This window comes from Zea mays, chromosome 5 (assembly GCF_902167145.1).
Source record: "Zea mays cultivar B73 chromosome 5, Zm-B73-REFERENCE-NAM-5.0, whole genome shotgun sequence".
Taxonomy (NCBI): Eukaryota; Viridiplantae; Streptophyta; class Magnoliopsida; order Poales; family Poaceae; genus Zea; species Zea mays.
Window position 1 is genome coordinate 20791853 of NC_050100.1, and position 142651 is coordinate 20934503.

Genomic DNA, 142651 nt, shown 5'->3' on the forward strand with positions numbered 1-142651 from the left:
GGGTCGGGCGGTACGGAGTTCGCCGTCTTCCGGGACTTAGCCCGAGTCCGAGCCCTGTGTCGGGCGGAGTTCGCCGTCTTCCGGGACTTAGCCCGAGTCCGAGCCCTGTGTCGGGCGGAGTTCGCCGTCTTCCGGGACTTAGCCCGAGTCCGAGCCCTGGGTCGGGCGGAGCGGAGTTCGCCGTCTTCCGGGACTTAGCCCGAGTCCGAGCCCTGGGTCGGGCGAAGCGGAGCTTCCTATGGTGCCTTCGACCGGGCCTGACTACCTGTCAGCCTCACTCTGTCGAGTGGCACCGCAGTCGGAGCGGCGCAGGCGGCGCTGTCTTTCTGTGAGGTCGGTCAGTGGAGCGGCGAAGTGACGGCGGTCACTTCGGCTCTGGGGCGCGCGCGTCAGGATAAAGGTGTCAGGCCACCTTTGCATTAAATGCTCCTGCGACTTGGTCGGTCAGTGCGGCGATTTGGTCAGGGTTGCTTCTTAGCGAAGACAGGGCCTCGGGCGAGCCGGGAACACATTCGCCGCTGGAGGGGGGCCTCGGGCGAGACGGAGATCCTCCGGGGTCGGCTGCCCTTGTCCGAGGCTAGGCTCGGGCGAGGCGTGATCGAGTCCCTCGTATGGACCGATCCCTGACTTAATCGCACCCATCAGGCCTTTGCAGCTTTATGCTGATGGGGGTTACCAGCTGAGAATTAGGAGCCTTGAGGGTACCCCTAATTATGGTACCCGACAGTAGCCCCCGAGCCTCAAAGGGAGTGTTAGCACTCGCTTGGAGGCTTTCGTCACACTTTTTGCAAGGGGACCAGCCTTTCTCGGTTGCGTTTGTTCCGGTGGGTGCGCGCGAGCGCACCCGCCGGGTGTAGCCCCCGAGGCCTCGGAGGAGTGGTTTCACTCCTCCGAGGTCTTAATGCCTCGCGTAATGCTTCGGCTGGTCTGGTCGTCCCTCATGTGAGCTGGCCGTAGCCCGGGTGTACGGTCGGGTCCCAAGTTCTCGGGCTGGTATGTTGACACTGTCAACGGTTCGGCCGGAGCCGGGTTTGCGAGAGCAGCCCCCGAGCCTCTGCACAGGGCGAGAGGACGATCAGGGACATACTCGACTTTTTTACATGCGCCCCTGCGTCGCCTTTCCGCAAGGAGGAGGGGGGGAAAGCGCATGTTGCCCTCGATGGGCGCCGAACATGGTGTCTCCGGTGAGCTGCAGGTGGGTAATCCGAGTGGACGCCCGTGCCCCATTCGTTAGGGGTCGGCTAGGGGCCCAGAGGCACGCCCAAAAGTACCTGCGGGTGATCTGCCGGACCCGGTCCCCTGGCGACGGGGTCCGAGGGCTCGATGCCTCCCTCCGATGGGATTCCGTTACAAGATCGTTCCCGCTGGTCTCGAAAATGTCCTAGGGTACCTCGGGAGCGCAGCCCGAGCCTCGGCTATGTATCGAACGTACCCATGGCCATCCCTCGCTCGGCGTCTGAGGCGGCTGTGAACCCTTCGGGGGCCAGCCTTCGAACCCCTGATCAGTAATGGGCGCGGAGCCCGAGTAGCCTGAGGCGGCCGTTGAACCCTTCCGAGGGGCCGGCCTTCGAACCTCTGACCAGTAGTGGGTGTAGGGCCCACGCGATCTGAGGCGGCTGTCGAACCCTTCCGAGGGGCCAGCCTTCGAACCTCTGATCAGTAGGGAGGCTCGGAGCCTGGTTCCTTCACGGGGAAGGATCCTTTTTGGGGTATCCCCCTTTTCCCGGTCCCTGTTGCAAGAGAGAGAAAGAGGAAAAAAGGAAAATGATACGAAATTGAACGACGCGGCGTACCTTTTTTTTGATGCGGTCATTATGGCGATGGCGAAGCGTCGCCCGCTTCTCCTGCCAGAGGCGCCGTCTGTCCCGCCGCGGAGTTAATGCGACGGGGCGAGTGGTTGGCGGGGCGGCCGTTGCGCGTGCGCGAGCCGTTCGAGGAACGGAGCACGGGCGCGTTGTCTTCATGCCGTGAGAGAGGGTTCTCTCGCTGCCCCCGGACGGGACGTGAGCTTGGCTGACGACGTGGCCGCTGCTCCTGCCCGCCTGCCACCGCCATTACTGCCGGCCCATTTTTGGCCGCATTGACCTCCGCGCCAGGCTGGCGCTGCTGGGTCATGCGCTGGGTCGCCTCGAGTCGCGGTATTGGCTCCACAGTCGAGGAGGCACGGTAGTGGCGCGAGTGGCGGTGCTGTTGCATGCACGAAGCATTCGGCGCGCCGGTTGCATGACGCGTGGGCCTGGGCCTCCATGCTGGGCGTGTTGGGAGTCGGAGAAGCGCGCCCACTTGGCGTGGTTGCATGCCGCCTGCATGGTTGCCCGCCCCTTTCGCCCGTTGGTCTGGGCAAAAGTGGAGAGTCGCTTGTAACCGCTGGGCGGTTGTACGCACCGCGCACGGCGGTTTGGCTTCTTCCGCTCTGAGCCGGCTTGCATGACGTGTGGGACCCAGCCCCCGCGCCGTAGGGGAGAACCTTGGAGTGTGTTGGAGGAGACTCAGCCCACGACGGCTGGGGACGCAAGTAGGGAGAGCCGCCTTTAAAAGGGGGTGACTACCTTGGAAGGCGACCATGTCTTCGCGCTCCCTTATGCATCGTGTCTTTTCACCTTCCAAGCCCCCGGATGGGGGATATCCGCCGTCTTTCTGCCTCGTCGTTGGAGGAACGCAACTCCGTGGGAGTGGGTACCTTTCAGCCATCGTTCGGCTTCAAGGATTTTCATCATGCAGCCCGGTTGCACCCCTCCACCGGCGGTCACCCAAGATGGTGACCTCCAGTTTGATGGCGGGGGAAAGCAAACTGGGCTGCGGCCTCTACCCCTCCCTCAGCCTCAAGGATTTTCATCACTAGGGCTGAGGAGGGGAGTGTGCCGAGTTGGGGTTGGACCCGGGTGGGTGGTGGCCCGCTCCTTCCCTTAGTGATCGGGGGGAAGGGCGGCTGTCGTCCGTGGCGCCGGCAGCTGCAGCGTGCCTGGCTCTCGGACCCGAGTGGCTTCGGAGCCGTTCTCGGCGCCGGCTTTCGCCACGACAGCTGGAAGAGGTTCTTCCACCGACGAGATAGCCAGGGCCGACCTCCAACTCTACGGCCTTCTGCCCGTCCTTGCCTCACGAGTTTGGGCATGGGCGGGGGCCTCTTGGCAGCAGCATCCGCCCTGAGGTCAGCGCTGCCGCTGTTCGGCCCCCCGGAGCAGAAGTCGTCGTCGTCGCCGCTGCTGGAGCGGGCGACGGCGCGCCGTTCGTCGGTCTTCTGTCGCTCCGCAGGCCCCCCCCCCATCGAGTGGGGTTGTTCGTACCTGCGGAGGTGGAACCGGAGTTCCGTTTGTAATGGCACTTTGAATGCCAGTGTTTTTGTTCATTGTGGCTGTCGAGGCCTGAACATGTATGTATTTTTGGCACGAAGCCGTGTTTTTTCCTCATTTTCGAGCACTAAGACTCGCCTGTTGGTTGTCTGAACCGCTTCACCAAGCGTGAGTCGCCCCGTGTAAAGGTGACGAGTGAGGTATCCGTATCCCGGAGGCGTAGGAGTCCCTCGGCTCGGTCGGCCTTGTTGTCCGAGGCTTCTCTAGCTTAGTTAAAGGAACCCCTCGGCCGCTCTTCAATGAGCCGAGGCCAGGGGTAGCGGTATCAGCATGGAAAGGGGCAGAGTTGGCTTGAAAAGAAAACCTGGTTGGCCGGAGCCTAGCCGGGTCGTCCGTTAGCGGGACCGACACCGGAGTTGACAAGCCGAGGCCTCGGGTCGGGCTGACGTCCTTGGAGGACGGCTGGCCGAGGCCCCGGGGTGACTGGCCGAGCCGCCTGCTCGGGCCGGATTCCCAGAGAAGACCCTGGCAGCGATTGCCCGGGCGTGGCGATGACGTCGTCCTTTAGAGTGGAGATCCTCGGACCGCGTCGCCGTCCGAGGCTAGGTCGGACCTCGCCGAAGGTGTCGTCGATGCCGAGGGTGCTGCTGCTCCCTTCAGCCGTCAAGATCCGAGCCTGCAGGATCGGATTATCTTGTAGCGTGTGTTTTCTGCGGCTGCCGAGGCCTAAACACACCCTCGCCGTGTTGTAAAGCTGCGTCTCTTTTCCTCTTGTTTCGAGTATCTGGACTTTTTTGTCGGTAACAGAATTGTTTTGCGCGAGCGAGAGTTGCTTCTCACGGAAGGTGATGAGTGAGGTATCCGTATCCCGGAGGCGTAGGAGTCCCTCGGCTCGGTCGGCCTTGCCGCTTACGCGCACTCTTGCCCGTCCATGGGGTTCTGTTCCCGACGCAGTCGAGAAGGCTCAAGAAATCGCTTCGGCAGAAGAGCTTCCGGACGTGAAGACTTGTTCGGTCCGCGGAATCACTTATCCGAATGTGAGTTACTTATCGCAGAAGGTGATGAGTGAGGTATCTGTATCCTGGAGGCGTAGGAGTCCCTCGGCTCGGTCAGCCTTGGCTGCTTACGTGTACTCCATCGTTTTCAGGATCCACTTTCGAAGTAGTCAAAAAGCACGAAAGACATTCTGGCAGAAAAGATCTTTTTTCGAGGAAAATTTCGACGCAGAGGGGGTTCCCCCCTTTTAGCCCCCGAGGGAGGGTCGGGCTTTGCCGAGGCAAGGCTGACCCTTCCTTGATGACTAAACTTTGCGTGGGAGCGAGGTTTATGAACAACTTGAAAACATCTTAAGGGTAGAAGCGACGTAGCTGTTGGATGTTCCAAGCGTTGCTGTAGACCTCGCCTTGACTGTTGGCCAGCTTGTACGTTCCGGGCTTCAGAACTTTGGCGATGACGAACGGCCCCTCCCAGGGGGGCGTGAGCTTGTGCCGTCCTCGGGCGTCTTGTCGCAGCCGAAGCACCAGGTCGCCCACCTGGAGGTCTCGGGACCGGACCCCTCGGGCGTGGTAGCGTCGCATGGACTGCTGGTACCGCGCCGAGTGCAGTAAGGCCTTATCCCGAGCCTCCTCCAGCTGGTCCAGCGAGTCTTCTCGACTAGCTTCGTTGCTTTGGTCAGTGTAGGCCCTCGTCCTCGGGGAGCCGTATTCCAGGTCTTTGGGCAAGACGGCCTCGGCCCCGTAGACTAGGAAGAACGGCGTGAAGCCCGTGGCTCGGCTTGGCGTTGTCCTCAGACTCCAGACCACTGAGGGGAGTTCCTTCATCCATCGCTTGCCGAACTTGTTGAGGTCGTTGTAGATCTGAGGCTTGAGCCCTTGTAGAATCATGCCGTTGGCACGCTCTACTTGCCCATTTGACATGGGATGAGCCACGGCGGCCCAGTCCACCCGGATGTGATGATCCTCGCAGAAGTCCAGGAACTTTCTGCCGGTGAACTGGGTGTCATTGTCGGTGATGATGGAGTTCGGAACCCCGAAGCGATGGATGATGTTGGTGAAGAACGCCACCGCCTGCTCGGACCGGATGCTGTTCAAGGGTCGGACCTCGATCCACTTGGAGAATTTGTCGATGGCGACCAGCAGGTGCGTGTAGCCCCCGGGTGCCTTCTGCAAGGGGCCGACGAGATCCAGACCCCACATAGCGAAAGGCCAGGTGATGGGTATCGTCTACAGAGCCTGAGCGGGCAGGTGGGTCTGTCTTGCGTAGAACTGACACCCTTCGCAGGTGCGGACAATTCTAGTGGCGTCGGCCACCGCCATTGGCCAATAGAAGCCTTGTCGGAAAGCATTCCCGACAAGGGCTCGAGGTGCTGTGTGATGGCCGCAAGCCCCCGAGTGTATCTCTTGCAGGAGTTCCTGACCTTCGGCGATGGGGATGCATCGCTGGAGGATGCCCGAGGGGCTGCGGTGGTAGAGCTCCTTCTCATCTCCCAGCAAGACGAACGACTTGGCGCGTCGCGCCAGCCGCCGAGCTTCGGCTCGGTCGGAGGGTAGCTCTCCTTGGTGGAGATATTGCAGGTACGGGGTCTGCCAGCTTTGATCAGGCGTGACCCCACTTCGCTCCCCCCCAACGTGCAGCGTCTCGCCCTCGGGGGCCGAGGGTATCTCGGGCTGAACCGAGGATGCCTCCGGCCGAACCGAGGATGCCTCGGGCCGAGCCGAGGGTGCCTCGGGCTCGGGCGTGTCATCGATCTTGACGGAGGGTTGACACAGATCCCGGGAGAAGACGTCCGGGGGAACCGTCGTTCGCCCCGAGGCTATTTTAGCCAGCTCGTCCGCAGTCTCGTTGTAGCGCCGAGCGATGTGGTTGAGCTCGAGCCCGTAGAACTTGTCTTCCAGGCGCCGAACCTCATCGCAGTAGGCCTCCATCTTTGGGTCGCGGCAGTGGGAGTTCTTCATGACTTGGTCGATGACGAGCTACGAGTCACCGCGAGCGTCGAGGCGTCGGACCCCTAGCTCGATGGCGATCCGTAACCCGTTGACCAGAGCCTCATACTCGGCCACATTGTTGGACGCCGGGAAATGGAGGCGTAGCACGTAGCGCAGGTGCTTCCCGAGGGGCGAGATGAAGAGTAGGCCTGCGCCGGCTCCTGTCTTCATCAGCGACCCGTCGAAGAACATGGTCCAGAGCTCCGGCTGGATCGGAGCTGTTGGGAGCTGAGTGTCGACCCATTCAGCTACGAAGTCCGCCAAGACCTGGGACTTGATGGCCTTCCGAGGAGCGAACGAGATTGTCTCGCCCATGATTTCCACTGCCCACTTTGCAATCCTACCCGAGGCCTCTCGGCACTGGATGATCTCCCCCAGGGGGAAGGATGACACCACAGTTACCGGATGAGACTCGAAGTAGTGTCGCAGCTTCCGCCGCGTTAGGATCACCGCGTACAGCAGCTTCTGAACTTGTGGGTAGCGGATCTTGGTTTCGGACAGTACCTCGCTGACGAAGTAGACTGGCCTCTGAACGGGCAATGCATGCCCCTCCTCTTGCCTCTCGACCACAATCGCGGCGCTAACCACCTGAGTGGTCGCGGCGTCATAGACCAAGAGGGCTTCTCCGGCAGCTGGGGGTACCAAGATAGGCGCCTTCGTGAGGAGCGCCTTCAGGTTCCCGAGGGCTTCCTCAGCTTGAGGGGTCCAAGTGAAGCACTCGGCCTTCCTTAAGAGGCGGTACAGAGGTAGACCTCTTTCGCCGAGGCGTGAGATGAAGCGGCTCAGAGCCGCGAGGCATCCCATGACCCTCTGTACGCCTTTCAGGTCCTTGATGGGCCCCATGCTGGTGATGGCTGCGATCTTCTCCGGGTTGGCTTCGATGCCCCGCTCGGAAACGATGAACCCCAAGAGCATGCCTCGGGGCACCCCGAAAACACACTTTTCGGGATTGAGCTTGACGCCCTTCGCCTTGAGACATCGGAATGTCACTTCAAGGTCGGAAAGGAGGTCGGAGGCTTTCCTCGTCTTGACTACGATGTCATCGACGTAGGCCTCGACCGTGCGGCCGATGTGTTCGCCGAACACATGGTTCATGCACCGCTGGTACGTCGCGCCCGCATTCCTCAAGCCAAACGGCATGGTGACATAGCAGTACATGCCGAAGGGTGTGATGAAAGAAGTCGCGAGCTGGTCGGACTCTTTCATCCTGATTTGGTGATACCCCGAGTAGGCATCGAGGAAAGACAGGGTTTCGCACCCAGCAGTGGAATCCACGATTTGGTCGATGCGAGGCAGAGGGTAGGGAACCTTCGGACATGCTTTGTTGAGACCAGTGTAGTCTACACACATCTGCCATTTCCCCCCTTTCTTTCTCACAAGCACAGGGTTGGCAAGCCATTCGGGATGGAATACCTCCTTGATGAACCCTGCCACCATTAGCTTGTGGATCTCCTCGCCTATGGCTCTGCGCTTCTCCTCGTCGAATCGGCGCAGAGGCTTCTTGACGGGTCGGGCTCCGGCTCGGATGTCCAGCGAGTGCTCGGCGACATCCCTCAGTATGCCGGGTATGTCCGAGGGACTCCACGCGAAGACGTCGGCGTTCGCGTAGAGAACGTCGACGAGCACTGCTTCCTATTTGGGACCGAGCTCGGAGCCGATCCGGACTTGCTTGGAGGCGTCACTGCTGGGGTCGAGGGGGACGGACTTAACCGTCTCCGCTGGCTCAAAGTTGCCGGCATGACGCTTCACGTCTGGCACCTCCTTCGAGAGGCTCTCCAGGTCGGCGATGAGGGCCTCGGCGTATTCCACGCACTCCACGTCGCATTCGAACGCGTGTTTGTACGTGGGGCCGACGGTGATGACCCCGTTGGGGCCCGGCATCTTGAGCTTCAGGTAGGTGTAGTTGGGGACGGCCATGAACTTCGCGTAGCATGGCCTCCCCAGTACCGCGTGGTAGGTTCCTCGGAACCCAACCACCTCGAACGTCAGGGTCTCCCTTCGGAAGTTGGAGGGTGTCCCGAAGCAGACGGGAAGGTCGAGCTGTCCGAGGGGCTGGACGCGCTTCCCGGGAATGATCCCATGGAAGGGCGCAGCGCCTGCCCGGATGGAGGACAGATCGACACGCAGGAGCCCGAGGGTCTCGGCGTAGATGATGTTGAGGCTGTTGTCTCCGTCCATGAGGACCTTGGTGAGCCTGACGTCGCCGATGATGGGGTTGACGACGAGCGGGTATTTCCCCGGGCTCGGCACATAGTCGGGGTGGTCGGCTTGGTCGAAGGTGATGGGCTTGTCGGACCAGTCTAGGTAGACTGGCGCCGCCACCTTCACCGAACAGACCTCCCGGCGCTCTTGCTTGTGGTGCCGAGCCGAGGTGTTCGCCGCTTGCCCACCATAGATCATGAAGCAGTCGCGGACCTCGAGGAACTCTCCTACCTGGTGATCTTCCTTCTTGTCGTCGTCGCGGGCCTTGCCACCCTCCGCGGGGGGGCCCGGCCCTGTGGAAGTGGCGCTGAAGCATGACGCACTCCTCAAGGGTGTGCTTGATGGGCCCCTGGTGATAGGGGCACGGCTCCTTGAGCATCTTGTCGAAGAGGTTGGCACCTCCGAGGGGCTTCCGAGGGTTCTTGTACTCGGCGGCGGCGACAAGGTCCGCGTCGGCGGCGTCGCGTTTCGCTTGCGACTTCTTCTTGCCCTTCTTCTTGGCGCCGCGCTGAGTTGACGCCTCGGGGGCATCTTCCGAAGGGCGGCCCTGGGACTGCTTGTCCTTCCGGAAGATAGCCTCGACCGCCTCCTGGCCAGAGGCGAACTTGGTGGCGATGTCCATTAGCTCGCTCGCCCTGGTGGGGGTCTTGCGACCCAGCTTGCTCACCAGGTCGCGGCAGGTGGTGCCGGCGAGGAACGCGCCGATGACATTTGAGTCGGTGATGTTGGGCAGCTCGGTGCGCTGCTTCGAGAATCGTCGGATGTAGTCCCGGAGAGACTCTCCCGGCTGCTGCCGGCAGCTTCGGAGGTCCCAGGAATTCCTGGGGCGCACGTACGTGCCCTGGAAATTCCCGGCGAAAGCTTGGACCATGTTGTCCCAGTTGGAGATCTGCCCCGGAGGCAGGTGCTCTAACCAGGCGCGAGCGGTGTCGGAGAGGAACAGGGGGAGGTTGCGGATGATGAGGTTGTCATCGTCCGTTCCACCCAGTTGACAGGCCAGACGGTAGTCCGCGAGCCATAGTTCCGGTCTTGTCTCCCCCGAGTACTTCGTGATAGTAGCCGGGGGTCGGAACCGGGTCAGGAATGGCGCCCGTCGTATGGCTCGGCTGAAGGCCTGCGGACCGGGTGGCTCGGGCGAGGGACTCTGATCCTCCCCGCTGTCGTAGCGTCCCCCACGCCTGGGGTGGTAGCCTCGGCGCACCCTCTCGTCGAGGTGGGCCCGATGGTCGCGGTGATGGTGCTCGTTGCCGAGGCGACCCGGGGCCGCAGGCGCTGTGTTGCGCGTGCGTCCGGTGTAGACCGAGGCTTCCCGCATGAATCGGGAAGTTGCGGCATGAGGTTCCGAGGGGTACCCCTGCCTTCGGGAGGCAGAGCTCTCGGCCCGTCGGACCGCGGCGCCTTCCAAGAGATTCTTGAGCTCCCCCTGGATTCGCCGCCCCTCGGTGGTTGATGGCTCCGGCATCGCACGGAGAAGCATCGCTGCTGCAGCCAGGTTCTAGCCGACCCCACTAGATGCGGGTGGTGGCCTGACCCTGACGTCGTCGGCGACGCGGTGCTGGAAGCCCTGGGGTAGATGACGTATTTCTCCGGCCGGGGGTTGGCCCGCCCATGCCTGCCCGACGTCCCGGCGGATCGGCTCAAGCGCTCCTGCTCCCTCGTCGAGCCTGGCCTGCACCCCGCGGATTTGCTCGAGCTGTGGGTCGTGGCCCCCTGCTTGAACGGGGACCACAGCTAGCTCCCGTGGGATGTCGACGCGAGGCACCGGCCTAGGGAGATCACTGTCCTCCGGCATGCCGAGATGGTTGCCTTCGGAGGGTCCCCCTAGATCGACGTGGAAGCATTCGCGACTGGGGCCGCAGTCCTCGTCGCCGAGGCTACGGCTACCGTCGGAACAGTCGGAAAGGCAGTAGTCGCATGCGGTCATGAAGTCCCGCATGGCACTGGGGTTGCCAAGTCCAGAGAAATCCCAACAGATGCTGGGCTCGTCGTCTTCCTCGGACCCAGAGGGCCCGTAGGTCGAGACGTCCGTCAGCCGGTCCCAAGGTGACCGCATAGAAAACCCCAGAGAGTTTGGACTCGCCTCTACGAGAGCACCCACCAAAGCGAAGCCGCTAGGCGGGTCGAGGCTGAATCCGAAAGACGTAGGATGGGAATCGGTCGGTACCTTCTGGTCGATGGGCGGCGATGAGGTCACGTCGGGGACTGACTGCACCGTCGTCTCAGGTACAAGGGTGACGTCCAGCAAGCTTTTCGCGAGCGTGCTGGCGTCGTCCGCTTGCTCGAGATTGGCGTGTCGCGGGGAGACGGCACTCGCCTTCGCCTCAAACGCGAGGTCGATGCCCGACGCGCCCCCCGTTGGGGCGCTGGGGCCGTCGACTCGCTCGACAGCCGACGAGGCGCTGCCTCCTGCTTGGCCTTGGTTGCCCGCCTCCTCCTCCGTCGGCGGGGGAGAGGACGGGGTGAGCTCGAATGTTGTTCTTCCACCACGCGGGGAAGACGTCGTCGATTCCGCCGCCGGCGGGCGGGCTGTCGGCCGCCATTGTCGTTGTCACACGGCGGTGGAAGGAGTATTATGTCGTAGCTGCCGTCGAGGGACATGAACTCAAGGCTCCCGAAACGGAGCACCGTCTCGGGTTGGAGAGGTTGCTGGAGACTGCCCATCTGGAGCTTGACGGGAAGCTATTCGTCAACACGCAGCAGGCCCCTACCTGGCGCGCCAACTGTCGGCGTTTCGAGACCGGGGGGTCCCTAGGCCGACGAGTGAATGTCGCCGCGTGCCCCAGCCCAGATGGGTCGAGCGCAAGGCCGAGCGCGAAGGGGGGAGAGCGAGGCGGCCGGAGACCGGCGTGAGAGAGGTGGGAATCCCGCGGCCTTCGTGTTCGTCCCGCGCCCAGGTCGGGTGCGCTTGCAGTAGGGGGTTACAAGCGTCCACGCGGGAGAGGGAGCGAGCGGCTTCAAGCGAGCGCGTATCTTGTCCCCGTCCCCGCGCGGCCAACCCTCCCTAAGAGGGCCCTGGTCCTTCCTTTTATAGGCGTAAGGAGAGGATCCAGGTGTACAATGGGGGTGTAGCAGAGTGCTACGTGTCTAGCGGAGGAGAGCTAGCGCCCTAAGTACATGCCATTGTGGCAGCCGGAGAGATTTTGGCACCCAGCTGGTGTGATGTCGTGGCCGTCGGAGGAGCGATGGAGCCTGGCGGAGGGACAGTTGTCAGAGCGGTTGAGTCTTTGCTGACGTCCTCTTGTTTCCGTAAGGGGGCTGAGAGCCGCCGTCGTCACAGAGTATGCAGGGCGCCATCATTGCCTATCTGGCGGAGCGAGCCAGATGGGACGCCGGTCTTGTTCCCTGCGGCCCGAGTCAGCTCGGGGTAGGGTGATGATGGCGCCTCCTGTTGACGTGGCTGGTCTGCGCCCTAGGTTGGGCGATGTGGAAGCTCCTCCGAAGCCGAGGTCGAGTCTGTCTTCCGTGGCCGAGGTCGGGTCCGAGCCCCAGGTTTGGGCGAGGCGGAGATCGCCGACTGATGCCGGGGCGGAGTCCGAGCCCTGGGGTCGGGCGAAGCGGAGTTCGTCGTCTTCTGGGGCTTAGCCCGAGTCCGAGCCCTGGGTCGGGCGGAGCGGAGTTCATCGTCTTCTGGTGCTTAGCCCGAGTCTGAGCCCTGGGTCGGGCGGTGCGGAGTTCGTCGTCTTCTGGGGCTTAGCCCGAGTCCGAGCCCTGGGTCGGGCGGAGTTCGCCGTCTTCCGGGACTTAGCCCGAGTCCGAGCCCTGTGTCGGGCGGAGTTCGCCGTCTTCCGGGACTTAGCCCAAGTCCGAGCCCTGTGTCGGGCGAAGTTCGTCATCTTCCGGGACTTAGCCCGAGTCCGAGCCCTGGGTCGGGCGGAGCGGAGTTCGCCGTCTTCCGGGACTTAGCCCGAGTCCGAGCCCTGGGTCGGGCGAAGCGGAGCTTCCTATGGTGCCTTCGACCGGGCCTGACTACCTGTCAGCCTCACTCTGTCGAGTGGCACCGCAGTCGGAGCGGCGCAGGCGGTGCTGTCTTTCTGTCAGGCCGGTCAGTGGAGCGGCGAAGTGACGGCGGTCACTTCGGCTCTGGGGCGCGCGCGTCAGGATAAAGGTGTCAGGCCACCTTTGCATTAAATGCTCCTGTGACTTGGTCGGTCAGTGCGGCGATTTGGTCGGGGTTGTTTCTTAGCGAAGACAGGGCTTCGGGCGAGCCGGGAACACATTCGCCGCTGGAGGGGGGCCTCGGGCGAGACGGAGATCCTCCGGGGTCGGCTGCCCTTGTCCGAGGCTAGGCTCGGGCGAGGCGTGATCGAGTCCCTCGTATGGATCGATCCCTGACTTAATCGCACCCATCAGGCCTTTGCAAATTTGTGCTGATGGGGGTTACCAGCTGAGAATTAGGAGCCTTGAGGGTACCCCTAATTATGGTCCCCGACAAATTGGTTGGAGGAACGCGAGGTACGCACGCTTCTATTACGAACGACGCAACGGAGAAGGAGGAGCTGACCTTGCGGCCCCACTGGTCATTGGGTTGGAGCACACTGACTCCACGCGGCGTGGGGCTAATGAGCAGGGGAGCGACTGGCGAGGCGGCCCCACTGGTCAGCAGCGCGGCGCGCGCGACAGGTAGTGGGCTGGGGCAAACGGGCTGCGCGGTGGGAAACGGTATTGGGCCGAGGGGGTGTGGCAGACTAGGCTGACTGGGTGAATTCGGTCCAGCATCAGGTTTGTTCCATCCTTTTTCTTTTCTATTTCTATTTTTATTTCTTATTTCAAATCCAATTCAAACCATGTTTAAATTCTAAATTCCAAATTTATGCACAAGAAAAACTCCACATGATGCACAATTTCTACATAATATTTATTTATTCAGTTATTTTATTTAGGCTAGGTTTTCAACATGAAGTACACACACCACATTATTATTTTGAGTGTTAAGTTGGATTAAAGGTATATTAAAAAAAATCTCCCTTTGTTTTGATAGGAACATTTTCCAATGTCTACTCTTTATTAGGATTTATTTTAACTATTGTTATTTTATTATGATCATTTACCTTTAAAAGGGTGAATTATAAAGTTTAATTTATTTATCAAGGGTAATTTGCTCAGATTTCTTCTCTCTATCCCAAATCTAGAATTTGGGTGTTACATAAGTAGCGTACCAAATATGCTCAGGGTGAGTTCTTATTTATACAATCGACGCGCTCCAAATTGCAGGGTCCCATTTGTCATTGACTGTTGCTATTCTAGCAAAGGGAAGGTGTTTTTTCGGACCTTCGGCTTAAGGCCTTCGTCCATGTCGCAGTTTGAATTTGTTATCTTAAACAAATTAATACTGCGAGGGGCTACTGTTGGGGGCCTTCGTCCTCCGAAGGTCCTCAAAAACGTAATTTAACAGTGTTTGTCAAGTCTGATTTATAAACAGGTACCTTCGGATTTAGGGCTAAAGGGCATACAGGATAGGGACACGATCGTGTCGAAGGTTGTCGCCGCTCCGAAGCCATGCACAAAGGAGCTTCGGCTCAATCACGAGAAAAGGAACCGACTTAAAGGGGAAAAAGCTATTTAGTCCTCATAGATTTTTTTATAAGCTAATAGCAAATGTAAAGGGCATGAGTGTAATTTCTCATAGGTTGCATCCTGTGCCTATAAATAGGTGAACAGTACCCCCGTACTGTTCACGCTGACAGATACTTGCTTTTGCGTCACAATTGTACTTTTTGCCTTCTGACAAGACGAAGGTACTTTTGTAATTCAATATTGTTCTTACCTTTCTATGGCAATATAATAAGAGTGAATTAACAATGTTATATGATTGTTTATGTTGTCTCTTATACTTCATATACTTCCTCTTTTATTAATATATACTGCGATGATGAAGGTATGTCCTTCATGACCTTCGTCTGAAGATCATTATATCCTGAGGGGAATAATGTTTCGAAGGACGGAGGGCATTAACATTTAATATCTTGTGTTGTCTTATTCTTAATCTATAGTATTTGAGAACAAGTCCCCAACAGCTATATTCGTCGGTACACCCACGTTCTTACGGTAAGTTCGACAGCTTATTACATTAAGTTCGACGGTTTATCACACACGTTCTTTAACCAGTTTCCTATAGTACTAGCTATAGATATCTAAATAGACTTAGGGCCTGTTTTGGAAGCACCTAATTTTTAGGAAACTGACTTATAGAATGTAGAGTGGTTCTAAATATAGTAGTTTATGTCATAGTTTATATAAATTAGATTTCCAATTTTTTAAAAACCAAGAAGCTACTCTTCACTAGCTAAAACCAACTTTTATTTGTTTAATTATGCCATGCCCTTGTTGGTTTAATAGAATTTATATCCATTTGTCGGGGACCATAATTAGGGGTACCCTCAAGACGCCTAATTCTCAGCTGGTAACCCCCATCAGCATAAAGCTGCAAAGGCCTGATGGGCATGATTAAGTCAGGGATCAGTCCACACGAGTGACTCGATCACGCTTCACCCGAGCCTAGCCTCGGCCGAAGGCAGCCGACCTCGAGAGACTTCCGTCTCGCCCGAGGCCCCCTTTTTATGGCGGACACATCACCGGCTCGCCCAAGGCCTTGGCTTCGCTCAGAAGCAACCTTGACTAAATCACCACACCGACTGACCAAATTGCAGGGGCATTTAACGCACAGGAGGCCTGACACCTCTATCCTGACACGCGCCTCGGGCAGAGCCGAGGTGACCGCCGTCACTCCACCGCTCCACTGGCCAGTCTGACAGAAGGACAGCGCCGCCTGCGCCACTCCGACTGCAGCGCCACTCGACAGAGTAAGTCTGACAGACAGTCAGGCCTCGCCAAAGGCGCCACGGCGAACTCCGCCCCGCCCGACCCCAGGGCTCGGACTCGGGCTAAGACCCGGAAGACGGCGAACTCCGCTCCGCCCGACCCCAGGGCTCGGACTCGGGCTAGGACCCGGAAGACGGCGAACTCCGCTCCGCCCGACCCCAGGGCTCGGACTCGGGCTAAGACCCGGAAGACGGCGAACTCCGCTCCGCCCGACCCCAGGGCTCGGACTCGGGCTAAGACCCGGAAGACGGCGAACTCCGCTCCGCCCGACCCTAGGGCTCGGACTCGGGCTAAGACCCGGAAGACGGCGAACTCCGCTCCGCCCGACCCCAGGGCTCGGACTCGGGCTAAGACCCGGAAGACGGCGAACTCCGCTCCGCCCGACCCCAGGGCTCGGACTCGGGCTAGACCCGGAAGACGGCGAACTCCGCTCCGCCCGACCCCAGGGCTCGGACTCGGGCTAAGACCCGGAAGACGGCGAACTCCGCTCCGCCCGACCCCAGGGCTCGGACTCGGGCTAAGACCCGGAAGACGACGAAACTCCGCCTCGCCCGACCCCAGGGCTCGGACTCCGCCCTGGCCTCGGCCGAACGACTTCCGCCTCGACCGACCCCTTGGCTCGGGCTCGGCCACGGCAACAGAAGGCAGACTCAACCTCGGCTTCGGAGGAAACCCCACGTCGCCCTGCCTAGGGCACAGACCGCCACGTCAACAGGAGGCGCCATCATCATCCCACCCCGAATCGACTCGGGTCACGGAGAACAAGACCGGCGTCTCATCCGGCCAGCTCCGCCAGAGAGGCAATGATGGCGCTCCACAAGCTCTATGACGACGGCGGCCCCTAGCTCTCTTACGGAAGCAGGACAACGTCAGCAGGGACTCGACCGCTCCAACAGCTGTCCCTCCATCAGGCTCCGCCGCACCTCCAACAGCCACGACATCACGCCAGCAGGGTGCCCAGATCTCTCCGGCTGCCACATTGGCATGTACCTAGGGCGCTAGCTCTCCCTCCGCTAGACACGTAGCACTCTGCTACATCCCCATTGTACACCTGGATCCTCTCCTTACGACTATAAAAGGAAGGACCAGGGCCTTCTCAGAGAAGGTGGGCCGCGCGGGACCGAGGACGGGACAGGCGCTCTCTTGGGGCCGCTCGCTTCCCTCACCCGCGTGGACGCTTGTAACCCCCCTACTGCAAGCGCACCTGACCTGGGCGCGGGACGAACACGAAGGCCGCGGGACTTCCACCTCTCTCACGCTCGGCTTCGGCCGCCTCGCCTCTCCCCCCTTCGCGCTCGCCCACGCGCTCGACCCATCTGGGCTGGGGCACGCAGCACACTCACTCGTCGGCTTAGGGACCCCCCTGTCTCGAAACGCCGACAGTTGGCGCGCCAGGTAGGGGCCTGCTGCGTGCTGACGAACAGCTCCCCGTTAAGCTCCAGATGGGCAGTCTCCAGCAACCTCTCCGGCCCGGGACGGTGCTTCGTTTCGGGACTCTTGAGTTCATGTCCTTCGACGGCAGCTACGACATGACACTTCTTCCACCGCCGTGCGACTACGACAATGGCGGCCGACAACCCGCCCGCCGGCGGCGGAATCGACGACGTCTACCCCGCGTGGTGAAGAGCAACATTCGGGCTCGCTCCGTTCTCTCCCCCGCCAACGGAGGAGGAGGCGGGGCCGTCAAGGCCAGACGGGAGGCCACGCTTCGCCGGCCGTCGAGCGAATCAACGCCCCCGCGGCACGCTGACCCCGAGCAAGAAGACGACGTCGGCGCGCTCGCGGGAAGCCTGCAGGACGTCGCCCTCGAACCAGAGACGACGGCGCAACCAGTCCCCGATGTGACTACGTCGCTTCTCGTCGACCAAAAGGTAACGACTAACTCCCATCTTGCGTCATTTCGACTCGGCCTCAACCCGCCAAACGACCTCGTTTTGGCGGGCGCTCTCATTGAGGCGAGTGCAACCCCACTGAGGTTCTGTATGCGGTCGCCTTGGGACCGACTGACGGACGTCTCGACCTACGGGCCCTCCGGGTCCGAGGAAGATGACGATCCCAGCATCGGTTGGGATTTCTCCGGACATGGCAACCCCAGTGCCATGCGGGACTTCATGACCGCATGTGACTACTGTCTATCCGACCGTTCCGACGGAAGCCGCAGCCTCAGTGACGAGAGCTGCGGCCCAAGCCGCGAATGTTTCCACATCGAGCTAGGGGATCCCACCGAAGGCAACCATCTTGGCATGCCGGAGGATGGTGATCTCCCTAGGCCGGTGCCTCGCGCCGACATCCCACGGGAGCTAGCTGTGGTCCCCGCTCCGGCGGGGGGTTACGACCCACAACTCGAGCAAGTCCGCGAGGCGCAGGCCAGGCTCAACGAGGGAACAGGGGCGCTTGAGCCGATCCGTCGGGACGCCGGACAGGCATGGGTGGGCCAACCCCTGGCCGGAGAAATACGTCATCTGCCCCAAGGTCTCCAGCACCGCGTCGCCAACGACGTCAGGATCAGGCCGCCGCCCGCATCCAGCGGGGTCGGTCAGAACCTGGCGACCGCAGCGATGCTCATCCGCGCGATGCCGGAACCGTCAACCACCGAGGGGCGGCGAATACAGGGAGAACTCAAGAATCTCCTGGAAGGCGCTGCGGCCCGGCGGGCCGAGAGCACTGCATCCCGGAGGCAAGGATATCCCTCGGAACCTCATGCCGCGACTTCCCGATTCATGCGGGAGGCCTCGGTCTACACCGGGCGCACGCGCAACACCGCGCCTGCGGCCCCGGGCCACCTCGGCAACGAGCACCATCGACGCGACCGTCGGGCTCACCTCGACGAAAGGGTGCGCCGAGACTACCACCCCAGGCGTGGGGGGCGCTACGACAGCGGGGAGGATCGGAGTCCTTCGCCCGAACCACCCGGTCCGCAGGCCTTCAGTCGGGCCATCCGACGGGCGCCATTCCCGACCCGGTTCCGACCCCCGACTACTATCACAAAGTACTCGGGGGAAACGAGACCGGAACTATGGCTCGCGGACTACCGCCTTGCCTGCCAACTGGGCGGAACGGACGACGACAACCTCGTCATCCGCAACCTCCCCCTGTTCCTCTCCGACACTGCTCGCGCCTGGTTGGAGCACCTGCCTCCGGGGCAGATTTCCAACTGGGACGACTTGGTCCAAGCCTTCGCTGGCAATTTCCAGGGCACATACGTGCGCCCCGGGAACTCCTGGGACCTTCGAAGCTGCCGGCAACAGCCGGGGGAGTCGCTCCGGGACTACATCCGGCGATTCTCGAAGCAGCGCACCGAGCTGCCCAACATCACCGACTCGGATGTCATCGGCGCGTTCCTCGCCGGCACTACTTGCCGCGACCTGGTGAGCAAGCTGGGTCGCAAAACCCCCACCAGGGCGAGCGAGCTGATGGACATCGCCACCAAGTTCGCCTCCGGCCAGGAGGCGGTCGAGGCTATCTTCCGAAAGGACAAGCAGCCCCAGGGCCGCCCGTCGGAAGAAGCTCCCGAGGCGTCTGCTCCGCGCGGCGCCAAGAAGAAAGGCAAGAAGAAGTCGCAATCGAAACGCGACGCCACAGACGCGGACCTTGTCGCCGCCGCCGAGTATAAGAACCCTCGGAAGCCCCCCGGAGGTGCAAACCTCTTCGACAAGATGCTCAAGGAGCCGTGCCCCTACCATCAGGGGCCCGTCAAGCACACCCTCGAGGAGTGTGTTATGCTTCGGCGTCATTTCCACAGGGCCGGGCCACCCGCCGAGGGTGGCAGGGCCCACGACGACGACAAGAACGAAGAACACCCAGCAGGGGGGTTCCCCGAGGTCCGCGACTGCTTCATGATCTATGGAGGGCATGCGGCGAATACCTCGGCTCGGCACCGCAAGCAAGAGCGCCGGGAGGTCTGCTCGGTGAAGGTGGCGGCGCCAGTCTACCTAGACTGGTCCGACAAGCCCATCACTTTCGACCGGGCCGACCACCCCGACCATGTGCCGAGCCCGGGGAAATACCCGCTCGTCGTCGACCCCGTTGTCGGCGATGTCAGGCTCACCAAGGTCCTAATGGACGGGGGCAGCTGCCTCAACATCATCTACGCCGAGACCCTCAAGCTTCTGCGCGTCGATCCGTCCTCCGTCCGAGCAGGCGCTGCGCCCTTCCACGGGATTATCCCTGGGAAGCGCGTCCAGCCCCTCGGGCGACTCGACCTCCCAGTCTGCTTCGGGACACCCTCCAACTTCCGAAGGGAGACCCTGACGTTCGAAGTGGTCGGGTTCCGAGGAACCTACCACGCCGTGCTAGGGAGGCCATGCTACACGAAGTTCATGGCCGTCCCCAACTACACCTACCTGAAGCTCAAGATGTCGGGCCCCAACGGGGTCATCACCGTCGGCCCCACGTACAAACACGCGTTCGAATGCGACGTGGAGTGCGTGGAGTACGCCGAGGCCCTCGCCGAGTCCGAGGCCCTCATCGCCGACCTGGAGAACCTCTCCAAGGAGGTCCCAGACGTGAAGCGCCATGCCGGCAACTTCGAGCCAGCGGAGACGGTCAAGGCCGTCCCCCTCGACCCCAGCGGCGACACCACCAAGCAGATCCGGATCGGTTCCGGGCTCGACCCCAAATAGGAAGCAGTGCTCGTCGACTTTCTCCGCGCAAACGCCGACGTCTTTGCGTGGAGTCCCTCGGACATGCCCGGCATACCGAGGGATGTCGCCGAGCACTCGCTGGATATTCGGGCCGGAGCCCGACCCGTCAGGCAGCCTCTGCGCCGATTCGACGAGGAGAGGCGCAGAGCGATTGGCGAAGAGATCCACAAGCTAATGGCGGCAGGGTTCATCAAAGAGGTATTCCATCCCGAATGGCTTGCCAACCCTGTGCTTGTGAGGAAGAAAGGGGGGAAATGGCGGATGTGTGTAGACTACACCGGTCTCAACAAAGCATGTCCGAAGGTTCCCTACCCTCTGCCTCGCATCGACCAAATCGTGGATTCCACTGCTGGGTGCGAAACCCTGTCCTTCCTCGATGCCTACTCGGGGTATCACCAGATCCGGATGAAAGAGTCCGACCAGCTCGCGACTTCTTTCATCACGCCGTTCGGCATGTACTGCTACGTCACCATGCCGTTCGGCCTGAGGAATGCAGGCGCGACGTACCAGCGGTGCATGAACCATGTGTTCGGCGAACACATCGGTCGCACAGTCGAGGCCTACGTCGATGACATCGTGGTCAAGACACGGAAGGCTCCCAACCTCCTCTCCGACCTTGAAGTGACATTCCGGTGTCTCAAGGCGAAAGGAGTCAAGCTTAATCCTGAGAAGTGTGTCTTCGGGGTGCCCCGAGGCATGCTCCTAGGGTTCATCGTCTCTGAGCGAGGCATCGAGGCCAACCCGGAGAAGATTGCGGCCATCACCAGCATGGGACCCATCAAGGACTTAAAAGGGGTACAGAGGGTCATGGGATGCCTCGCGGCCCTGAGCCGCTTCATCTCACGCCTCGGCGAAAGAGGTCTGCCTCTGTACCGCCTCTTAAGGAAGGCCGAGTGTTTCGTTTGGACCCCTGAGGCCGAGGAAGCCCTCGGCAACCTGAAGGCGCTCCTTACAAAGGCGCCAGTCTTGGTGCCGCCGGCGGACGGAGAAACCCTCTTGGTCTACGTCGCCGCGACCACTCAGGTGGTTAGCGCCGCGATTGTGGTCGAAAGGCAGGAGGAAGGGCATACATTGCCCGTTCAGAGGCCGGTCTACTTCATCAGCGAAGTGCTGTCCGAGACTAAGATCCGCTACCCACAAGTTCAAAAGCTGCTGTATGCTGTGATCCTGACGAGGCGGAAGCTACGACACTACTTCGAGTCCCATCCGGTAACTGTGGTGTCATCCTTCCCCCTGGGGGAGATCATCCAGTGCTGAGAGGCCTCGGGCAGGATCGCAAAGTGGGCAGTGGAGATCATGGGCGAAACGATCTCGTTCGCCCCTCGGAAGGCCATCAAGTCCCAAGTGTTGGCGGATTTCGTGGCTGAATGGGTCGACACCCAACTACCAACGACTCCGATCCAACCGGAGCTCTGGACCATGTTTTTCGATGGGTCGCTGATGAAGACGGGGGCCGGTGCAGGCCTTCTCTTCATCTCGCCCCTCGGAAAGCACTTGCGCTACGTGCTGCGCCTCCACTTCCCGGCGTCCAACAATGTGGCCGAGTACGAAGCTCTGGTCAACGGATTGCGGATCGCCATCGAGCTAGGGGTCAGACGCCTCGACGCCCGCGGTGATTCGCGGCTCATCATCGACCAAGTCATGAAGAACTCCCACTGCCGCGACCCGAAGATGGAGGCCTACTGCGACGAGGTTCGGCGCCTGGAAGACAAGTTCTTCGGGCTCGAGCTCAACCACATCGCTCGGCGCTACAACGAAACCGCAGACGAGCTGGCCAAGATAGCCTCGGGGCGAACGACAGTCCCCCCGGACGTCTTCTCCCGGGATCTGCATCAACCCTCCGTCAAGCTCGACGACGCGCCCGAGCCTGAGGTACCCTCGGCTCAGCCCGAGGTATCCTCGGCTCAGCCCGAGGTACCCTCGGCTCAGCCCGAGGTACCCTCGGCCCCCGAGGGCGGGGCGTTGAACGTCGAGGAAGGGCAGAGCGGGGCCACGCCAGACCAAGATTGGCAGGCCCCATACCTGCAATATCTCCGTCGAGGAGAGCTACCCCTCGACCAAGTCGAGGCTCGGCGGGTAGCGCGACGCGCCAAGTCATTCGTCTTGCTGGGCGACGAAGAGGAACTCTACCATCGTAGCCCCTCGGGCATCCTCCAGCGATGCATCCCCATCGCCGAAGGTCGGGAACTGCTGCAAGAAATACACTCGGGGGCTTGCGGCCACCACGCAGCACCCCGAGCCCTTGTTGGAAATGCCTTCCGGCAAGGCTTCTACTGGCCAACGGCGGTGGCTGACGCCACTAGAATTGTCCGCACCTGCGAAGGGTGCCAATTCTATGCGAAGCGGACACACCTGCCCGCTCAGGCTCTGCAGACAATACCCATCACCTGGCCCTTCGCTGTATGGGGTCTGGACCTCGTCGGTCCCTTGCAGAAGGCGCCCGGGGGCTACACGCACCTGCTGGTCGCCATCGACAAATTCTCCAAGTGGATCGAGGTCCGACCCCTGAACAGCATCAGGTCCGAGCAGGCGGTGGCATTCTTCACCAACATCATCCATCGCTTCGGGGTCCCGAACTCCATCATCACCGACAACGGCACCCAGTTCACCGGCAAAAAATTCTTGGATTTTTGCGAAGATCACCATATCCGGGTGGACTGGGCCGCCGTGGCTCATCCCATGTCGAATGGGCAGGTAGAGCGTGCCAACGGCATGATTCTACAAGGGCTCAAGCCTCGGATCTACAACGACCTCAACAAGTTCGGCAGGCGATGGATGAAGGAACTCCCCTCGGTGGTCTGGAGCCTAAGGACGACGCCGAGTCGTGCCACGGGCTTCACGCCGTTTTTCCTGGTCTACGGGGCTGAAGCTATCTTGCCCACTGACCTGGAATACGGCTCCCCAAGGGCGAGGGCCTACACCGAACAAAGCAACCAAGCCAGCCGAGAGGAATCGCTGGACCAGTTGGAGGAAGCTCGGGACAGGGCCTTACTACACTCGGCGCGGTACCAACAGTCCCTGCGACGCTACCACGCCCGAGGGGTCCGGTCCCGAGAACTCCAGGTGGGCGACCTGGTGCTTCGGCTGCGACAAGACGCCCGAGGGAGGCACAAGCTCACGCCCCCCTGGGAAGGGCCATTCGTCATCGCCAAAGTTCTGAAGCCCGGAACATACAAGCTGGCCAGCAATCAAGGCGAGATCTACGGCAACGCTTGGAACATCAAACAGCTACGTCGCTTCTATCCTTAAGATGTTTTCAAGTTGTTCATATACCTCGCACCTACGCAAAGTTTAGTTGTCAAGGAAGGGTCGGCCTAGCCTCGGCAAAACCCGACCCTCCCTCGGGGGCTAAAAGGGGGGAGACCCCCTCTGCGTCGAATTTTTCCTCGAAAAAGGATCTCTTTTTAGCAGGATTTCTTTCGTGCTTCTTGACTACTTCGGAAAGCGGATCCTGGAAACGACGAGGTACACGTAAGCAGCCAAGGCTGACCGAGCCGAGGGACTCCTACGCCTCCGGGATACGGATACCTCACTCGTCCCCTTCTGCGATAAGTAACTTGCGCTCGGATAAAGCGACTCCGCGGACCGAACGAGTCATCACGTTCGGAAGCTCTCCTGCCGAAGCAGTCCTTCAAGCTTTCTCGACTAAGTCGGGGACAGGGCCTCATGGACGGGTGAAAGTACGCGTAAGCGGCAAGGCCGACCGAGCCGAGGGATTCCCACGCCTCTGGGATACGGATACCTCACTCGTCCCTTCCGCGAAAAGCAGCTCTTGCTCACACAAACATCCCTGTTACCGACGAAGTCCAGATGCTCGAAACAGGAGGAAAAAAGGCGCAGCTTCGCAAGTGCAGCGAGGGTGTTTTCTTCTGGCCTCGGCGGCCGCAGGAAGCACACGCTACAAGATGATCGGATCCTGCAGGCTCGGGTCTTCACGCCGAAGGGAGCTGTAGCACCCTCGGCATCAACGACGTCTTCAGCAAAGCCCGACCCAGCCTCGGGCGGCGCCGCGGTCCAGGGGGTCCTCCGGGAATCCGGCCCGAGCAGGCGGCTCAACCGGTTACCCCTGGGGCCTCGGTCAACCGGCTCCCAAGGGCGCCAGCCCGATCCGAGGCCTCGACTGATCGACTTTGGCGTCGGCCCCGCTGACAGACAACACGGCTAGGCTCCGGCCAACCAGGTTCCCATTCTCGAGCCAACTCCGCCTCTGTTCATACTGATATCGCTACCCTCGGCCTCGATCCACCGAAGGGCGACCGAGGGGTCTCTTCAACTAAGCTAGAGGAGCCTCACATAACAAGGCCGAACGGGCCGAGGGATTCCTACGCCTCCGGGATACGGATACCTCACCCGTCACCTTGACACGGGGCAACTCATGCTTGGTAAAGCGGTTCAGATAATCAAACAGGCGAGACCTAGTGCTCGAAAATGAGGAAAAAACACGGCTCAGTGCCGAAGTTACATACACGTTCAGGCCTCGACAGCCACAATGAACGAGGACCACTGGCATACGAGATGCCACTACCAACGGAACTCCGGTTCCCCCCTCCGCAGGTACGAACGACCCCACTCCATGGGGAAGGCCTGCGGAACCACAGAAGGCCGATGGCCGGCTCACCGCCGCCCGTCCTGACTACGGCAACAGTGGGTCGGCGCTGCTGCGATCTTGCCCTCGCCCTCGCCGACGCTCGAGGGGCGAGGACAAGCACACCGGCGCGGTAGCCCGAGGCGCCGGTGATGGCAGTGATCCCGTCGGTGACGAGGACTTCTCAAGCCGCCTCCGCACCAGCGCCGATGGCAGGGGACACCAGCCCCCCCGGCAGATCCCCACTCAAATCCTCCCAGATGAGTGGGGCGCCGGCCTCTGTGCAAGGGCGCCGGCCCAGTGCAAAAGCAGGACCACCCCAGAACACGAACGCCGCCCTAATGGCGCGCGGAACCCTGGGTGGTCCTCCCGTGCACACGATGCGGCGGCCGCCCTCCGGCAGGAGGGGCCGCCGGAAGCCCGGCCGACGACTCCGACACGCTGGAGGTGACGACGCTCGCCGTCGTTCAGCCCCACGTTATCGAAGTCCGCGCCGTCCGCAGGGCCAGCGAACGCCTCTACCCCCAAGCGCCACGGGAAAGGGCGACCCGCGGACCCACGCGGAAGGTAGAGCGCCGGCTCAGCGTGGCTCCCGCCCCAGCGGGGATGATGAACATCCTTGAAGCTGAGGGTGGGACCAAGATCGCAGCCTGGCTTGCTCTTCCCCACCCAGAAACCGACAGTCACCATCCTGGGTGATCGTCGGCATGGGGGTACGGCCGGGCCGGCTGATGAAAATCCTTGAAGCCGAACGATGGCTGAGAGGTACCAGCTCCCATGGAGTTGCGTTCCTCCAACGAGGAGGCGGAAAGGCGGCGGATACCCCCCATCCGGGGGCTTGGAAGACGGGAAGACCCGACGCTTAAGGGAGGAAGAAGACATGGTTGCCTTACGAAGGGAGCCTCCCTCCTTTTAAAGGCAACTCCCCCTACGTGCGCCCCCAAGCGCCGCGGACCGAGTCTTCTCCAACACGCTCCAAGGCCCTCCCCTGCGACTCGGGGGCTGGGTCCCGCATGTCATGCAAGCCGGCTCAGGGCAGAAGAAGCCAAACCGCCGCGCATGGTGCGCACGACCGTCCAGCGGTTACAGGCGACCCCCCATTTTCGCCCAGACCAACGGGCGGAAGGGGCGGGCAGCCATGCAGGCGGCATGCAACCGCGCCAGATGGACGCGCTTCTCCGACTTCCGACACGCCAGCCTGGAACCCAGGCCCACGCGTCGAGCAACCGGCACGCCAGTTGCTGCATGCAAGCAACCGCACCGCCACTTGTGCCACCATCGCGCCTCTTCGGTTGCGAAGCCTGTGCCACGACTCGAGGCGACCCAACAGCGCCAGACTGGCGCGTCGGTCAAAGCGACCGAAAGTGGGCCGGCAGTAATAGCGGTGGCAGGCGGGCGGGCACAGCAGTCACGTCGTCAGCCAGGCTCACGTCCCATCCTGAGACAGCAAGGGAGCCTCCTCTCACGGCGTGAAGACGGTGCACCCGTGACCCATTCCTCGAACGGATCGCACGCGCGCAACGGCCGCCCCGCCAACCACTCACCCCGCCGCATTAACTCCGCGGCGAGACACGCGGCGCCTCTGGCGGGAGGAGCGCGCGACGCTTCACCTTCGCCGTAATAACCGCTTCAGAAAAGGTACGCCACGTCGTCCGATTTCGTATCCTTTTCCGTTTTCCTCTTTCTCTATCTCTTGCAACAGGGACCGGGAAAGGGGGATACCCCGAAAGGGATCCTTCTCCGCGAAGGAACCGGGCTCCGAGCCCCCCATTACTGATCAGGGGTTCGAAGGCTGGCCCCCCGAGGGTTCAACAGTCGCCTCAGATCGCGTGGGCCCGACACCCACTACTGGTCAGGGGTTCGAAGGCCAGCCCCCCGAAGGGCTTCATGGCCGCCTCAGGCTACTCGGGCTCCGCGCCCATTACTGATCAGGGGTTCGAAGGCTGGCCCCCGAAGGGTTCACAGTCGCCTCAGACACCGAGCGAGGGATGACCAGGGGTACGTTCGATACATAACCGAGGCTCGGGCTGCGCTCCCGAGGTACCCTAGGACATTTCCGAGACCAGTGGGAACGATCTTGTAACGGAATCCCATCGGAGGGAGGCATCGAGCCCTCGGACCCCGTCGCCAGGGGACCGGGTCCGGCAAATCACCCGCAGGTACTTTTGGGCGTGCCTCTGGGCCCCTAGCCGACCCCCAACGAACGGGGCACGGACGTCCACTCGGATTACCCGCTTGCAGCTCACCGGAGACACCATGTTCGGTGCCCATCGAGGGTAACATGGCGCACTCCCCCCCTCCTCCTTGCGGAAAGGCGACGTAGGGGCGTATGTAAAAAGCCGAGTCTGTCCCTGATCGTCCTCTCGCCCTGTGCAGAGGCTCGGGGGCTGCTCTCGCAAAAACCGGCTCCGGCCAAATCGTTGACAGCGTCAACATACCAGCCCGAGAGTTTGGGCCCCGACCGTGCACCCGGGCTACGGCCAGTTCGCATGAGGGAACGACCAGACCAGCCAAAGTATTAAGACCTCGAAGGAGTGTAACCACTCCTCCGAGGCCTCGGGGGCTACACCCGGCGGGTGCGCTCGCGCGCACCCACCGGAACGAAATGCAACCGAGAAAGGCTGGTCCCCTTGCGAAAAAGTGCGACAAAAGCCTCCAAGCGAGTGCTAACACTCCCTTCGAGGCTCGGGGGCTACTGTCGGGGACCATAATTAGGGGTACCCTCAAGACGCCTAATTCTCAGCTGGTAACCCCCATCAGCATAAAGCTGCAAAGGCCTGATGGGCATGATTAAGTCAGGGATCAGTCCACACGAGTGACTCGATCACGCTTCACCCGAGCCTAGCCTCGGCCGAAGGCAGCCGACCTCGAGAGACTTCCGTCTCGCCCGAGGCCCCCTTTTTATGGCGGACACATCACCGGCTCGCCCAAGGCCTTGGCTTCGCTCAGAAGCAACCTTGACTAAATCACCACACCGACTGACCAAATTGCAGGGGCATTTAACGCACAGGAGGCCTGACACCTCTATCCTGACACGCGCCTCGGGCAGAGCCGAGGTGACCGCCGTCACTCCACCGCTCCACTGGCCAGTCTGACAGAAGGACAGCGCCGCCTGCGCCACTCCGACTGCAGCGCCACTCGACAGAGTAAGTCTGACAGACAGTCAGGCCTCGCCAAAGGCGCCACGGCGAACTCCGCCCCGCCCGACCCCAGGGCTCGGACTCGGGCTAAGACCCGGAAGACGGCGAACTCCGCTCCGCCCGACCCCAGGGCTCGGACTCGGGCTAGGACCCGGAAGACGGCGAACTCCGCTCCGCCCGACCCCAGGGCTCGGACTCGGGCTAAGACCCGGAAGACGGCGAACTCCGCTCCGCCCGACCCCAGGGCTCGGACTCGGGCTAAGACCCGGAAGACGGCGAACTCCGCTCCGCCCGACCCCAGGGCTCGGACTCGGGCTAAGACCCGGAAGACGGCGAACTCCGCTCCGCCCGACCCCAGGGCTCGGACTCGGGCTAAGACCCGGAAGACGGCGAACTCCGCTCCGCCCGACCCCAGGGCTCGGACTCGGGCTAGACCCGGAAGACGGCGAACTCCGCTCCGCCCGACCCCAGGGCTCGGACTCGGGCTAAGACCCGGAAGACGGCGAACTCCGCTCCGCCCGATCCCAGGGCTCGGACTCGGGCTAAGACCCGGAAGACGACGAAACTCCGCCTCGCCCGACCCCAGGGCTCGGACTCCGCCCTGGCCTCGGCCGAACGACTTCCGCCTCGACCGACCCCTTGGCTCGGGCTCGGCCACGGCAACAGAAGGCAGACTCAACCTCGGCTTCGGAGGAAACCCCACGTTGCCCTGCCTAGGGCACAGACCGCCACGTCAACAGGAGGCGCCATCATCATCCCACCCCGAATCGACTCGGGTCACGGAGAACAAGACCGGCGTCTCATCCGGCCAGCTCCGCCAGAGAGGCAATGATGGCGCTCCACAAGCTCTATGACGACGGCGGCCCCTAGCTCTCTTACGGAAGCAGGACAACGTCAGCAGGGACTCGACCGCTCCAACAGTTGTCCCTCCATCAGGCTCCGCCGCACCTCCAACAGCCACGACATCACGCCAGCAGGGTGCCCAGATCTCTCCGGCTGCCACATTGGCATGTACCTAGGGCGCTAGCTCTCCCTCCGCTAGACACGTAGCACTCTGCTACATCCCCATTGTACACCTGGATCCTCTCCTTACGACTATAAAAGGAAGGACCAGGGCCTTCTCAGAGAAGGTGGGCCGCGCGGGACCGAGGACGGGACAGGCGCTCTCTTGGGGCCGCTCGCTTCCCTCACCCGCGTGGACGCTTGTAACCCCCCTACTGCAAGCGCACCTGACCTGGGCGCGGGACGAACACGAAGGCCGCGGGACTTCCACCTCTCTCACGCTCGGCTCCGGCCGCCTCGCCTCTCCCCCCTTCGCGCTCGCCCACGCGCTCGACCCATCTGGGCTGGGGCACGCAGCACACTCACTCGTCGGCTTAGGGACCCCCCTGTCTCGAAACGCCGACACCATTGTTACCGCTTTTTAAAATAAAGAAAGACTATGCTAGTAATTGTGTATAAAAAATTAGAAATTGGTTTCTTAGAAACTGATTTCTAATACTCCATCCAACTTTTTTTATAAACCAATTTCTAGAAACTAGTGATAAAAATTGGTTTTTAGAAAACCGATGTGCTCCCAAAAAAAACTCATGTATTGCTAAACCAAAGGCGTGTGATTTTTTTGCTTTATTTTCATGAGACAAACAACATCCATATAATATGAATCCATCGATCAAAACTTGTTTATACCACTATATGATTCACAGTAACCAAATCACTCTCACACTCATAACCTTCACCAAATCCATCAAATAAATTGCACCCAGACTTAACACACCATTAAAACCAACGATTTAAATTGTTTTATCTCTCTCCCTTGCTCATTCAAATTCAATGGATATTATTATTTAGATAATCTCTCGTCCCTTATCTCCCTTCTCTTTCCAGCGACCCCGCCACCCCTAGCCTCTCGTCTCCGCCGCCCTCTCCTCTTCACTCGCGCCACCATGCGTCATCGATGCCACTGTCGACCCTTCTCCATCTACGGAATCGTAACATTTGCACGAACTATATTAACTTATCATCAACCTTAGAACCGAACTTCTCTCTTGCTACAGGTTTATTTTTAATTTCAAACACATGTAGGATAGAAAATAGGTATATGTAATTAATTATTTACCTGTCGTACCTCCAAACATGAATCCTAGCAGATGAGTCCCCTCTCGGAGATCCAATCTCTCGTCGCAGGGAGAGGGGACAGCGGCCCGGCAGCAGCCGTCCAAGCGAGGCCCAGCAGCAGGGCCAGTAGTAGTGAGTGGGGCGATATCGGCCCGCGGCTGCTGGGAGTTAGTGCAGTGATGGCGCCAGCTCGATATATCAGTCAGTGGCCGGCGAATTGGCTCCAGTTTAATGAGCCGAGAGCAAGAGCAGGAGCAGGACTGCAGGTGCAGGTGCACAGTGTGGTGGCTGGCTGCATCGAGAGGAGAGAGGGGAGGGAGGAATCGAGGTGGTTGACCCCGAGATTAATAGGCCTTCAATTCACGATCCGATTCCCTCCACCTCACGACGAACATGCATATGCAGCTGCAGTTGCATTGCATTCAACTGATCGCTGAGCGCCACCCGGCCCATTGACCAGGACCTCCTCCCATCCGCCCAGCTAGCGCCATTTCTTTGCTAGCCACGCCATTCCACTCTCCGTCTCCTTTCCGCTGCTGCTTCGCACTGCCGGGTGCCGGCGGCGGGTGTGTGGCACGTCGGTCATGGGCAGCTGCGTGAGCAAGAAAGCCGCCCGCGCCGGCGCCAAGGGTGAGGTGGCTGCCCCGCTGCCGGTCGTGGAGAAGGAGAACGCCCATGCCCTGCCACCGGTGCTGGAGGTGGAGGTCGAGGAGGAGGAGGTCAAGGAGGTGGTGCTGTCGGAGACGCCGGTGCCGCGGCCGCCCAGGCTGCTGCCGCCGCTGCCGGAGCCGGCGAAGAGGCGGCAAGAGCAGGCGGAGGCCGTTGATGATGAGGCGGCGGCGGTGTCGGCGTCAGAGACATGCAGCGCCAGCGACAGCGCTGCGTCGGCTGCTGCGAAGGGAGCCAAGGCGGCCGGAGGGGAGCGGGAGGTGGAGAAGAGGGCGCTGCTGGACGCGCCGGAGAAAGGGAAGCCTACGGCCCGGAGGACGACGCCGGAGCCGGAGGAGAGCCGCAAGCCCAAGGGAGCGGGCGCGGGCGCGGGCGCCGTTAACGGGCACGTGCGGGCGCGGTCTCCGTCACCCTCGTCGGCGCACAGGAGGCAGCAGAGCGGCGGCCAGGGCCAGGGCCAGGGCCACCAGCACCATCCGGCGCGGCGGGAACATCCGGCGGTGGTGTCGGGCATCGGGTGCCGCAGCGGCCGGTTCTCGCCGTCCGCGGCGAGGCGCGCCGCCGAGAGCGCCGTCCGGCGGACGCACTCGGCCAGGGAGGCCGACATGGCGCTTCCGTCGTCGAAGCGGTCCCTTTCCCTCAGTGCCTTCGCCATCAACGGCAACGGCCACGGCCACGGGGCAGGCGTCGCGCTCTCCGGGCGGGAGCGGGGGCGGGACCCTGGCGAGCGGTCCGGCCGGCGGTCGGTCTCCCCGGCGACGCGTAGGCGCGCGCCCGCCTCTCCCAGTCCCAGCGCGGTCCACCGGCCCGCGAGCCCCGTGCGCAAGGCGGCGGCGAAGGAGCACGGCACCCCCGAGCGAGGCAGCAGGCCGGCGCGGGTCATCAGAGACGGCGGGCCCGACGCTGAGCGGGCGGCGTTGCTGGGCGGAGGAGTAGGAGCGGAGCAGAGGACGAAGCTGGCGGAGGGCGAGGAAGGCGCGCTGGGCCACCAGAACCCCTCGGTGGCCATGGAGTGCTTCATCTTCCTCTAGAGGCTAGAGCTGGTGTGGTGCTGCTGGTGGCCTCAGTTTCTCCTCCACGTTTTTGTTCGTCTCTCGCAAATTCGCTAGCTTCGTTGCTTGCTCAGTAACGTGTTGGACCATTCACATTACTATCGTGCCATCCGTGCATCATCGACCGAGATGGCCGTGCAGTGCATGCATGGCCTTGTCGCCGCCGTTCTCGGACGGGCATTTATTTCCGGCGGCGGCGGGTCGGAGCTCCACTCCGTGACTGCCACAGTGCGTTGTTGTTGTTGTTTGTAGCGCTGTCTAGTTGTACGACCGTTCCGTTCTGACGTACGGCAACCGACCGGCCGTCGAGCAGTAACAGTACTGATGTCTAGCTATCGTCCAGGTTGGTTCAGGGTAGGTAGGCGCGCGTTACTGCACCTGCATGACTGGACTGACTGGCTGGTGCTCAGTGCAACGTCGGGGGTAGATAGATCTATGGCTGAAGACGAGTACACCACAACGTTCTCATTGGATTTTGTGGCAAAACTTTGTAGCTGCATTGCATATACAGGCTACATCCAGGTCCAACAGGCTCCCTCCGGTTTTCATGGGACCACTTTAACACTGGGCCTTCTTGTTTGGGCTAGGCCCGATGCTGCCGGGGCCGCCAAGTCTGGACTGGATTCTGGAGCCTGCTTCTACTATCTCGCCCCGATCGCCGTTGCTAGCCCTGTTTTTAGGCTTCAATTTTGAGTGAATTTTGACGTGGCCGCGTTTTCTACCACTATTTCTCCGTGATCGAGCGAGCAGACAGGCAGGACATGACGGCGTAGACGTACTCAGCGAGATGTCGTCCACAAGTCACGAATCGGCGAGCACAGGACGTGTGGACCACGGGCAGCCGGCTCGGTCGCGGGTGTGGTGCACGGAACGGGTGCGGCCCCCGCCGCCGCCGAGTCTGAGCCGTGGCCGTTCCAGAGCCCGACCGCTGGTTCCGGTCGATCGCGCCTTCAGGAATCAGGAGTACTAGCCTTCACGGTTCGACGGGTTCTGTTTGTTTCTAGTACTGTATACCTAGTACTAGTCTGTCGTGTGCGGAGATGGTTTTTGACACGCAAGGGTGTTCCGGATCTGAACTCGCCGCGCCTTCTCCGCAGTCCGCATCGTGGTTGACGCCCGTGGTTTGGATTGAAGGATCTCTGTAGAAATTTCTAGAGTATGCCGTTCCTACGGAAGCGAGTGCGTTTGGGACAGGTGAAACCATATTTTCTTTCTTCCGACCTCACGAGTCGGCGAGAGGATTTCTCTCGCTAAGGACAAAGTTACGAGTACTCATGCTTACTAGAGAAAAAAATATATGTCTATTTGTACCTATTATGGATATTAAATTGCTTCATACTCATAACCCACTATAGGTAGCAGGTATCCCTATACCACCAACATTTTATATGAACATTTTAATCACAAAAGTAAGTTCTAAATACAAAATATCGAAACACCATATCTCATCAAGTACTAAAATAGTGTATTATCATTGTATTCAACATGTTAAATTCATCGAACCAATACAATTTTACCATAAGTTCAGCATCATCATTTAAATTAAATAGTAGCATCATGACCTCATATCACACAAAATATAGCCTAAAAAGAGAGTTCTTAACTACATCATACAATATTAGAATATTTATTTTTTTTTGAAGTATACAATACTTAATATCTCTACTACCTATATTAAGCACGTAGTGCAGACCACATGCGCGCACATCGTTCCCCTTGCCTAGCCTTCCGCCCCAACATGCGCTACCATGCCTCCACCCTTTGACTGTCGACGCCCCCTGCCCCTGCCCGCGCCGCACATTCCACGTGATGATCGTCACAGTAGACACCGTCTCGACCGTGATCTTCGCCGGCAATCGTGCCCCATAGATATGTGTATGGGTAAGCTGCTATAATAATATTAAATTTGTCATTTTTTTTATCAGGCTACCGAGATTACCCAACAAGATGCCAAAAGTGTGACGTGAAACTTCCCATTCGCCATTTGGCATTCTAAGACTTGTGGGAGTATAATCCAATAGATAGTTGTGCTACAATCTAGTTTGACAACTCTGTTTTCTCAATAAGAATGAACTAGTTTTTCTTAATAAAATAATTTTTTTTTGGAAATTGATGTTCTTAAACTAGCCCTAAACACTGTTATTAGTAAAATTTGAATTACGTGATGCATTTAAAGTAATTACTTAGATAATTTTTATTTCCTTTGCAATAATTGTCTGAGTAATATTTTTTTGTGGGTTGCTGGCATGAGTACCACGAGCGGCCGCCTTGTTCAGTGGAATCTTGCTTACTGGCCCACAGCCGCCTGAGACAAGCGGCTCAAATCTCACCCTCCCACCACATCCACAAAAAATCACCCTCCCCACCTCGATCCTCTTCCGCGAGACGGCAAACCGATCGGTGGAACGGAACCTCCCTCAGTCTCAAGGCGAGCGAGCAAGCGCGGCTCACGTCCACAGGGCCAGCGACAGTAGGCTGTAGGCCCCGCCCGCTCCAGATCCATAGGCAGCCGCGCGCGATCGCGGCGTGGTGGATAAAAGCGTGCGCGCTGCGCCGCTGCCACGAGGTAAGAGAGGCGGGACGAGCGTCAGTGCAGTGCGCGTGTGGTCGGGTAGCGATCCGAGGAGCGCGCAGCGATGGCAGCGGCGGCCGTGGCGACTGTGGCCACCCCATCCCCCGCCTCCAGGCGGCTGTTCCCCTCCGCCGGCCCGTCTCTTCTCCGGCTCCCAAGGCCGACCAAGCGGCTCCGGCGCGCCCTGCGGTTCGCCGCTGCGGGGGATGAAGCGGACGTGCTGCCTGGCCCGGGGGCCGAGGGGGAGGCCGTGGTGCCCGGGAGGCTGGAGGAGCAGCCGGACGAGCAGCTGGGCGGAAGCCAGCTCGACATCGGAGGGCTCGCCTTCCAGGGCGACGTGGGCGGGGGCTTCACCGGCGGCGGAGCGGGCTCCGGGGCCTCCGGCGGTGGCGGCGGCAACAAGATGCTGGACCGGGGCATCAACACGGCCATCGTGCTCGGGGCCAGCACCTACGCTCTCACCAAGCTGCTCACCGTCGACCAGGACTACTGGCATGTGAGTCCCCTATGTTTCTTCATTCCCTTTCATATTTAATTAGTCCCTGATTGGATTCGGAGCCATGTACTGGCGGGCGTATTGATTTGGTTTCTCTTTCTCGGTACACAGGGGTGGACGATCTTCGAGATCCTGCGCTATATGCCGGAGCACAACTGGTCCGCATACGAGGAGGCCCTCAAAGCCAACCCGGTTCTAGCCAAGATGATGATCAGCGGTGTCGTCTACTCCCTTGGTGACTGGATTGCACAGGTGCCTTCACACTTCAATTCCACAGCCACTCTACCACTATTCAATAAGACAAGCATTAGTGTGATTACTGACTGCCGTTGTTTTTTGTTGCTTATGCTTGCAGTGCTACGAAGGCAAGCCGATATTTGATTTCGACCGTGCTAGGATGTTCCGGTCTGGCCTTGTTGGGTTCACGCTTCATGGGTCACTTTCACATTACTACTACCATATATGCGAGGTAACCATTGCTACATGATCTGCTCAGCCTTGTTTTTGTACATTCAAGTCAAAATTGCCCTTATGTGACGTATTTCAACCGCACAAAAAGCTATGAAAATTCTTAAGTTGATGAATTGACGAAGCAAATGAAACGGGTTTTAAGGTGTTCAAGTATGTGATGATTTGGCCAACTTTTACCATCAGTTTGACATTTAATCGTGGGGCTCAACTAATCGGCACATAGCAGGCACCAGATAGAGCTCTTGAGTTGATGCATACAACTAAATAAAGGGGGGTAGTCTCAACGTTTTCAAGTCGGACGACTTGCTGGTCGTTCTGGCTGACCGACTAGGTCGATTAATCACGATTAGTCGGACGACTTGGGCGATTAATCGTGATTGGTCCAAACCGACTTGGACGATTAATCGCGACTCGGATGACTTGAAAACATCACCGGATAGAGCTTGACTAATCGGCACATATATATGAATCATTTTAATTTTTTCAACAATTTTGGAGGCTAACATGCTTTCTAAGGCAAACCTGATGGAGTAAATACTTTTGTTATGTTGACAGGCACTGTTCCCATTCAAGGATTGGTGGGTTGTCCCTGCAAAGGTTGCATTCGATCAGACCATCTGGTCTGCGATCTGGAACAGTATCTACTTTGTGGTCTTGGGTTTCCTTCGGTTGGAATCACCTACCACTATCTACAACGAGCTCAAGTCCACATTCTGGCCCATGCTTACTGTAAGGATTCATCTTCCCTGAATAAGTTTAATCAGTTTGCAGGGCGAGAATCGAGCAAGCATTAAAAGAGTTGTGCTTCTTATCTTCACTGTCATTACGAACAACCCATGGGCATTTTATACATATCGGCCACATGAATTATTGTTTTGATACTACCCATATCTTTGGGATTAATTGTCTACCTTTATAGTGGTATGTGTGTAATATATACTCCTGCCTCTGGGCATAGAATGATGACTTCTACAGACATCACATGTAGCAGAATAATTCAAAGCTAGAACTGAACTTAATTATATCATTGTTAGCAACAGCAGAACCGTGTGTACTTAACCATTTTATTTGCTTTTCCAATGTTGTAGCACTCAAGTTAGAAACCCTTCATCATTCTATGCTTGTGCTTTTACTACCCTCCCTCACTCCATTATTGGAGGTTTTCAAGTGAACATGCAGCAGGGCTCGTAACAATAACATACCTGTCTCTTGATAATGTTGTTGCAAATATTTCTAATTACTAGCTATTTTGTCTTTCTTCTTTCCTGTTCTGACAAAGTTGAAACAATGTTTGGATTGTTGCAGGCTGGATGGAAGTTGTGGCCTTTTGCGCACTTAGTTACATATGGTGTGGTTCCTGTTGAGCAAAGACTTCTATGGGTCGACTGTGTGGAGCTTGTCTGGGTCACAATACTGTCGACGTGAGTATCATCATCTTTTTCTAATATCACCTAACTATCGTGGTTACATTTACCGTTCGAACCTTAACATGTAATCTGTTGGATTCTGCCAGTTATTCAAACGAAAAGTCAGAGGCAAGGAATTCTGATAGTACCTCCACACCAGCGGCTTCAAAGGTAAAATATATCATGCATTAAGGCCCCCTTGTTAAGGCGTTGTTTGGTTTCACCCTAGCTAAAGTATTAGCTAGCAGTGAGGTGATTGGTTTTCTTCAAAAGTAAAATATATCAAGCATTACGGCTCCCTTGTTAAGGCGCTGTTTGGTTTCAACCTAGCTAAAGTATTAGCTAGCAGTGAGGTGTTTGGTTTTCTGGATAATGGCCTAGCAAACAGGACCGAGACAAGGACATGAGAAAATCATGGGTTTACGGGTCAATCACCCGGTATTATCTGCCATTAGCTAGAGTTAAGACATTTGGTTCCACCTCAGCTAAACTTTAGCCGAAAGTATTAGCTAGCTAAAGTTTAGCTCGCAGTGCGGTATCAGGTTTGCTAGATAATGAACTAGCTAAAGGACCATTGACCGTTGAAAATCATAGGTATAAGGTATAGATGTCAATTATCCGGTATTAGCTGCCATTAGCTGGAGTTGAGAAGATAATGAGATAATGGAATCTGGATTATATCGTATCGTGTTAACACTGATAACTTCATGCCTTCCTTTCCTTTCCTTTCAGGACAACTCCACATAGCAACCCCAAAGATCTTGGAAAGTTGCTTCGCCCTTCCCTCACTTCAGGGGTTATGTAAATTGTACAGTTAGCTGCAGCAACTATGCAGGTGTAACCTTTTTTTTTTGTAGCTATATATTCATGAAACATGAACTGTGCAGCATGTGCTATAGAATACCATGAAGAAATTAGCGTGCTCCGTTCGTCCCCCAAATAAGTATAAGTATGTTTCTAGTTTTCAAAATTTGTAACACGACAAGTGCATTTCTAGGCCATAGTCCAAATAGGACCAGTACCTTTTTCTATTTTCCTCCCATTCCTATTTCCTAACATGCAATTTGTGACATGTTATTTTATGTTTATAGGAATATATATTTTTATAGGGATATAAGTAATTTAATATAGACACTGATTCCTTTCCTTGATTCCAGAAGTGAACTGCACTTGTTTTGGGACGTAAGGTACTCTGCAACTTGAATTATCCTATGGAACCAGAGTTGGTCGGTGTACTCCTAGCAAACTAGTTTCCATAAATCTGTCATATTGGAAGAGTTGATACAATTTCATTACTCTGCTAAGAGTTCTACCAAGAAAGCATGTACAGATGTGTTTAATGTAGAGGTTTTTAATGTGCTTAAGGGTTGATTTGGTGACAAGTGGATCACGGGAGGATTGAAGGGGAAATAAACTAATTTCTCTCTCAATCCCCTCCAATCCTCCCGAAATCCCGAATCACCAAATCAGCTCTAAAGGGGATATTTATTAAAAAAAATCGTTGGACCTGTCTCTCTGTGAAGAGACATATTAACAATAGACGTCTATCTTTTACTGTAGGAATCTGTTATCTATTCTATCGATATGATATTGTACAGTTATATTTATTTTTATATTTATTAATAAATTATATTTATAAACTTTCTATTACATAATAAAGTCTCTTAGTTGTGTCTTATGCTCGAAGAATCGCTTTAGTATCTCTCTACTGTACATCCTCTAAATAAAAGGAGCATTCGGGGATCCCACGCAAGTGTTACTTTCATTTCCCTTATCCCACCGGAGAGGGTGCCGACGCTGGGCCACGGCGTGTTGGGAGCGGAGGTTTTCCTGACCTTGCACATGGGGACGTCAAGGAACGCGTCGTCGCTGTCCGGCCCGGGTCGTGGCGAAGGATGAGGCGAATGGCGTGCAACACCGAGCGGTACACGTCATGGGTGACCGACTTCACGTGGCACCCTCCCATGTTGCACGTCAGCCATCGTGGGGGTGACAGGGCAAAGGTGGCCAGCAGATGGTGGTGCTGGATCTGGGTGGGTGGAACATGAGAAGAGAGTAAAGACACGCTACGTCACATATTGAGGTAGATTTTTGGTGTAGCATCTTCTCTACTAATAATAAACAAAAATAATATTGAAGAGAGTAAAGACACGCTACGTCTAATTTGTTTTATCTTTTTACATTAAATTTGACTGACTATTCTTATTTAAATTTTTTTAGATATTATTAATTTTTACTGTGATATGGTTTCGTTTATAATATATGTATACTTTAAATTTTCATTTTCTCGAATTAAGACAAACCGATCAAACCTGTTAAAAAAAGTTAATCCAACTATAAATTGGGACTGACGGAGTACTAAGGATGAGTTATTAATAAGCTACTGGACAACTGAACACACGTTGATTCGATGAGAATCGAAGAAAGAAAGAATCTGATCTATATCAGAAAAAATAAAAGAGGGAAATAACACACGCACTGCAGCGGCACGAAAAAAAGGCAGTGTATTAGAGCAGTGTTCGGGCACGCGCAGCCACAGCAAGAGGCCAACGTAGTAGACGCAAGGCGCCAAAATATAAATTTTGAGGTTTGGAATGGCCTTAGCGCTTACACCAATATCAACATTTCAGCACTAAGGCTTAATTGTAGCTTTTGATCTAAAACTTTATAGTTTCAAGTTTTTTTATTTAAGGTTGTTAAGAAGCTAAAAAATATTATAAATCAATTTTTATAGTGTTAGATAAAAAAAATACTTTGTGTATAAAAATTATAGCTCTCGATATGATTAAGACTCGTATGACCATTCTAAAAACCAAGATATTGAACCATCCAATCAGCTCTACAAGAATTTAATCCAATCATCTCGAAACAAGAGTAATCTAAAAACCCTACGGACCACATACTCGCTTGGTGCCCTGGTGCACCACCAGGCCTATCCCAAAAATGCGAATCAAAATAAAAATAACGCTACACTTTCACTCTCAAGAGACATGACCAAAACAAAACATTGTTGCACGTACTGCTTTAGTGTGGCCGTAGACGTAGATGCAGTAAAAGTAGGGTAGCGTGCCTAGGCACCTGCACACCTTACTGATTCGACGATTTTGTACAAAAGTATATACCATAGAGCTATGAAGTTTAAGTGCAACTGATACCATTTGCAGAGTACTGCTTTGTGTCCGCAGCCTTCAAATCACGGAGCACGGAACTGGCTGCCAACTTTTTGGCGTCAAGCTTAGAGAAGCCTGTCCGAGTGGCCTTGTACGTAGTCCCTTCGGTCCGCACTTCTGCGACCACCGAGGATACACCGTTGTCACGAGTTACCGTGTACTCCAAAGTGTAACCTTTGCTATCACAGAATTCCTGGAGCTCTTTCACAGGGTCATTCTGAAGGGTGTCGGGTGTCACAAGAGGTTCCAGTATCCGTTTCATGCTTCTCCAAACGACCCCTTTGTCATGCTTGGCGTCGATGTAAATTGCACCAGCGATAGATTCAACCACATCACCTAGAACCTGCAAGTATGCGAGAATGAGTGAAAAGGGTACTTCAAATTTATTTGTTTTGAAAGGATGTAGTCCAGGTGAAAAAGGAACTATAACTAAACTAGCTGGTTAGTAGTTACTGCCACTCAGGCTAGATAGAGATCAGGTTTCCCCAAATCTGGCAACTGAACATTGAAAATGCACTATAGTGCTACAAGTTTAACAATATTAGTCTATTAGCCACCTAGAAGGACCAAACAATCAAGAAGACGCACCTTGGGCAGACTGATGCCTGCTTCCCAACCATGTGATGGACCTGAAAATGACTGCTCAAACTTGTCCAGGTAGTCGGCCATCCTTTTGTGCAGTGCTGATGACGAGTGAAGAACATGCTTATGTAATCCTGCTTTTACTGCTGCATGAGCATAGCAGCTATTGTTCACAGAAGCAGATCTCAGATCTGTCAGCAGTTCAGGAGTGCATTCAGGGTACTGATGGTAGAAATAATCAGTAAAAATATGATCTAATACAGCATCCCCAAGAAACTCCAGCCGCTGCACAAATGCATGAAGTTGTAAGTAACTAAATCGTTATTGCTGTAACTTCGATAGTATTAGATTTATTATATATTTATATTACTGATGATAAAATCATTTAGAGAATATTATTTTCTGTGAAAATATAGGAATATTCAAGTACAAATGGTACTGTGCAAATAAAAATAACATGTGTTTTCAATTAAGACAAAAGATTATTATTCAGTACATCAGACTGCTATCACTGTGTGTGCCTAAGTGGGCAAGTGGCTGTCTCTGTATGGGCCTAGAGCCTAGCCCATGTCGCATATTAGGATTAGGGTAGAACCTAGGCAGGTACCTATATATTTGTAACCCTCACACTCAATGTAATTTAGTTTTCTGTCTCCTCCAATATGGTATCAGAAAGCCTCCTCTAACAGGTCACCGGCCCTCTCCCTGGTGGCAGCCACCACTCATGGCCGGCGCCACTCCTCCATCCTCTTCCCCCCTCCTTCCTTGCCGCTCTTGGGCATCGTTGGTAAGCACCAACCAATCTATGTCCCCCTCCCCAGGCGCCACCGTCCCCTATACAGCCGCCTCCCATCGCTCTCTAGTCCAGCCGCCCTCTTCCCCCCTCCTTCCTTGCCGCTCTTGGGCATCGTTGGTAAGCACCAACCAATCTATGTCCTCCCTCCCCAGGCGCCACCGTCCCCTGTACAGCCGCCGCCCATCGCTCTCTAGTCCAGCCGCCCTCGTTCCGTTGTCGGTTGTCACCCCTGGCACGGGCGCTACTTCATCCAACACCGGTTTTTCCGGCTGCAGTGGCCTTGGGCACCTCTGCAGACGAGGATGGCGACTTGGGCGCCCCAACTGCCAACGCGTCAGGCGCTAGTGGAATGGGCCTGTGCGCCATTAGAATGGGCCTGAGCGCGAGGACGAGATGGACCAAAGCGTGTTGGAGTTGGCTTCAGTGTCTTTCCCATGGGTTTGGCCTAGCAGTTGTCCCTCTTAATGGTCTCGTGAAGGCCGATCATCCCCCTCCCAACCTCATTGTTTGGGCACATTGCACGGTGTACCTCATGTAGAGAATTAGTGACCATAGAGAATTGTTTTGGCGTTAGTTCCCTCATGCAATGGTGCCCCGATCAGTGACCATGGAGTTTACGACACCGGAGAGAAGTTAGGGAAAAGAAGTCAGAAGGGGACCTAGACTATTGATACCATATAGAGAATTAGGGAACACCTCACACTTGTTAAGGGAGGGGTGGCTTTCATATACATATAGTCAAGATACAATTTGGAGTACAAGTAATACATATGTCTAGATTATACATATCTCTAATAGTCACACATATATTGAAAAGGAAAACCTAATATTTGGGTTGGCTTATCAATTCAAAACAAAACCAATCAACAATACTCGTTGTCTACAATATATTAGTACCTATTCTAATTTTGTGTAAGCTTAGTGCACAATCAAGGCTGGGACGTCCAGCACGAGGGAGCGTGTTGTACCCTGGTGTATAATATTTGGTCATTCTTGATGATTGCTTGCCCTATATGTGAACATTTTACCAAATTTATTCCTCTACATTGAAGTAGACAGGGAACGTTTGGAAAAGCAAATAGAAAATAATGTCATTCTCAATGATCACTGTGTGGATGTTTCCTACACGGCTCAAGTCTGACATTTTTTCAACTCTTTTAAACTTTTTTATACATTTCAACCCTAAACCCCAACACTTGGATTTCCATCTCATTAAACTATATTATAACAAAATAAGAAACAACATGATTATTTGTTCGAAAGATACTTCCGTTATAATACCAGATTTATGCCTCTGCACTGAAGTAGACAGGGAACTTTTTGAAAATAAATAGAAATTAGCAAAGTAGATGGAAAGAAGTTTTTGGCGTCTTTCAGACCAACCTGATAACATGGAGTAGTGCCAGCAATCTGATATGAACCATGTGTCAGTGCTTCCATCAACAATGAAGGATCATTGAAACTATAGTCAAGCAATAGCTCCAAACTTTTAACATTAATGAACTCTTCTGCTTTGATTGTGATTACCCTCTCAATTGGCATTTTGTGAAACTCTATATCCATTCCTAAAGATTTTAAGAAAATATATGCTGCCTGCTCACCAGCAGTACTGAGATACGCCCCGATTAAGGCCTCAACTGAATCCGCAATTCTCTTACTTTTCAGCTTCCTCAGACTCCTATCACATATGTCATAGCCAACCCCTGGAACGATCCATGTTTTAGGATTGAAAGCTTCGCTTCGAATGTATCCCTGAAAACAAAGCAAAAGGCACAACAAATGCTGAATTAGTAAGGATAAACACACTGTACAGCAAAAAAGGCAAATAATTATAGCAACAAGTTTCAACAGAGAACATTGACACATTGCACTAGTGGCCAAAGAATTATCTAAGCGGATTTTTAATATTTGGACGAGATTTACTCTAGAAGTCCACAGGTTTTAGACTAAGTAGAACTAAAAACCAAATATATGAGATGTGACTTTTGCACTACTACACATGAGAAAGGGAATGTTAGTTCGAAAGGTCAAATAGTGCCCAGGGTATGGTATTTAGGATCAACGCAATAGAGACAGAGATATTAATTGAAAATTTTAGCCATAAAATCAAAGCATAGTAGATGAAATGGCATCAGGCATCAAGCGTTCTATGTGAAAAGAGTTTTATAGAACGGCAAAAAAGTAAGTTTCATAGAATGGCAATTAGACCCACTGTTGTATGAATGTTGGCTTCCAAAAATATGACATGATCAATAGACAAGTGTTGTGGAAATGTGTATGTTTGCGTTCAATTTGTGGTCATACAAGAAGGGTTGAGTTCGAAACGATATACGTGATATGCTAGAAATAGCACAATTGAAGAAAAGTGTGTCCAACCGACTGAGACGGTTTGGACATGTCCAACGGAGACCTCCAGAAACACTAGTTCGTAGTGGGATCCTAAGGCATGATAGCAATAGAAAGAGGTAGAGGAAGGCCAAAGGTAACATGGGAAGAGACACTAAAGGGAGACTTAAAAGGCGCAATAGCAATGGGAAGAGAAGTAGAGGAAGGCCAAAGTTGATCCAAACTATGCTGATCCAATTCAGATACTAGATCGGAAGATCCAATTCAGATACTATGCTGATCCAAACTGCTGTATTCAGTAGATCGTTTTTGCAAATCAAAGATACTAGGGACAACTCACGTAAACAAAACTTAAGATTTCAAAAAAAAAGAAGACAGGTTAGGTAAGAGTACCACAAGATTGTTACTGCAAGCCAGCTGACATAAAGCTGCATTCGAGATCACGTTTTTCTTCATCTTGGTTAGCATGCCTTCATGCTGATGTTTGTATTTGACAAAAAAGTGTTGGGTTGTAATATACTTGAGAAAAGAGTCCCCAAGTGTCTCTAATGATTCCTGCGAAAATTCCTCTTGGCAATTCTTTGTTGTAAGTGCTTCCAGAATCTGCAAGTCAATGAACGAGGGTAAAAATAAAAACATTCTTGTACAGAGAATGCATAGAAGGTGATTGTTCATGCTGGTGACAAGAAATGATCAACCACTGTAAGTCACTCCAATCTTTACTAAATATTTACAAAGAAAATATATGAAGCAGCATGCACATCATGCATCTTGATCAGTTTAAGATACTACAATCCCGAATAAGTTCATTAGAAATATCTGAGTCAAAACTGGTTGAGATTCAACTATCAATAGCTAAATAATCATAGAGATTGACTGGATAAGGTCCACGTTCTTAAATTTTCATGAAATACTTTTATAATGCAAAATTATATTAGAAGTATCAAAAACCAAAAAGTTACTAGTTCCTATTTGCAAAGTCATCAATTGAACTGTAGAACTCATCTGAGAATAATTCCAAGGGGGTGAAACATAAAGACAGGTTGTTTCAGAAAAAAGAAACATGACAACAAAAAAACCAATCCTACATGATGACAAGAACCAATGCTACATGATACAATAATATACAACAGAAGAATAACTGACCAGAACCTTTATTTTCACAATGTAATAGAGTATTGAAACAGGATTTATTTTCTAGAGTGCAACAAGCTGACTTGGTAGCTACACAATGATGTGCATATAAATTAGAAAATTGCAGTAGAATTGAACCTTTAGTGCTGGAATATCAAACTGCTGCATGCTTGGACCCAATTGCATTTTCAAATTCATAGAAAGGAGCATACACTGGATCCGATACATTATAGAAGGAATAAATGTGAAGCTGCGCAAAGTAATTGCGGACATTGGTGACATGACAACTATGCACAGTTCGGGTGGCAATTCAACCACACTCTTACCACTTCTTTCTGAAACAGGATAATGGAATAACAAACAAGTAAAGTTAATTAGAGTATTAAAAAGCTAACAAAAATTATTTGAAACTTTCAAAATTTTAATAGAGAATATTACGGAACTCTACCTACTGGTCTACACTACAAAACGCCAGACTGCCAAGTGCCACCTACTCAAGACAGTTTACAAAACACCAGACTGCCAAGTGCCAGACTGACAAAACGCCAGACTGCCAAGTGCCACCAACTGCCAAACCGCCCCTCACAAAGCCATAGGAAAACAAACAGGCCTTGGGCCTTCCCACAACCTCAAGGATACATGTTCCGACTCCTTTACTCTGGGAAGCTTGCTTAGCTATGCTAAGACGAAAAAAGAAATAAGATTATCATATCTCCATTATTCAGCTTCTATAATCTTGAGAGCAGCATGGGTATTACTATTACTTCCTCCAGAAGATTATTGTATGAACACAAATGTAGTTTTTTGAAATTTTGCACACAAATGGTACCTATGAGCAGACCATCCATGAATTAAAACAGAAATGTATTATGCCAATGAAGACAAACGTAGATGTTTTGGAAATTCTGAGCCTCCAAACTGTCATGTTCCACACACTAACCAGTTCAATCAAATAGTTTAAGCTTTCATGAAGAGATGGGCAATGCACTTACACACTTCAACACACCCACTCACGTGCAGCCAGAGAGACACAAATGTGACTCACATGCATCCAGAGAGAGGCGCAAACGTAGAAATAAAAGGGGTCAAGGACTTAAATTGCTTCTAACAGGATTTGAACTCGAGACCTATGACTTTGATATCATGTTAAGTTGCACACACCAACCAGTTCAACTTAAAAACTTAAGCTTTCAAGAAGAATTGGACAATGGACTTATACACTTCAACACAAACTACAGTTATTTGAAATATAAGTGTAACATTAAACAAGTTCTGCTATCAAACTGTCTACATACACAGCCATTGTGATATCACAACCATTGTGATATTGAAGATATTGAATTCTAGAAGTGTGCTTTTTAAAGAACTTACAGCTGAAATGTGCCAAATATTTCCTGACTCATAAGTAACCAATCAACTATAGTTTTATTTAGACATACACAGAGAATCTTTATTGCTGAAAAAATGTTCTAGAAAAACAGTGATTGAACTTTGGATGGATTTGCCTAACTTCCTCGAAACAGTGGCGAATTTGTGGAATGAATCGGTAGTGGCAGTTTGTCCCATGGAGCGAATTTCGATCAAGCTAAAGAGATTAGCCCGTGTTCTTCAATCTAAGGGGCAGAAACAAGTTGGCCATGTCAAATCACAGCTTGGGATTGCAAGAAAGATTCTCCACAAATTGGAAATAGCCCAAGACAGTAGACAGATTTCTGTGGGTGAAGGGCTGAGAAGAGAAGCCAAAAAGAGCTGCTTAGTACTGGCATCTCTTGAGAGAACCATTGTTAGGCTTCGCTCACGCATTAGGTATTTAAAAGATGGAGATGCTAATACCTCCTTTCATAGGCAGCTGGTTTTAGGAAGAGGGAAAACTTTGTAGCTAAATTGGTTCATGAAGGCAGGGGGATAACAACGCATGATGAGAAACAAGATATCATGTTCTCTTATTTTAATAATCTGCTTGGGAGTCCTTCCGAACGGTCGTCCTCTCTGAACCTGGAAATCTTTCATAGGTAAAGAGTTAATCTTTTGGAGCTGACTAGGGACATGACAGAAGAGCTTTGGGCAACAATAAAAGAATTGCCTGCTGATGGGGCGCTGGGTCCAGATGGATTCACTAGGCGTTTCTACAAGGCATGTTGGCCAACAATTAAATCGGACTTCATGGAAGCCATCATCATGTTACAACAAAAGAATACTACGAAGCTTTGGTTACTGAATCCTACTTATCTCACGTTAATCCCAAAAGAAAGATGAGGCAATGACTCCCAAAGATTTCCGTCCAATCAGCTTAATTCATAGTTTTGCTAAACTGATCATGAAAGTTCTAGCTAACAAGCTCGCCCCACATCTAGATTCTTTGATTGCTACCAACCAAAATGCTTTTATCAGAAGATGTATCCATGATAACTACCTCCTGGTCCTGGTGCAGCAATCGATCAAGCTCCTTCACAAAAAAAGACTCCAAGTCTGTTTCTAAAATTAATGTGCCGAAAGTGTTTGACTCTGTCTCCTGGCAGTTTCTCCTGAAGGTGATGACTCACTTAGGATTTGTTCCTATTTGGTGCAACATTATTTCTAAATTACTTAGGACTGCATCCACTAAAACCATTCTTAATGGACCGACAAAAGCTGACATCAAGCAATGAGAGGTATCCATCATAGAGACCCCCTCTCACTTATGTTTTTCATTCTAATCATGGACGTTCTTAATAGCATCTTCTCTAAGGCTGGTGAGTTTGGGCTCCTTCATCCTTTGGCTAATGATCTACAAAAGCAATGAATTCCCATTTATGCAAATGATGTGGTCTTGTTTATCAAGCCTATGGATGAAATGCAACACCAATCTGCAGAAAAGTTGTGTAATTCCTATTCAATGTGATCCAGATCAGGTGGAGTCGTGGAGATGGCTGAACAAACCCTCCCTTGTGTGCACTCAGAGTTCCCATGTACTTATTTGGGTTTACCCATCTGCAACAGAAAGTTATAAAAACTCAATTCGTGATTATTCTAGGCACTTTGGAAGCACAGGAATGCAATGGTCTTTGACAAGATCCAACCCAATCTACAGACAGCTCTCCCACTTCTTCGAAACTGAAATGTCATAACTGGTATTTCGCGGGAGCAAACTGTATGAGTCTTAGGTCAAGTTCAGGGTTTGGGCCAGTAGTTAATGTTGTATTAGGTGTGTGGTCAAGGCCTACCCAGTATCTTTTTTGGTTCTAAGTTTCTATGCTTGTTCTTGAAACCTCTTACTTATTCCAAGGTAGGGGCGCATGCTGTATTAGACCCCCCCCCAACCACCACCACCACACACACACATACTTTTTCCTCTGTTTATTCAAAGGTACACAATTTTCCTTCATATTCTAGATTCTAGAAAACAAGAACATAGATGACATATAGAAAAAACAGATCTTTTTAACACAGGTAAATCTAACTCCTGAAATCAGCAAGCCCATAGAATTTCTTTTTATGTACTCATAAAAAACTTGATCCTGGGGGTATCATAGAAAAAAGAAATTTTCTTGAACTTCAGTAGGGATGGCAATTTAACCCCCAAAACCCGACAGGTGCGGATACAGGTGGAAATTTTGACCCGCGGGCGCACCCGCACTCAAGCCAAAGTTTCGTGAGTGTGGGTTTCTAATTCAACCCGGGTGACCTACATCCGACCCAAAATTTGGTTCATTCTTTATTTTGCGCAAAATGGTTAAGATACAATAGTAATTATTTTGAATAAGTAACTTGGCTAATGATTCATGAAATATTTTGTTGCTGCTCAACGTAAGACTTGAAATCCGTAGATATAACACAATCATTGCTCGTACTTAATTGCGTATAGCTAAAATATTGTTTAAAAGTGTACTCTGAGTAAAAACTCGTGGGTGACCCGAAACGGTTCAGGTGCCAGGTTTGGAATTGAACCCGCGGATGCGATCACATGCAGATTTAGGTAGACTTCACGAGCGGGTTCTTGCTCCACCTGACCCGAACTCAACCAAGCCATCCCTAAACTTCAGGGTCAAGAAAAGGCTCTAAAAGCTTGAAAGCTCGCCTAACACGTAAATCACTGTAAATAGTTACACAACGAAGGACATTTTTTTGTGCAGCCCAAGATTTGAACCCGGGTCGACAGCCTCCCCACCAGAGCAATTATGTACTGGTCAATTATGCTAGCTTTTGAAAATGTGAGGCTCACATGTAAGAGAATACAGTTTAGAGAAGGCATGTGTGCATGTTTTACTTTTTTTTAGTCTTCCCATCCCATCTACTAGGATTTGAGCACAAACTAATTGATTCAGTACTGGTATAAATACCAAACATGATGGATATGGCAACAAGCATAACTAAATACTCTTCTCAAAAGAAAGAAACCTTTTTCTTTTTTATAGTTACACTTGTGGAGAAAGTTCCGCACTTCCACAAGTTTACGAGCTTCCAAGAGAGCTTGATCTTCACATCTTAAATCAAGGTTGTACCTAGAGAATGTAAAACAAGAAATAAGATACATAAAGATAATTTCTACAACTTTGGGAGCATGACATAAAGAGTACCAAAGGAAAGACAAACATACCTTTCCTTAAAATAGGTTTTGTAGCTAAGGAAACTGCCATCACTTCTATGTAGAAGCGAATTAGCATTCAAGTCAAGAAAGCCACAAACAGCATAAAACATGCCATTATGTGGTGTACAGACAATAGAATTTCGAAGCATGCACGAGCAGAAAGTGCCATCTTTTGTCTGCACTATACCAGTATCTTTACAAGGATAGCAGTGTCGCATATCCATGTTAGTAGCTTCAGGCATTTCCGAGGCTGAGAATTTGATGCTACGCCAATCAATTTTTCCAGAAACTACTGGCAGAAGTAGATACACAGCTCCAGGAGATGCTGGCATTTCAAGTAAGTTCTTAATATAATTGCTGACCTCCGAAAGGTCATTACTAATAAGCAAAGAAAGAATTGTTGTCTGGAATCTTCTCGCGGCAATTACCTGATCAGGAGTGGCGTAATCATAATGAAGGTGAAGATCCCAAAATACTTTCACTTATCAAAAAGAGAACAAGAAAAGATGGTATGGTGACTACATAACAAGTTTATACAGAGTCAAAACCTACCTGTTCCTGATTTAGATGAATGATGCCAACATATCTCATGGTAAAACTCAAATAATCTTGCACACCCCACAATTTGAATGAGTTCGAGATGAAGTCAGATCCCATGTCGCACTTTACAGCTAATACTATCTCAGCTGGAGTAGTTTTAGAACAACCTTCCAGTGATACCATGTAGCAATAATAAAAGCCACGACGAGAAAAGGACGACCAATTATCCACTAATTGCTCTGGAAAGTAGTCAGGTTGCCCATTTTTGTATTTGTCCACAACTACATCACAAGATATAATAGTCTTAGTACACATCAATTCAATTGCATGTCTGCATAAACTGATTACCCAATTGTTAACATGCATCGACCGAGTGAGTGCACTTTTGACTTAATAGCGGACATTTCAGGCAGAGATGAAAACAATGATGAAAATCCCCAACCAACTGAGTACCATTTCCAAGAAAACGGTACCATTTGTGACTTCATCCTGGTGTAGGTACCCTAAAATCCTAAACTATAAAATTTAAGGATCGGATCGGATTAGGACTGGACTCTATTTCTATTCATTTTTGAACTAAAATTAATTAAGGTCTCAAACAAATTTTGAAAAAAAATGGATCGTGATCCATTGCCACCCCTAGGTGTAGGCAATCACAAAAAAAATATTAACAATAACTGCAATAAAATGAAGTCTGGATTCATTTTTTATTAACAAAGAAATAGAAATACCAATATCAGGTTCATCTTCACATGGAACACTCGATTCGGGCAAGAGATAATCTGTGAGAGCGCCAACAGCATGTAATTCCCGGCAGGCCTTGAGACAAACAACCTTCTTGATTATAGAAACTTTTCCTTCAGCATAAATTGTTTGTACAGGACTGCTCATTGGAAGATGCAGCGTACATGTACCTAATGCCTTGTCAATTTTGAATCTTGGTAGAGGTTTAAAATACCTGGCATATGTTGGTAAAAACTGTTAGTATTTGCACCAGGAAATGTTTTGTTGTATGAACCAAAAGAAAACCTTATCAAAGAAAGAAAACAGACTCATCCGATGGTAGCTTTGAGCAGAAAAAGTTAATCAATTGAATACTAGAGTTCAAAGTCACAATTGCTCCAGTAGATTCAACACCATAAAATTCTTCATTGCATAGTGTGTTTAGAAGAGGCTGACAACAAGTAGATTCCAATCTCTGAGATTCTTCCCGCATGATTTGTCCACTTTTCAGAAACTTCTGTGTCTTAGAAAGAGCATTGACATCTCCCCTGGTACAGACATAAAGAAACCTAAATAATCAAGTAAAGCAATATGCAAAATCCAACAATATCACTCAAATAAGATTGGCAATAAAATTTGACACAGATTACAGGGTCCTAGTAAACTGAAAAATAGTAAACTAACAGAAACCACATCTTGAATCCCTCTAACAATTGTGAACAAATAAAGATGATACCACCAGAAACAATAAATCAACCTAGAATGAATAAAACAGAGATTTTTTCATGATATTTCTTGTATCACCATCAGTCACACTGGCATGAAGATTAAGCCACTGGGACAAAAAAGTGCATTTAGCAATTCACAACATACAATTCAAACAGGAAATATTGTGCCTACACTACAAATCACTGCAACGGAACACCTTTTTTATTCCAGCCAACTTTCATTGGTCATTGGGTAATCCAGCCAGCAAACTTTACTTTTTTTCTCTCAACTTTCATTCAGGAGAAAAAGGACAAGGAGATGCAAATGCCTACTCCAAATATGCAGGGCGTGTCACACAAAGTCACAAACCAACAAAAAGACGACCACAACAAGAACACTACCCAGCAAGATGACCAAATGTCCAGGGTGAGCAACCAAAGGAGCAATTCCACAAAGTTTACTTTGGACCAAAAAATGAAGATGAAAGGATAAATAAAAATTTGCTGAGGAAACAACACCTACAAAACTGGAAAACATGCCTTCTAACTAGTAAAACATAGTCAGAATGTTGCATCCTAGCTCGACCACGTGACTGTATAAAGCTGCGTACAGTTGCTGCCTGATCAAAACGGATTATCAAGTTACAACTTGGCACATCTAGTCCCTCCTCCAAAATTTGTGTGGCAATAATCAGATGCACCTACAATGTATCATTTTATCATCAGTACAAATATTTATCGGACACAACAACAGCAGGGCAACATAAGCAGCAGACCTTTCCACTCCGAAATGAATCAACGATTTCCACATGCTTATTCCTACTCTGATGTTGCAAACCACAATTACGCCCTGATGCCATGTATCTAACACTCCATCCAGACATTTGATTAATAGTTGACAGAAGGGCCTCCAACACAATGCTTGTAATAACTCTTTCGACAAAAACAATGCATCTCAAATCTTGCATATGCCTGCAAGAGGGAACGAGAGATTAATCACCTATGGTAACAATGAGAGAACAATTTTCAGCTCCCCATATCAGTTTTAGGTGTTATATATTATTTGGATCCCCATGTCAGTTGCTTGATTTGCGTACAACAATTACTAAGAAAGACAATATGTCCGACACCTACTGCTCTCCTGCATTTGCTGCTCAATGCAGCTGTTAAACTTTTTGCTGTTATTAAAGCATTGTATTGACTAACTTAGGAGCTCATACACAATGTCATCAAACAAGCCACAAGCACTTCATCTTACTTGCTGACTTCTCTTGTGCGTGAACAAAGCACAACCTGAAAGGCAGTAACAGCTAGCTAGGTGTAGCATGAGTTTATAGAATTGGTCCCCTCTTGATTTTATGTCACGCTCCGCCATTGCCATCCAGCTGGACATTCGGGTTCATAACACTATAAGATCTATAGGACAAGCTTGTGTACATTTATTTGGATAGACAACTTTAGTGGAATTAGATTTGCATGTATGGCGAATCGCTACTTCAAAGGCAATGGGAGTAAACTATTTTCTCACCTATACCCCATAAGAGATTTGATAAGAAAATAAACTTTGGATGTTAATAACCCATCTTGCAGATCCTCAGCGAAGTCCTCACCAATATGTCCTGTATAGACGGATATAAATATAAAATATGACAGGAAGATCAACAAATCATATTTAATACACTTCAGAAATTGATACTCCATACAGTCAGGTACAGTGTGCATGCTTTCAGAAGATTTAATCTTTGTATGTTTTGACCAATAATTAGTCAAGAAACGTCTGGTATAAATATCATATAAGTACATTTAATAAATGACTTTGCACTATATTAGTTGGTTTTGTAGCTACAAAGTACAAACAACATTCTTGTTTGAGAAAACAATATTCAACTAGTTTTAATTTTAACAATGTAAAAATAAAACACATCATATACATTTTTGGACAGTATCATAGATAGCTCAAGAACACACTAAGAACAAGTGTGTCTCTACCTAATAATGTAAATTGCCAAATCGTGCAATGGCTCAATCATTAGCCTTCAATCGAGAGGCCGCTGACCCCAGTTCAAACCCAGGTGGTCAAAGGTCGTGTGTCTACATAAAGGTTGTGCAGGTGTCATCTTCTTCCCGGAGTTGAGTTTAGTATTTTATTTAGTGAACTGATAAAGTGATAAATATTGGCATACACCTCATAAATAACACAGTAGTAATTATAGATACACTTCTTATCAACAAAATGATTTATAAACCATAAAGGCTGAGTTAAAAATATTGATAAACAGTGGCAAAACAGTTGCACAGAGTAATTCATGTTAAGGCTGAACTTTCAGAAAAAGGTACATTAAAGAAACAAGAAACAAGAATGCAATTACGTTGTACGCCCCTCTTTGTCATCTTCAATATAATTTCTGAAAGATCACTATATACATCTCTGACATAGTTTCTAACAAATCCTTCAAGTTTTTCATCCAATTCTTCGCCCCAAAAGGACACACAGCTTTCCTTATTTGATTGTAGAATCTCAGCAGCCTGAAAAAAAGGTTTAAAGCCATTTTTAGGAGTGCATCAGAATGATAAAAATGTGCACATTACATATCCCCATACCTTTGCTGCCAGCCATACTCCAAGATCAGATATGCAATATAAGAACATTGCATTTAATTTTTTTATTCTTTTCTCTGAATTTTCCAAAGGTGAACCATGCAGTTTCCCCTTCAGGATTTCTAAATGCTAAGATAATGTAACCACTGTTAATTCATGTGTATATCAACTCAGAACATGGTGAGAGAAGTTATTGGAAGTTATATAAGAAAATATACTAAAAAGGTCCATAACCCCATCATGAGCATAAAACGAGATAAAAAGAAATATGGATATGTCAGTAAAGCTATTGCATTTTTTTGCCAAGTATAAAGCCATGAGAACATTGTTGCACATGTATAACAAAGCAAATAATGAATAATACAGATTTGTTCATCATCCCTTCAAGGTTGAATATTAATTTGAATTTGCTTGGACTAAACACCCACGAATATCCCTAACTTTATAATATTACTTACCAACAGCATTATGCCTATGATATTTAATCATATTACTAGTAATGTGTCGTTGTCTTTCCTGTTAAACCATTTGAAGTCCAAGTCTTAGTTATTTTTATGTGCATTATTCATGATATCATATCTACTACAAACCAGGTATATAAGGTGTGATCATGCATACCATCTAGAAGTTTAGGAGCCAGAACAAACTAATGTAGTTGTCAGAGTGTTGTAGCGCCATTTACAATTTCAGCATCAAACAGAAAATGCTTTTAGAAAAAAAAAAGACCAAACAATTTTGCTGTGAACGGTAGTATCTTAAATCATAAGATTCGAATTCTAGAGTATGGATAAATAACAAATCAAGTGTTATGCTTCGATAATATAATGCAGAATGCACTGCAAAAGATCCCTGGATTACATACTGGGTGACGCAAAGTAACATAGTCAATCTGCATCCAGCAGAAGGTCATGCCTAGAGCATATAATAGTACCTTTGTTTCCAATTTGTTCAAGCAACGGATAGTATGACTATATAACTCAGACGTTACGATATAATCATCGTACTCAACTATCTTTGTAGTCGCAATTGGAATGTATTGCAATAGTGCTGATTCACTGGCAACAGTGTACACCTATAAAGGGAAATGCATAAGTTATTGCCGCATGTAACCAAAGTTGGGATAATAAATACAAATACAGTTGTGTGGGTGTTCTTATATAGCCTGACCTTCGCATTCATGAGATTCTCAAACTCAGATATTTCTTCTGAATATTTGTCAAGCGCCAAATCTGTCAAGAAAATTCCACAAAAGAGTTAATTAGTGAGAGAATAAAATGCATATGCACATATAAATATACAAAGAGAATTGTTGTATCCTTACTTCTTGCAATTAAAGAAGCGGTCATCCCAAATATAGTTGGAATGGAATCTGATGGCCTAGAATTCAGTTGCGGATGATAAAACTCCTACCAGAAAAAAAGTCACTAAAAGATTTAACTAGATTGTTGGATATACATGAAAAAAGGCAAGAAAATCCAAGACTCTTAACTGTAACAAAAAAGACTAAGTAGTCATGATTCCACCTAAAAGTGTACCCCAGTACACATACAGTCATAGGACCTCCTGAATTGATACAAGTGGGCAACTGGCTGACGTAGCCTTAAAACTTGTAACTGAATCGCGAAATGAAATCAATGAAGGTGCATGCAAACAGACGACAGGGTTGGTCGTGGACAAAAATAGAACTTTGGGGTGACCTTAAGAATGCAGGCGTACGGGGAATTCCCGGTGGCGCGGTGGCACTCGTCGAAGATGAGGAGCGGGATGTCCCGCAGCCTGAAGATGCTGTGGCGGAGGTTATCAAGAAGGATTTGTGGCGTCATGACGAGCACCTCGGCCCCGTCGATCCTGCCGCGCCAGGTGTCCGCGTTCCAGAAGTCGACGCCCATGTCGCCGTAGAACTGGGCGACGCGGAGGTCCGTGTGCTCCTTGATGACGCCCGCCTGCTGGTTCACGAGCACGACGGTGGGGACGAGGAAGACGGCGAAGGAGGGCGGCGGGGAGGAGCGGATGCGGTGTGCGAAGCGGCGGAGAAGCAACACCGCAATGAGCGTCTTGCCGGCGCCCGTCTCGAGGAACACAAGCGTGTTCCCGGCCAGCGCGCGCTCCAGCGCCTCCAGCTGGTACCTGCGGTGAACCCACATTAGGACGGAACGGGGAAGAGCGGCGGACGAGGGGCGGCAGGGAACGCGCTGGCGGACTCACCATCTCGCCTGTGTCTGCGGGTCGCAGGATGGCGGCAGATCCTCCTCCACCACCACCTCCCCGGCGGCTTCGGCGGCGGCGCGGGTCATGGCGACGAGGATTACAAAAAGCGGAAGGGAGAGGGAGGTTTAGGGACGCGTGCTGCGTGCACGAGAGAATGCGGAGGGGTTTGGTGGTGGTGACGGTTGCGCTGCCGCTCTCCTCCACGGCACACGCCCTGCAATCGCCACACGATTGCGTTGCGCTTGCTTCGCTACGCTTTTTGACTCGGCAAGGGGAAGGGATCCGATTCGTTTCGCGTCCTCCTTCCTGATCCCATCCACGCCAGAGGATTCGAATCGTGACTACCTCGGTGGCTCTCGCGGGGACGGTGGTGGGCTTTCCCAGATTCGCAGCAATTTTGTGGCCTTGGCTTTCTGCCGTTCGCCGCTCCAAATTTTCAATGCTCCGGTGCTTTAGGATAGTTTATATTTATAGTAGAGGCAGAGATACACGTATCGATTACTCTGTATGTATTGCCATCGGTCTTTATCTATTGTAACGCCCAATGGACAACCTTTACCACTGTCCACTATCCTGCTAAGTCAATTTTTTACAAAATCTTATTTAAAATGAAACGCAGCGTTTTTTATTGAAACAAAAATTCATCTGAGTATATATAAATAAATAAGCAAATAAAAATTATATAGTTTATAAAAACAAATAAAATTGCATAGTTTATAAATTATAAATCGACATGATTCATTAAACATAAAAAACTACATGATATTTTTTAAAACTAAAAGTTACATATTAACAAAAAAAAATTGAATTTTTAAAAAATCAATTCTTTAAAAATATAGATGTCAAGATAATATTAACCGATTTAAAAACTACGTGGCACCAGTTTACTGAGGAGAGACATGTGTGCCAACAAGTTGTGCTCGTTGTTGACATGTTGTGCTGGCCAGTGGCCACCTGCCAGCTCACACCGAGACAAAATAATCTCGTCTTAGTTTAGTTTTTTCGGATAGAATGACGTTATATCTTTATTTCGTGGAAACATATTAGATATAGTCGTATTTGTAACAGTATATCCAAGACATAAGAATGGTTTAGGAGAAGTTTTTTTAAAAAAAGCGTACAAAGAAAAATAGGAGAGTTATTTTGGAAAAAAAAAATGTTTTAAAAGAGACCCTCTCATCTCTATCCTTGACTTTTTGTTATATGGTTGTACTGTTACATCTGATATGTTCTCTTATCTGGTTAAGAAATCATGGACATCCCTAATTTATGTTTAGTAAGAGCCATGGGTAGCAGATGATGGATGAAATTTGTTGCTCAGTCAGACAACGTTTATTGGTATCTATATATAGCAAGAGAAAATATTGCTAGTGAACGATGTATTTAGAAAGGGTATCACACTAAGATCAATTCCAAAAGCTCCCTTGAATCAACCCAAAAATCAGATTTAAGGAGAAACTAAGAGACTTTATTATACAATGGAATGTCGATAAATGTATCACACTAATAAATACAGAAATAAATGTATTTGTATGGCATCGGATTGATAAAACAGACGGCAAATTCGTCCGTTGCTGATTGGTGTCTCTTCACGGAGAGATGGCTCTACGTTTTTTTTCAAAAACCCTCTTTAGACACCTCAAAAATCTCTATATTAAACACCAATGTACATGTCCTTATTACTGGTTCAGAGTGATATTACAATCCCTTCTAGTTGCTTCCAAAAGCCAATTAGGGAAGCAATCTAGCCAAAATAAAATAGGAGCCAACTCTACAGCCTTACTTGCACAAAGGTGAGCTACCTCATTTCCCTCTCTATTAACGAAAGAAACATCGAAGGATCTAAAAATCACACTTATCTCTCTAATTTCTTGCCACAAACCTGTGATAGCACACCTTCTTCCTTCATCTGAACAGAAAAGAACCACCAGGACACAGTTGTCAACTTCTAAAATCACTTTCTACATGCTAAGCAACTGGGCTAGCATCACGCCATCACTAGCCTCACTGGTTAGCGCATCAGGAAGGTGTTCATATAAATGTGTTGTTGCCGCCAAAATCTCTCCCTGCGAGTTCCTCATCACCACACCCCAGCCCATTTGTCGTCTCAGCGACAAAAGCAACATCTGAGTTAATTTTGACCCAACCTTCCGGTGGCGCTCTCTATTTAACCAGGCATCACTGAGAAGCTTGCGACCCTAACATTTTTAAGCAAACCAGATCCTCTAGCATTTATGTCCCATGACTCACTGCAACGTTTGGAATCCTACGGTCACGCCCAAACCTTCTAGCATTTCTTCTAGACCATAAGGACCACACACCACAAATAACCATGGGCTTAACTGAATCAGTGTACCTTTCGTCTACCAATAAGTCCCTTCCCAAGTGTCCTCCAAAAGAACTGGTAGTTAATTCTTAAGTTAACACCTAGTTGAAGACATCGCTAAAAAACTAGCTCACGTATTTGCTCTCTTATTTAGATGCAATTGACCTATTTTTAGCTAGCTACTTCTTCCACCCTATATATGACGTAATCATTTTTGTTCAAAAATTAATAAATATATTTAATTCTCTTTTAACATTACAAATTACTACATGCATTTAGAAAGAGTACTCATTATTGTGTGACTTAAATAAAAAAAATGTTTCATATACTAGGATGGAGAGAGCAGTGATAAGCTCACAAACATGTCCTCGATGCACTAGAGGCGGAAAGCCGGAAACAATCGTGAAATTTCAAAGTCGTTTTCTAAGCGAAGTCCTTTTCTTTGAAAACGGCGAGGTCAGAAACAAACACGAAACTGGAGAAAAAGGCAAAAAAAAGTTAACTGAAACCGTACTCATCATTTAATTCATTTGTCGTGTCCGTTCAAAGGAGCTACAGAAAGTAGCGCACGATTATAAAAGCAAACTGCCAGCAAGATTCTGCTCAGTGCTATGATTAATAAAAGCAAAGCATACGTCTGAAGAAGCGCGTCCACTCCACTATCTGAAAGCAAATATACTTGGATTGGATCTCAACTCTGAACAAAAGCAAAAAAGCTGGGTCCACTCGGGTGGAGACCGGAGTCAAATACTTGCTTGTCCAACAAGGTTCTGATGGCTTGCTTAATGATGGAGGCAAAGAAGCTTGGATCCGAACTCTGAACAAAAAGTAAAAAGCAGGGTTCACGGCCGGGGCGGACGAGTGGAGACCGGAGTTCAATACTTGTCGAACAACATGCGATAAGCCTACCAATTCTTTTGAAATTCATATGAATTACTTTCCCCCCATACAAGTTTTGGAGGAATAAAACAAAAGGGCCAACCTCTCTATTCTTGAGTTTACAAGGGGCTCCTGATAACTTATGGCCTACGCAATATTGTTTGGCTACTAATCGGTGGACATGTATAACACTGATTTATATTGTATTTTTTACGGAGTAAAGTTTAAAATAGAGAGTGAGATAGAAAGTAGAATATGGGGGCCGCTGGAGATAATCTAAGGGTTACATTATAATGATCCATTTACTATCATGTTTCCTAATCGGTTATAAGAAATAAATAATAAAACAACCATCTTATCTTTATGGAAGTCGGAACCAAAACTCCTTCTGCGAGCTGGTCCACCTCGTCTCCACTATTATGAAGCACTCGTTTCAACAGTTGTCCTGGATCACCCACGAAGCATACAGGTGTATTTCCCTCACCCTACCAGTAGACTGTTACCGCATATAGAATACCGTGAAAATCACCTAAGGCCCTATTAGTGGACCGTTACCTTACAGATGGGTCGTCAGAAACCATCCAAACCCAACACGACAGGAAGTCGCACACATCACAACATTACCATATAGTATCATCTCGCTAGCTAAAGGAGGACGAGCGACCGAGCGAGCTATATAAAAGGAAAGGTCGAGCTCATTTTCAACTCATACCTTTCTAGACCTTTGAACTAAGATAAAGCTAGTATTTTTTGGTGTGTTGTTGCGTGCACGAGCGTTGTACTAGTTTGATGATGTAGTTCGGATGGTCCTCATCTTAGCCAATCTTGACTCCCCCTATGGTAATATGTTTATATTAGGATTTAGGGCAATGAGGTACTCTATGCCCACATCACTAGCAATAACCCTGAATGACTTCGGTGACAAGTTAGTCGAATGACTCCATCCTTTAGGCACTGATGTCGATAACCTGCATGCTGATATTTTTGAAGTACCAATGTCGAAGAATTTTACACCAATGACTCTAGTCGCTCATCTCCTGAGCGCCCACATGTAATAGTGTTTTGACCTTACAAATACGAGTGCATGTCTCAGCTCCCTTAAGTAATTGAAACTTGTATGTACACTTGTCGGTGTTCTGAAACCAATGACTAGTAATGTACGTGCTTTGCACATCTGGTACAGATGGTGTACAAGGAGGACACAAGAATTTTATACCGGTTCAGACGAAATATCTCTACATCTAGTTGGGTGACTTGCGTTACCCTACACCAATATCCATCGGATTTTGGATATCAGAATATATTCTCGGATATTCGGATACCTTCCCAGATAATTGTGTGCATTTAATGTTTTTTACAGAAAAAAATAATAATACACAAATAGCAGCAGAAAATCATAAAATTTTACAGAGGTCAAAATGTTTGGAACATAACACCCACAAGATGCCAACGTTTCTTTCATTTCACTTTCACTTGTTTCATGAGTTATATGTGAAAATCACTCTAAGTATACAAGTTTCAATATAACCAATACTTTATTTTTTTCATTTTCATGTGAGGTCTTGAGGTTATCTTATTATAGAATGTTTATTAGTCTTGATAACCTATTTGCAATTTTCGGTCGACAATAGAATATTTTACGAATGTAACAACATTTTGACGATTTTCCGCAAAAAGAAATTTAGAATACACAAATAGCCTCATAAATTCATGAAATTTTACGAAGGTACGATATATGTCCATATATAATCCTAAAAAAATATTTGGACTATAAAATTCACAAGAGCTCATTGTTTCTTTTATTTCACTTCTACTTATTGTATGAGTTACACGTGAAAATCATTATAAGTAAAAATACTTCACTTTATCATTTGCATGTGAGGAATTGATTTTATATTCTTATAGAATGTTTATTAGTCTTGGTAATATGTTTACAATTTTTGGACAATAATAGAATATTTTATGAATTTAATTGTATTTTGATGATTTTCTATGAAAAGAAATTAACAATACACAAATAGCCTAAAAAATTAATCAACATTTATGGAGGCGCGACATATGTACGTATATAATCCTAAAAATATCTGGACCATAGAATCCATAATATATTAGCGTTTATTTTATTTCACTTCCACTTGTTGGGTGAGTTACACATGAAATCAATGTAAGTATCCAACATACTCAATACTTTACTTTATTATATTTATGTGGGGACTTGAAGTTATCTTCTTATGAATGTTTTTTTAGTCTTGGTAACTTATTTTAAATTTTTGTTCGACCCTAGAATATTTTATGAATTTCATTGCATTTTGATGATTTTTTGCAAAAAGAAATTAATAATACAAAAATAGCATTTGAAATTCATAAAATTTTACGAAGGTACAACATGTGTCTATGTATAATTCTAAAAAATGTTTGGACTCAAGAAGTGGCTAAATGATTACAACAATCGTGATATGTGTGGAATGATGTCTTATATGATATCCGATAATTTTTTTTGATACCGACGTTATCCATGCCCGACTAGTTCCATATTCGACACACAACCTGTATTTGCATCCAGGAACATCCATATTTATATTTGTATCTAAAGCTCTCCATATTCGAATTCGAATCCAATAAAAATATGAAAACAAATTTGGTTTCAATGATATCCATCTGTATTCAATCTGATTACACCTATACATAGAGGTACCTAATTGGGAGCTTGGTCCTTGCATGGACATCCTTGCGAGGGGCTCTGACAAGGATTACTAAAAAAACTTGTGTGTTTTACCTTTCCATCTTAGTTGATAGGCTAGTTAATAGTTATAAAATATATGTTACATAACTCTTTGCAGTAGAGATAGCAGCATAGTTAAAACCATAGTTGCTCATAGATGGTTTATTATTTGCATCAGTTTTGATTAGACAAAATGTAGAGGCCTTAATTTGTGAAATGGATTGTATAATTCTCTTTACTCTTCGATACCACTGTCTATGTGACCAGATTTATAGAAAACCGTAGCAACATTCATGTCTGTAAATAAGTTTATTACAAAAATACATTCAATGATTTATCTAATAAAACTAATAATGTACCACGAATATTGACGTTTATATATATATATGTTTGGTCAAAATTAAAATTTCTTGAAAAGTGAAAATGACACTTTTTATGGAACACTGTGCGTGGGTCAGATTAATTTAGACGATTCAACACATGATTGGATTAGGCTTATCAGAAGTGGATTATAGTTTTCCTTTCCAATTGCCACGTAGAATTCATCATTTCATTAAGGGTCCACCACATGAAGCCACTGTGCATAGTAGATTCGAGTTTTTTTTTGTTTTGTATTTTGCAGCTATCGAAACCAAGGGTAGTTCAACTGTCCTTGATTCATATACACAACATTTATATACTACAGTAGTTTGTTTTGTTACCTCTGCGAGAACAGCTATCATGTGCGCAAATTCCCAAATATCAAATGCCCGCCCGGTCCAAGCCAAGTCCAAGCTTCATCCTCTTGCTGCGGCCTTTATCTTTTTGAGCAGAGCCTTTGCAGCGAGAACCTCTGCCACATCCTGGTTGCGGCCTGTTCCAGTCCCGGAGTACACAGTCCGCGCAGCCGTCACCTGTGCAACCACCCTTGTCACTCCAGCTACACTGTCACGAGTTGGAGAGTACGATGGCTTAGGGTAGTGTTTGTGCTCGCATAATTCCTTCAGTTCCGACACGGGGTCAGGCTCCATGGTCCCGGGGGTGGCAAGAGGTTCCAGTAGCCGCCTGATGGCACTCCAGACAACCTCTTTGTCGTTCCCGCTGTCCACGTAAATTGCGCCAGCTATTGCTTCAAACAAATCTGCGAGATCCTGTGTTTTTTTTATTGAAAACACAGGAAAATGGAAAACAAACGGGAGGGGTAAACAGAATATAGCACCAATTGAGAAAGTTCGAAGGTTTCAGTTACAAAAAAAAGGGTGGAAACCAGGTCAAACCACACTGTTAATCCATATTCCACGTTGCCATTTCAAATGTTATTATATAAACCAGATTCATTCGGAGCCTACAGAACCATCTGCCTCGTTACTGGCAGAGTGGTAGTTTTCTGCCATGAGAAATGATAATACTGTACGAGAGAAAAAAATTAATGAAAGCTGAACATAACTGCTAGCCAATTTCAGCCAGCTAATAACTAATTTATCCAAGAAACATGAAACAGAAAAATGTTAAATTTTTTTGGTATGTACTCCTGTTTCAAAATATAATTCGTTTGACTTTTTTAACCCCAACTTTGACCACTCGTCTTGTTCAAAGAATTCATGAAAAAATGAAAAAAATTAAGTCATATTGATTTTACTTGATAATAAGCAAAACCATAATGAAATTTTTGTTTTTTTTCAATTTTTTTGAATAAGACGAGTTAGTCAAACTTGTTATAAAAAAGGTCAAATGAATAATAAATCGGGACGGAGGGAGTATATATGTTCAATGCAAGCAAAAATAGGGCATGTGTGTTTTCATGGGCCTAGGATGCACGAAACATGTGTTTTAAACAAAACTAGAAAATGCTGAACATTCAAAAAAGACACACCTCCGGGAGACTAATGCCAGCTTCCCAACCATGTGATGGGCCTGAAAATGACCGCCCTGAATTCTCAAGATCGTTAACCATCTGTTTTGACGATGAATGAAGAATGTGCTTGTGTAACCCTGCTTTAACAGCTGCATGTGCATAGCAACAGTTGTTCACAGAAGCTTTTCGTAGATTTGTCAACAGTGCTGGTGTACAATTGGGGTATTTTCTGTAAAAGTAATAAGTTAAGATGTAGTCCAATACAGCATCTCCGAGAAATTCAAGCCTCTGCACACAGGCACGAACTTTAAGTTGACCCATAAAAAGCCATCTGGGGTAAAATACCATTTGTGTTAAAAGAAGTTCATAAAAGGGCTAATAAAATAATAATCTATTATAGTTCTACATATGAACTTATCAGATTCTCTCCTATTGGTAAACTTTTAGACTTCATTCCTGTTGGTATTATTTAGCCAGCTTTAATAGTTCTGAATGGACAATTTCATCTATGTTCTTGCATGTCAAGGGTGCACAAAAGAATTGCAAAACATTGTTTTTTCCTCAGACAAGCATTAGAAGAACGGTTCAATAACATGCCGATTCCATGGCTGTGGTTAGTTTTTCTGTTACATTCACGCCCTTTGGATTAACTGAAAAACTACTGAACTACTACCCATCACAATGGTGCAGAATACTGAACTGCAAAAACATTGTTAACTTTTAAGAAGAACTGTTTGCAATTAAATATGAAAAAATATAATGAATTGGTACTGAAGATTGAAGTGCATTAAGTCATCGAGATTAACCTCATTGCAAGCTGTAATACCAGTAATATTGTAAGAACTATGTGTCAATGCTTCTACTAACAGTGAAGTATCATAGAACACATATTTGAGCATTGTCTGCAAGCTTTCCGCGTCAATTAATTCTTCAGATTTTGTTGTAATAGTCCTTTCAACTTGCATTTTACTATGCAGTTCAACATCCATTCCTAGTGCTTTGATAAAATGAACTGCAGCCAGTTCACCACAAGTACTGAGGTAGGCCCCAGTCAAGGCTTCCACTGTATCAGCAATTCTCTTGCTTTTTATGGATATTTTCTTCAGACTGTACATATTATTGGTTGCTCGGAAGAAAACCTTGTTGTTACCGCGTGAGTCATAACCGAACCCTGGAATGGTCCATTTTTGGGGGTTAAATAGTTCACCTCGAATGTATCCCTGCCAACCAAGAAAAAAACAGTTATATAAACCTGAAAGCAAACATATAAATTAATTTATGTGCTCAGGGAGATGACAAAGCAAATACTTAATTCTTGTTAGAGGGTAAAATGGACCAACTGTAATAGTTAGGGGAGTAAATTGAACAAACTGTTAGGACATAGGCCAAACTGTTGGGGGGGGGGGAGTAATTTGGACTTTTCCCTTGATTAAAATAAAGCAACAAACTAGGTTCCAAGCTCAGGATTCCTTACCTCTATGGTAAGTGTTGAATTTCAATTACATACTACTTCACTCATAAAGTTGAATAAAATGCAGTGGTAGTCCTCGAACTTGGCACGATGTGTCACTTGGGTCCTCAAACTAAAAAAAAACAGGTGCTGAAACTTGGTGGCTCATCTAAAACCGGATTTGCTCAAAACGGATGCCGATGTGGCGTGCTACGTTGGAGTCACTTGGCTCCCCGAACTTTTTTTGAAAGATCAGGAGGGGAAAACCCCTACTATAAATTTTTTATTAATAATGTAAAATTACAACGCATCGTATGTACAAGAGACGACTATGTGTAGGGAAATTCTAATTGAGGAAGTTGAGAAGATGAATCAGAGGAGCTATATAGTTAAGACTGCCACTGATTAAGCCAGTCCGGGATTGAGGTGTCATATTTTCCTATAGCTCTGTGGATGACCAGAAGTAATTCCTTTGTGAATTCATTCTTGCAGTGCTGCACTGTTGGGTCTTTGTTCTCAAATAACCATGCATTTCGGCATTTCCAGATACTCCATGTCATGAGGATAATTATCTCCATAGAGAAAGGAACATTGAGTTGTTGCTTGAGGTTAGCCGAGGCCTCTTCCGGATGAGCGATTCTAGGAGGGGTCATACCAATGGAATTCCAGCAGGCCTTTGCAAAGTTACATCTAAGAAACAGATGATATAGAGTTTCCTCCTTTTGCCAGATACAGTTTTCACACGAATACGACTCAAGTGTCATGTTCTTTCTTCTCAACATATTCCTTGTGTTAAGTCTGTTTTTAGCCATAACCAGTAGAAGACTTTATGCTTTGGTTGACATTTGTTTTTCCATAGCCACTTATAAATAGTATGAACGTTTGAATGCCCCATTAGATGTCTGTAGGTCTTTTTTGTTGAATAGATATCTGAACCCCAAATATATCTCCATCTGTCCTTCGAGTTATTTATGGTGATTTGATCCCAAGCTTCATTTAACTCCAAATACTGTTCATAAGCTTGCTTAGAAAGGGGTAGCTGAAAATTTTGAAATAGATGTTCTTGTTGTTTAGCCTCTTCAATAAAAGTTTTGTGTTGCATGCAAAAGAGAATAATTCTGGATATTGCTGGTTTGGAATACCACTATTCCACAAATCTTCCCAGAAAAGGATGGTTCTACCATTACCGATGGTTGGATATGTCAATCCCTTGAAATTATGCAGAAGGTTCAGCAGACTTTTCTACCAAAAAGAGCCAATTCTTCTATGACTAGGGAGTCTGCCAGACATATAGTAATTATTCCAAATGATATTTACCCACGGTAAGTCATGTTTGTTGAAAAACTTGTGCAAGTATTTCAGGAGGAGCGCTTCGTTCTGGGTCTCCAACCTAATCACCCCAAGACCTCCACTGTCTTTCGGCTTAGTAATCATGGACCATGCAACTAGTGGTGGCTTTTTGGAGTTTGTGTCATTCCCTCTCCAAAGGCAATGTTTCCTGTATATGTCTATCTGCTTAATGGTAGAAACTAGGATCTTAAACGTGCACATAAAAAAGGTTGGTAAAGCTGAGAAAACCGAGTTGACCAACTCCAATCGCCCAGCTTGAGATAGGAAATTAGAGGAACATGACAGTCTCTTTTCAATTCTTTGAATTAGGGGTAAAAAGTGCTGAAGTTGTGGCTTTGAAAGACCCAGTGGCAGTCCAAGGTAGGTGAAAGGCATCGATCCGGTCTGACAGTTCAATGTTCTTGATAGAATCTCCATTTTCCCAGGGTTAACATTGATCGGATACATACTTGATTTGTTATAATTCACCCTGAGACCAGTTGAAGTTGCAAAGGAATTGAGAATTGCTTTTAGGAAAAATAACTGCTTTGGACAGGCTTCCATTATCAAAAGAGTGTCATCAGCATATTGAACAATAGGAAAGTCATGTCCACATCTGGCTGTCAGAGGTAGCTGAAGCAGGTTCAGATGCCTGACTTTATTGATAATACTCTGAAGAAGATCTGCCGTCAAGACAAACAACAATGGTGAAAGAGGTGGGTCCCCGAACTTGACATGTTGCATCACTTGGGGTCCTTGATTTTTCATTAGTGTGCTCCAACTCCAACGTGTCACACCATGTCGGCATCCGGTTTGAGCAAACCCGGTTTTGGACGGTTTTGCATGAGCCAATCAAGTCACAAGACCCGTTTTTCTGGTTTTCTGAGTTCGGGAACCCATGTGACACAGCGTGCCAAGTTTGAGGACCACTACTGCATTTTACTCCAGAAAGTTTAACCAACTATTACACTTCAGTACTAAGTTAAAAATAGTCATGCAAAGCATATTAGAAAATTTTCAGTACCACAATTTCGCTTTTGCAAGCTAGCTGGCATAGAGCTGGGTTGGAGACCTTTTCTTCTCTCATAGAGGTTAGCATGTCCTCTCGATGTTTGTATTTGTTAAAAAGATTTTGGCCTGTAACATACTTAATGAAAGAATCTCCAAGTGTTTCTAATGATTCCATTGAAAATTTCTCCTGGCATTCCTTTGTTGTAAGTGCTTCCAGAATCTGCAGATGATGCAGCTTGCAACTTCAAATTCATAGGAAACGAAAAAGTTTAAGAATTAGCCAAGGAACAAACTGTAGTAATGTCAGTAGCATGTTGCTATTAGTTAAAAATTAAGCATAGTACAAGCAAGCCATCTATTTTTTTTTCTTCAAAATAAAACTTTTGTTCTTTAGGTCTAGTAAAGTAATGCATGAACATTGCCAATTGGCAAGCCTTTATTCTCAACACCTCCACAAAATAAGAGCAACTGAAATTCTTTTGTAACTTGTAAGCTCAATAGCTCATGACCCTAGTATCTAGTCAACTACTACGGCTATTAGTGGAGTAAATAACTGCTGAGAAAAAGGGAACCTTCATAGCTGTTATGTTGAACTGTTGCATTCTTGGGCCCAACTGGATTTTCAACTTTGCAGAAAGAAGCAGACACTGGATACGGTACATTATGGAAGGCACAAATGAGAAGCTGAACAAAGTATTTGCTGACACCGGTGCCATGACTATTTTGCAGAGTTCAGGTGGCAACTTAACACTCGTAGGTTCTGAAGGAAGGAAAAAGATAAGTTAACATCATAATAGCCTATTAACAGCAGCAGGATCACAGGTTACAGCTCTAACTTCTAACCTCATTCTCTGTCTTTGGAGAGTAGAAAATTACATGTGCCTGGAATTTACTTTACTAATTACTCCCTCCATTTCAGTATAAGGTGCGGTTTGACTAGGTGTGGTTTCCAAAACTATACTTTGACCTATATTTTTTCTTATACTACAATGTTTCTGGCAACAAAATTATAACCATATGTAGTTTTTCAAATACTAAACCAATGATGTCACTTTTGTATAACAAAGTTTACATCTTGTAAGCCTAATTGTTGGTTGTAATTACAAAGTTTGAATCTTAAAATTAGTGCCCACCTTATAAAAATAAATGGGGGCAGTACTAAGCATTGGTTTAGGAGGGCATGCATTTGAGTTTAAAAGAACAGAAAAGCTCGGATCATTAAACTAACGAGCTAGCTCGGCTCATCTTATTTATCAGCCCAAGTTGGTTTGTTCAGCTCCTGGGCTCAAATAGACATTGACAAAAAAATCCGAAAGAAATATCGGCGGTAGACTATATAGCTCCTAATCTAACCCTAGTCAAGAAAAATAATTAAGGCCCTGTTTGGGACAGCTCCAGCTCCACAAAATTTGGTGGAGCAGGTCATTAGGTGCTCCAAAAAATCGTGAAACTGGAGCCATAAGCTTTTAAAAGACATTTAGATAAGTCATTTTGTTTATTATTTCGATTGAAAATATTTTTAAAACTATTAAAATTGATATTATAAACTACAGCTCCACACTGGAGCTGGAATCTGGAGCCATCCCAAACACTCCCTAAAATCCAATTGCCCAGACATACCATAAACCACTGGAATTGTTGAATCATAACATAAATCAAATAGAAAAATTGAATCGACTTCTACGCATGGCGAGGTCATGCCACCTCCTATGCGCCCAAGATAATGCTGCTAGTCTTTTGAGCGACATCCTTGGATCCATGCTCGACAGTCCTAGGCTTAGTAACTAGGTTCCCAGATCGATGGGATCGAGGAACGGGAACGTGGTACACGGTACACTACTAAAATTAGGTTTTAACACTACGGGAACGGGATTGTTCCCACGTTCCCGGAACGAACGTTCCTGAAACGAGGAACGTGACCACGTTCCCAGTTACTAAGGTCCTAGGCTTCCGGCTTGGGAACATGTGGGCAGGTATCGGACGTGCCGAAGATAATGTCGCTAGTCTTTTCAGTGACATCCTTGGATCCATGCTCGATATTTCTAGGTCTTCGGCTTGGGAACATGCAGATAGGTAACAGACGACGAAGGTAGAGAAGACATGCGATCGAGCTAAGGCTAAGTGCACCACTTATGCAAGACAATATAGGATGGAGAGCATCACCTGCGACCCTGCATGTTGGTGACCTGGCACGTGTTAGACTTGGAACTTGGGAGGCGGCGTATGGTCTTCTTGAGGTGAGAGTGAGAAGATATGAGTGGGAACATGGATGGCAGTAGAGAAGTCACACAGAGGAAAAGTCCTAATGTTTTTATCTTAAAAATGTAAGTATGCCTCTCACATGGGTGTGGTGATCAGTCATCAATGGCATTTGCCTTGCTCAAGTTAGATGGGAGATAATGTGAGAGAAACATAGAAGAATCTGAACTGTGTGTACGTATGCTTGGTCGTGTGGTTCACAAACTGGCTCACAAGCTAGCTCATTAACGTAACGAGCTCAAATGCTAGTGTAAGCTGGCTTGTTATGTTAACGAGCCAAGTCGAGTCGAGCTAATTTGACCACGAGTCGAGCAAGCTAGTGAACCATGAGTTTTTTTGCCATCCCTACTTGCCACATGTTTACATAATTCAGCTTCTCGTTCTTCTTAAAAATTTAACTTGCTGTGAAGCCCTCATTCACCAACATATGCTGGAGGTTGTTTCCAGAACATTTGTAATGAAAGTAATTATTTAAACAAATACTTTGATCCTTAAGAAAATACTTTGGATAAATTTGTGTATGTGTTTGGCTCATGAGGCCCATTAAACCACTTACACCAAATGTATGTGCATATACATCATGTTGCTGGAATAAAATTCAGTGACTGAGACTAAAAATGTTCAGAGTCGAAGGTTCGGATTTCAAGATTTGGTTGGCATAATTTTGAGGAAAAGAATTCCATCTTGCCTCGATCCCACAACTAGGCATATATGGAGCCTAGACATGAGTGATGTCAGGGCCTAAGGAGGCCCACGGAGGGGCTGCGACAGTAGCAGCCATGGGCCCTCTAAGGGGGATTAGATAAGGATAGTTAGAGATAAGATTAGAAGATTAGTTGAGATTATCTAGGAAGGTTATCAGTTAGTTTGTTGAGAGTTTTTAGAAGAGTTTTAAGGAGATAATGATCTTTAGCTAGACAGGGGCGGCCAACCGACCTATTTATGTAATAAATGGATGAGAAATAAAGTAGGCAAGAATTAGAGGGGAGAAACCCTCCTCTTGCTCAGTCGTGGGCAGAGCCCCCCCCCCCCCCCCCCCCCCGGCCGGCGTTCCTGCCCATCGATACCCCTCTCCAATTCCTCACCGATCTAGCAACCATAACAAGTGATCTTGAAGTATATTTGATAGGAATACGATCCCTACCACGGATTGGCCTTAGGTTGTATGAGTGTGAGGGGACTGGGCGAGGGAGGAAACGCCCACGACTGTGTTTGGGCGCCGTGGATGCTGGGCGCAGGGAAAGAGGGAGATGGGCTGCTGAACGGAAGAACACACTGATGAACAGTAGCGCGATGAACAGTAGTGCGATGAACAGTGGCGGCTAGGGTTTCTCCCAGCTCCCAGAGGGAAGCTGGAAACTATAATTGTTTCTGCTTAATTCCATATAGGGTGGTGCTTACAATTATTTATACTCCCTTCTAGTACTTATCTAATGAGATCAAATCCCTCTTTTCTCTCTAATAAATCTTATCCCTTAATCTTCTAATCCTTATCCAACTAATCTGCATGTGTAGATCCTTATCCAACTAATTTGCATGTCTATCCGTTGCCTCTGCTGTTATCCGGCGCCTGTAGTGGCGGTCGGTCATAACCTTAGTGACAAGGTTCCCGGAACGTTGGGAACGAGGAACGGGAACGAGGAACGCGGTACGTCTGTTAAAGCAACATGGAACGTTGAGGGGTATACAGCTGATCCACGTTCATTCGATGCGTGGAACGTGTTCCCAACGATTTAGGAACGCAGTTAGGGAACGATTGTAATGGAACATGGAACGATGCATAATTGAAACAACCAATGACACGTACATAATATATAATATATGTATATATAATTGATAATGATGGGATCCCGATAATGATAAGTCATAGTGTCTTAGCTTATATATATATATATATATATATATATATATATATATATATATATATATATATATATATATATATATATATATAACGGTAACGATAATCACTTTCTTGCAAAGCTTAGATAGAAGAGTCTTCTGGATCAATGTCCCATTTAGCATGTGCGCCATGTTTGTAGCCATCTGTTGATCTTGACAAAAGTCGCAAATTGGAGTGAATGGAGACTAATTTATCTGCAGTGGTAGTGTTCATCCTATTGCGCTTGGTGTTATGGATATGGCTGAATGTGCTCCAAATTCTCTCGGCCGATGAACTGCTGATGGGTTGAGATAAAACTTTTTTTGCAACCTCAGCTAAATCTGGAGTCTCAGAACCATAACTTACCCACCATTCAATCGGCTCCATGGTAAATGCATCCAATTGAACGGGTGGCAGCGCAAACATTCCCTTCTTCATAATAAAAGCATTAAATTGCTCCCTCAAAACTTGTTGTTCCCTTGGAGAATCTGCAATTTTACTAAAAGCTTCAAGCACATTAGTCATAACCTCCTTATCTGTATTAGGAGCTTGCCTTATGGTGCCACCAGGAGCTGGGGTGTTGAGGTATTGTTGATGATAAAATTTTGGGCATAAGGCATATGCTAAGCAATGAAGGGGAAGATTCATCTTCTCCCAACGGCGCATAACGATACTTTCAACCTCAACAAAATCATCTTTATGCGGGTTATCATCTTTTGTCATTATATCTTTTATTTCACCAACCATGCAATCCATTCTCTCGTAGATTTCTCCCATCTTTGGACCTTCTCCATCACTAAACCTTAATACGGAGTATATTGGCTCTGTGATAGCAATTATATTTTCAGCCTCCATCCAAAAGCTGTCATCATTTATTGTTAGGACAATGACCCTTGCTTGGTGCTTCACATCATTAGTGCAAGTATTTACCCAATCTTTCCACTGCCTTGTGACTACTGTGGTGGCAAGTGCTTCTCTACATGTTATGAGTCTTTGAAGCAATATGTAATGTGAAGCAAATCGAGTTTTTTTCACCTTAAGTAGGTCCAAACGAGAGTTGGTTCTAAACATTGCCAAACAATGGCAATGATTCTGAAAAAACTTGACAATTGCTTTTCCAGTCTTATATGTGTCAAGCATCCATGGAAATTTCACAGCAAAATCCTTGAATATAAGGTTTAGCGTGTGAACAACGCATGGGGCCCAAAAAATGTGCTTATGCACCTGTAATCAAACAAAATATGATTAGGGAAAATCCAAGATAAAAAACACTTGAAGGACAAAATATGTGACTTACTTTTTCAATTTCCTTTCCAGCTGCTTTGCAATTAGCAGCATTGTCCGTTACCACTTGAAGGACATTTCCTGGTCCAATTTCATCAATAGCCTTCAAGAGATATTGTGCAATAGCTTCACCGGTTTTTTCAACTCCAGAGAAATCTTCTGCATATAAGAAACATGAACCTCGACTGTTCGACGCAATCACATTGATTAGGGGCTTGTTTTTTATATCTGTCCATCCATCGGACACAACCGAAACACCTTGTGTCAACCTAATGCATGATTAAAAGTGAGTTTTTGGAGAAAAAAATCATACAATGAAAAGACAATAAAATTAAGAACTTACCATGTACTTTTAAGTGGTGCTAAGTCGGTCTCCACACTTCTCTTGCATGCATCTAGGAGAGTTGTCCTTGCCTTTTCACTCGACGGACCTTTATAATCTTTTGGACCATTTTTTATTGCCATTATCATTTGTGAAAATTGAGGGCTCCTCAACACATTGAATGGAATACCGTTGGCACATAAAAATTTGGTAATTTCCATATCGACAGACTCCCTTTGGGCTACTCCAAACGATTTTGTCAACGGATTCGGAGTGGTCGTCCCTGATGTTGATCTCATATGAAATCCTTTACTATCAGCTTCTTTCACCTTTTCCCGCAAAGCTTTGCTCTTGTTGGGATCGTTTTGCAATGACATACAACGTGCAATTTGTGCTTTTTTACCAGGTAATGGACCAAGCAAATGAACACGAACTCTAGTTAAACTTCCTTTGTACGATTTCTTGCAATGTTTACACTGCCACTCCTTTGTTCCACCAACATTTTTTCCACTCGGAACACCAATAATATTAATTTCATCTAGAAGTGGATGTTTCGTACCAGTAGCCGCAGCTCCATCTTCGTCACCACTGTCTGCGTCTGCACCACCATCTTGGATATCTACAGGCACCTCATGGACGACTTGCACATCATCATCTTCTTTTTCATCCGCACGCTTTCTTTTGCTTGAAGAACCGAAAACCATGTCTATGTTGAGGTTTGAGTTGGGTTGTGGTGCTGTACTGCTGTGCATCAGTGGATGGAGTTCTATTTAAATAGCAGGCAGTACGCGGCCGGCTCCCTGCCTAATCACTTAACGTGCTCCAGACATGGATAATCCCTTCCTCTTCTTACGCGCTCCATGCCTAACCCCTCAGCTTCCTGCGACCTTGGACGGACCGACGGATCTCCTCCACTGCGAGCGCGAGTGCGCGACTCCTCCACTGCGAGCGCGAGTGCGCGACTCCTCCACTGCACCGCGACGGCGCGACCTCCTCCACTGCGCGATTCCTCTTCCCCACTGCGCTCTTCCTCTTCCCCACTGCGCTCTTCCTCTTCCCCACTGCGCGATTCCTCTTCCTCTTCCCCACCACGCGATTCCTCTGCGCGATTCCTCTGCCTCTTCTACCCACTGCGCGATTCCTCTGCCTCTTCCGGTGATCCGGTCTTCCCCACTGCGCGGCGGCGACGGCAGCGTCCCAGCGCGGCGGCCGGACAACGCCCGCATCGCCCCAGCGCGGCGGCCAAGCGCGGCGGCCAAGCGCGGCGGCCGGCAACGCCCGCAACGTCCCAGAGCGTCGTCCCAGCGCGGCGGCCAAGCGCGGCGGCGCGGCGGCCAAGCACGGCGGGGCGACTTCCTAAGGTAAGCGTTCCTACCTTCTATAAACGGCGTTCCGCGAGCGTTTCTTGTAGTGTTCCCCTTCGTTCGCGTTCCTCGTTTCGGGACGAAATTCCGGGAACGCGGAACGCGCCATCGTTCCCCGTTCCCTGTCACTAAGGTCATAACATCTCTCCCTGCATGCGCAAATAGCTCGTCCTCGAGCTGGAAGTCGGGGTAGAGGCCCCGAAAGTCGTCGAGCGGCTCCCATGTAGCTTCCTCCGGAGATAGGCCCTGCCATTGCACCAAAATGTGCCACGTTCCGCGCCGCTGTTGAGCACGCAGCACCTTCAGCGGCGCCGGTAGTAGTCTGCCATCCTGGACAGGGGGTAACCCCGCACGCTGCTCCGGCGGTTCACCCTTGTGGCGCTTGAGGAGGCCCACATGAAATACGTCGTGCAGGCGGGCTCCCTCTGGTAGCTCCAGCCGGTATGCCACCTTGCCGATGCGCTCCAGGACTCGGAACGGTCCGGCGTAGCGAGGGCCGAGCTTCCCTTTTGCGCGTGGCTCTAGGGACTGCATGGGCCGATGTAGAAGGCGCAGCCACACCCAATCCCCGACAGCCAGCTCCATGTCGCGATGACCAGCGTCGTAGTACCGCTTGGACAGCTGTTGCGCCTGAACGAGGCGCTGTCGGACCTCCGCAAGGATGTTGTCCCGGTCGCGCAGCAACTCCTCCGCCGCTGCCGTCCGTGCGGACCCGGGCTGGTATGGCAGGATCGGCGGTGGGGGGCGTCCGTACACCACCTCAAATGGCGTGGCACGGAGGGCGGTGTGGAACGAGGTGTTGTAGCAGTACTCCGCCCAAGAGAGCCAGTCCACCCAGGCCCGAGGCCGATCACCTGTCACACAACGAAGGTACATGGCAATTACCTTGTTGACAACCTCGGACAGGCCATCTGTCTGTGGATGGAACGCCGTGCTCATGCGGAGGGAGACGCCGGCGCACTTGAAGAGGTCGCGCCAGACGTGTCCGGTAAACACAGGGTCCCGATCGCTGACGATGGAGGAGGGGAACCCGTGTAACCGGACGATGCCATCGAAGAAGGCCCGCGCAACCGATGCCGCCGTATACGGGTGGCCGAGCGGAATGAAGTGGGCGTACTTGGAGAAGCGATCGACCACCGTGAGGATGACCGATTTGCCGCCCACCTTAGGCAGCCCCTCGATGAAGTCCATGGAGATGTCAGCCCACACCTGGGACGGCACCTGGAGGGGCTGCAGCAGCCCCGCCGGCTGCAGGGTCTCTGTCTTGTTTCGCTGGCACGTTGTGCACGTCCGCACCCAATCAGCCACCAAGGTGCGGTCGCCAGGAACGTAGAACTCGGCGCGGAGGCGATGGAGGGTTTTCTGAATGCCCTCATGCCCCGCCGAGTGGGCCAGGAGGATGGCCTTATGTCGGAGGTCGCCGTCGTTCGGTACATAGACGCGCGAGCCGTGAAGAAGGAGGCCATCCTCCAGGCGCCATGGGGCGGTCAAGGTACCATCCTGGAGCTGCTGGCACAGGCGGCTACTGTCTGGGGATGTCGTTGTGGCGCGGCGGATGTCGTCGAGGAAGGCGAACGAAGGACCAGAGAGGGCCAGGGCTGCTGCTGCCCCCGGCTCCCCTGCGGATGGTTGGAGTAGCTCGGCGTCGCGGCGGGACAGTGCGTCCGCGGCGACATTGAGGCGGCCCGGACAATACTCAACCTCAAAGTCGAAGCCGAAGAGCTTGCTCAGCCACTGGTGCTGGGGCACTGTAGACAGTCGCTGGTCGAGGATGTACTTCAAGTTGTAGTGGTCAGTGCGGACGGCGAAATGACGACCCCAAAGATAGGGCCGCCAATGGCGCACCGCCTGAACCTAGCCGATCAGCTCCCGCTCGTAAGCGGCAAGCTTGAGGTGTCGCGCCGCAAAGGGACGGCTGAAGAACGCCACCGGTCCCGCGCCTTGGTGAAGGACGGCGCCGAAGCCCGTACCGGAGGCGTCGCAGTCCACGACGAAGGTCTTCTCGAAGTCAGGCATCTGAAGGACCGGACCCGTGGTCAAGGCTGTTTTCAGCTGCTGGAAGGCGGCCTGGGTGTCGTCGTCCCAGGTGAAGGCATCGCGCCGCAGAAGGCGCGTGAGAGGTGCCGCGATGACACCGAAGTCGCGGATGAACTTTCTGTAGTAGCCGGCGAGGCCCAAGAAGGCCCGCAGGCCACGAGCGGAGTGCGGTGATGGCCACGAGGAGACGGTCTCCACCTTGGCCGGATCCATGGCCACCCCCGCGGCGGAGATGACGTGCCCGAGGTATGCCACCGAGCGCGCCCCGAAGGAGCACTTGGAGCGTTTGAGATGTAGCTGGTGGTCGCGCAGGGCGTGGAGGACGATGCTGATGTGCTGGAGGTGTTCCGCCCATGTCTTGTTGTAGATGAGGATGTCATCAAAGAACACAAGCACATACTTGCGCAAATAGGGGCGGAGGACGTCGTTCATGAGGGCTTGAAAGGTCGCCGGAGCGTTGGAGAGGCCAAACGGCATGACCAAGAACTCATAGTGTCCCTCGTGTGTCCGGAACGCCGTCTTCTCGACATCAGCGGGGTGCATGCGCACCTGATGGTAGCCCGAGCGCAAGTCGAGCTTGGTGAAGAAGTGGGCGCCATGCAGCTCATCGAGCAACTCATCGACCACCGGAATAGGGAACTTGTCCTTCGATGTCTTAGCATTCAGGGCCCTGTAGTCGATGCAGAACCGCCACGAGTTGTCGGGCTTGCGGACCAGCAAGACCGGGGCAGAGAATGGCGATGTGCTGGGGCGAATGATCCCTTGGGCGAGCATGGCGCTGCACTGACGCTCTAACTCATCCTTCTGGAGCTGGGGGTAACGGTAGGGCCGAACCGCCACCGGTGCCGCCCCCGGAAGAAGATGAATGCTGTGGTCGTAGGGGCGGGCGGGTGGCACCCCTTGCGGCTCGGCGAAGACCAGCTCAAATTGCCGAAGAAGATCGTCGAGGAGCGGCTGTGTGGGCGTGCTAGACACCACGCACGCAGCCGGCTGTGGGGGAACCGCGCCGGGCGCCCCCAGGCCGGACCAAATGATGCGGCGGCCCCCCTAGGTGAAGGACATGGACAGGTGGTCGCAGTCCCAGAGGATCGGCCCCAGCAGCCGCAGGAACTCGAAGCCCAAAATGACGTCGAAGGTGCCGAGGGTGAGGCCGATACAGTCGATGGAAAACTGTTCGGTGCCCACCCGCAGGTCGACGCTCCGCGCCATACCTTGGCACGATATGTTGTCACCGTTGGCCACCTGCACTTTGATGGTGGGGTGTGGCGTGGATGGCAGCTGCAGGCGGCTCATCAGACCCACCGACATGAAGTTGGTGGTGGAGCCGGAGTCGACGAGGGCCACAAGACGGTGGCCATTGATGGAGACGGGCAGCAACATGGCGTTTGGTGTGCGCACCCCTGCCAATGCGTGCAGCGAGACCGTCGGAATGATGGCCGCGGCGCGCGAGGGTGGCTCCTGCTCGAGCGCGATCTGTAGGTCAGCTCCCTCCTCTTGGGGCTCGTCGTCGATGTAGTCGTCGTTCTCCAAGTAGAAGAGGCGGGGACACACGTGCCCACGCACATAGGGCTCATCACAATTGAAACAGAGCCCTTGACGACGTCGTTCCTGCTGCTCGGCCAGCGTAAGCCGACGGAACGGTCGCGCTGGGGCGGCTGTACCTGCTGGTTGCGCTGCAGCGGTTGGCGGAGCAGTCAGCGGACGCGGCGGTGCTGGCAGTCCCGCGCGAGACTGCCGAAACCCGCGCGCTGGAGGCGGAGTGGTCTGCGCCGCTGCACGCTGCTCGAAAGCACGCGCCAAGTACATCGCTGATTGAAGGTCCTGGGGGTCTCGGATGGCCACATCAGTCCGGATGTGGTCGGGGAGGCCGCCGACGAAGAGTTCGGCCTTCTGCTGCGCGTCGAGCTTGCGCGTGTGGCCGAGCATAGCGTTGAAGCGGTCGGCGTAGTCCTGTACCGTCGAGGTGAAGGGCAGGCGGGCAAGTTCGGACAGGCGGGTGCCCCGAACAGGCGGCCCAAACCGAAGGGTACAGACCTCCTTGAAGCGTCCCCACGTTGGCATGCCCTCGTCTTGCTCCAGGGCGTAATACCAAGTCTGCGCAGCGCCCTTCAGGTGATACGAAGCGAGCCAAGTGCGGTCAGTCACCAGGGTGCGCTGGCCCCGGAAGAACTGCTCGCATTGGTTCAACCAATTTAGGGGGTCAACGCTGCCATCATAGGTGGGGAAGTCGATCTTGTAGCAGCGAGGGGGAGTCTGTGCCGCCTGGCTATAGCCCAGGCCAGCAGCGGGCTCGACGACCCCAGAGGAGGCTGTCTGGGTCGTGGGTTCATGGAAGAGGACTCCCTCGACGCCTCCGTAGAAGACCCTCCCAGAGGCCGGCGCGTGGGGGGCTTCAGACTGCACCACCGACGACGTGATGGTCGCCGGAGTAGAGTAGATCGGCGGCTGCAGCACATATGACGGGACTTGCGACGGTGATCGGGGCCACTGCATTAAGTGCAACGGTACGCCAGGCGCAGCCCCGGTCATGGAGGATGCGGTAGCGGCGGATGTTGGGAGAGATGCGGTGGGCGGCGGCGCAGATGGGCTGGGCGGTAGTGGCATGGTGGTGGAGGCAGGCAGCGGTGGGTTCTGGTGCCGGTGATGTAGGTATGGATGGAGGAGATGTTCCCCTGCATCGCGATCATGTTTCCCTGCATGACAGCCATGTTCCGTGAAATTTCCCGGACTACTTCAGCGAGGGAATCTAGGGTCAGGGGAACAGATGAGGTGCCTGGCGGCACATAACCGGTGGATGGCACCGTGGACGGCACCGCGGCTAATGGCAGCGACGCCGACGCCTGAGAAAGCGACGACGCTGATGGCGAGGAGGGCAGCGGCGCGGACGGATCGCTGGACATAGCCGATACCAGATTGATAGGAATAAGATCCCTACCACGGATTGGCCTTAGGTTGTATGAGTGTGAGGGGACTGGGCGAGGGAGGAAACGCCCACGGCTGTGTTTGGGCGCCGTGGATGCTGGGCGCAGGGAAAGAGGGAGATGGGCTGCTGAACGGAAGAACACACTGATGAACAGTAGCGCGATGAACAGTAGCGCGATGAACAGTGGCGGCTAGGGTTTCTCCCAGCTCCCAGAGGGAAGCTGGAAACTATAATTGTTTCTACTTAATTCCATATAGGGTGGTGCTTACAATTATTTATACTCCCTTCTAGTACTTATCTAATGAGATCAAATCCCTCTTTTCTCTCTAACAAATCTTATCCCTTAATCTTCTAATCCTTATCCAGCTAATCTGCATGTGTAGATCCTTATCCAACTAATTTGCATGTCTATCCGTTGCCTCTGCTGTTATCCGGCGCCTGTAGTGGCGGCCGTTCATAACAATATTGCTCATATTTACTAAATTGTTTAGGCTTTTGGGAGAACCAGTTCATGCATGAAACAATATGCAAGTAAGAAAATACAATGTATCAAATTAGCAAAGAAGAGAAATTGAGTTACACCCTATAGATTATATTTATCTTTGAGGCTTGGTGGAGCCGATACATGAAGAGTCTAGATGAATACTTCCCATAATTTTTAAAGCTCTCGGATGAACTGGATTATGCATGAAACCATATCTATGAAAAACATAAATATTAAACTGACAAAGACATGATAGTATTTTTAAGTTATTCAAATTTGAATTTGTAGTCTATTTGTTTTATTTATTTATGTCCTTTATCGAAATAGTGTATGGTATGACGCCCTTTCGGTAAAGGGTAAATATTAATCATTGATATGAACATTTTTAGATCAAATGTGTATGATACAAATTTAATTCCAATTGCAAAGAAGAATGTAACATTAGAAAACTGAGACACATAATTAGCAGTTGGATTAGTTGTAAGGAATGTTTGGAAGAGTGCTACAAACTCTCGATGGATATAGACCCTGGAAAGTTTGTAAGGACACATACAAATATCATCCACTTTGCTTGTAAGCAATAAGCAACAATTCATTTTCATATAAAAATAAATAAATTTTGCAGTTCCTGGATTTGACCTTAAAATAGTTGAAAATTTATAACGCAGTTAGAACAAGATATCAAGAGGCAAAAATTTCAGTACTGTCAACAGAAAACCACCTTTCCTTTTTCCGTAGCATTTGTAGAGGAAGTTTTGCACTGTGAATAATCCACTGGCGACCAACAGTGGTTTACTTTCAGAGGTCAAACGAAGGCCACATCCAGAGCATACAAAAAGAATACCGACTTTTGGATGTAAATTCTACCGTTTAGAGGAACATGTAACAAATGTAAGGGCAAACATAAATCTAATCTTTAGTACCTTTTGCAGCTAACAGCACTCCTATTGTTCAAATCCAGAGGTTGGTTTGCATTTAAGTCAAGTCCTGTAATAATATAAAATTTTCGTTCACGAGGGGCATATACAACAGAATTCTGAAGTATGCACCTGCAGCAAGGGTCATCCATTGTCTGCAGTATATCAGCATCTTTACAAGAATGGCAATGTCTCATATTTTTATCAGTCACATCATATGCTGATGATGTTGAGAACTTGATACCGCACCAATCAATTTTGCCTGACGCTGTGGGCAGAAGTAGATAGACAACCCCCAAATCTACCTGCCATTCACGGAAGTATTTTATAGCATTGCTGACCTCCGAACTGTTACTGTTAATGAGCAAAGAAAGAACCGTGATCTGGAATCTTCTAGCAAAAAGTACCTGAAAAAAGGTTGTTGTACACAGCATTAATGTAGAAGATCTCTCACACTTCCAAAACTAACATGTATTGATAAAAGAAACTAAAACAGGAGCCTGGTATTAAGAAAAAAAGATAACATCATTCCATATATACCTGTTCCTGATTCAGATGAATCTTGTACAGGTACTTAATGGTAATATCAGTACCACCCAAGTTAAAAGAGTACCGAAAGAAGTCAGGCCCCATGTCACATTTGACAGCTAAAATTATGTCCGTTGGATCAGCAGTTGTGTTGCAAGACCCTTGCAACGAGATGTTGTAGCAATAATACAAGCCACGAAGAGAAAAAGAAACCCAATTGTCCATTAGTTCCTCAGGAAAGTAAACCGGTTGTCCATGTTGATATTTCTCCTCGGCTGAATGAGAAACAGAAAGCATCGTGAATTCATTAACACAAATCTAACATTAAGCATATCCTTGACACTAAGCAAAAATATGACATCAGTTTGGAAAGGGTGAGGTTCCATTTCGTCGAAGGGAACTTATCTGGTGCTCAAAGAGCCAAAGGGGTATGATGTTCACGTGCACATTTTAAATTTAGAATATCCATCTCATATCTAACGCAGCAGGTGGGAGGGCTTCCTCGTAAAATTGGCTGTTGCTGTTGGATGTGAGATGGATATCCCTATGCACATGAGCACCGTACTCCTTTCAGGACCCAGAAGCTGATCTTACACCGTTACACGAACTAGTTCATAACGATAGTTCACAAATCACCGTAAGTTATAAGTAACTTATGACGAGAACGAGGCAGTTATGAGATTGTTATTACACTAGAATACAACCACAGTAGCAAACAGTAATCACAAGAGGGGTTTTCAAAAAGGAACTAAAACTATCGTTATAAGAAAAAGCACAGTGACTATAGATCTCAGTAAGGACATCGTTTTCATCTAGGGAGAGAGTAAACACCTGTCGAACTAAGGTACCACTAGTACGAACCGAAGCAGAGTAGGTGGCATCAGTTTTCGTTGATCGTACCATTGCCTCGCTTGGCTTTGGATGGAGCTTCTCCTCCCCGCGTATCAGTCTCGGCGGCGGCGGAGGGGGAGGCGGGTCCATCCATGGTGATGGCGACTGGTCGCTGGTGAGGTTTAGGCGAGCGACTGGGAGGGGAGAGGGAAGGAGAGGAAAGCGATCAATGGGCGGCGCTTGTGCTGGGGCCGCCCTCCCTTGACACCCCGGCAGCGAGGAGACTTCGGACGGAAGCGAAGGCCATCCTTGTGAAGTCTCGTCATCAGGCCGCCCTTTCGGTGCGCCGTGCGCGCTTTTTCCGCGACGACTTCTCTGATCTGGCCGCTTGGTCGTCACGGCGTCAGACCACTGCCGCGAGTGAGTGGAGTGACCGCCTACTCGTCAGCAGGCCCAATGTATGCCATTGCCATGCCCAGAAGCCGTTTCGAAAGTCCGATGCCAACCGGCACCTCGTGGGCTCTATAATACTTGCTCTCTCCGTGAAAAAATGCAAATCATTTTATATTTAATTAGATAAATTTATAAAAATACTAATTTTTGTGATAGTGGTGATGTTAGAGCATCTAAATAGCTTCTAAAAACTCCGATCTCAATACTTATTTTAGGAAAACAAAGAGAAAATATCATCCAACATTTACCAAGGCATTCTCCCACACGAATAATGACCCATCCCCGCACAAACATTCCCAGGCGCGCGAGCCCCCAATTAGGGATGAAAACGGTCGGAAATGGTCGGTAAACACTAAAACTATTACCGTTTTCATTTTTTTATCGGAAACAAAATCGAAAACGGTAACTCCGGAAACGGAAACGATATCGGTATTTCGGAAACATCGGAAACGAAAGTTCGGTGCCGAAAATACACCGGTAACGGTCGAAATCTAAAATACGATCGGTAAACATATCAGACTTCACAATAAAACAAAATTGACAAAAGATCACAAATACCACAAGTTCACAATTCATGATATAACAAGTTCACAAGGGTCACAAATTTATAATATAAAAAGTTTACAAAGATCACAAGTTCACAGTATAACAAGTTCATAAAGATCACAAGTTCATAGACTCAAAGTTCACAATTCACAATATCCACTCGATTTAGTTGACATGGCATGCTTACTCATGAAATATTTTTTCCACACATAAAGGGTTTTTTCACAGCCTCACAGGAAAACCCTAAAATCTAGTGTGTGGAAAAGATAGACTGTCGGCTCTTTATCATTATATATTACTAATACATAATATGTGCATAGAAAATGGTGGATTCGTTCGAGAGACCAAATCATTAATCTCAACTGCCTTCCAATACCATCTAACCCCAAAAAAATCTTAAAGCGTCCAAAAAGTACAAAAATAAATAATCCTTATCCAGAGATGTACAGGCGATGCGAAAAAATCACATGCTGGAAAATTTCGAAAAAATTCCGAGACACAATTCCGGAAATTTCCGAGACACAAATCCGGTAATTTCCGACAAAAACCGGTAACCGATGGAAACGGTCGGTAAAACACCACGTCGATTCCGATACCGATTCCGATAGAAAATTCCGAAAACCGATTCCGTTTTCGAAAAATACCGTTACTGGTGAATCCGATCGAAAAATTTCGAAATCGGTTTCCGGAATTCCGAAAAATTCCGAAACCATTTTCATCCCTACCCCCAATCCACCTGGTTGTCTCTGTTCTCGCGCCTAAGATTTCCCTTCGCGCCCAGTCCTCCCTGCCACTCGATTTCGCATGCGAGGGAGCACGACGCAGGGTTCAATCGGCTGTGGAATCCTTAGTAACCAGGTTCTCGGATCGATGAGATCGAGCAACGGAAACATGGTACGCGGAACACTACAAAAACTAGGGTGTTGTTTGGTTCATTTCATGCGACAGCAACGGGATTGCAATGACATCCCGGCGCTATCCGATACAAGGCAATTGTTACCTGGCTTTGTTTGTTTACAGCACGCAGGATCCAAGCGAGGCCGCAGTCCGAAAACGCCGTAGACGAGCGGTATCACGATTGCAAAGGCGCGGAACCAATACCGCGTGAAGCAATAACGCGCGCGTCGAACCAAACGGTGAGTGCAGTGATTTGATGCCGCTGTGAATGGATACGGGTTGAAAATACATGAACCAAACACCTCCTAGGATTTAACACTACTAGAACGAGATTGTTCCCACGTTTTCGGAACGAAACGAACGTTTCCGGAACGAGGAACGTGGCCAAGTTCCCAGCTCCCGGTTACTGTTGGGGACTTGTTCTCAAATGTATGAGTTAAGAACAAGGCAACACAAAATGTTAAATGTTAATGTCCTTCGTCCTTCGAAGCATTATTTCCCTTAGGATATAATGATCTTCAGACGAAGACCATGAATAACATACCTTCATGATTGCAGTATGCATTAATGAAAAAAGAAGCATGCAAGACATAGAAAGCAACATGAATAACTATATAACATTATCAATTCAACTTTATTATATCATGAATAAACAGTAATAATATAGAACTACATTTGTACCTTCGGCTTGACAGAATGAAATAGTACAAACGTAATGCACGGGCGAGTACAAGTCAACGTGAACAGTACGGGTGTACTGTTCATCTATTTATAGGCACATGGCGTAACCTATGTGGATTTACATTCGTGTCCTTTACAACCGGTTACAATCATGACATAGATTATCATGGGTCAATTGGTCTTTTCATCTTTAAGTCGGTGCCACCCTTCATCTTGAGGCGTGTCACTATGCCGAAGCTTCCCGGATGATAACTTCGGCTTTGCTTCTGTGTTGATCTTTCGAAGGTGTTTCTTCTTACAGGACCTTCGACAACGAAGCAGACCCCCAACAGTAGCCCCTTCACGGTGCCAGATCGTTTTTCGTAACGAGCTCGACCCGTGAAAAATTCTCTTAGGCTTCGGAATGCCGAAGGTCCGAAAAACACCTTCCTGAGCTCGTTGTCGAGAAATGATTTAAATATTCCGAGTGCAAGGTGGTCCCACCATACAACGGGTACGCGCGATCTGGTGATTCGCCTTCTCGCGCACTATGGTCCACCGTTCAGTGGGTGCGGGCGATTGTTCAGCGGGTACGAGCGGTTTGACGATTTACCTTCCCACCCGCAGCACTATATAAACAGACGGGTAGGTGTGAAGTTACCACAACATTTATTACTATTGCACTGTTGTGCCGCCGAAAAATTTGACCACAGCCGAAGCTTATTCATCGTATTCTCAATCAAAGCATCGTTTTGCTTTAGCTTCGTCATAAGAGGGAGCTTCGGCAAAGCTACGAAAAGTCATCAACTTCGTCAAAACCGTGAGGAACTCAGTATCAAATGGCCATGGTGCGTTGAATAGCTAGGATTACGCGCGACGGAGAGGAGGCCGAAGCTGCTGAGACTGCCCCAATCTCCGAAGTAATGAGGCAGTCGGGACTGGTTGTGACAGAGGGTGCCTCTGACGAAGGTGCACCTGCCGCCGAAGCTGAACATGCAGATATTGAAGAGGGTGATGCTGGTGAAGAAGAGATAGATTTTAACACCATTATGCCACCCAAACCCAGCCACTTGGACTTTGGGAAGTCGACTGTCTCCGAAGCTGATATGCCCATGATGATAAAGCTAGGCTACTTTGGGGAAGTCGAGAAGAAGCTGATTCGTTTTGGCGGGGAAGAAGCTATTCCGAAGCCAGAAAATGATGAGGTGGTAGTTTATAGAAGTTTTTTCAAAGCAGGATTGAGGTTTCCTCTGCATGAAATGATTGGGGATGTTTTGAATGATTTCAAAATTTATCTTCATCAGCTGACTCCTAACACCATCGTTAGGCTCAGCGTCTTTATCTGGGCTCTTCGAAGCCAAGGAGTGGAGCCGCTTGCCGAAGCCTTCTGCTGGGTGCACGAACTTCATTATCAGACGAAGGCTAGAGAAGATGGACTACACGAGAATTTTCGCTGCTATAATTTTGCTTACCGCAAAGACATGAAGACTCCGGTGGTCAGCTACCGCACCAAATGGCCAACCGGCTGGAAGAATTGGTGGTTTTATGTTAAGGTTGATGAGAAGAAGAAGTTAGTTCAGAGCCCACTGGACCTAACCTTCGGGTTAACTAGGCCTCTGTGTGACATGCTGCAAGGATCACCATGCCGGACAACTGTAGGTGAATTCTGAGTTGTGTCTAAGCATATCGGTACTAGAGATTTGGTGCAGGAATACTTAGCCAATAGAGTATTTCCAACGTTAAAGGAATGGAATATGCCGAAGCTTAAAGGAGAAAAGAAAAAGAATGAACTTGTTCGACTGCCCTATCGTTTCAAGTTCAAGAAACATTTCAAAGAACCCTGCCAAGAATGGTTGGATACGATTGAAGCTATGTGTAATGAAATCTTGGGCAACTATACTAAGAAAGAAGATCAATTGATGATCGCGGCCTTCGACACCCGGTCGAAACGAAGGCTGGACCGAGTAATGGATGCCTTGAAATTTGAATATCCTGACTATGAACGGTTAAGTAAGGGTGCCGAAGGGCCAAAGCGAAAAAGAGTTGTCAGTGTAATGAAGAGGCAAGCTGCTAGGATGATAGAAGAAGATGAGAAAGCTTTGAAAAAGAAGAAATCCAACCCTGAGCCGAAGATGGTTGTTCCAAAGAAAAGAAAAACTTCAGATGCGAAGCCAAAAACAGCTGATATAGAGGAAGAAATTCCTTCAACGCCTCCTGCCGCTGATGTGGAGGAAATTTTAAAGGTAATGACCGAATCTTTACCTCTCAAGCTAAGTCCACTAGGGCCACAACTGATGAAGCTTTTACAGAAGAAGGAGGAGCCTGCGGCAATCAAGAAGCCCGCGGAAAAAAGGCGAAGGATCATTACTGTTTTTGATGCTATTGAAGAAACGCCACCGCCAGCCTTGGCATCAAAAACACCGGCTGCCAAAGCTACCGCAGCAACCGAGGCTGTCCCCGCCGAAGCTGCAACTGCCGAAGCTGAGACGGCCGAAGATACAAATCAAGAAGGCACTTTTTTGATATTGATAAGATGATCTTGAACATGGTAGCGGAAGAAGCTGCTACAGCTGCCAAAGAGACCTTGGCCCTAGTGCCCGGGAAAGAGAAGGAGGTTGCCGAAGAGACTTCGGAGGAAAAGGATTTTAATTTTCAAAACATACTTGGCCAAAAGTTGTCTAAGGCTGAGAAGGAAGAGCTAAGGGATTACGCAATATCATGCGACTATCAACCAGGAGCATTGCTCTTCGGTGGTGTTGCCAAAGAGAGTTTAGGATGCCTCTAGGATCGGGTTGGGGCGAAGGTTGTCAGCACTCTGTCGAAGAGTGTTGACTTTCCGAAGCTTGAGGCCGACCTCAGCAGATACCGACGGCAACATATCGCCGACAACTTGTTTTATTCTAACTTTAAGGTAAGGTTCTTACCTTATCTTTTTATTGTTTTTGAGATGAAGGTTACTTCTGATGAAGGTTATTTTTCCAGAGTCTACTACTAAGTAAAACCTTGAGGATGCAACAGGACCTTGAGGACAAGAAGAATGAGATTATAATCGAGGGCTTAGAGGGCAAGATTAAAGATCACAAAGTTGCTCTGGAGAAGAAGGATTTCGTGATCCAAACAATGGAGGGTTCGCTGGCAGAAGCCTAGGCCGAGATTGCTAGATTAAATAGTGAGCTCTCCACGAATTCAAAAAACTTCGAACAAGAGAAGAAGGATTTCGATGCAAAGCTTGATGCTGAAGTTGCAAAGAGTTCGAATTTGTAGAAGTCATTAAAGGAACTTCAAGATAAATGTCTGAACTTCGGCAACCGTTGCGTGCAACGACTGAAGCAGGTCTTCAACTCTGTTGGAGTCAGTTCTGAAAAGTTTAAACCTTCAGCTGAAGACCTGCCAGGCACCCTCGATCATATTGAAGGCAAAGTTGATGCTCTCGATGAAGTCATAGCTGGGCATGGTGACTTTTGCGCTCTGCTAGCTTCTCGTGGCACAACTGTTGCTTTTATGAAGGCTGGTTGTACACACGAAAATATTGTAAATGGGCCAAACTTCAGCTTGTCACCAGCGGACTTGAATGACATCCCCGGCCTGGCCCGAAGCATTGGGAACAGATTCGTAACTCAAATATGGGCAAAGGGTGGACGAAGCTTGGCTGGTGACGAAGCTCGAAGTCACCTTAAACCGATAATAAACTCATACCTTGTGCTTACCTTTTCCTTGAAACTTGAATTTACCTTATAACGCTTTGATATGTACAGGATAACGAAGTCGAGGAGCAATGAGCCGAAGCTTGGTAGATGATCCGAAGCTTAGCGGATGATGATGAAGCCGAAAACCTTGCTGTGAAAAAACTCTAGAAAAAGTCTTGAATTATCATTTTAAAGAATATTGTAATTTAAGAATCAGATACTAATCTGTAAATTTGTCCATACCTTGTAATATGTTTTTACCTTTCCGTCCATGTATGAACTGCTTTGATGTGGCGAAACTTGTATTTTTTGAGCCAAAGGCGAAAACACCTTTCCTTCTTTTTGTACACAACGAAGCATAAATCTGCTTCCTTTCCTTTCGTCGAAGCCTTATCCTTAGAGCTGAAGCAACTGTCTGTATCTGTATGATATGATGATGATGATCCTATGTATGTCTAAATGAATGTTTATGAATACAATAAATGATGTGATGTATTGTGCAAATGAATGTCCAGACACACGCTTACGAAGCCACATCAAAACTCCTCATTCCCTTAGGAATGACTGAAATCTTTTTGTCATTTATTTTTCGGCTGCACCGCTTATTTTTCGGTGTAAGTTCTGCATCCCCTTAGGAACGTCTTTTGAACTTCTTCGCCTTCTATTTCGGCGGCATCACCGTTGAATTTTCGGTGTAAGTTCTGCATTCCTTTAGGAACGTCTTTTGAACTTCTTCGCCTTATATTTCGGCGGTATTTGGCTCTACATTCCCTTAGGAACGACTTTTGAGCAGAAAACTTACGATGCGCTCCCTTAGGAACGGCTTTTTGTAGCTTCGTCATGCTCTGCATCCCCTTAGGGACGACTTTCGAGCTTCTCCCTGTTCTCTTTTTTCTCTCTGCACTCGATGGTGCATGCTCAGATTTTACATTTTACATATTTTTGGGGGATTTTGCTCTCGTAGAGCTGAATAAGAAAGAAAAAATTACAAACTATGGTCCCATTAAAAACCTTTCTCCCCCTTTTTGAAAGGAAAAGGGTGCCACAGGTGAAAGTCGCCTAGAGGGGGGGGTGAATAGGGCGAATCTGAAATTTATAAACTTAAGCACAACTACAAGCCGGGTTAGCGTTAGAAATATAAACGAGTCCGAGAGAGAGGGCGCAAAACAAATCGTGAGCAAATAAAGAGTGTGACACAAGGATTTGTTTTACCGAGGTTCGGTTCTTGCAAACCTACTCCCCGTTGAGGTGGTCACAAAGACCGGGTCTCTTTCAACCCTTTCCCTCTCTCAAACGGTCCCTCGGACCGAGTGAGCTTCTTCTTCTCAATCAAACGGGAACAAACTTCCCCGCAAGGACCACCACACAATTGGTGTCTCTTGCCTCGGTTACAATTGAGTTGTTCGCAAGAAAGAATGAAAGAAAGAAGCAATCCAAGCGCAAGAGCTCAAAAGAACACAACAAATCTCTCTCACTAATCACTAAAGCTTTGTGTGGAATTGGGAGAGGATTTGATCACTTTGGTGTGTCTAGAATTGAATGCTAGAGCTCTTGCAAGTAGTTGGAAGGTGGAAAACTTGGATGACTTGAATGTGGGGTGGTTGGGGGTATTTATAACCCCAACCACCAAACTAGCCGTTTGGTGAAGGCTTCTGTCGCATGGCGCACCGGACAGTCCGGTGCACCACCGGACACTGTCCGGTGCGCCAGCCACGTCACCTGGCCGTTGGGTTCCGACCGTTGGAGCTCTGTCTTGTGGGCCCGCCTGGCTGTCCGGTGGTGCACCGGACAGGTCCTGTAGACTGTCCGGTGTGCCACCCGCGCGTGCTTTGTCCTTTGTGCGCGCAGACGCGCATTTAATGCGTTGCAGTCGACCGTTGCGCGCGAAGTAGTCGTTGCTCCGCTGGCTCACCGGACAGTCCGGTGTTACACCGGACAGTCCGGTGAATTTTAGCGGAGCGGATTCCCGAAGCTGGCGAGTTCAGAGTCGCTCTCCCTTGGGGCACCGGACAGTCCGATAAATTATAGCGAAGCGCCTCTGAGAATTCCCGAAGGTGAGGAGTTCAGCTTGGAGTCCCCTGGTGCACCGGACACTGTCCGGTGGCACACCGGACAGTCCAGTGCGCCAGACCAGGGAGCACTTCGGTTGTCCCTTGCTCTCTTTGTTTGAACCCTTTCTTGGTCTTTTTATTGGCTTATTGTGCACCTTTGGCACCTGTAGAACTTATATACTAGAGCAAACTAGTTAGTCCAATTATTTGTGTTGGGCAATTCATCCACCAAAATCAATTAGGAAATAGGTGTAAGCCTAATTCCCTTTCAATCTCCCCCTTTTTGGTGATTGATGCCAACACAAACCAAAGCAAGTATAGAAGTGCATAATTGGACTAGTTTGCATAATGTAAGTGCAAAGGTTACTTAGAATTGAGCCAGTATAAATTTTCATAAGATATGCATGGATTGTTTCTTTAAAATTTTAACATTTTGGACCACGCTTGCACCACATGTTTTGTTTTTGCAAATTCTTTTGTAAATCCTTTTCAAAGTTCTTTTGCAAATAGTCAAAGGTAAATGAATAAGATTTTGCGAAGCATTTTCAAGATTTGAAATTTTCTCCCCCTGTTTCAAATGCTTTTCCTTTGACTAAACAAAACTCTCCTCAATGAAATCCTCCTCTTAGTGTTCAAGAGGGTTTTAAGATATAAATTTTGAAAATACTACTATCTCCCCCTTTTGGACACAATAAGATACCAATTTTAAAATCATTAGTTTTAAAATTAGGTGGTGGTGCGGTCCTTTTGCTTTGAGCTAATACTTTCTCCCCCTTTGGCATGAATCACAAAAAACGGATACTTTGAGTTAGATATAAGCCCTTGGTAAAACTACTTTCTCCCCTTTGGCAAATAAAAACATGAGTGAAGATTATACCAAAGACGGAGAGTTGCTCGGAGCGACGGCGAAGGATGAGTTATGGAGTGGAGTGGAAGCCTTTGTCTTCGCCGAAGACTCCAATTCCCTTTCAATACACCTATGACTTGGTTTGAAATCCACTTGAAAACACATTAGTCATAGCATATATAAAAGAGACATGATCAAAGGTATACTTATGAGCTATGTGTGCAAGACATCAAAAGAAATTCCTAGAATCAAGAATATTTAGCTCATGCCTAAGTTTGTTAAAAGTTTGTTCATCTAGTGGCTTGGTAAAGATATCGGCTAATTGTTCCTTAGTGTTAATATATGCAATCTCGATATCTCCCTTTTGTTGGTGATCCCTTAAGAAATGATACCGAATGGCTATGTGTTTAGTGCGGCTATGCTCAACGGGATTATCCGCCATGCGGATTGCACTCTCATTATCACATAGAAGAGGAACTTTGGTTAATTTGTAACCGTAGTCCCTAAGGGTTTGCCTCATCCAAAGTAATTGCGCACAACAATGTCCTGCGACAATATACTCGGCTTCGGCGGTAGAAAGAGCGACGGAATTTTGCTTCTTTGAAGCCCAAGACACCAAGGATCTTCCCAAGAACTGGCAAGTCCCCGATGTGCTCTTTCTATTAATCTTACACCCCGCCCAATCGGCATCCGAATAACCAATTAAATCAAATATGGATCCCCTAGGATACCAAAGCCCAAACTTAGGAGTATAAACTAAATATCTCAAGATTCGTTTTACGGCCGTAAGGTGAGCTTCCTTAGGATTGGCTTGGAATCTTGCACACATGCATACGGAAAGCATAATATCCGGTCAAGATGCACATAAATAGAGTAAGGAGCCTATCATTGACCGGTATACCTTTTGATCGACGGATTTACCTCCCGTGTCGAGGTCGAGATGCCCATTGGTTCCCATGGGAGTCTTGATGGGCTTGGCATCCTTCATCCCAAACTTGTTTAGAATGTCTTGAATATACTTCGTTTGGCTAATGAAGGTGCCTTCTTGGAGTTGCTTCACTTGAAATCCCAAGAAGTACTTCAACTCCCCCATCATCGACATCTCGAATTTTTGTGTCATGATCCTACTAAATTCCTCACATGTAGATTCGTTAGTAGACCCAAATATGATATCATCAACATAAATTTGGCATACAAACAAATCATTGTCAAGAGTTTTAGTAAATAAAGTAGGATCCGCCTTTCCAACTTTGAAGCCATTAGTGATAAGAAAATCTCTTAGGCATTCATACCATGCTCTTGGGGCTTGCTTGAGCCCATAAAGCGCCCTAGAGAGTTTATACACATGATTAGGGTACTCACTATCTTCAAAGCCGGGAGGTTGCTCAACATAGACCTCTTCTTTGATTGGTCCATTGAGGAAGGCAATTTTCACGTCCATTTGGTAAAGCTTAAAGCCATGGTAAGTAGCATAGGCAAGTAATATACGAATTGACTCAAGCCTAGCTACGGGTGCATAGGTTTCACCAAAATCCAAACCTTCGACTTGTGAATATCCCTTGGCCACAAGTCGGGCTTTATTCCTTGTCACCATACCATGCTCGTCTTGCTTGTTGCGGAACACCCACTTGGTTCCTACAACATTTTGATTAGGACGTGGAACCAAATGCCATACCTCATTCCTAGTGAAGTTGTTGAGCTCCTCTTGCATCGCCACCACCCAATCCGAATCTTGTAGTGCTTCCTCTACCCTGTGTGGCTCAATAGAGGAAACAAAAGAGTAATGTTCACAAAAATGAGCAACACGAGATCTAGTGGTTACCCCCTTATGGATGTCGCTGAGGATGGTGTCGACAGGGTGATCTCGTTGGATTGCTTGGTGGACTCTTGAGTGTGGCGGTCTTGGTTCTTCATCCTCCTTGTCTTGATCATTTGCATCTCCCCCTTGATCATTGCCGTCATCTTGAGGTGGCTCATCTTCTTGATCTTCTCCTTCATCAACTTGAGCCTCATCCTCATTTTGAGTTGGTGGAGATGCTTGCGTGGAGGAGGATGGTTGATCTTGTGCATTTGGAGGCTCTTCGGATTCCTTAGGACACACATCCCCAATGGACATGTTCCTTAGCGCGATGCACGGAGCCTCTTCATCACCTATCTCATTAAGATCAACTTGCTCTACTTGAGAGCCGTTAGTCTCATCAAACACAACATCACAAGAAACTTCAACTAGTCCTAAGGATTTGTTAAAGACTCTATATGCCCTTGTGTTTGAATCATATCCTAGTAAAAATCCTTCTACAGTCTTAGGAGCAAATTTAGATTTTCTACCTCTTTTAACAAGAATAAAGCATTTGCTACCAAAGACTCTAAAATATGAAATATTGGGCTTTTTACCGGTTAGGAGTTCATATGATGTCTTCTTGAGGATTCGGTGTAGATACAACCGGTTGATGGTGTAGCAGGCGGTGTTGACCGCCTCGGCTCAAAACCGATCCGAAGTCTTGTACTCATCAAGCATGGTTCTTGTCATGTCCAATAGAGTTCTATTCTTCCTCTCCACTACACCATTTTGTTGTGGGGTGTAGGGAGAAGAGAACTCATGCTTGATGCCCTCCTCCTCAAGGAACCCTTCAATTTGAGAGTTCTTGAACTTCGTCCCGTTGTCGCTTCTAATTTTCTTGATCCTTAAGCCGAACTCATTTTGAGCCCATCTCAAGAACCCCTTTAAGGTCTCTTGGGTATGAGATTTTTCCTGCAAAAAGAACACCCAAGTGAAGCGAGAATAATCATCCACAATAACTAGACAATACTTACTCCCGCCGATGCTTATGTAAGCTATCGAGCCGAATAGGTCCATGTGTAGGAGCTCGAGTGGCCTGTCAGTCGTCATGATGTTCTTGTGTGGATGATGAGCACCAACTTGCTTCCCTGCCTGACATGCGCTACAAATCCTGTTTTTATCAAAATGAACATTTGTTAGTCCCAAAATGTGTTCCCCCTTTAGAAGTTTGTGAAGATTCTTCATTCCAACATATGCTAGTCGGCGATGCCAGAGCCCGCCCATGTTAGTCTTAGCAATTAAGCAAGTGTCGAGTTCAGCTCTATCAAAATCTACTAAGTATAGCTGACCCTCTAACACTCCCTTAAATGCTATTGAATCATCACTCCTAAAGACAGTAACACCTACATCTGTGAAAAGACAGTTGTAGCCCATTTTGCATAATTGAGAAACTGAAAGCAAGTTGTAATCTAAAGAATCTACAAGAAAAACATTGGAAATAGAATGGTCAGGAGATACAACAATTTTACCCAATCCTTTGACCAAACCTTGATTTCCATCCCCGAATGTGATAGCTCGTTGGGGATCTTGGTTTTTCTCGTAGGAGGAGAACATTTTCTTCTCCCCTGTCATGTGGTTTGTGCACCCGCTATCAATGATCCAACTTGAGCCCCGGATGCATAAACCTACAAAACAAGTTTAGTTCTTGGTTTTAGGTACCCAAATGGTTTTGGGTCCTTTGGCATTAGATACAAGAACTTTGGGTACCCAAACACAAGTCTTTGATCCCTTGTGTTTGCCCCCAACATACTTGGCAACTACCTTGCCGGATTTGTTAGTTAAAACATAAGAGGCATCAAAGGTCTTAAATGAAATGTTAGAATCATTTGATGCCTTAGGAGTTTTCTTCTTAGGCAATCTTGCATGGGTTGATTGCCTAGAACTAGATGTCTCACCCTTATACATAAAAGCATGATTAGGGCCCGAGTGAGACTTCCTAGAGTGAATTCTCCTAATTTTGCTCTCAGGATAACCGACAGGGTATAAAATGTAACCCTCGTTATCCTGAGGCATGGGAGCCTTGCCCTTAACAAAATTAGACAATCTTTTAGGAGGGGCATTAAGTTTGACATTGTCTCCCTTTTGGAAGCCAATGCCATCCTTGATGCCAGGGCGTCTCCCACTATAGAGCATGCTTCTAGCAAATTTAAATTTTTCGTTTTCTAAGTCATGCTCACTAATCTTAGCATTAAGTTGAGCTATGTGATCATTTTGTTTCTTAATTAAAGCTAGGTGATCATGGATAGCATCAACATTAATGTCTCTACATCTAGTACAAATGGAAGTATGTTCAACGGTAGATGTAGAGGGTTTGCAAGATTTTAATTTTACAACCTTAGCATGCAATATATCATTTTTACTTCTAAGGTCGGAAATGGAAGTATTGCAAACATCTAATTCTTTAGCCTTAGCAAGCAATTTTTCATTTTCAATCCTAAGGCTAGCAAGAGAAATGTTCAATTCTTCAATCTTAGCAAGCAAATCAACATTATCATTTCTAAGATTGGGAATTGAAACATCACAAGCATTTGAATCAACCTTAGCAATTAAATTTGCATTCTCATTTCTAAGGTTGGTAATAACATCATGGCAAGTGCTTAGCTCACTAGATAGTTTTTCACACTTTTCTACTTCTAGAGCGTAAGCATTTTTAACCTTAACATGCCTTTTGTTTTCTTTAATAAGGAAGTCCTCTTGGGTGTCCAAGAGATCATCCTTCTCATGAATAACACTAATCAATTCATTTAATTTTTCTTTTTGTTGCATGCTTAGGTTGGCAAAAAGGATGCGCAAGTTATCCTCCTCATTACTAGCATTATCCTCATCACTAGAGGTTTCATATTTAGTGGAGGATCTTGATTTTACCTTCTTCCTTTTGCCGTCTTTTGCCATGAGGCACTTGTGGCCGACGTTGGGGAAGAGAAGACCCTTGGTGACGGCGATGTTTGCGGTGTCCTCGTCGGAGGAGTCGGTGGAGCTCTCGTCGGAGTCCCACTCCCGGCAAACATGGGCATCGCCGCCCTTCTTCTTGTAGTATCTCTTCTTCTCCTTTCTTCTCCCCTTCTTGTCGTCGCCCCTGTCACTATCACTAGATAATGGACATTTTGCAATAAAATGACCGGGCTTACCACATTTGTAGCAAACTATCTTGGAGCGGGGCTTGTAATCTTTCCCCCTCCTTTGTTTGAGGATTTGGCGGAAGCTCTTGATGATGAGCGCCATTTCCTCGTTGTCGAGCTTGGAGGCGTCGATGGGTGTTCTACTTGATGTAGATTCCTCCTTCTTTTCCTCCGTCGCCTTGAATGCGACCGGTTGTGCTTCAGACATGGAGGGGCCATCAAGCTCGTTGATTTTCTTTGAGCCTTTGATCATCAATTCAAAGCTCACAAAATTCCCTATTACCTCCTCGGGAGACATTAGTGTATATCTAGGATTTCCTCGAATTAATTGAACTTGCGTAGGGTTAAGAAAAACGAGGGATCTTAGAATAACCTTGACCATCTCATGGTCATCCCATTTCTTGCTCCCAAGGTTGCGCACTTGGTTCACCAAGGTTTTGAGCCGGTTGTATATGTCTTGTGGCTCCTCCCCTTGGCGAAGTCGAAAGAGACCGAGCTCCCCCTCGATTGTTTCTCGCTTGGTGATTTTGGTCACCTCGTCTCCTTCATGCGCGGTTTTAGCACGTCCCAAATTTCTTTTGCACTCTTCAACCCTTGCACCTTATTATACTCTTCTCGACTTAGAGAGGCGAGGAGTATAGTTGTGGCTTGGGAGTTGAAGTGTTGAATTTGTTCGACCTCCTCTGAGTCGTAATCCTTGTCTCCCTCCTTTGGTACCTGCACTCCATACTCAACAATATCCCATATGCTTTTATGGAGTGAGGTTAGGTGATGCCTCATTTTATCACTCCACATAGAATAATCTTCACCTTCAAACACAGGTGGTTTGCCTAATGGAACGGAAAGTAATGGAGTGCGTCTAGAAATGCGAGAGTAGCGAAAGGGCATCTTACTATACTTCTTGCGCTCATGGCGCTTTGAAGTAGTGGAGGCCGATTCCGAGCCAGAGGTGGAGGGTGACGAAGTGTCGGTCTCGTAGTGGACCACTTTCCTCATCTTCTTCTTCTTGTCACCCTTCCGATGGGACTTGATGGAGGAAGAGGATTCCTCCTTGTGCTTGTGGGCGGACTCCCTTGAGTGTGTTCTTCCCGAGCTTGTGGTTTTGTCGCCGGTCCCGAGATCCCTCTTGGCGTGATCTCCCGACATCACTTCGAGCGGTTAAGCTCTAATGAAGCACCGGGCTCTGATACCAATTGAAAGTCGCCTAGAGGGGGGGTGAATAGGGCGAATCTGAAATTTATAAACTTAAGCACAACTACAAGCCGGGTTAGCGCTAGAAATATAAACGAGTCCGAGAGAGAGGGCGCAAAACAAATCGTGAGCAAATAAAGAGTGTGACACAAGGATTTGTTTTACCGAGGTTTGGTTCTTGCAAACCTACTCCCTGTTGAGGTGTTCACAAAAACCGGGTCTCTTTCAACCCTTTCCCTCTCTCAAACGGTCCCTCGGACCGAGTGAGCTTCTTCTTCTCAATCAAACGGGAACAAACTTCCCCGCAAGGACCACCACACAATTGGTGTCTCTTGCCTCGGTTACAATTGAGTTGTTCGCAAGAAAGAATAAAAGAAAGAAGCAATCCAAGCGCAAGAGCTTAAAAGAACACAACAAATCTCTCTCACTAATCACTAAAGCTTTATGTGGAATTAGGAGAGGATTTGATCACTTTGGTGTGTCTAGAATTGAATGCTAGAGCTCTTGCAAGTAGTTGGAAGGTGGAAAACTTGGATGACTTGAATGTGGGGTGGTTGGGGGTATTTATAACCCCAACCACCAAACTAGCCGTTTGGTGAAGGCTTCTGTCACATGGCGCACCGGGCAGTTCGGTGCACCACCGGATAGTCCGGTGCACCACCGGACACTGTCCGGTGCGCCAGCCACGTCACCTGGCCATTGGGTTCCGACCGTTGGAGCTCTGTCTTGTGGGCCCGCCTGGCTGTCCGGTGGTGCACCGGACAGGTCCTGTAGACTGTCCGGTGTGCCACCCACGCGTGCTCTGTCCTCTGCGCGCGCAGGCGCGCATTTAATGCGTTGCAGTCGACCGTTGCGCGCGAAGTAGCCGTTGCTCCGCTGGCTCACCGGACAGTCCGGTGTTACACCGGACAGTCCGGTGAATTTTAGCGGAGCGGATTCCCGAAGCTGGCGAGTTCAGAGTCGCTCTCCCTTGGGGCACCGGACACTGTCCGGTGGTGCACCGGACAGTCCGGTGAATTATAGCGAAGCGCCTCTAAGAATTCCCGAAGGTGAGGAGTTCAGCTTGGAGTCCCCTGGTGCACCGGACACTGTCTGGTGGCACACCGGACAGTCCGATGCGCCAGACCAGGGAGCACTTCAGTTGTCCCTTGCTCTCTTTGTTTGAACCCTTTCTTGGTCTTTTTATTGGCTTATTGTGAACCTTTGGCACCTGTAGAACTTATAGACTAGAGCAAACTAGTTAGTCCAATTATTTGTGTTGGGCAATTCAACCACCAAAATCAATTAGGAAATAGGTGTAAGCCTAATTCTCTTTCAATAGGAAAAATGAAAAAGATTACATCAAGTTACACATAATATCGTCGAAGCTCATCCGCATTCCAAGATCTAGGAATATCATTGTCGTCCATATCCTTCAATCTGTAAGAACCGGGTCTTGACGAAGATACCACCAGAAAGGGTCCTTCCCACTTCAGCTGTAACTTGCCTACTGTGTCTGGATTGGCCACTCTCCGAAGTACCAGGTGCCCTGGCTTAATGTTTTTCAGCCGAACTTTTCTGTCACGCCATTTTATTGTTTTGGCGTGATATTTATTGATATTTTCCACAGCCTGAAGTCTGGTCCCTTCTATAGCATCTTTTATCACAGAATAATGAGCTTCGTCTTCTGCCGAAGCTATTGTTCTAATTGACCCTGCCTTAGCTTCTTCTGGGGTTATAGCTTTGTCACCAAACAATAACTTGAATGGTGTAAAACCTGTTGACCTTGATGTAGTTGTATTGTGGCTCCAGACCACTTTGATCAACTCTTCTGGCCACTTTCCTTTGGGTTGATTGAAGATTAACTTCATTATTCCCGTCACTATGATACCATTTGCTCTTTCGACCAGCCCGTTTGACTCCGGGTGCCTGACTAATGCAAAAATGAACCTTCGTGCCAATCTGGTCGCAGAAATTTTTGAAAGCTTCGACATCAAACTGTGTTCCATTGTCCACAGTTATAGCCTTCGGCACGCCGAAGCGACAAACGATATTTTGCCAGAAGAATTTCTGGACTGTAACCGAAGTTATTGTAGCCAAAGGCTTTGCTTCAATCCACTTAGAAAAATATTCCACCACCACCACGACATATTTCAAATTACCTTGTGCTGGTGGAAGTGGGCCTAACAAGTCCAGTCCCCATCTTTGCAATGGCCAGGTTGGTTGTATTAACTGAGTTAATGACGAAGTTTGTTTTTGGTCCCTTGCACATTTTTGACAATTTTCGCACTTTTGGACCAGATCTGCTGCATCCGAAGTTGCCTTCGGCCAGTAAAATCCTTGTCTAAAAACCTTTCCCAGCAAGGGCCTAGACCCAATATGAGATCCACACAATCCTGCATGTATCTCCTTCATTAGTTCTATACCTTCAGTTCTGGATAAACACTTGAGAAGAGGGGAGCAAACTCCATGCTTGTACAATTCCCCTTCTATTATGATATATGGTCTTGTTCTTGCTTCCATTCTTTTATTATAAACTTCGTCATCCGAGAGGCAGTTACCCTAGAGAAAAGATATGATTTCAGTCCTCCAATCTTCACTATGTACTGGAGAAATGGCAAGCACTGCTCTCTCCATGAGTTCAACCGAAGGTGCCTTTATTGTTTCAAAAAATACTTCCGAAGGTAAAGGGAGCCCCTAAGCCGCTGATTTGGCCAACAAATCTGCATGCTCATTTTCGCCTCTTGGAATGTTCTTGACAGAGAAACCTTCGAAAGAAGCCTCCAACCTTCGAACTGTATCCAGATATTTTTCAAGTTTCGGATCTCTTGCCTTGTTGTTTTTATCTACATGGTCAGAAATGACTTGAGAATCACTTTTCAAAATAGCCCTTCTTATTCCCATTGCCCTTGACTTCCGAAGCCCCAACAAGAGTGCTTCGTATTCGGCAATATTATTTGTACAACTGAAGTCTAGTTTGGCTGCATAACATGTTCTAACTTTCGAAGGTGCTATTAGAACAGCTGCTGCTCCTGCGTCGAAGATTCTCCAAGAACCATCGCAGAACACTGTCCAAGCTTCGGTACTTTTATTTGTCTCTTCTTCCTGAGCCACTGGCGTCCAATCAGCGATGAAGTCTGCTAATGCCTAGGACTGAATTGAAGATCTATGCACATAATCAATGGTGAATTCATTAAGCTATGCAGCCCATTTTCCAATTCTTCTAGTAGCCTCTCTGTTCCTCATGATGTCCTTTAGAGGTTGTGACGAAGGAACAATTATGTGGTATGCTTGAAAATAATGCCGAAGCTTTCTCGAGGCCATTAATACAGCATATAATACCTTATCTAATTCCGTGTAATTTTTCTTTGATGAACTTATAACTTCGGAGACGAAGTATATTGGAGCTTGCTTTTTAGCCTGACCATCTAGCTTCTCCTGTACTAGTGCCGCACTCACTGCAGAATATGAAGCCGCCACATATAAGAGCAATGGAGCCCTGGCGCAGGTGGAGTTAATGTTGTTAAATCAATCAAATATTGTTTCAACTCTTCGAAAACTTTTTGTTGTGCCGGGCCCCATTGAAAGACTTCGGCTGACTTCAGTATTTCAAAAAATGGCAGTTTCTTTCCGCTGATCGGGATATGAATCTATTTAATGATGCTAATCTTCCTGCCAGCCGTTGAGCCCCTTTCTTCGTGCTTGGTGGCTCCATCCGAAGGATAGCTTCGATCTTGCTTGGGTTAGCTTCAATTCCTTTCGTTGATACCAGACAGCCAAGGAACTTGCCTTTCTTCACTCCAAAAACACAATTTTCTGGATTTAATTTCAGGCCAGCTTGCCTGAAATTGGCAAATGTTTCTTGCAAATAAGTAATGTGATTTTCTTGCTTCGTGCTTTTCACTATGATATCATCAAAATAAGTCAGCACATTTCTGCCTATCTGGGAGTGAAGGACCTTGGCTTTCATTCTACTGAAGCTTCCTCCAGCATTCTTGAGCCCCTCAGGCATCCGAAGATAGCAATAGGTGTCACTGGGAGTTATGAAGCTAGTCTTTGGCTCATCTTCCTTCTTCATCTAGATTTGATGATAGCCTGAATAACAATCTAATAGACTCATGAGCTCTGAAGAAGCTGCTGCATCTACAAGAGAGTCTATTCTTGCTAGTGGGAATTCATCTTTTGGGCATGCCTTGTTAAGATCTGTGAAGTCAATGCACATTCTCCATTTGCCATTGGCCTTCTTCACCATGACAGTATTAGCTAACCACTCTGGGTATTTTACCTCTCTGATAACACCGGCACTGAGAAGCCTTTTCACTTCATTCCAAGCACCTTCGACTTTATCATCAGACATTTTCCGAAGCCTTTGCTTTCTTGCCCTGAAGGATGGGTCCACATTGAGTGAATGTTCAATCACATCTCTGTTGACACCGCAGAGATCATTGGCTGACCAAGCAAAGACATCTTTGTTGTTGAATAAAAATCTTATCAAAGTTTTCTCTTGGTCTTTAGATAGCTGAGACCCCAGCAGTACTTTTTGCTCTACTATGTCTTCACATAGGAGCATAGGCTTCGGCTGATCTGTCGAAGCAGCCTTCTCTCTCTTGTATTTGTACTGTTCACAGGCTTTGACTCCATCTATGTTATGAATTGCTTTTGAGTATGTCCAGTTTCCTTCGGCTTTCCTAGCGGCTTCCTGACTCCCATGAACAACAATGGGCCCTTGTTCCGAAGGTTTCTTCATGCATATATATGCTGGATGAAGTATTGCTTCGAAAGCATTAAGTGTCCCACGACCAATGATTGCATTGTAGGGGTATTCCTATCAACAATGTCAAACACAACCTGTTCAGTCCTTGTATTGTGGATGAAGCCGAAGGTCACTGGCATCGTGATTTTGCCGAGTGCTGCAATCTGCCTTCCTCCGAAGCCACAAAGAGGGTGTGTAGCATCATGAATCTTATCTTCTGGCTCTTGCATCTGTCTGAAGGCCTTTGCAAATATGATATCCGCTGCACTGCCTGTATCAACCAGAACATTATGGACCAGAAATCCCTTGATGACACAAGATATGACCATAGCATCATTGTGAGGGTAATCTTTGAGCTGAAGGTCCTCCTGAGAGAAGGTGATTGGGATGTGGGACCATTTTGATTTGATGAAGGGTCCCTGCACCCCAACATGCTGCACCCTTCTTTGTGCTTCCTTCTTCTGCTTCTTGTCAGCCGGCTCTGAACTTGAGCCGTCTGTTATCGGAAGCACCAGCTTCGTAGCCGAAGGTGCTACGACTTGATTGTTGAACGAAGCCATCAGATCAAAAGTGGAAGTGAGTTCATCGGAGGTGGGCGCCAATGTTGGGGACTTGTTCTCAAATGCTATGAGTTAAGAACAAGGCAACACAAAATGTTAAATGTTAATGTCCTTCGTCCTTCGAAGCATTATTTCCCTTAGGATATAATGATCTTCAGACGAAGGCCATGAAGGACATACCTTCATGATTGCAGTATGCATTAATGAAAGAAGAAGCATGCAAGACATAGAAAGCAACATGAATAATTATATAACATTATCAATTCAACTTTATTATATCATGAATAAACAATAATAATATAGAACTACATTTGTACCTTCGGCTTGACAGAAGGAAATAGTACAAGCGTAATGCACGGGCGAGTACAAGTTAGCGTGAACAGTACGGGGGTACTGTTCATCTATTTATAGGCACAGGGCGCAGCCTGTGTGGATTTATATTCGTGTCCTTTACAACCGGTTACAATCATGACATAGATTATCATGGGCCAATTGGTCTTTTCATCTTTAAGTCGGTGCCACCCTTCGTCTTGAGGCGTGTCACTATGCCGAAGCTTCCCGGATGATAAATTCGGCTTTGCTTCTGTGTTGATCTTTCGAAGGTGTTTCTTCTTACAGTACCTTCGACAATGAAGTAGACCCCCAACAATTACTAAGGTTGAATCCCTCCGCCAAACGTCCACACTTGTCAATGTCGTCTAGCAGTGGCGAGTCTTCGCCTGAATCTTCTTGGGCGATGCTGACACAAAATTGATCCGTAGCAGCTGATTTCTTGAGCCTTTTGTGGCGGGCAACAAATCATAGTACCCATTCAACGGTGGTGGCAGAGGAAGGGGTCAGCGACCCACCTATCTGATCCATCCATCCAGATGCGCTCTGTAATGCTGCACACTTCACTAGAAATAGTAAAGTTATCCTTGCCTGTAATCTACCATATATTTTTGCGAATTTTACATTTGTGACCTTAGTTTCGCCATGATGCTCAATTTTGCCATTAGTTTCAATATGTGCTCGGAGCTATCCCTGTGAATAATTGTTCTCCTCAGTTATGCCACTCCATGACTTTGTCGTTGTCTCTACCATCGTTAATGATAGGTGGGACCCGCCAGACGTCTAGGGCCCATTGCGTATTCATTCCCAACCTTTCCCCTCCCCGTGAATCTCCGATTCGAATTGCGCACTCCCTGTCGCTGCTGCATCTGGTTGGATCCGTCACAGCTGTGTGCTATTCGTTGCCGACGGTCTCCCCGGCTGCGACGCGCGCTCACGGCTGCGACCGTCCATCGTCGTTGGCGCTCCTCTGCCACCCCCAGCTGCTGCATTGCATCGTGTGCAAGGCACGGGACCCCGGTCCGCCGCTCACATTGTCCTGCTCCGCCCGGTCACGGCGTGCCTCTCTTTGATCGGCCGACGTCGTGGAAGCCATAGAGAAGTGATGTTCGCGCCTCTCTACAACCTCATCTAGGTGCTCTGCATCGTCGGATCTACCGTGTCGTCCTCCTGCTTGTTCGTCGCCTAGTCTTGTGCTTGAGGCGCGCCGACGTTCGGCCATCCGCCCTCGTCATCTATGGCGTCCCGTGGAGGCGACGTCGACCAACAGCCCCTGGAGCCTCACTCTATCCCGAGGCTCCCTATCGCTCTGTACCCCACCGGCGGTGCTGAACCGAGCGGCCCACGCGGTACGGATAACAACTCCGCTTCCAATGGCAGTAGGGGCACGACCACTGTTGGCGCCTCGCTCGACACGAGCAACATTGTTTATAGCACTAGTAGATTACGTCTGTGCCATCGATCATCCAGCACACATGATCCGATACGTACGTTTATGTTGTTCTTAGTTAATGCCAACACTAAGCGAATTGAACAATGCGGTTGTAATGGCATCCCTATCTGAATCTGTTGTTATGTTCTTGTTTGCTTATCTGAATATGTTGCTCTGCCAAGCTGAAACCAATCAGTAAAATGGCATCCCTATCATTTCTATAAATGTCTTGGTGATTAGATGCTCAACACATATTGTTTTGTGCTAAGTGTCAAAGAGATGCAAATGGAAATGCAAGGTATGATTCTAGACTTAGTAAATTATTTTTGGTACTAACATATTCTACTAAGGCCCTGTTTGTTTCGGCTTCTGGCAGCTTCTGGCCACCAAAAGCTGCTGCGAATTGCCAAACGCTCAGCTTTTCAGCCAGTTTCTATAAAATTTGTTGGGGCTAAAACCATCCAAAATCAACATAAACACATAATCGGTTGAGTCGTTGTAATAGTTGGAATCCGTCACTTTCTAGATCCTGAGCCCTATGAACAACTTTATCTTCCTCCACACGTAATCGTAATGATACCCAGATTCTCCATACAGCCAGATTTTCAGAAAAGCTGGTCAGAAAAAAGCTGAACCAAACAGGCCCTAAGTGCTAGGAACCTTGTCGAATCAAAAGAAATTGGATTGGAGGAGTTTGGCTACACCCAACCAAACTAGCACCAGCCTGCGGTGCACCGGACAGTGTCCGGTGCTCGGGCTGGCGCGCGCGACGAACTGGATGCTATCAGGGAAAGTTGGAGGAGCCGCGGTTATAATTCATCGGACTGTCTAGTGTGCACTAGACTGTCCGATGTGGCAGCCTCGCCCACGCCAATGATCGGTCGCACAATCAGTGGGCGACACGTGGACTTCGCTAACGGTCACCAGGTCACACCAGACTGTCCGTTGTGCCATAGGGCCGATGGCTGCAATGGTCGACCTCGCCAGAAAAGGAAGGAAATCACGCACTGTTCACTGTCCGGTGGTGCACTGAAGCGTCCCGATCCTTTGGGACTCAAATGTGACACAAATACTAGTCCCAGGAGGCTAGTAAACACATTTCTTACTTCAAATAGTACAGAGTTTATATAAAGGTTATTACAATACCGGGGTACAAGCTCGAGAGAGTCAAATTAAAAAGCGCGGTAGGAAAATATACTAGCCCAAGCCACAGGCAGAACTGGGTGCAGACACAACCCTCTCAATCAAGCATAGCAGAAAAGAAGTCTTCGGCTGCTGAAAAACATAAATAAATCTGGGTGAATACACTAGGTATTCCGCAAGCCCACCCCGCTCCCATAGAGAGAAAGAAACCTATAATATACATGCTCAATTTGGTGGAGTTGAAGTCACTCATCATTTTCTTAGAGAAAGGCAGTTACTTGAAGGTTTTCCCGTAGTCTTAAAAGTAACCAAAAACTCAACCACCACTGAGCTTCCTGCTCCCGTGGCCTTAGTTTCTTTCTCAACACCCATTTAATCACACATTTCCCTTTTCATGAAACTCATAGAAAAAGCTCTAATTGCCAAACCATACCAGACTCGTCCATACCAGTGGATACGGACTATTCGAATAGGTTTCAACTCTGCGCAGAGGGGTACACTTTACCCACTAGCCCGGTTTCTGCGATCTCACCGTCGCAAGACCCGAATGCCGGATCTCTTTCCTTACCCGTACGTCCTAACCTTAATGGTTATCCGGAAGGAGTCAGGCCACCACCATGTCCAAACCGGACAAAACTTTCCCCCTCCTTATCCTCCCGGTGCTCCCCAGCCTTCTTAACCCTGGGGTTGGACCGCACGAGTTCGGATTGATTGACTGCCCACACAGTCTCTAGTGGTTGTACGATAAAGGAGTACAGGTAGTGAAAATGACAAGCCGGTCCTTATATGAGGGGACAATCCTTCTGCTCACGCCTAAACCAGCTGAGCCAACACCTTAGGCCCTCCCCTAAACCAGGGAGTCCCTGATCATCCCACTCCCAAGGTGATGAGGGTGAGTACCCTTCCTCGCATAACCTTTCAAAAAGAGGTTTTATTTGAAGAAACCCATTGCCCTTCTTCCCAATCCATATTTCTTATCCAGAATGTATATGTTAATGCGGGCCCTTTCTCACTCACAATGCAATATTCCCCCATAATTCCCGGCCTAGGCAGTGGTAGAGAGAACAGGTAATTTATGCATCAAGGGAAGGATGGACTTGCCTTTGTCGAAGCTCTCCTGGCACAGAAGATCTACTTCCGGAAGTTCGGGCTCCGACCCTTCTTCCGGGGCTATGGGTTCCGGATCTGCGGTCCCCGCTTCTTCTAGGAAACAGGCAATAAAACAATACATCAACAGTGGTTTACAAATTATAGTGTGTCATTTTCTAACATCATTATTGTATGTGACCTTGGAAATCCTTTTTGATAATTTTTGGTGCATAAAATATTGAGAAACTATTTAAATGAGAAAAAGGGTGGAAAAGAAAAAGAAAAGAGATTTCTCCTTTGCTGGGCTGGGGGAAAGGTTTTTGGCCCACCCCGGGCGCGAGCGCACGCGGGCGCGCTTACGGCCCAGCGGCGGCCCATGAGCGAGGGGGAGACGGCGCGGGTGCGCGAGGGCGACGGTGTCGCTGCGGGCCCACTCGTCAGCGAGAGCAGAGGGAGAAAACGGCGCTGCGGCCAGACGGCATGGGCGAACAGGCCGACCGGCCGAGGGGGAAAAGCCGGCCGCCGGTGGGCTCGACGGCGGTTTGCCGCCGGTGGCCCGGTTCTCGACCCACGGGGAGGTGTCCTAGCACGGGCAGGGGCTGGCGATTCCAATGGTAGGCTCAATTTGGCTAGAGGGGGTTGGGAGGGGGCTGTCCGCGGGGAGGTGACGGAGCTCCGCGGCGGGGATCGCCGCCGGTGGCCTCTGGGCGAGGGATTGGGGCGGAAGAGTGTTGTGCTGAGTTCGCGGCAATGCGAGGATACTAGTGAGCTACCTTAATCGCTCGCGGGACCAACGGAGAGGGAGAGAGAAGGGGGGGAACTCACCGGAGAGGGAGAAGACGGTGGCGCTCTGCGAATTGCGCTCGGACGAGGGAGGAGAGGGATGGCCGAGGCTGGTGCGGGGGAAGAAGGAGCTCGGGGCAACCCTTTTATAGGCGCCCGAGGGGAGGGGAGCGGTGGAGCTCGGCGGACGCCGGCGAGCTGCACAGTGCCGGCCATAAATGCCGCACAACGCCGCCGATGAGACGCCACAGCGGGGCGGTACCGGCGAGGACGCTGGTCAAGGGGGGGGGGGGGGAGGACGGAGCGGTGCCAAACTTCCCTGTGCGACGAGAAGACGGAGGAGGGGACGGAGGCGATGGCCGGAGGTGACCGCGATGAAGGGACGGCGGGGAAGACGACGAAGCGACTGACAAGCGGGGCCACACTGCCAGTGGAGTGATCGCGAGTGAGGCGAGGGATGGGGCGGCTGACGGGTGGGGACGGCTCGTCAGCGAGAGAGAGAGCGCAGGGCGGGCTGGCGCGCGTGCGCGAGAGCGGGCCGGAAATGGGCCGGGGGAAAGGGAGTTGCGGGCACGAGGGCGGGGGGGAGAGCGGCCGCGGCATGGGCTGGATTCAGCCCAGCAGAGGGGGGGAGGGCTTTTCTCTTTTTCTTTTTATTTTCTAATTCCTTTATCCATTTTTTTATATCTTTTTCCTTTGAACAATTAATAGATAATCTTAGGTGCTGAAAAATAAAATCTAAGTGAGGTTCTTGTGATCAAACAAGGTGTATGCAAATGATGAAAGAAAATCTAAGGGAGTTCTTGGAATTAAAGGATGAAAAGGAGGGAAAGGGGTAGATTAGGGTTTCAACCCTAGGTTAGGATTTTGGGATGTTACAAACCTACCCCACTTAAAGCAATCTCGCCCTCGAGATTTAGACGGGGCTCAAGAAAAGGTAAGGGTATTCCTTCCTCAGAGAGTCCTCACTTTCCCAGGTGGCTTCATCTTCTCCATCTCTGCTCCACTGAACCTTACAGAGTTTCACTTCTGAGTTGCGGGTCCTTCTGACTGCTGAGTCGAGAATCTTCACTGGCTTTTCCCGGTACTGGAGATCCTTTTGAATCTGAATTGCATCTGCCTCGATGCGGGTTTCTGGTACCTTTAGGCATTTGCGGAGTTGAGACACATGGAACACATTGTGAATATCTGACATGGATTCTGGTAGCTCAAGACGGTATGCTGCGGGCCCTATTCGGGAAATGACGGGGTAGGGACCGACAAAATGTGGTGCCAGTTTTCCTTTCATTTGGAACCTTTTGACACCACGCATCGGGGAGACCTTGAGATAAACGAAATCTCCTTCCTCAAATCGGAGTTCCCTTCGTCTATTGTCTGCGTAACTCTTCTGTCGACTCTGAGCTTCAAGTAACCTCCTGCGGATTAAAGCGACTTTCTCTTCGGCTTCTTTAACAAAGTCGGGTCCTTCTAGTGTCCTTTTCCCCACATTGGACCACATTAGGGGAGTCTGGCATTTTCTTCCATACCGTGCTTCGAATGGTGACATTTTGATGCTGGCCTGATGGCTGTTGTTGTACGAGAATTCGGCGTACGGCAAACTAGACTCCCAATCCCTGTCGAAAGTTAACACGCAGGCTCTGAGTAAATCTTCAAGGACCTTGTTGACTCTTTCTGTTTGACCATCTGACTGGGGATGATAAGCGGTGCTGAAATCTAGCTTGGTGCCCATTGCTTGCTGGAGGCCCTTCCAAAATTTTGAAGTGAACTGCGTTCCTCTATCTGATACTATCTTCCGTGGAATGCCATGGAGCCTGACTATCTCTTTAAGGTATATTCGGGCAAGGGCGGCTCCTCCAAAAGTGGTCTTTACTGGAACGAAGTGGGCCACCTTGGTGAGACGATCGATTATTACCCATATGGAATCATTTCCTTTCTGTGATCGGGGCAGTCCGGTTACGAAATCCATGCCTATTTCTTCCCACTTCCATTCGGGTATTGGGAGGGGTTGAAGTAGGCCTGCAGGCTTCTGATGTTCGGCCTTTGTTCGCTGACAGGTGTCACATCGGGCCACATACTGTGCTATTTCCTTCTTCATCCCTTTCCACCAGTATCTGGCTTTGAGGTCTAGGTACATCTTGGTGGTTCCTGGGTGGATGGATTAAGCTGAGTTGTGGGCTTCATTGAGCAGGGTTTCTCGTGCCTCTCCCACTGGCACACACAGGCGGTTCTTGAACCAGAGGACTCCTTGCTCATCTGTCCTAAGGTCCGGAAGTTGCTCCTTGCGAGCTCTTTCCATAAGTCTGGCTGTCTCTGCGTCCAGGCGTTGAGCCTTGCATATGAGATCTTCTAGATTTGGCTTGACTTCCAGGCTACCGTTGTCTCCCAGACATGCATTCAGCTGAGCTGATTCTTTCTTCCAATCTTCCAGAAAGTTGGTTCCTTTAATCCCGAAAGGTTTTCGGCTGAGGGCGTCTGCTACCATGTTGGCCTTCCCGGGGTGGTGGTGGATTTCGAGGTCATAATCCTTGATCAATTCAAGCCATCTTCTTTGACGGAGGTTGAGGTCCGGTTGCGTGAAGATGTACTTCAGACTCTTGTGATCAGTGAAGATGTGGCATTTGTTCCCGATCAGATAATGCCTCCATATTTTTAGGGCGTGCACTATGGCTGCCAATTCTAGATCATGGGTAGGGTAGTTCTGCTCATGTGGCTTGAGTAAGCGGGATGCATAAGCAATGACTTTCTCATTTTGCATCAAGACACACCCTAAGCCTTGCTTGGAAGCATCACAAAAGATGAAAAAATCCTGGTGTATATCTGGCAGAGTCAATACTGGTGCGGTTGTAAGCTTCTCCTTGATGATTTGGAAACTTTCCTCACATTTGGGAGTCCACACAAACTTATTGTCCTTTTTGAGAAGTTCGGTCATGGGTTTTGCTATGCTGGAGAATCCCTTGATAAAGCGGCGGTAATACCCTGCCATTCCCAGAAAGCTTCGTACTTCACTGACGTTGGATGGTTGCTTCCAATTTGAAACAGCTTCTACCTTGGATGGGTCCACTTCTATCCCTTCTGCAGTCAAGATATGCCCCAGGAAAGCTATCTTCTCTAACCAGAACTCACACTTGCTGAGTTTAGCATAGAGTTGATGTGCTCTGAGTCTTCCGAGAACGATTCGGAGGTGACGCTCATGGTCCTTACGATTCTTGGAATAAATAAGGATGTCGTCAATGAAGACTACGACAAATTTGTCCAATTCTTCCATAAATACCTTATTCATGAGGTTCATGAAAAAGGCGGGTGCGTTTGTTAGCCCAAACGGCATCACTGTGAATTCATATTGCCCGTATCTGGTGACGAAAGCAGTCTTCTGAATGTCCGCTTCCTTGATTCTCAGTTGGTGATACCCTGACCTGAGGTCTATCTTGGAGAAGTATTTGGCTCCCTGCAGTTGGTCGAAGAGGTCATCGATCCGAGGGAGAGGGTACTTATTCTTGATTGTAACTTCGTTCAAGGATCGATAATCAATACACATCCTCATACTTCCATCCTTTTTTGTAACGAAAAGAACGGGTGCTCCCCAGGGAGACGAACTGGGACGAATGTACCCTTTTTGCTGCAGTTCTGAAATCTGAAGTTTCAACTCTGCCAACTCAGTGGGGGCCATGCGGTATGGTCTCTTTGCGATGGGCGCAGTGCCGGGAATGAGATCTATATAGAACTCTACTCCTCTTTCTGGTGGCATCCCAGACAACTCTTCCGGAAATACATCCTCAAACTCTTTGATTACAGACATGTTTTCTGCTGCCAGATTAAACATCATTGGATCGTTTGCGGGCGGTTGGGCTTGACAGGAAACTGCCTTTCCTTGGTGATCTGTGAGAAGAACAATTGTCGGGGACCATAATTAGGGGTACCCTCAAGACGCCTAATTCTCAGCTAGTAACCCCCATCAGCATAAAGCTGCAAAGGCCTGATGGGTACGATTAAGTCAGGGATCAGTCCACACGAGTGACTCGATCACGCTTCACCCGAGCCTAGCCTCGGCCAAGGGCAGCCGACCTCGAGAGACTTCCGTCTCGCCCGAGGCCCCCCTTTTTATGGCGGACACGTCACCGGCTCGCCCGAGGCCTTGGCTTCGCTCAGAAGCAACCTTGACTAAATCGCCACACCGACTGACCAAATTGCAGGGGTATTTAACGCAAAGGTGGCCTGACACCTTTATCCTGACACGCGCCCCCCCGGCAGAGCCGAAGTGACCGCCGTCACTCCACCGCTCCACTGACTAGTCTGACAGAAGGACAGCGCCGCCTGCGCCACTCCGACTGCGGTGCCACTCGACAGAGTGAGTCTGACGGGCAGTCAGGCCTTGCCAAAGGCGCCACGGCGAACTCCGCTCCGCTCGACCCCAGGGCTCGGACTCGGGCTAAGACCCGGAAGACGGCGAACTCCGCTCCGCCCGACCCCAGGGCTCGGACTCGGGCTAAGACCCGGAAGACGACGAAACTCCGCCTCGCCCGACCCCAGGGCTCGGACTCCGCCCCGGCCTCGGCCGAACGACTTCCGCCTCGCCCGACCCCATGGCTCGGGCTCGGCCTCGGCAACAGAAGACAGACTCGGCTTCGGAGGAGCCCCCACGTCACCCTGCCTAGGGCACAGACCCGCCACGTCAACAGGAAGCGCCATCATCATCCTACCCCGAATCGACTCGGGTCACGGAGAACAAGACCGGCATCCCATCCGGCCAGCTCCGCCGGATGGGCAATGATGGCGCTCTACAAGCTTTGTGACGACGGCGGCCCCCAGCTCTCTTACGGAAGCAGGACGACGTCAGCAGGGACTCGACCGCTCCAACAGCTGTCTCTCCGCCAGGCTCCGTCGCACCCCCGACAGCCACGACATCACGCCAGCAAGGTGCCAAGATCTCTCCGGCTGCCACATTGGCATGTACCTAGGGCGCTAGCTCTCTCTCCGCTAGGCACGTAGCACTCTGCTACACCCCCCCATTGTACACCTGGATCCTCTCCTTACGACTATAAAAGGGAGGACCAGGGCCTTCTTAGAGAAGGTTGGTCGCGCGGGACCGAGGACGGGACAGGCGCTCTCTTGGGGCCGCTCGCTTCCCTCACCCGCGTGGACGCTTGTAACCCCCCTACTGCAAGCGCACCCGACCTGGGCGCGGGACGAACACGAAGGCCGCGGGACTTCCACCTCTCTCACGCTCGACTCCGGCCACCTCGCCTCTCCCCCCTTCGCGCTCGCCCACGCGCTCGACCCATCTGGGCTGGGGCACACAGCACACTCACTCGTCGGCTTAGGGACCCCCCTGTCTCGAAACGCCGACAGTTGGCGCGCCAGGTAGGGGCCTGCTGCGTGCTGACGAACAGCTCCCCGTCAAGCTCCAGATGGGCAGTCTCCAGCAACCTCTCCGGCCCGGGACGATGCTTCGTTTCGGGACTCTTGAGTTCATGTCCTTCGACGGCAGCTACGACATGATACTTCTTCCACCGCCACGCGACAACGACAATGGCGGCCGACAACCCGCCCGCCGGCGGCGGAATCGACGACATCTTCCCCGCGTGGTGGAAGAGCAACATTCGGGCTCGCTCCGTTCTCTCCCCCGCCAACGGAGGAGGAGGCGGGGCCATCAAGGCCAGGCGGGAGGCCGCGCTTCGTTGGCCGTCGAGCGAATCGACGCCCCCGACGCCCCGACAGAAGACACGCCGGACGTCGACCTCGCGTTCAAGACGGAGGCAAGCGCCGTCCCCCCGCGACACGCTGACCCCGAACAAGAAGACGACGCCAGCGCGCTCGCGGAAAGCCTGCAGGACGTCGCCCTCGTACCTGAGGTGACGGTGCAACCAGTCCCCGATGTGACTACGTCGCTCCTCGTCGACCAAAAGGTACCGACTAACTCCCATCTTGCGTCATTTCGACTCAGCCTCTACCCGCCAAACGACCTCGTTTTGGCGGGCGCTCTCATTGAGGCGAGTGCAACCCCACTGGGGTTTCGTATGCGGTCGCCTTGGGACCGACTGACGGACGTCTCGACCTATGGGCCCTCTGGGTCCGAGGAAGATGACGATCCCAACATCTGTTGGGATTTCTCCGGACTTGGCAACCCCAGTGCCATGCGGGACTTCATGACCGCATGTGACTACTGCCTCTCCGACTGTTCCGACGGAAGCCGCAGCCTTGGCGACGAGAGCTGCAGCCCAAGCCGCGAATGTTTCCACATCGAGCTAGGGGATCCCTCCGAAGGCAACCATCTCGGCATGCCGGAGGACGGTGATCTTCCTAGGCCGGTGCCTCGCGCCGACATCCCACGGGAGCTAGCTGTGGTCCCCGCTCCGGCGGGGGGTTACGACCCACAACTCGAGCAAGTCCGCGAGGCGCAGGCCAGGCTCAACGAGGGAACAGGAGCGCTTGAGCCGATCCGTCGGGACGTCGGGCAGGTATGGGCGGGCCAACCCTTGGCCGGAGAAATACGTCACCTGCCCCAAGGTCTCCAGCACCGCGTCGCCAACGATGCCAGGGTCAGGCCGCCGCCCGCATCCAGCGGAGTTGGTCAGAACCTGGCAGCCGCAGCGATGCTCCTCCGCGCGATGCCGGAGCCATCAACCACCGAGGGTCGGCGAATCCAGGGAGAGCTCAAGAATCTCCTGGAAGGCGCTGCGGCCCGACGGGCCGAGAGCACTGCCTCCCGAAGGCAGGGATATCCCTCGGAACCTCATGCCGCGACTTCCCGATTCATGCGGGAAGCCTCGGTCTACACCGGACGCACGCGCAACACCGCGCCTGCGGCCCCGGGCCACCTCGGCAACGAGCACCATCGGCGCGACCGTCGGGCCCACCTCGACGAAAGGGTGCGCCGAGGCTACCACCCCAGGCGTGGGGGGCGCTACGACAGCGGGGAGGATCGGAGTCCCTCGCCCGAACCACCCGGTCCGCAGGCCTTCAGTCGGGCCATCCGACGGGCGCCATTCCCGACCCGGTTCCGACCCCCGACTACTATCACGAAGTACTCGGGGGAAACGAGACCGGAACTGTGGCTCGCGGACTACCGCCTTGCCTGCCAACTGGGTGGGACGGATGACGACAACCTCATCATCCGTAACCTCCCCCTGTTCCTCTCCGACACTGCTCGCGCCTGGTTGGAGCACCTGCCTCCGGGGCAGATCTCCAACTGGGACGACTTGGTCCAAGCCTTCGCTGGCAATTTCCAGGGCACATACGTGCGCCCCGGGAATTCCTGGGACCTTCGAAGCTGCCGGCAACTGCCGGGGGAGTCGCTCCGGGACTACATCCGGCGATTCTCGAAGCAGCGCACCGAGCTGCCCAACATCACCGACTCGGATGTCATCGGCGCGTTCCTCGCCGGCACCACTTGCCGCGACCTGGTGAGCAAGCTAGGTCGCAAGACCCCCACCAGGGCGAGCGAGCTGATGGACATCGCCACCAAGTTCGCCTCTAGCCAAGAGGCGGTTGAGGCTATCTTCCGAAAGGACAAGCAGCCCCAGGGCCGCCCATCGGAAGAGGCTCCCGAGGCGTCTGCTCCGCGCGGCGCCAAGAAGAAGGGCAAGAAGAAGTCGCAATCGAAACGCGACGCCGCTGACGCGGACCTTGTCGCCGCCGCCGATTACAAGAACCCTCGGAAGCCCCCCGGAGGTGCAAACCTCTTCGACAAGATGCTCAAGGAGCCGTGCCCCTATCATCAGGGGCCCGTCAAGCACACCCTCGAGGAGTGCGTTATGCTTCGGCGTCACTTTCACAGGGCCGGGCCACCCGCTGAGGGTGGCAGGGCCCGCGACGACGACAAGAATGAAGATCACCCAGCAGGAGAGTTCCCCGAGGTCCGCGACTGCTTCATGATCTATGGAGGGCATGCGGCGAATGCCTCGGCTCGGCACCGCAAGCAAGAGCGCCGGGAGGTCTGCTCGGTGAAGGTGGCAGCGCCAGTCTACCTAGACTGGTCCGACAAGCCCATCACCTTCGACCAGGCCGACCACCCCGACCATGTGCCGAGCCCGGGGAAATACCCGCTCGTCGTCGACCCCGTTGTCGGCAATGTCAGGCTCACCAAGGTCCTGATGGATGGGGGCAGCTGCCTCAACATCATCTACGCCGAGACCCTCAAGCTCCTGCGCGTCAATCTGTCCTCCGTCCGAGCAGGCGCTACGCCCTTCCACGGGATCATCCCTGGGAAGCGCGTCCAGCCCCTCGGGCGACTCGACCTCCCCGTCTGCTTCGGGACGTCCTCCAACTTCCGAAGGGAGACCCTGACGTTCGAGGTGGTCGGGTTCCGAGGAACCTACCACGCCGTACTAGGGAGGCCATGCTACGCGAAGTTCATGGCCGTCCCCAACTACACCTACCTGAAGCTCAAGATGCCGGGCCCCAACGGGGTCATCACCGTCGGCCCCACGTACAAACACGCGTTCGAATGCGACGTGGAGTGCGTGGAGTACGCCGAGGCCCTCGCCGAGTCCGAGGCCCTCATCGCCGACCTGGAGAACCTCTCCAAGGAGGTGCCAGACGTGAAGCGCCATGCCGGCAACTTCGAGCCAGCGGAGACGGTCAAGGCCGTCCCTCTCGACCCCAGTGGCGACACCACCAAGCAGATCCGGATCGATTCCGGGCCCGACCCCAAATAGGAAGCAGTGCTCGTCGACTTTCTCCGCGCGAACGCCGACGTCCTTGCGCGGAGTCCCTCGGACATGCCCGGCATACCGAGGGATGTCGCCAAACACTTGCTGGATATTCGAGCCGGGGCCCGATCCGTTAGGTAGCCTCTGCGCCTCGGTCATCAAGGAAGGGTCGGCCTCGCCTTGGCAGAGCCCGACCCTCCCTCGGGGGCTAAAAAGGGGGAACCCCTCTGCGTCAAGATCTTTTTAATCAAAAAAAAGGGGCCTCTTGCGTTCTCCCAGCTACGTTCTCTCGGCTATGTCAGAAGCAGGGTCTCGAGGAACGAACGCGGGTACATGAAAATGGCAAGGCCGACTGAGCCGAGGAACTCCCGTGCCTCCGGGTTAGGGATACCTCACTCATCACCTGCCACGAAGAATGGCCCAACTCGAGAAGCCACCCTATTATTGACGAGCCAGGACGAACATGCAGATGGAAACAAAGGAGAGTACGACTCCATGCAAGAAAAACAAAGTGTTCAGGCCTCAGCGGCCGCGGTGAGACGCACATTCAACAAGAAACTGTTCAAACGAGAATTAGGCGCCGCCTTGGGAAGGAGCCGCGCCCTCAGCTCCATCCCCGCCGTCGGTGGGGTCCATCTCGGCCTCCGGTGACGTCGCAGGGGGGAGGACCTCCGCCTCAAAGGTGGTCGCCAGCACCGCGCTCGGACCCGCGGCGACCGCGTCAAGCCGCTGGACCTCCGCTAGAGCAGCATCGTCTTCGTCGGGAAGACAGTACCCCTCACTGACCCGCTCCAGGTCCACAACGTAGTGGGAAGCGAGCACGGCGAAGGCCCGCCTGACGCCGTGGTGTAGCGCTTCGCGGACTCTGCCGCGGGCGTGACCACCCAAGGCTCGAAGGCGGCTCTGAGGGGAGCTTCCTGAAGGGACGTCGCCGGAGCCGAGGACACGATAAAAGTCCGAGACGGCCTCGGACATGGTCGCGAGGTCCGCCTCCCTCTGCTCGGCGGCTCCGGCAAGCGCCTCAGCAAGCGCCTTGGCGGACTCGTCAAGGGCGGACTCAAGCTCTGCAAGCAACCAGGAGAAATACCTCAAGCACAAGCAAAGGAAACGGACAAGAAAAAGAACCAGGGAGGACCAAGACGTACCTCCGGCTCGGGCGTGGTGCTCCGAGGCCGCGACCTGGGCCGCGGCTAAGTCAGCCGCAAGGGTCTCGGCTCGGCTTTCGGCCTCGGCAGCCCGACCCTGAAATCGGTCCCGTTCCTCGACGACCTGGACGAGCTCCGATCGCCGCTGTTGCGCCTCCGCGCGCGCTGCTGCCGCCTCGGCTCTCAGGTCGGCGCAGAGCAGCTGGAGGTCCGCCACCTTGGCATCCTGCTGAGAAAGGCGCGTGGTAGCCCCGGTGAGCGAAGACCTTAGGGATCGCAGCGAGCCCCAGACATCAACCTCGCGGCGGATGAACGACGACTTGGCGGCGCTCCGGTCCGTCAGATCCTGGGGAAAGGAAACAGGGCGTCACAACGAGTATCTCGCTCACAGAAGGAAAAAAGGTATGCCCGAAACCGCTACCTGGAGGATTTTGGGGACGTCTCTGTAGAAAACCTCCAGCGACGACCGGAGCGACCCCACCGTTGCCTCTGCGCACTCGCGGAGCTCACCCCAGGACTGGTCCTCCTGCTCATCATCGAGAACGAAGACGGGGTCCGAGGCCTCGCGGGTCCGGAATCGGAGCAACGGGCGCCGGGCCTCGGGGCTCCGCCGCACAGCGATGAGGCTGTCACCCGGCTGGACGGATTGCGCGACCGCGCCCACCTCTTCTGAGGTCTTGGGCGCTGACGCATCAGCCATCCCGGCGCTGGCGGCAACCGGACGCCCTTCGATAGGGACGGCGGCAACCTCGGCGGTGGCAGGCGCCGGCATGACCGGCACGACAGGCGAACTCAGGGCCGCGCGGGCGTCAGCCGCCTCCTCAACCACGATCGCCGCCTCGGCTGAAGAGCCGGCCTCGGGAGCCCGCTCCTTCGAGATTGGCGACGCCCGAGCCCCCGATGGCGGGGTACCCCGCGAAAGGGTCGGCTGAATGGCGCTGGCCACACAGTTCGGCGCCGTCTTGAGGGCCTTTCGGGGTGCCAGGTCGGTCTGGCCATGACTTCGCTTGCTGGATAAAAAAAAAGAGGGGGGATCACAACCGAGACATACGAATGAGAAGCCAAGACGAAGACGTTCCGAGGTACTCACCCACTCCGGGCCATGATCCACCGCGCCTGGGGGGAGCCTTCTTGGATCCCGGCTCCCGAAACAGCCGCCGAGGTCCGCTTCGCCGGCGCTTTCGGCTCCACCCTTACTTGGGGCGCCTGGGAGGCAGTTTCCCCGGGCACGGCCGCGACGACCTGAGGGTCACCCCCATGCGCCACCGACACGAGTGGCGGCCCCTGGGGAACAGACGCCTTGGCCTGGGCCTCCGGAACTGCCTCAGCTCCTCCGGCTGAGGGGTCAGGTGACCTCTCGGTTCGCCCCCGTGCCTCGGGTCGGGAGCCCGACGCCCCGACTTCGGGGGCTGACGGAGTCGGCCCGCTCGGGGGCTGGCTCGACGGCTCCTGGCCACACCCCAGGCCGGGGCTGAGGCCGAGACGGGCGGCCATGTCATCATCATCATCGTCGTCATCGTCGTCAGGCGTCTCCGGCGACGGCTCCCTCGGGAGTCCGTCCCTCTCCTGCTGGCGACGGCGCTTCTCCAAGGCGTCCCGAGCCCGCCTCCGATCGCGGGCCCGGGCCTTCTCCGCGTCCTTCTTTTTCTTCTTCTCCTCCGCGGCGACCCGCCGCGCTGCACGGTCCACCGCGTCCTCCGGGACCCGTGGCTGGGAGGGTTTGTGCCACCCCACATCCTAAAAGGAGGGGAGGAAGGAACCCGATCATAAGGACCCGGAGCGACTAGATATACGAAGAAGGGAGCACAGCGAAGAACCGTCACCGGACCCCCTCTCAAGTATATGAAGGCCAGGGCGAAACCGTTTCCAGCGCACCGCCTAGACCGGTCGCGGGATTCAAAAAGCGCGAAGCGGTACAGCCGTTCCTCAAACGGCTCGCGCACGCGTAACGGCCGCCCCGCCAACCACTCGCCCCGTCGCATTAACTCCACGGCGGGACAGGCGGCGCCTCTGACGGGAGGAGCGCGCGACGCTTCACCTTCGCCGTAATAGCCGCGTCAGAAAAGGTACGCCACGTCGTTCGATTTCGTATCCTTTTCCTTTTTCCTCTTTCTCTATCTCTTGCAACAGGGACCGGGAAAGGGGGATACCCCGAAAAGGATCCTTCTCTGCGGAGGAACCGGGCTCCGAGCCCCCCCTACTGATCAGGGGTTCGAAGACTGGCCCTCCGAAGGGTTCAACAGTCGCCTCAGATCGCGTGGGCCCGACACCCACTACTGGTCAGGGGTTCGAAGGCCAGCCCCCCGAAGGGTTCCATGGCCGCCTCAGGCTACTCGGGCTCCGCGCCCATTACTGATCAGGGGTTCGAAGGCTGGCCCCCGAAGGGTTCACAGTCGCCTCAGACACCGAGCGAGGGATGACCAGGGGTACGTTCGATACATAACCGAGGCTCGGGCTGCGCTCCCGAGGTACCCTAGGACATTTCCGAGACCAGCGGGAACGATCTTGTAACGGAATCCCATCGGAGGGAGGCATCGAGCCCTCGGACCCCGTCGCCAGGGGACCGGGTCCGGCAAATCACCCGCAGGTACTTTTGGGCGTGCCTCTGGGCCCCTAGCCGACCCCCAACGAACGGGGCACGGACGTCCACTCGGATTACCCGCTTTCAGCTCACCGGAGACACCATGTTCGGTGCCCATCGAGGGTAACATGGCGCACTCCCCCCTCCTCCTTGCGGAAAGGCGACGTAGGGGCGTATGTAAAAAGTCGAGTCTGTCCCTGATCGTCCTCTCGCCCTGTGCAGAGGCTCGGGGGCTGCTCTCGCAAAAACCGGCTCCGGCCAAACCGTTGACAGCGTCAACATACCAGCCCGAGAGCTTGGGCCCCGACCGTGCACCCGGGCTACGGCCAGTTCGCATGAGGGAACAACCAGACCAGCCGAAGCGTTACGCGAGGTATTAAGACCTCGAAGGAGTGTAACCACTCCTCCGAGGCCTCGGGGGCTACACCCGGCGGGTGCGCTCACGCGCACCCACCGGAACAAAATGCAACCGAGAAAGGCTGGCCCCCTTGCAAAAAAGTGCGACGAAAGCCTCCAAGCGAGTGCTAACACTCCCTTCGAGGCTCGGGGGCTACTGTCGGGGACCATAATTAGGGGTACCCTCAAGACGCCTAATTCTCAGCTGGTAACCCCCATCAGCATAAAGCTGCAAAGGCCTGATGGGTACGATTAAGTCAGGGATCAGTCCACACGAGTGACTCGATCACGCTTCACCCGAGCCTAGCCTCGGCCAAGGGCAGCCGACCTCGAGAGACTTCCGTCTCGCCCGAGGCCCCCCTTTTTATGGCTGACACGTCACCGGCTCGCCCGAGGCCTTGGCTTCGCTCAGAAGCAACCTTGACTAAATCGCCACACCGACTGACCAAATTGCAGGGGCATTTTACGCAAAGGTGGCCTGACACCTTTATCCTGACACGCGCCCCCCCGGCAGAGCCGAAGTGACCGCCGTCACTCCACCGCTCCACTGACCAGTCTAACAGAAGGACAGCGCCGCTTGCGCCACTCCGACTGCGGTGCCACTCGACAGAGTGAGTCTGACGGGCAGTCAGGCCTTGCCAAAGGCGCCACGGCGAACTCCGCTCCGCCCGACCCCAGGGCTCGGACTCGGGCTAAGACCCGGAAGACGGCGAACTCCGCTCCGCCCGACCCCAGGGCTCGGACTCGGGCTAAGACCCGGAAGACGACGAAACTCCGCCTCGCCCGACCCCAGGGCTCGGACTCCGCCCCGGCCTCGGCCGAACGACTTCCGCCTCGCCCGACCCCATGGCTCGGGCTCGGCCTCGGCAACAGAAGACAGACTCGGCTTCGGAGGAGCCCCCACGTCACCCTGCTTAGGGCACAGACCTGCCACGTCAACAGGAAGCGCCATCATCATCCTACCCCGAATCGACTCGGGTCACGGAGAACAAGACTGGCATCCCATCCGGCCAGCTCCGCCGGATGGGCAATGATGGCGCTCTACAAGCTTTGTGACGACGGCGGCCCCCAGCTCTCTTACGGAAGCTGGACGACGTCAGCAGGGACTCGACCGCTCCAACAGCTGTCTCTCCGCCAGGCTCCGTCGCACCCCCGACAGCCACGACATCACGCCAGCAAGGTGCCAAGATCTCTCCGGCTGCCACATTGGCATGTACCTAGGGCGCTAGCTCTCTCTCCGCTAGGCACGTAGCACTCTGCTACACCCCCCATTGTACACCTGGATCCTCTCCTTACGACTATAAAAGGGAGGACCAGGGCCTTCTTAGAGAAGGTTGGCCGCGCGGGACCGAGGACGGGACAGGCGCTCTCTTGGGGCCGCTCGCTTCCCTCACCCGCGTGGACGCTTGTAACCCCCCTACTGCAAGCGCACCCGACCTGGGCGCGGGACGAACACGAAGGCCGCGGGACTTCCACCTCTCTCACGCTCGACTCCGGCCACCTCGCCTCTCCCCCCTTCGCGCTCGCCCACGCGCTCGACCCATCTGGGCTGGGGCACGCAGCACACTCACTCGTCGGCTTAGGGACCCCCCTGTCTCGAAACGCCGACAACAATCTTGCTTGCGCAGCTGATGATACCCTTGTGCTTAGCTAGCCAGTCCATCCCTAGGATTACATCAATCCCTTGGGATGGCAAGATGGTTAAGTCTGCCATGAACACTACCCCACTTAAGAGAATTCTAACTTGGGAGCACCTGAGTTTGCACAGGAGGTCTGATCCCGGGGTTCGGGTGACCAAGGGGGTGGCTAGGGGTGCAGAGGGGATGCCATGCTTTTCCACAAACTTAGCGGCTATAAAAGAATGGGATGCTCCCGAATCAAATTGCACAGTAGCGGGAGTAAATTCAACAAGGAACTCACCGAGCACTACTCCCGGGGCTTGCTGGGCTCCTTGAGCGTCGACGTGGTTGACTCGGGCTCTGCCCTGATACTGAGTCCTGCTCTGCTGGCTGTTTGAAGGAAGTGCCTTGGAGGTAGGTGCCGATGGAATCTTGGGGCCATTTACCGAGTTGGAGTAGGTCGGTCCGGGTGCCTTCAACTGAGGGCAGTTGTTCTTGAAGTGACTGGGGTCTCCGCAGTGCCAACAGGCGTTTGCTGGCGGCTGGTTGTTTGCAACGGAGGGTGCCTGAAGGGAGCTCTGACTCTGCTGACTGTAGCGTGATGGAGTGGGTCCAGATGGTTTATTGAAGCTTGGTCCCCTGGGTGGAAGCCCAAAGGGTCGAGCTCTCTGGTGACGTTCTTGCTGTTGAGCTCGGAGAACTAGGAATTTCCTCTTGATGTGCCCTTTTTCTTCCTCTTTTGCCCTTTCCACTTGGATAGCTTTGTTGGAGAGGTGAGAGAAGCTGTGGAAGTCTTGGCTGGCGAGGATGGTCTTAAGCTCGGGTCTTAATCCTCTCAGAAAACGGGCCATTTTTCTGGCCTCGGTGCTGACATCCTCAGGCGCGTAGCGGGCCAGCTCTGTGAACTTGTGCACATACTCACTGACTGTCCTCCCGCCTTGAGTTAGCTCCCGGAATTCATCCTCCTTGAGTTGAACTATCCCCTGGGGTACGTGGTGCTCACGGAAAGCTGCTTCGAATTCTGCCCAGGTAGCATCTCTGACGGCTTCACTGAAAGTGTCCCACCATGCTAAAGCCATTCCTGAAAGCTGATGAGCTGCCAGTTGAACACGCTGATTTTCGGGACATGCGATGGCTTCCAACTTCCTCTTGATCGTGCGAAGCCAGTCATCTGCATCGAGGGGATTGCTGGACCCTGCGAACGTGGGAGGCTTGAGTCTCAAAAATTCTCCCATCCTGTCCTGTGGCCTTCCACCACCTGGGCGCTGGTTTTCCAGACTTCGAGTGAGGACTTCAATGAGTCGGGTTTGATTGGCTAGAACTTGGGCTAGGTCTAGTGGTAGTTCCGGAGGTGCGGGGAGGTGGGTCTCACCCCCTTCTCCGCCAGCCTCTCCTTCAGCTCCTAGAGGAAGTCTTGCTCCAATCCCGGAGGCGGTAGGCGTGGTTTTATCCGAAGCCATCTGCCATGGGAAAAGGGTCACTATTATGCACATGCCATTTTTTAACTAGCTATTTTATTCATTGCATCAAGCCATTACATAACACAGCACACTGCTACCACAAGCTCATCACACACGAGTGCTATCTAGGGTACTCCCGAACTCCTTCTCTAAAGTGTCCCCAAATTCCTTGAGAAGGTCATCAAGGCTGGCCAGGGACATCTCCTCGGTGTCGGACGGGTTCCTTGGAGGGTTTTCTTCCTTCTGCTCAGTCTGACATCCTTGGCTTTTGGTCTTCTTGCGGATTTTTCTTGCGGGGGCAAGCTTCTTCAGTTTCTTGTCATAGTCCATTTTTAGGGTGCGGTAAGCTTCACGGGTATTGGTCTCTTCGCCTTCAGCTATTGAGAGGCTCTCTTGAAGGGACGCCTTTTCTTCTGAAAGTTCCCTGACTTTTTGCTCTAGGCTTTCCACCCGGGAGGTTAGGGAGGTGCAGTGGAGGGCGAGGTCATCATATTGGTTATCAAGGGTGTGAAGGTATCTAGCCATGTAGACAATGGTGGGATCATTCTCAATAGGATCTCCTCCTGATAGGGCCTGAAGTCTTTTCCTCCAGGTGGGGGTATTCTTGTTGCTGGGTGGAAAGTAGCGAAGGGGGGTTTCAAAGATCACTTTGTTGTAGTTCTGACACAGTTGTCGGAGGGCTTTTCGGGCAACATTTTGGCAAGTATCTGGGAAACGGTATCCGGTAAAAGTGACTTGGAAGGAAGGATGGTTTGGATAGTTTCGGCTTTCTCCCAGGTAGACTGCCATAGAGCATTTCTCCATTCCGCCCTCGATATGCTCCGTCCAGACGTATTCCGGCTTCTTGCGGATTCCCATGCGAAGCGCACAACTTCGCAAGAGATGCGGGAACACTTCCACCTCTGAGCAGTAGGATGTCCTAATGGCCAGAGAGTCTTCCATCTGGAATAGGAAAAGAAGGGTCTTGTTATAATCGGGGGAGAGGAGAGAAAACTTTTCTTGGGGTAAGAGGTATTTTCTTTTTAGGGCAAGTTTTAAGGTCAGGGCTGCGTCCTACGGCTAGTCCTATGGCTCTGATACCACCTGAAGCGTCCCGATCCTTTGGGACTCAAATGTGACACAAATACTAGTCCCAGGAGGCTAGTAAACACATTTCTTACTTCAAATAGTACAGAGTTTATATAAAGGTTATTACAATACCGGGGTACAAGCTCGAGAGAGCCAAATTAAAAAGCGAGGTAGGAAAATATACTAGCCCAAGCCATAGGCAGAACTGGGTGCAGACACAACCCTCTCAATCAAGCATAGCAGAAAAGAAGTCTTCGGCTGCTGAAAAACATAAATAAATCTGGGTGAATACACTAGGTATTCCGCAAGCCCACCCCGCTCCCGTAGAGAGAAAGAGATCTATAATATACATGCTCAATTTGGTGGAGTTGAAGTCACTCATCATTTTCTTAGAGAAAGGCAGTTACTTGAAGGTTTTCCCATAGTCTTAAAAGTAACCAAAAACTCAACCACCACTGAGCTTCCTGCTCCCGTGGCCTTAGTTTCTTTCTCAACACCCATTTAATCACACATTTCCCTTTTCATGAAACTCATAGAAAAAGCTCTAATTGCCAAACCATACCAGACTCGTCCATACCAGTGGACACGGACTATTCGAATAGGTTTCAACTCTGCGCAGAGGGGTACACTTTACCCACTAGCCCGGTTTCTGCGATCTCACCGTCGCGAGACCCGAATGCCGGATCTCTTTCCTTACTCGTACGTCCTAACCTTAACGGTTATCCGGAAGGAGTCAGGCCACCACCATGTCCAAACCGGACAAAACTTTCCCCCTCCTTATCCTCCTGGTGCTCCCCAGCCTTCTTAACCCTGGGGTTGGACCGCACGAGTTCGGATTGAGTGACTGCCCACACAGTCTCGAGTGGTTGTACGATAAAGGAGTACAGGTAGTGAAAATGACAAGCCGGTCCTTATATGAGGGGACAATCCTTCTGCTCACGCCTAAACCAGCTGAGCCAACACCTTAGGCCCTCCCCTAAACCAGGGAGTCCCTGATCATCCCACTCCCAAGGTGATGAGGGTGAGTACCCTTCCTCGCATAACCTTTCAAAAAGAGGTTTTATTTGAAGAAACCCATTGCCCTTCTTCCCAATCCATATTTCTTATCCAGAATGTATATGTTAATGCGGACCCTTTCTCACTCACAATGCAATATTCCCCCATAATTCCTGGCCTAGGCAGTGGTAGAGAGAACAAGTAATTTATGCATCAAGGGAAGGATGGACTTGCCTTCGTCGAAGCTCTCCTGGCACAGAAGATCTACTTCCGGAAGTTCGGGCTCCGGCCCTTCTTCCGGGGCTACGGGTTCCGGATCTGCGGTCCCCGCTTCTTCTAGGAAACAGGCAATAAAACAATACATCAACAGTGGTTTACAAATTATAGTGTGTCATTTTCTAACATCATTATTGTATGTGACCTTGGAAATCCTTTTTGATAATTTTTGGTGCATAAAATATTGAGAAACTATTTAAATGAGAAAAAGGGTGGAAAAGAAAAAGAAAAGAGATTTCTCCTTTGCTGGGCTGGGGGAAAGGTTTTTGGCCCACCCCGGGCGCGAGCGCGCGCGGGCGCGCTTACGGCCCAGCGGCGGCCCATGAGCGAGGGGGAGACGGCGCGGGTGCGCGAGGGCGACGGCGTCGCTGCGGGCCCACTCGTCAGCGAGAGCGGAGGGAGAAAACGGCGCTGCGGCCAGACGACGTGGGCGAACAGGCCGAGCGGCCGGGGGGAAAAGCAGACCGCCGGTGGGCTCGACGGCGGTTTGCCGCCGGTGGCCCGGTTCTCGACCCACGGGGAGGTGTCCTAGCACGGGCAGGGGCTGGCGATTCCAATGGTAGGCTCAATTTGGCTAGAGGGGGTTGGGAGGGGGCTGTCCGCGGGGAGGTGGCGGAGCTCCGCGGCGGGGATCACCGCCGGTGGCCTCTGGGCGAGGGATTGGGGCGGAAGAGTGGTGTGCTGAGTTCGCGGCAATGCGAGGAAACTAGTGAGCTACCTTAATCGCTCGCGGGACCAACGGAGAGGGAGAGAGAAGGGGGGGGAACTCACCGGAGAGGGAGAAGACGGTGGCGCTCTGCGAATTGCGCTCGGACGAGGGAGGAGAGGGATGGTCGAGGCTGGTGCGGGGGAAGAAGGAGCTCGGGGCGACCCTTTTATAGGCGCCCGAGGGGAGGGGAGCGGTGGAGCTCGGCGAACGCCGACGAGCTGCACAGTGCCGGCCATAAATGCCGCACAGCGCCGCCGATGAGACGCCACGGCGGGGCGGTACCGGCGAGGACGCTGGTCAAGGGGGGGGGGGAGGACGGAGCGGTGCCAAACTTCCCTGTGTGGCGAGAAGACGGAGGAGGGGACGGAGGCGATGGCCGGAGGTGACCGCGATGAAGGGACGGCGGGGAAGACGACGAAGCGACTGACAAGCGGGGCCACACTGCCAGTGGAGTGATCGCGAGCGAGGCGAAGGATGGGGCGGCTGACGGGTGGGGACGGCTCGTCAGCGAGAGAGAGAGCGCAGGGCGGGCTGGCGCGCGTGCGCGAGAGCGGGCCGGAAATGGGCCGGGGGAAAGGGAGTTGCGGGCGCGAGGGGGGGGGGGGGGGGAGAGCGGCCGCGGCATGGGTTGGATTCAGCCCAGCAGAGGGGGTGGAGGGCTTTTCTCTTTTTCTTTTTATTTTCTAATTCCTTTATCCATTTTTTTATATCTTTTTCCTTTGAACAATTAATAGATAATCTTAGGTGCTGAAAAATAAAATCTAAGTGAGGTGCTTGTGATCAAACAAGGTGTATGCAAATGATGAAAGAAAATCTAAGGGAGTTCTTGGAATTAAAGGATGAAAAGAAGGGAAAGGGGTAGATTAGGGTTTCAACCCTAGGTTAGGATTTTGGGATGTTACATGCACTAGACTGTCCGGTGCGCCCACGGACAGAAGGCAAGAATTGTGGGGGATAGATATCCCCCGGGTCCACTAAAGGAGTAAAAGACCTCACGAAAGGCCCAAGGGCCCAATAAATCGTAAGGCCATTCTTTCGTGGGCCTGGGGAGAAACAACCAACAAAGCAGAGCGACGTGATACCGGATTGGTGCAAACCCGGATGGCCCACAACGTCGAGCGAAAAAATCGCAGCAGAGACCCGACTTTCCCGCGCTGAAGCCCCCATGCAACGGAGCCATGCGAGGATAAGTCGGCGAGGGTTACGTAGGGATAAATCAAGAGGTTCACTACCTTTTAGCTACTTGTTGTTATCATATCCACGTGTACTGCCCCACGGTCGAATATATAAGGCCTAGGGGGCACCCCTTCAGAACGACCGACCCTATCTTACTTAGCCACCCACATTAACTCTCTATGTCTTCAATCCAGAGAGTCCTCTTGTAACCACGCTCACATACTCACCAGGACGTAGGGTGTTACGCATCTCTAAGCGGCCTGAACCTGTAAATCTTGTCCACTGTCCCTCGTGCGATCGGCACGAACCATTTTGCTACAGTCGTCGACACCGTCCTACTCCTAGAAACACCTTGAGGGGCAATCCCGGGTGTGCGGTCGGACCCAAAACACCGACAAGAATGGCCTTCCAAATGGAGTTCAAACGACTCCTAACTGCCTTGGGGCTATAAAAAGGACCCCTAGGCACATGGAGCAGAACACCAAGCACCCATTGAACATCCTAAGACGCCAAGACCTCGCATTCACACATTTGGTTCATTGTGATAAAGATTTGAGCACTTCTTTGAGTTGTAACTCCGTTATGTTGCCTTCGTGTGCTCGTTTTTGTCTTGTGTGCATGTTGTTGCTGTAACTCTCGCTCTTGTGTGTGTTGCTATTCCCCCTTACTCTTGTTCTTATTCGAGATCATTTGTGTAAGGTGTGAGAGACTCCAAAGTGTGGAGATTCCTCACAAAGGGATATTGTTGAGATAAAGAGAACCGTGGTATTCAAGTTGATATTTGGATCACTTGAAAGGGGTTGAGTGCAACCCTCGTCCGTTGGGATGCCACAACGTGGAATAGGCAAGTATTCTACTTGGCCGAACCACATGATAAAAATCGTTGTGTCACTTGTATTTATTCTTGTGCGATTCTCTCTACCTCCATTCACTTCACTTGCATAATTGCTCTAAGTTTAATACTCATCTTGTGAAGAGCAATTAAGTGAAGAAGTTTACTCCTCTCTTGAACTTGGCCTTAGCTTTCACTAATCTAATATTAGTCCAAGTTTGTGTTGTTTAGTCTTGTTTTTTACATGATAACCTATTCACCCCTCTAGGTGCTCTCAATTGGTATCACAGACGTACTCTTCATTTAATGGACTAAACACCCGAAGAGATGGATCCTAAGGGAAAGGGGATCGTGATCAATGACAAGGAAAATGAGAAGGAGACCCTCTATGTTGATGAGCCAAAAGGTGACAAGCCCACCGACTCAGGCTCAAACAACAAGAGGAAGGATGGGAAGAAGAAGAGGTGCATCAAGAAGATCATCTACTACGATAGCGACGCCTCCTCCTCTTCACCAAGGGACGATGACAACGACTCGTCCAAAAAAAAGAAAATGGTTAATCAGAATTATTCTTTCGATTATTCTCGCATGTCGTACAATTCAAATGCTCATTTATTGTCCATTACTCTTGGTAAACCCCCACTTTGATGGAGATGATTACTCATTTTGGAGCCATAAAATGCGTAGTCATTTATTCTCTATCCATCCTAGCATTTGGGAAATAGTTGATAATGGAATGCATTTTGATAGTATAGACAATCCCGTATTTATTAACGAACAAATTCATAAGAATGCCTAGGCTACTACTGTGTTGTTAGCGTCTCTATGCAGGGATGAGTACAACAAAGTCAGCGACTTGAACAATGCCAAGCAAATATGGGATACCCTCAAAAATCTCTCATGAGGGTAACAACGCCACCATGATCACAAAGATGGAACTAGTGGAAGGAGAACTAGAAAGGTTCGCCATGAAACGGGGAGCGGAGCCAACCGAAACCTACAATAGGCTCAAGACTCTAGTGAACAAGATCTGAAGCTATGGGAGCACAAGATGGATGGATCATGACATTGTTCGACTCATGCTAAGGTCATTTACTGTTATTGATGTTCATCTTGTAAACCTTATTCGTGAACATCCCAGATACACCAAAATGACTCCCGAGGAAATTCTCGGAAAATTTGTGAGCGGGCGCATGATGGTAAAAGAAGCAAGGTATGTGGATGATATTGCAAATGGACCACTGCCTATTTACGAGTTGCAGCCCGTTGCTCTCAAAGCAACAACCAGCAAGGAGGCGCTACCTAACAAGGTAGCACAAGTGGAGGCTGCCGGGCTAAATGAGGACGAAATGGCGCTTGTAATCAAGCGTTTCAAGACCACCTTGAAGGGGCGCAAGGAGTATCCCAACAAGAACAAATCTAAGGAAAAATGCTCCTGCTTCAAATGCGGTAAGGCTGGTCATTTTATTGCACAATGTCCCAATACTGAAAATGACCAGGGACAAGAAAAGAAATGGAAGAAGGAGAAAAGAAGAACTACAGGAAGGCGAAGGGCGAGGCACACATTGGCAAAGAATGGGACTCCGACTATGCTTCATCTGAGTCCGACGATGAAGGACTAGCTGCCTCAGCCTCCGACAAGTCATCTCTCTTCCCAATGAACATCACACATGCCTCATGGCTAAGGAGAAGAAGGTACGTACACGAGATACCCCTAAGTATACTTCTTCTGGTGATGAGGAATTTGATGATGATGTAGACTATAGTGATCTCTTTAAGGGGTTAGATAGATATAAAGTAGATAAGATCAATGGACTAATTGATGGCCTTAATGAGAAAGATAGATTGTTAGAAAAACAAGAATATATTCTTTATGAGGAACATGATAAACTTGTTAATGCTTAAAAATATCTTGCTTTAGAAGTTAAGAGAAATGAACTTCTTGCTTGTGAATTATCTTCTTGTAATGATTCTATTTCTAGTCTTAAGAATTTAAATGCTGACTTAAATGCTAAGCTAGAAAAAGTAAATGTTGATAGTTCAACCGTGCAACATGTTGTTATTTGCAATAAGTGTAAAGATTTTGATATTGATGCTTGCAATGGACATGCTTCTACCATTCTTAAGTTGAATAATGATGTTGCTAATCTTAGTGCTCAACTTAAAATTTGCAAGAGTGATTATGGTAAATTAAAATTTGCCAGGATGCCTACACCATTGGTAGACACTCCTCAATTAAGGATGGACTTGGTTTCCAAAAGGGAACCAAGATTTTAACAAGCTAAAGGACCTCCAATCTCAACAAGGAGAAAGGAAAGGATCCTATGGCTAGTCGCTCTAACACTTCACATGACAAAAAGAATCATGCCTATCTTTATGCTCATGCTAAGAATCTTTATAGTGTTGCTCATCACGATAGGTGTTATAATCATGTTGTTTTACCTACCTGTCATATTGCTGCTTTTGATTCTCATGCCATGTTTGCATCATCTAGCTCTTTTTATGCTCATGGTAGGAATATATCTAGGCGCCATCATGTTTCTTCTCATGCGCCTAAGAATGCATCAAATGGACCAACCATGCTTTATCAAACATATGATGCTTCATTTGTTCTTTTGTGCAAAAATAATAAAGTAGTTGCTAGAAGTTTGGGGCCTAAGTGCAAGAGAGACAAAACTTGCATCTGGGTTCCAAAGTCTTATGTGACTAACCTTGTAGGACCCAACAAGAGCTGGGGTACCTAAAACCCAAGCTTAAATTGCCTTGCAGGTTTATGCATCTGGGGGCACAAGCTAGATTATTTATAGCGGATACACAAACCACATGACAGGGGAGAAGAAAATGTTCACCTACTACGTCAAGAACAAGGATTCCCAAGATACGATCATCTTTAGAGGTGGGAATCATGGCAAGGTTAAAGGTCTAGGTAAAATAGCCATCACTGTCGAGCATTCGATTTCTAATGTGTTTCTAGTAGAATCGCTCGGTCCGCGACACAGTGCCGGACGGTCTGCGACCTGGCGCAGGAGCGACTCCTCCTCTGCGTACGTCCGGACGGTTTGCGCATGTGGCTCGGACGGTCTGCGATGGCGCAGAAGGTCTTCTTCTTCACAGCAGACCTAGATCTCGTCTCCCGGAAGGGACCCCATCGGGGAGGAGAGATCGTAGGGTGTGTCTTGGCATCGACAGGCCACCCAAGACGCCTCTAGTCGACGTAGAGCCGAAGAGAAGTGAAGATTTAAGGTAGAAGGAGGCTAAACTAGGGCTAGACTAGAACTACTCCTAATGCATAAGGTAAAAACAAGAAATAGATTTGATTTGATCGATTGTGAGGGGTTCAATTGTCCGTAACCCTTCATATATATAAAGAGGGGATGTCTGGACCCATTCCAAGTCCACTGCACTTCAGTATCAATGTATCTTGTTCCAAGTCCCTCTCTATGGTTTCTCGTTGCTCTTGGTTTTACTCAAGATTTTTGTGAGGCAATGAGGTTAAAAGGCCTAATAGTTCTCATGTTTTGGTGCTTAATGCCAAAGGGGGAGAAATTAAGGCCAAAGCAACTAGATCAGCTAACCACTTGTGAATTTTAAAATTTTAGTGTTAGAATTCTTAGTGTTCGATCAAATCCCTTTTATTGCAAAATATTGGATCATGGGAAAAGGGGGAGTTTTTGGCATTTAATCAAAACTATTCATGAAAGATCTTTGGATTTGCAAAAACAAATGTTTTTTGACACAGAGATAGGAAAATGAATTTGTTTTGTGAAAATAAACCAAGAGGTGGCAAAACTGATCCAAATATGCCAAATTCTATGTGAGATTAATTGGTCTTCAATTTGCACTCTTTAGCTCATCTTTGAAAATGTTGTTGCATTTTTAGTTGCTTTTTATATGTTAGCATAAATCACCAAAAAGGGGGAGATTGAAAGGGAAATGTGCCCTTGGGCCATTTTATGTTGTTGTTAGTTAATGCCAAGACTAAGCGAATTGAACAATGTGGTTGTAATGGCACCCCTATCTGAATCTGTTGCTATGTTCTTGTCCGCTTATCTGAATATGTTGCTCTGCCAAGCTGAAACCAATCAGTAAATTGGTATCCCTATCATTTCTATAAATGTCTTGGTGATTAGATGCTCAACACATATTGTTTTGTGCTAAGTGTCAAAGAGATGCAAATGGAAATGCAAGGTATGATTCTAGCCTTAGTAAATTATTTTTGGTACTAACATATTCTACTAAGTGCTAGGAACCTTGTCAAATCAAAAGAAATCGGATGGGAAGAGTTTGGCTACACCCAGCAAACTTGCACCAGCCTGCGGTGCACCGGACTATCCGGTGAGTACCGGACAGTGTCCAGTGCTCGAGCTGGCGCACGCGAAGAACTGACTGCTACCGGGAAAAGTTGGAGGAGCCACAACTATAACTCACCAGACTGTCCGGTGTGGCAGCCGCGCCCACGCCAACGGTCGGCCGCGCGATCAGCGGGCGACACGTGGACTTTGTCAACAGTCACCAGGTCGCACCGGACTGTCCGGTGGGCCATAGGGCCGGTGGCTACAACGGTCGGCTTCGCTAGAAAAGGAAGGAGATTGCGCACTGTTCACTGTCCGGTGGTGCACCGAACTGTCCGGTGTACCCACGGACAAAAGACAAGAATGGCCTTCCAAATGGAGTTCAAACAGCTCCTAGCTGCCTTGGGGCTATAAAAGGGACCCCTAAGCGCATGGAAGAGAACACCAAGCACCCATTGAACATCCTAATACGCCGAGACCTCACATTCACACATTTGGTTCATTGTAATAAAGATTCGAGCACTTCTTTGAGTTGTAACTCCACTGGGTTGCCTTCGTGTGCTCGTTCTTGTCTTGTGTGCATGTTGTTGCTGTTGTTGCTGCAACTCTCGCTCTTGTGTGTGTTGCTATTCCCCCCTTACTCTTGTGCTTATTCGAGATCATTTGTGTAGTGCGTGAGAGACTCCAAAGTGTGGAGATTCCTCACAAAGGGATATTGTTGAGATAAAGAGAACAGTGATATTCAAATTGATCTTTTAATCACTTGAAAGGGGTTGAGTGCAACCCTCATCCGTTCTGACGCCACAACGTGGAATAGGCAAGTATTCTACTTGGCCGAACCACGGGATAAAAAATCTCAGTGTCACTTGTATTTATTCTTGTGCGATTCTCTCTACCTCCATTCACTTCACTTGCATATTTGCTCTAAGTTCAATACTCATCTTGTGAAGATCAATTAATAAGTGAAGAAGTTTACTCCTCTCTTGAACATGGCCTTAGCTTTCACTAATCTAATATTAGTCCAAGTTTGTGTTCTTTAGTCTTGTTTTTTCAGGATCACCTATTCACCCCCCTTTAGGTGCTCTTAGGGATCCCTATTATTGAAATTGCGAAAGGTCTAGACATAGTGAGCACATGATTGTTGATGAGTTGTCGACAATCATGTTACGCATGATAATGCATGCATTCATCATCTTCGCCAGGTGATTGCGATCCCAACCATAAGCTGGAGCGCGGAGTACTGCCCAACACGACTGCAAAACACCAAAAGCTCTCTCGATATTTTATGACAACTCTTCTGCACCATGGTAAAGTGAATCTTCTTTTCTTCGAAAGGGTGATAAATAGCTTTCACAAATGTGGGCCAATCCGGATATATACCATCAGCTAAATAATATCTGAAATTGAATGTTGTACCATTGATAGTGTAGTGTAGGGGGGCATGGTGCCATTGCGTAAAGGATAAAAAATTGGAGACATATGCACCACGTTGAGGTCGTTGTTATTTCCTGGCATTTCAAAGAAGGCATGCCAAATCCAAAGATCGTACGATGCCAGAGCTTCTAATATCATGGTTGGACGTCAGTTTCGACCACAAAATTGACCCCTCCAAGCAGTAGGACAGTTACACCATTCCCAATGCATACAATCTATTGAGCCAAGCATACCCGGGAAACCCGTATTCGCGTTGACACAAAGTATGTGAGCTACGTTGTTGTTGTTAGGAATATAGAGGTACCGATGGCTGTAGCATGAGATGATTGCGCGGCAGAAACGGATGAGACAGTCCCTAGCGGTAGTTTGGTTGATTTGAATATACTCATCAACCGCATTGGTAGGCAACCCATATGCGAGGAGGACACACAGAGCAACATAGGTTTTTTGCAATGGATTTGTAAAACCCAAATTCTAGTCAAATAATATGACTCCTTAATTATGTGGTTGTGAAAATTATTTTTATTTTAAGTATACAAGCATTTATTTTAATAAATAGAATAATTAAAAAAATAAAGAGATAAAAGTAAATTGGCGCATTCATGCTGGAGGTTTTCTTTGTTGCAAGTGCATTTCGAAAATTGAACTCGGATATGAATTTGGAAATTTAGAAATGAAAAATAGAAAAAAATGGGAATAGAAGATGTACGTATTCAGCCACTTAAAGAGAGCTAGGCCACGTCACGTTTTTTAATTCTTTATTCTTATGGGCGGACTCTGCATCAGCATGACCTCAGGCATGACATCATCCAAATCTTTCACGTATTGCTGCCTGCATGAACCTGGATGCTAGGACTTTCTAATCAACAAAATCCTAGGAACATTGCGTAACTACCATCCGAATCAGGCGTAACCTCCCTCCATGGATCTATATAGTATGCCACCCGAGACTTTCCCTAGCACATTCAACCTATCATTCCTGTGACCACGGCGGGAGCCCGTCAGCGAGCGTGGTTGCCTAAAACCAGGCTCCGTGTTGTGCTCCTGCTAGGGAAGCAGCTTTCGGCGCCAAAGTCAACCTGCGTCTACGCATGCATCTTCACCCTCGATGAGACGCTTAGGAGTGTCGCCGACCGCCGTATCTAGGACCTCGACAAGCCGTAGATCCTCCCCTGCATGTTCGAAGAAGCATAAAGAGGAAGAAATATATAAGATGTCCATATCTAAATCTCATATATTACGTCTATTTATCACGTAAGTTTTTATGTGACCCCGATCTAACCAATCAGATCGTGTAATGTCACCTGTTTTTATGTAGACATATTAATTTATTAAACATTTGATATATTTTATGTTAGACGTCTAATTTATTTCTGTTCAAATTATGTTTGGTTTGTATTAATTTTTTCCTATACACTAATAATATCATTTTAATTATGACACGCGTTTTAATTAATTAATTGGTTAAACAATGATAATTAAAATGTCTTTTAAATTCTAAATAATTTATTATTTTTACTCCGCGTTTTTATAAATAATTGTTGAAGTGATTAATACCAACTCAAATATTTCGATTTAATACATGCTTAATTTAAATTCAACATTTATTAGATTTATCGCGTCTATAAATATTGTTTTGTCCATAACTTCTTCGTTTTAACTCCGATTTTAGTGGTTTTCGAACCTACGATCTCGTAACGACGCGTAGAATATTCTTGTGCTATTTGTTCTCATGCTTGGTGTATTGTTATTTTTATGTACCCCTTGTCTATTTATATATATATTGCTACGAGTAGCAGCGAGGGCACGAGAAATCCGAAGACCAACTTGGTGAAGTACTTGTAATCGCAAGTATAAGGCAAGTTGTGCCCTTGATCACTCTTCTTTATCTAATAATGTTCCGGTTAATCACTGTGACATGTTCAAGTTAATTTGATGGGACCTAGTAGGTTTCCCTAGATTTGTTTATCACACCCTTGCAGACAAATGAACTATTGGGTAGTTTTGCTATTGCTCTACCTAGTTTTGGGAAATTAATGTTATATTATGATCATGTTCCAATTATACTATTTGTTGGTGTTTCGACCCCGGGGGGTCCCTGGACCGACGAGTAAATTGTCGTTGCGTGTCCCAGCCCAGATGGGTCGGCGTGAGACGGAACACAAAGGGGGGAGAACAGTAAGGGAAAACCCCGCGGCCTTCGTGTTGTCTTGCGCCCAGGGCGGATGGATGCGCTTGCAGTAGGGGGTTACAAGCGTCCGCGTGGGAGAGAGAGAGCGAGAGCCTTATGCGTCGGCCCGTTCTCCCGCGCGGCCAACCTTCTCGTACGAGAGCCCTGGACCTTCCTTTTATAGGCGTAAGGAGAGGGTCCAGGTGTACAATGGGGGTGTAGCAGTGTGTTAACGTGTCTAGCAGAGAGGAGCTAGAGCCCTAAGTACATGCCGTCGTGGCAGTCGGAGAGGTTTTGGCACCCTGTTCATGTGATGTCGTGGCCGTCGGAGGAGAGCCGGAGCCCTACGGAAGGACAACTGTCGGGGCTGTCGAATCCTTGCTGACGTCTCCTTGCTTCCGTAAGGGGCTGAGAGCCGCCGTCGTCATGGAGCACGCGGGGCGCCATCATTATTTATTTACCGGGGCGAGCCAGATGGGACGCCGGTCTTGTTCCCCGTAGCCTGAGCTAGCTAGGGGTAGGGTAATGATGGCCCCCCTGTGACGTGGTCGGTCCGAGCCCTGGGGTCGGGCGAGGCGGAGTCCGTCTTCCGAGGTCGAGGTTGAGTCCGAGCCCTGGGGTCGGGCGAGGCAGAGTCCGTCTTCCGAGGTCGAGGTCGAGTCCGAGCCCTGAATCGGGCGAGGCGGAGACCGTCTTTTGAGGCCGAGGCTGTGTCCGAGCCCTGGGGTCGGGCGAGGCGGAGTCCGTCGTCCAGCGTCGAGGTTGAGCCCGAGCCCTGGGGTCGGGCGAGGCGGAGACCGTCTTCCAAGGCCGAGGCCGTGTCCGAGCCCTGGGGTCGGGCGAGGTGGAGCTTCCTATGGCGCCCGAGGCTGGACTTAGCTGCTGTCAGCCTCACTCTGTCGAGTGGCACAACAGTCGGAGCGACACAGGCGACGCTGTTTTCTTGTCAGGTCGGTCAGTGGAGCGACGAAGTGACTGCGGTCACTTCGGCTCTGTCGACTGAAGAGCGCGCGTCAGGATAAGGTGTCAGGCGATCCTTGCATTAAATGCTCCTGTGATACGGTCGGTTGGCGTGGCGATCTGGCCAAGGTTGCTTCTCTGCGAAGACTGGGCCTCGGGCGAGCCGAAGGTGTGTCTGTTGCTTGAGGGGGCCCTCGGGCGAGACGTAAATCCTCCAGGGTCGGCTGCCTTTGCCCGAGGCTGGGCTCGGGCGAGGCGAGATCGTGTCCCTTGAGTGGACTGAGCCTTGACCTTAATCACGCCCATCAGGCCTTTGCAGCTTTGTGCTGATGGGGGTTACCAGCTGAGATTAGGAGTCTTGGGGGTACCCCTAATTATGGTCCCCGACAGTAGCCCCTGAGCCTCGAAGGGAGTGTTGATACTCGCTTGGAGGCTTTTGTCGCACTTTTTTGCAAGGGGACCGCCCTTTCTCGGTTGCGTTTCGTTCCGGTGGGTGCGCGCGAGCGCACCAGCCGGGTGTAGCCCCCGAGGCCTCAAAGGAGTGGTTTGACTCCTTCGAGGTCTTAGCGCGTTTCGTGATGCTTCGGCCGATCTGGTTGTTCCCTCATGCGAACTGGCCGTAGCCCGGGTGCATAGTCGAGTCCCAAGTTCTCGGGCTGGTATGTTGACGCTGTCAACAGTTTGGCCGGAGCCGGGTTTGCGAGAGTAGCCCCCGAGCCTCCACACAGAGCGAGAGGACGGTCAAGGACAGACTCGACTTTTTTCATACGCCCCTGCGTCGCCATTCGGGAAAGCACCATGTTGCCCTCGGAGGGCGTCGAACATGGTGTCTCCAGTGAGTTGCTAACGGGTAATCCGAGTGGACGCCCGTGCCCCATTCGTTAGGGGTCGGCTAGTGGCCCGGAGGCGCGCTCCAAAAGTACCTGCGGGTGATTTGCCGGACCCGGTCCCCTTTTGACGGGGTCCGAGGGCTCGATGCCTCCCTCTGGTGGGATTCCGTTACAAAATCATTCCCGTCGGTCTCAGAAATGTCCTAGGGTACCTCGGGAGCGTAGCCCGAGCCTTGGTTATGTATCGAACGTACCCAGGGCCATCCCTCGCTCTGCGTGCTCTGAGGCGGCTGTCGAACCCTTCGGGGGCCAGCCTACGAACCCCTGATCAGTAGTGGGCGCGGAGCCTGAGTGGCCTGAGGCGGCCGTTGAACCCTTCCGAGGGGCCAGCCTTCGAACCTCTGACCAGTAGTGGGCGCGGAGCCCGAGTGCTCTGAGGCGGCTGTTGAACCCTTCCGAGGGGCCAGCCTTCGAACCTCTGATCAGTAGGGGGCTCGGGGCCCGCTTCCTTCGCGGAGAAGGATCCCTTTCGGAGTATCCCCTTTCCCGGACCCTGTAGCAAGAGAGAGAAAGAGGAAGTGGAAAAGGATACGAAATCGAACGATGTGGCACACCTTTTTTGACGCGGTCATTATGGCGGAGGTGAAGCGTCGCCTGCTTCGCTTGCCAAAGGTGCCGCCTGTCCTGCCGTAGAGTTAATGCGACGAGACGAGTGGTTCGCGGGGCAGCCGTTGTGCGTGCGTGAGCCGTTCGAGGAACGGAACACGGGCGCGTCGTCTTCACGCCGTGGGAGAGGGTTCTCCTGCTGCCCCATGAGGGGACGTGAGCTTGCAGACGATTTGACTGCTGCTTCCGCCCGCCTGCCACCGCCATTACTGCTGGCCCATTTCTGGCCGTATCGACCGTCGCGCTTTCTCCCGCGGCTGACCGACCCGTGACCGATGTGCTCGGTTGGCACTGTTGGGTCATGCGCAGGGTCGCCTCGAGTCGCGGCACCGATTCCGCAGTCGAGGAGGCGCGGTACTGGCGCGAGTGGCGGTGCAGTTTCTCGCACGTAGTAACCGGTGCGCCGATTACATGACGTGTGGGCCTGGGCCTCCATGCTGGACGCGTCGAAGTCGAAAGGGTGCGCCCCCTTGGTGCGGTTGCATGTCGCCTACATGGCGGTCCGCCCTTTCACCCGCTGGTCCGGGCGATAGTGGAGGAAAGCTTGTAACCGCTGGGCCGTTGCGCGCACTGCGCGCGGCGGTTTTGGCTCCTTCTGTCCTGGGCCAGCTTGCATGACGCGTGGGACCCAGCCCCCGTGTCGTAGGGGAAGGACCTTGGAGCGTGTTGGTGAAGACTCAGTCCGCGACGGCTGAGGACGCAAGTGGGGAGAGTCGCCTTTAAAAGGAGGGTGACCCCCTTGGATGGCAACCATGTCTTCGTACTCCCTTCATGCATTGCGTCCTTCCACCTTCCGAGCCCCCGGATGGGGAGCACTTGCATCGCTTTCGTCTTGCTGTCGTTGGAGGAACGCAACTTCGCGGAAGTTGGTACCTTTCAGCCATCGTTCGGCTTCAAGGATTTTTATCAGGCAGCCCGGCTGCATCCCCTCGCCGGTGGTCACCCAAGACGGTGACCACCAGTTCGATGGTGGGGAGAAGCAAGCCGGGCTGCGACCTCTGCCCCCCCTCAGCTTCAAGGATCTTCATCATCCTGGCTGGGGCGGAGGGCGAGGCGAGCCGGAGCTCTACCTCCCGCGTGGGTCGGCGGACCACCTCTTCTTCCAGCTTCTGGGGGTGGAAACCATCCCCTAGCTCTGCGGAGGAGGCACCCTCCAGCCATGCCGGGGAAGGCGAACTATTGCTGCCCAGCTAGGATGCAACATTCCGTCCTCTGTCCTCGCTTTCGTGGCGAGGATGGGAGTGAGGACCTGCCGGTGCGCTTTGGGGCGGCCGACGCTCGCTGGTGCGGTGTTGGTGGGCAGGTGGTCACCGCCGTCGGTGCTGAGGTGGTGGTGGCTGGAGAAAGCTTCTCCGCCGTTGAGACCGTCAGTGCCACCTACGGGCCAACCTCCGGCTCTTTGGCTTTAATGTCTGGTTCGCGCCCCTTGAGTGGGGACGCGAACGAGAGCCTTCCGGCAGCAGCGTTCGTCCTGGGACCATCGCTGCTGCTGCAGAGGTCGCCAGCGAGTCACCAAGAGTTTGTCGTCCCGCAGGCTCTCCGATGTGGAGGTTGTTCATACCCGCGGGGGCGGAACCGGAGTTCCGTTCGTAATGGCACCTTGAGTGCCGGTGTCTGTTCATTATGGCTGTCGGGGCCTGAACATGTACGTATTTTTGGGTGTAATACCATATTTTTTCCTCATTTCGAGCACTAGGACTTGCCTGTCGGCTAACTGAACCGCTTAACCAAATGTGAGTTGCCTCGTGCGAAGGTGACGAGTGAGGTATCCGTATCCCGGAGGCGTAGGAGTCCCTCGGCTCGGTCGGCCTTGCCGCCCGAGGCTTCTCTTGCTTAGTTAAAGGAACCCTCGACCGCTCTGCGATGAGCCGGAGCCAGAGGCAGCAGTGTCAGCATGGACAGAGGCAGAGTTGGCTCGAAAAGAGGACTTCGTCGGCCGGAGCCTGGCCGGGCCGTCCACTGGCGGGACCAACGCCGGAGTCGAGTTGCCGAGGCCACGAGCCGGGCTGGTGTCCTCGGGGGACAGCTAGCTGAGGCTTCGGGGTGGCCGGCCGAGCCGTCTGCTCGGGCCAGGTTCCTGGAGGAGACCCTGGCGGCGATGGCCCGGGCGTGGTGCTGACGTTGTCCTTCAGAGCGGAGATCCTTCGCCCGTGTTGTCGTCCGAGGCTCGGTCAAACTTCGCCGAAGGTGGAGTTAACGCCGAGGGTGCTGCTGCTCCCCTCCATCGACGTCTGAGCCTGCAGGATCGGTTCGCCTGTAGTATGCATATGTTTTTTGCGGCCGCCGAGGCCCAAACATACTGTCGTCGCGTTGTAAAGCTGCGTTTCTTTCCCTCTTGTTTCGAGGAACAGGGCTTGCTCGTTGGTAGCAGAATCGTTTATCCGAGCTAGAGTTACTTCTCACGGAAGATGATGAGTGAGGTATCCGTATCCCGGAGGCGTAGGAATCCCTCGGCTCGGTCGGCCTTGCCGCTTACGTGTACTCTTGCTCGTCCGCGGGATTCTACTATCGACGTAGCCGAGAAAACCCAAAAAAACCGTTTCGGCAGAAAGTCTTTTGAGCGTTAAGGCTTGTTTGGTCAGCAGGATCGCTCATCGGAACGCGAGTTACTTTTCGCAGAAGGCGATGAGTGAGGTATCCGTATCCCGGAGGCGTAGGAGTCCCTCGGCTCGGTCGGCCTTGCCTGCTTACGTGTACTCCGTCATTTTCATGATCCCACTACCGAAGTAGTCGAAAAGCACAAAAGATGTTCTGGCAGAAAGACTTTTTCCGAGGAAAATTTTGACGCGGAGGGGGTTCCCCCCTTCTAGCCCCCGAGGGAGGGTCGGGCTTTGCCGAGGCAAGGCTGACCCTTCCTTGATGGTTAGACTTCATATGTAAACGAGGTATATGAACGACTTGAAAACATCTTAAGGGTAGAAGCGTCGTAGCTGTCGTTTGTTCCAAGCGTTGCTGTAGACCTCGCCTTGACTGTTGGCCAGCTTGTACGTCCCGGGCTTCAGAACCTTGGCAATGACGAACAGCCCTTCCCAGGGAGGCATGAGCTTGTGCCGCCCTCGGGCGTCTTGTCGTAGTCGAAGCACCAAGTCGCCCACCTGGAGGCCTCGGGATCGAACCCCTCGGGCGTGGTAGCGTCGCAGGGACTGCTGATACCGCGCCGAGTGTAGTAAGGCCATGTCCCGAGCCTCTTCCAGCTGGTCCAGTGAGTCTTCTCGGTTGGATCGATTGCTTTGGTCGTCGTACGCCCTCGTCCTCGGGGAACCGTATTCTAAGTCTGTGGGCAAGATGGCCTCGGCCCCATAGACTAGAAAGAACGGTGTGAAGCCCGTGGCTCGGCTCGGCGTTGTCCTCAGACTCCAGACCACCGAGGGGAGTTCCTTCATCCATCGCCTGCCGAACTTGTGGAGGTCGTTGTAGATCCTCGGCTTGAGTCCTTGCAGAATCATGCCGTTGACATGTTCTACTTGCCCATTCGTCATGGGGTGAGCCACGGCGGCCCAGTCCACCCGGATGTGGCGATCCTCGCAGAAGTCCAGGAACTTTCTGCCGGTGAACTGGGTGCCGTTGTCGGTGATGATGGAGTTCGGGACCCCAAAGCGATGGATGATGTTGGTGAAGAACGCCACCGCCTGTTCGGACCTGATGCTGTTTAGGGGTTGGACCTCGATCCACTTGGAGAATTTGTCGATGGCGACCAGCAGGTGCGTGTAGCCCCCGGGTGCCTTCTGCAAGGGACCGACGAGGTCCAGACCCCACACAGCAAACGGCCAGGTGATGGGTATTGTTTGCAGAGCCTGAGCGGGTAAGTGCGTCTGCCTTGCGTAGAATTGACAC

At 50.3% G+C, this 142651-nt stretch overlaps 3 protein-coding genes across 14 annotated transcripts; 1 reads left to right on the forward strand and 2 right to left on the reverse strand.

The window, feature by feature from the left end:
• Positions 1–33833: 33833 nt before the first annotated feature.
• LOC100216568 (uncharacterized) lies at positions 33834–38097 on the forward strand. Of its 4 annotated transcripts, none has more exons than XR_004858126.1 (8): positions 33834–34570; positions 34682–34822; positions 34926–35039; positions 35597–35770; positions 36347–36462; positions 36555–36618; positions 37180–37282; positions 37608–38097. XR_004858126.1 is itself a non-coding variant. In XM_023302417.2 (7 exons), the coding sequence occupies exons 1-7, from the start codon at positions 34139–34141 to the stop codon at positions 37608–37610; spliced, it is 1047 nt and encodes a 348-aa protein (XP_023158185.1). In that variant the 5' UTR covers positions 33834–34138; the 3' UTR covers positions 37611–38097. The 4 variants fall into 4 exon arrangements, 2 of the variants coding, with proteins under 2 accessions (XP_023158185.1, NP_001353893.1); NR_159537.1 differs by having other exon boundaries at positions 33913–34570; positions 37605–37937; XM_023302417.2 differs by lacking the exon at positions 37180–37282 and having other exon boundaries at positions 37605–38097.
• A 1147-nt stretch (positions 38098–39244) lies between these two features.
• On the reverse strand, positions 39245–56345 carry LOC100192986 (dicer-like 105). 3 transcript variants are annotated; one of them, XR_002269393.3, is made up of 20 exons: positions 55816–56254; positions 55308–55737; positions 54932–55016; positions 54778–54839; positions 54542–54682; positions 53614–53739; positions 53382–53538; positions 52541–52631; positions 51789–51984; positions 51532–51713; positions 50635–50853; positions 50314–50540; positions 49595–49863; positions 49052–49470; positions 48853–48956; positions 44614–44810; positions 43735–43944; positions 42379–42747; positions 40206–40390; positions 39245–39960 (listed from the first exon to the last, which is right to left on the reverse strand). XR_002269393.3 is itself a non-coding variant. In XM_008682860.2 (20 exons), exons 1-20 carry the CDS (start codon positions 55902–55904, stop codon positions 39586–39588), a joined length of 4206 nt encoding a protein of 1401 aa, XP_008681082.1. In that variant the 5' UTR covers positions 55905–56345; the 3' UTR covers positions 39245–39585. The 3 variants fall into 3 exon arrangements, 2 of the variants coding, with proteins under 2 accessions (XP_008681082.1, NP_001335082.1); XM_008682860.2 differs by having other exon boundaries at positions 40206–40484; positions 51553–51713; positions 55816–56345; NM_001348153.1 differs by having other exon boundaries at positions 39246–39960; positions 40206–40484; positions 55816–56239.
• Positions 56346–62260: 5915 nt separating this feature from the next.
• Positions 62261–82631, reverse strand: LOC103626078 (endoribonuclease Dicer homolog 2a). Of its 7 annotated transcripts, none has more exons than XM_008646459.3 (9): positions 82270–82578; positions 81382–81644; positions 80848–81248; positions 80646–80719; positions 67942–68129; positions 67383–67589; positions 64386–64799; positions 63598–63867; positions 62261–62865 (listed from the first exon to the last, which is right to left on the reverse strand). In XM_008646459.3, exons 1-9 carry the CDS (start codon positions 82352–82354, stop codon positions 62848–62850), a joined length of 1920 nt encoding a protein of 639 aa, XP_008644681.1. In that variant the 5' UTR covers positions 82355–82578; the 3' UTR covers positions 62261–62847. The 7 variants fall into 7 exon arrangements, with proteins under 7 accessions (XP_008644681.1, XP_008644678.1, XP_020393564.1 ...); XM_008646456.3 differs by having other exon boundaries at positions 62261–62875; positions 80848–81146; positions 82270–82492; XM_020537975.2 differs by lacking the exon at positions 82270–82578 and adding an exon at positions 82201–82223 and having other exon boundaries at positions 62261–62875.
• Between the last annotated feature and the right edge of the window lie 60020 nt (positions 82632–142651).

Coding starts and splice junctions, on each gene's coding strand:
- LOC100216568 (NM_001366964.1), top strand. CDS start 34,139: ATGGCAGCGGCGGCCGTGGCGACTGTGGCCACCCCATCCCCCGCCTCC. Junction 35,040..35,596: donor ACTACTACCATATATGCGAG/GTAACCATTGCT, acceptor TTATGTTGACAG/GCACTGTTCCCATTCAAGGA. Junction 35,771..36,346: donor CATTCTGGCCCATGCTTACT/GTAAGGATTCAT, acceptor GGATTGTTGCAG/GCTGGATGGAAGTTGTGGCC.
- LOC100192986 (NM_001348153.1), bottom strand. CDS start 55,904: ATGACCCGCGCCGCCGCCGAAGCCGCCGGGGAGGTGGTGGTGGAGGAG. Junction 54,683..54,777: donor AGAATCTCATGAATGCGAAG/GTCAGGCTATAT, acceptor TTCCCTTTATAG/GTGTACACTGTTGCCAGTGA. Junction 48,957..49,051: donor AAAACCTATTTTAAGGAAAG/GTATGTTTGTCT, acceptor TACATTCTCTAG/GTACAACCTTGATTTAAGAT.
- LOC103626078 (XM_008646454.3), bottom strand. CDS start 82,354: ATGGATGGACCCGCCTCCCCCTCCGCCGCCGCCGAGACTGATACGCGG. Junction 67,590..67,941: donor TCAACATAACAGCTATGAAG/GTTCCCTTTTTC, acceptor CATCATCTGCAG/ATTCTGGAAGCACTTACAAC. Junction 62,876..63,597: donor CTGGCATTAGTCTCCCGGAG/GTGTGTCTTTTT, acceptor AAAAAAACACAG/GATCTCGCAGATTTGTTTGA.